This window comes from Hydra vulgaris, chromosome 02 (genome assembly GCF_038396675.1).
Source record: "Hydra vulgaris chromosome 02, alternate assembly HydraT2T_AEP".
Lineage (NCBI taxonomy): Eukaryota > Metazoa > Cnidaria > Hydrozoa > Anthoathecata > Hydridae > Hydra > Hydra vulgaris.
In genome coordinates this window covers 2,803,365-2,947,543 of record NC_088921.1, presented here as the reverse complement: position 1 = coordinate 2,947,543, position 144,179 = coordinate 2,803,365, and the positions used below count along the sequence as shown (strand labels likewise).

Here is a 144,179-nt window from a genome sequence, read left to right as displayed (position 1 = left end):
TACAATCATTAAGGTAAATGGTGGACAAATTGACTAATAATAGTATGGTTATTCCAAGATTCTTTTTTAATAACATGGTTGTTCCAAGATTCCTTTTTAATAGCTTAGTTATTTCAAGAATCTTTTTTGATAGTGTGGTTTTTCCACTTTTTAATAGCATGGTTATTCCTAGATTCTTTTTAATAGTGTGGTTATTCCACTTTTAAATATTGTGGTTATTCCATTTTTTATTAACGTGGTTGTTCCACTTTTTATGATTCATCTGGTAACTTTTTTCTAAATTTATGAGTTTATGAATTTTTTTAAGGAAAAAAAAATGTTATTCCATTATTAAAAAAAAAGTTGAGTAAAAAATTTCAATTTAATCATAAAAATTTTTTTTTGAAACAAAATAAGAGGTTGATTTTTTGACTGCAATTCTTTTCTGTATTCGTTTTTTATAATCTTAAATTCTTTTTTTTATATTTATTTTTATAGGATCTTCAATTAATTCTTTCAGGAGGGCCTGATGACGTCAGCTATAATAGGTTGCGTTCACTTATTACTTTTAGTAACAATAGAGCTTTTTCAAAAGAGCTTTTAGAAAGATATAAGAGGTGGTTTTGGAGTATAGTAATTAAAATGACACCGTTAGAACGTCAAAAACTACTTTATTTTGCGACAGGATCTGCAATGCTTCCTGCTTTAAATAATCGAGTTGGAAGTAATGGTCAGTAAAATTTTAATTCGTTTCCATTTTGTATTATTAACTTTTAAAGTCGTACTTATTACTTACTGTCGTAAGCAGGAGAAGACAACGAACGGCCTCCATTAAGGTGATTTTTTTCATGGGAACGGGAAAAGGAAGAAAAAATAATCACGTGGGCATGCGTAGTATAAATTTTAATTTGTCCGAGAGAAAACTTCGCATGCTCACGTGATTTTTTTTTTTTCTTATCCTGTTTCCATAAAAAAACGGATGAGTAAAAACTCACCTTTAGAGCCAAAATTTTTGGAAATTTTGCAACGCAGGTGCATAATTTTAACTTTTTTTATATTTAGAAGAATTAGCGATATCTATTGACATTATTGACACTTTAAACAGTTCTGCATTACCGATGTCAAGTACGTGCGGTCAGCGTATTAGTACTCCTTTATATCCTTCAAAATCTATATTAAAACAAAAACTACTTCAGGCTATTGAATGTGAAAGTTACGGCTTGGGCTAAAGTTCGATTACCGTCAATATAAAAGTTGCGATTGTGACAAATTCCGAAATAAATTAACGTTTGCACTGGACGTCATAATAAAGATAACGTTTGCAATAAGTATCCAAAAAAGTGTTTTTATTGGATGAGTTTAATATTGCTTTCTTTACTTTTTTAAAAAACACTAACAAAGAAGTTTGCATATATCTTTAACAGCTGTTTGTTTAAAAAGTACAGAAAATCGTACAAGACTAAACATTATTACAACATTTAAACAAAACTTGCACATCTATGCAATACTATTGCAATACTATTGCAATACTATTGCATACTAATATGCATAAAATTAATATGTATGGAATATTATTTGTTTAAAAATTGTTTTACAATACAGTTAAATTTTTTAAGTAAATTTGATTTTGATGGATGGATCAACATTTCAATTTATCTTCAATCATTTCTTTTTCTTGATAGTTATAAAAAAATACATAATGAATAATTAAAAAAGATTACGCACATCAATGAAATCTTTCACTATACGTTGTGAGTTATTAGCGACTATGCTTTTACTATACGTTGTAAGTTATTAGCGACAATAAGTACAAATGAAGTTTCATGGTGTTGCATGATGCTTAAACAATACTCAATACACAATATAAATAATAACAATGTGTGTATACACTCAAATGTTAAAAAGCAGTTGTGCCTTTATATGCGGTTATGCCCTTTATATATATATATATATATATATATATATATATATATATATATATATATATATATATATATATATATATATATATATATATATATATATATATATATATATATATTTATAGATACATACATACCCCCGACAATTTTTGTGAGGGTGCCGTTGTTCAATAGGGGCACAACCGTTCTTTTTTACTGCAATTTAAAAACGATAAAAAAATTTGGCTAGATTGTTTTTAACAAATGAGCTTATGTTATATATGCAACGAAACCTCATTTAAGTATTTTAGTAGTAATGTAATAAAATTCCAACTCTTAAAGTGTGTATAATAAACTTGTTGTCTAAAAGGCAGTCTTTAAGTCGCAGAAAACCATATAAATAAGTAATGCATAATAAGACAATTAATTTTTACAGCAATTGAATCAAGTAAAATAAAAATCAACAACGACTGGAAATAATTAAAATTTATCTCAAGAGTTTGAATTAAAAGTATTTTTAAATTTCTATTACTTTTATATTTGCTTATTTTATATAGAGCTATTGATGTTTCATTTTATATGGTCTTGATCTATGATGCGCTTCTTGGTATTTCGTCTATTCCTAAAAGTTTAATTAACTTTACATTTTGTATTGGTTCTAACATTTTACACAGTTCCTGATTTTTCAGATCAGGGGAGGATCGCAATTACTCTTTTAGTAGTAGGGAGACCGGGGCTAGTTGCAACAAAATTAAAAAAACTGCATTTATCTCCTTAAACTTTAACATTTTGTAAAGGGTTTTAAAATAGATCTCGTGACATACTAATCCAACATTGATAAATATAATATAAAACTCAGTTATTCCGCAATAGTGAAACAAAATTGAAAAAAAAAATGTTGCAACCTACCCCGCATCGGGGTAAGTTGCAACAGTGAACGGGGCAAGTTCCAACACTTTAAAAGTAGAAAGATATGAGGTGGTTTTGGAGTATAGTAATTAAAATGACACCGTTAGAACGTCAAAAACTACTTTATTTTGCGACAGGATCTGCAATGCTTTCTGCTTTAAACAATCGAGTTGGAAGTAATGGAAAAAAAAAATTACTAGTTAATCTGTAATTTCTATTTGGCAACAAAAATTTTATAATTACAATAAAAGAAAGTTGTATTTTCCTTGAGTTGCAATGCATTTATTAAGATAGACTTCACATACACCCGACTTTTTTTTAGTAAACTAAAAACTGTTTTTGAAAAAAAAAAATTCTCTTAGTCAAATAAACAACAATTAAGTTTAAAAAATGGCCAAAGGAGTATTTAGGATATTTAAGTTCTGTTTTTTTCTGTTTTTAGAATATAAAAACACAATAACATTTTGTTTAAAAAACAATTTTTTTAATGCAAAAAATTACATTAATTCCATTTTAATTCAAATTTAATGTTTTTTTGTTTGTTTGTTGATGTAGAAGTATTAGACTTTCTCTTTCTAGAAATAACTTCTTTTTCAGCCATAAGTCGCTGTTTTACTGGAGTATCTGTAGGAAGTTCTGCATACTTTCTCTTTGATCTAGTGAGTATTTCTTTCCTTGGTTGTGCTTTTGGTAGACGTCTTATATTCTCTGGGGAAAATTCTAATGATGAAGTTAATATACTGATTGAAGTTGATATAATAATACCAATACCTAGTTTAGATTTAGTTGCTGGACGATCAGTAACAAATAATCGAGGAAATCTGCTCGATTATTTGTTACTGATTGTAACAAATAATGATAAAGATATATTTTCAGAAGCAGATTTTGCTCGATTATTTGTTACTGATCGTCCAGCAACTCAATCTAAAGTAGGTATTGATATTATTATATCAACTTCAATCAGTATATGGGAATAATCCTGCCACTCTAAAACCAGATGTTATGTTTTGTTGTGTAAGAGAATGCTGCAAGGCTATTTTTGCAATTGCTGGCAAATCATATATACTCATTGTTTTTCCTGGTCATTTTTTCATCCATGAGTCTTGTGCATTAGCTACGCATTTTTTGAATGGTCCAAATACAGATCTATCTAGAGGTTGCAACTTATGTGAGCAATAAGGAGGGAGGGAAAAAAAACCATGCCATTATCTTTACACAATGTTATTAACTACACAGATAAATAAGACTGATGGTTGTCTAAAAGTAATAGCACAGGGCTTTCTTTAGTGGGCTTGACATGCCGAATAAAGTGGTTTAAGTAAGTAACAAGCACTCCTCATTCATCCAGCCTGACCCATTCGAAGCACCAATGCATTCATTTGGTCCATCACGAATAAAGTGATCAAAAAATTTCTTTCTCGGAAATAGAAACATTAGAGACACACTATTGCCACATGCATTTACAACTAACACCATTGTCACTAGTGTCCCCCGTTTTTGAGATGTTAATGCTCCAACTTGCTTAATACCTTTACGAGCAACTATCTTGTTTGGTTTTTGCACAGTGGTGATACCACTTTATTTATGTAACGAAAAAGAGTTGAGTAGAGGATTCCAACCTTTTTTGCTGATGCTCTAATGGATATTTCTTTTCCATCAATAACATGGTTTGCCGCCTCTATTAACACTGCTGTTAGATAAAGTCCTTTTTCAGTTTTTCTCTTGTATGTTCTCATTTACAATTTTTACTTAAGCACAAAATAACAGTTTAATCAAATAACAATAAAATAAAAAAACATTAAAATCATTTTATACAACTTAACCTACATCATCATTTATTTATATGTGAATGATTAATGTATCTATGCATATATGTATGCATATATATATATATATATATATATATATATATATATATATATATATATATATATATATATATGTTTATATATATATATATATATATATATATATATATATATATATATATATATATATATATAAATTTAAAACAAAATTTTATGATGAAGATAAGTTTATATAAGTTGTATATGTATATAATATATATGAAGCATATTTATTTATATTTATGTATTATATTTTATGTATATATACATGTATGCTATATATATATATTATGTATAAATTTATATATATGTATATATATATATATATATATATATATATATATATATATATATATATATATATATATATATATATATATATATATATATATATATATATATATAAACATATACAGTATTGGACAAAACATTTGCAACCAACATCGAACAATGCTAAAAAGTGTTCCTAATTTTACATGTCTTAAAAACGAAACGAACTATACTACCACAGCAAACAGTTCAGGAGTCTGGAGTCATATCATGCCATAAAATGAGCAATCAGCTGACAGGTGACAGCACACAGGCAGAATTTCGTTGACAAGTGCCATTTTGCAGCGGACAAAACAAGTGCAACTTTTTTGGTTTGTTTCATTTTCTTAAGTATGGTCCGTGTCAACGTCACGGAAGTTTTTTAATAATTAAAGGAAGTATCCAGAAGTTTCCAGAAGTTTCCAGAAGAATGCAGAAGCTTCCAGAAGTTTCCAGAAGAAGCATCTGGAAGCATCCAGTAGCATCCAGAAATGTCCAGAAACATTCAGAAGCATCCAGACGCATCCAGAAGCTTCCAGAAGCATCGAAAAGAAACATTTAGAATCTTCCAAAACAGGTTCACACAGGTTCATTTTACTATATAAGAGACATGTAAATCGACATGTAATTCAGTCAGTATATGGAAGTCAATCAGTCAGTATTATCAAGATAGTTTATCGAAGTGAGTTTTATCAAAGTGTTTTATCGAAGAACATCAATACAAGAAGTGAAATACAACAAGTGTTTCATTACATCAATACAGTCCACACCCAACCAAGACGTTGTGTTCCATAGAGCATTATTGTATCATCACAAGGTAAATGTAACACGGTAAGCCTTGAGAAGCGTGATTATTTATTTTTAATATTTTTATGACTTCAAGTGCAAAAATGGCTCCCGAAAGTCTTGGATTGGAACTAAGAAAGAAAATTATTAGTGATTACGTAAGTGGAACGTCACAAAAAGGTATTTGTGATAAATATCGCGTGAAAAAATGGACCGTATCAAGACAATGTTCCAAATATCGTTCAACGGGGAAGTTGGCAGCAGATAACAAAGGTGAAAGACCACGTTCCACCACTTCTAGAGAGGATTCTATGATCGTCAGATCCGTCAAGAAGGATCCCTGGATATCATCAGTCGAGATACAAAAGCAATTAGAGCTGCTTGTATCGGACCGAACAATCTGACGACGTGCTGTTGAAGCCGGATTGTTTTCTCGACGCCCTGCAAAGAAACCGCTGATTTCACTAAAAAATTAGAAGAAAAGACTCCTGTTTGCTACATCTCATATTGACTGGAATGTGCAGAAATGGCGAACTGTCCTGTTCAGTGATGAATCGAAGTTCAACATCATTGTGAGAGTGATGGCATTTGCTGTGTACGTCAACCGGCCGGAAAACGCCTCGATTTACGTTACTGCCATAAGACCGTAAAGCATGGTGGAGGCAATGTAATGGTCTGGGGGTGTTTTTCTGCTAACGGTCTAGGTCCAATACATCGAAACGATGGAATAATGGACCGTTTCATGTATAAAAATATTCTGAAAGATGTTATGTTACCTCATGCTGAATGGAATATGCCAATAAAATGGATTTTTCAGCAAGACAACGATCCGAAACACACTGCAAAAGTAGTCAAGCAGTGGTTTCAAGACAACCACCTATCGGTGATGGATTGGCCGCCTCAATCTCCGGATCTCAACCCTATCGAGAACCTGTGGGAGATCGTCAACCGCACAATTAATCGTGAAGGTGTTCGTAATAAGGATCAACTGTTTGAACAAATCGAAAAGGCCTGGGCAGCGATTCCACAAAGTTTCATTGATCACCTGATCGAATCTATGCCTCGAAGATGCAAGGCTGTGATTGACAACAAAGGATTCGCCACGAAATATTGATAGCGAAATACAGCTTGGTCAACATTTTGTCGAGTTGCACTTGTTTTGTCCAGAAGGAAATTAACTTTTTTTAATACTTTTGATTAATTTATTAATTTTCGTGTACAAATAATGAACTTTGTGATGAATAAAACTTGAAGAACTTTGTCTCTAAACAGTTACATAGTTATTTCTCTAAATTGAAAAAATGTAGCACTTTTACATAAAGAAACAAAATTAGCATTTTTTGGTTGCTCTCGTTTTGTCCGATACTGTATATATATATATATATATATATATATATATATATATATATATATATATATATATATATATATATATATATATATATATATATATATATATATATATATATATATATATATATATATATATATATATATATATATATATATATAAACATATATATACATATGCTTTATATATATATTATATACAAATACAACTTATATAAACTTATCTTCATCATAAAATTTTTTTGTTACATAAAAAAAAGCGCTCATTATTTTATTAAAGTTCGAAAATCAACAAATCCCGCAGCTAATTTATGATTCAACTAAGCCCAAGCAATTTAATGCAACTTACCCTAAAGGAGTCATAATCACTCAAATCATTGTATATAACTATTTATATTGAAAAAAAATTTTTTTTTTAGTTTATCGTGTTTAAAAAAGATTTTTATTAACTTACCATTACTTTATTATGGTCATATACCTCTAAGTTTAAAGTAAAACCCAAAAAAATCTTCGAAAACGAAACTTAGAATTTTATATCGAAAAAAAAAATATCAATAACTTTTGAAATTTTTATTTAATAGCTGTAAGTTTTTTTACAGCTGACATGTTAAAGTTATAGTTATATTATTTAAGAAAAATTTAGAAAAAATATATAAAAACCATTCTTTAAACCGCATTGTTGCAACTTACCCCTGTTGCAACTAGCCCCGGTCTCTCCTAACATATAATCTAGTACAATCTACCACCTTGTTTGACTTTCTTTTCGTTTGGCTGCCTTGCAAGACTCGTTTTTTTAGGCAAAAGTTTGGAGAAGTTTGGACTCTAGATTATAACACTTCCTAGCCTTGGGGTTCATGGCTGAGTAGAGGTTAGAGATGTTATCTTAATAAATCTTGGAATGTAAGCTGCATCAGGCTACTGTTAAAATAAATTGTCTTAGTATAAATGAGCCTTCTCGGTAGACTCAATAGTAATATTTGACCTTTGTTAATAAATGCTTAAATTTAATTTGTACAAACAAACTTCTTGTAAACATGTATACATAACTTCAGAACCAAGAAGTGTTTTTTTTAAATATTATGGAAAAAGTTAGACATTACTCTTCAAAAGTGGTCAAAAACTGATCACTAAAATGAATCTAAAACCTATCGTGACAAACAAAATGAAATGTCCAGTTTTTGAACAATTTCGTTAAATTAATTGGAGTTATTTTTTGAGAAATTCAATATATATATTGCGTATAACTTTTTAACAACCTCGTGATCCTGTTTGTCAGACAAACAAATAGTTATTACAATTTATTTTTTGAAAAAAGTTTACCCCCAAATCAAAATACCAAATTGTGTGTGTTAACAATCTACATTGTTTAATAATTACGACATATCTAGCCATTAACTATTACGGTTTCTTGAGCATAACATATGCTTCATATTATCTGTATTTATGATTAATATATATACGTTAGTACATCACAATCTATTGCTTAAAACAAATCTAAACTACAATTTGTCTTTTTTTCAGTAGACTGAACGCTGGTTGCTTTTGGTATCTTCAGTACTGATCTCTAGTCAAAAAATCTTATAGGATCCTATAGCAATCCTATAGATCCTATAAGACTCCGGTAGGATCTATAGGATTTCTAAAGGACTCCTATAGGCATCATATAGGTTCTATAGGAAACCTCTAGGATCTATAGGATTGCAATAGGAATCCTATTACAATCTTAAAGGTCCTATAGGGTTGCTATATGGCTAATAAAATTCCTATAGGTATCCTATTGGTTCTTTTGAAATCCTAATGCAATCCTATTGGTCGTATAGCCCAGTGGGAAATGAGCCAGCGACTAGCTAGCTTTATAGCAATTTTCAGCCGGTTTTTGTGCATATCGCAGCCGGTTTTTGTGGATCTTTAGCTTATTAAACTAACTGACCTCGTACAATATAGTTTAATTTTTTAAATAAATTTGATTTTGATGGATGGATCAACGTTTCAATTTATCTTCAATCATTTCTTTTTCTTGAGAGAAATGTTCATGTCTACATTTTGTGTTTTTTTCTGTTTATTATTGATTCTATAATCAGTGGAGCCTATTCTTCAACCAGTGGAACAAATTCCATTAAATCTGGTTCTTTAAAAAAAAGAAAGTACTTTAGAGAATATTAAAATGATCAGTAAAGCTGCTCAAATCTAAAACTTAATTTTCTCGGACATACGGTCTCCTGGTTTTCAGCTGACGTAATTACAACAATGTAGATGTGTTATAGAAAATTGAAAAGCTAAAATACTTTTATATATTATGAACAGTATATATAAAAAATAATATATAAAAAAAGTTATTAGTCTTTTTAAAAATACTTTTGAACAAATATTAAGGTAAACCACTGTCTTTATCTTTACAAATATCGATAGCTTACGGTTATAGATAGCTATTCGCTAGCCGATTTCCCACCGGGAGGATTCATATATGTATCCTATAGGTTCTATAGGATACTTTTTTGATTCCTACTGCACTCTTATAGATTCATATATGTAACCTATAAATTCTATAAGATTCTTGTAGGACCAATATGATACCAATAGGAATGCAAATGCAATCCTATAGGTCCTATAGGATTCAAACATGAAAATTAAAACTGCTATAGGGTTAATAGTATAATCCTATATAAATAATATAATTCCTACAAGATTTATAGAACTCCTATAAGAATAAACCAATATCCTAACAAAAGTAATCGTCTGTATAAACTCTTATTAGGATCTATAGGCTTTTTAAATGAAAAATACAACTTTCTCATTGTAAATTTATAGTCAACTAACATTACTACGTGTATTTGTCCTGCCAATTTCAAAGCAAATTAAAACCTTATGGAGTATAATATATTCCATTTGGTGTTAATTTGCTTGAAATTATTTTTCGTTTGATAACAAAACTTTTAATTAATTACATTTTTTTTGTTAATAGCTGGCATATTTTTCTTTATGATGAGATGGCGTTGTAGTTTAGTTCGGTCATAAATTTAAATGTTTTAAAAATGCCAATAGCGCTTCGATAAGTTTGGCATATTTATGGCTTTAAAAACTAATAATGTTTAAATCAATTTTGAGTCATTTAAAATAATGTTGTTTTCGCAAAGTAAACATAAGACTTTATTATTCAGTTGAAATATAAATTGAATCTTATTTAATAACAGTTTCAATGTCTGAAATAGCAAAATATTATTGTCTTTATTCATTAAATGGCTCTGAATCTGAAAATATAACATTAGCTTGCTTTGGAAAAAGAATTTGGAAAATAAATTATAACCGGTTAAGCATATACTTAATGAAATCCACTTTAAAGCAAATGTGGTATGGAATTTGATATATTAATTGTAATAAAAGTTTTACTTAAAAGTTTAGCATTTGAAAGACTTTAAAGTCTTTCAAAATTTTCATAGGCTAATTAATTAGCTTAGACCTAATCCCGTTTTCAAAGTTTACTGCTTTACAAAAATAGCAAGTAAAATGGTTGATAAATAAATAACAACCGAATTTCGGGTGCGTTGTTTTAAAGTCCGCCACAGACACACAAACACACACACACATGTATATGAAGACCTCAGTGGAAAAACCGGCGTTGTCACATTTAAAAAGTATTGAGAAACTATTTATTGATCATTAATAAAAGTCTTTATTTAAAGCAAATGAAACTAAGCAATTTAAAAAAATTTATATTATAATTATTTTATTTAAAATTTATTCAAAACAAAACATTTTGTAATTTTTTATACAAAAATTTTTTTTTCTTTGCTTTAAATAAAGACATTTATTAATGATCAACAAATACTTTCTCAATACTTTTTAAATGTGACAACGCCGGTTTTTCCACTGAGGTCTTCATATATATATATATATATATATATATATATATATATATATATATATATATATATATATATATATATATATATATATATATATATATATATATATATATATATATATATATATATATATATATATATATATATATATATATATATATATATATATATATATATATATATATACATATATATATATACATATATATATATATATATATATACATATATATATATATATATATATATATATATATATATATATATATATATATATATATGTATATATATATATACATATATATATATACATATATATATACATATATATATATGTATATATATATATATATATATATATATATATATATATATATATATATATATGTATGTATATATATATATATATATATATATGTATATATATATATATATATATATATATATATATATATATATATATATATATATATATATGTATATATATACATATAATATACCTTTGCCATGTTGTAGATGTACAAAAAATTGTTAAAAATATTAGCCAACTGAAGGAAAAAAATGGTCATCACTATCTCTTTTAAATCCATGCTTGGATACTCAATCTATTCTTTTAAAAAATGAAGCACTCAACTTTTTAAATTCTGATAAATCTAGTAGCTCACCTACAACATTACTTGTTCAGCGCCAATCTTCTACAATGTCAAAAAACACTCTTTTCTTCCATAGCTAACACACCTGAGACCAAAATAGTAGTACATATTTTGTGTAATGTTATTTTTAAGTAAACGTTATGATTCCACAAATTCATAACTATAGAAAAATAATTTATTTAATCATATAGTAACAATCTATTTTTATCGTTAATTATTAATTTAAAAAGTTGAAATGTTTTAATATTAAAGTAATATAAAATAAGACATTTTATTTTATCTTAAAATACACTCATTTTAATACTGCTTTTTTTTAGGTGGACAGAGGAAAAATTACCAAATTGACTGCTAATCAGTATGCTGCAATTAGTTAAGGAAGCGGTTGGCAAGCTGTCAAAGATTTGGCAATTGCGGTTTTTGTGGGTAAAGTTTTATTAAGTCATTCATTGACAGAAGGTCGATGTAATTCATTCAAAGGTAGCATATCTAAACCAGCTTTGGACTCAAAGAAGGTTCAAGGCAAATAAGGTCTTGACATTACTATATAATATATAACTATAAGTTTGTTCATATTTTAGTTTTTAGACTCTTAGCTAAGCAATTTCCAAGATAAAGCTTTGCTATGTTTAGAAAAGCAAATACTGCAAAATTGCAATGATGAAAGCAAACTTGCAAAACGAAGCACTAATGTTTGAAGAAAACTATTGTTTATAGAGAACATTATGTTAATAATAATTCATATAACTAATAACAATAGTTGACTTGCTGACTTAATCAGCAATTCAACTATTATCAATGTGACTGGATAGTTGGTTAGAGCGTCAAACGTAAAGTTAAAACCCGGACTGTTGAACGATACGAGTTCAAATGCTGCCACCGTCAACTCAGCGCTTGAGTTGTACTTCAGTACGAAAAAATGTTGGGCAATAACGGATGCTACTTTGGATTAGTGTTGATGACTATTTGTGGCTGTTCCTACGCTAAGCTAACAATATCTTCGGATATAAGAACATTGTATATAAAAATATAGCATAAAAATTCAAATAAAATTAAGAAAATAAAAAATCAACATTCTGATGTTCTTATTTATTTATTTTTTTTTTTTTTTGTGAATTTAATTCCTTGGTTTTTATTAAATCAATAACTAAAACATTATCTCCAAGTATTACGAATATTATATATACACCTGTTTTAAATCATAATGTTCTTATAGAGGATATTCCTATTAAATATCCTTTAACAACTGCAAAGGGCAATCTGATAAAATTTTAAACGATTAAATTTTAATTTAAAAAACGATAAAATTTTAAACATTCGATGTCTTTTAAGAGTTAATATGTACATGAATCCTATTTAATCTTGTTACAAAATCTTATAGGAGTTTTTATCCTATAAGACACCGAATGAACAATATCATATAGTTTTATATGATATTGTTCATTCAAATGCGTAGGATTTCTGTGCTTATAAAACTATAGGATATTATTCATTCGGTGTTTAATAAGATAAAACTTTTATAAGGTTAATAAGATTCCTGTACGCCCATACCTATAAAACTTTTATAAACGGTGTCTTATAGGATAGGACTCTTATAAGATTTTCAAATAGGATTTTGTAGGATTTCTGTACGCCCATACCTATAGAACTTTTATATTGGTGTCTTATAGGATAAGACTCCTATAAGATTTTTGAATAGGATTGTAGAGGAATCCTATTCTAAAGAAATTCCTATAGGTTGTATTTTTTATTTAGGCGCCCCAAGAAGTCCTTACGGTCTTATCACATAGCACCGCGGATAAGCATTTTTTAATTATTTAATTGCGTTTTAATAATTTAATTGCGTTATCCTATAGAAAATTTTGTTCCAATTTCTTATAGGAATGACCTATATCCTTTTTATAGGATATACTATAAGACTTTTTAAGAGATGGTTCCTTTTTCCAGTTTTTCTCCAATACCTGTAACCCAGAATTTGACTGGCTAAATCAGTTATTGCATGATTTGTTGAATGTCCTTTTCGGAAAACTGTTTGCTGTATAAGATATTATGTTTTTCAAGATAACTATACAGTCTGTTATACATAATACGCTCAAGCAACTTTGAAAAACAAGAAAGGATAGATATAGATCTGTAGTTAGATGGTATAGAATCGTTGCCATTTATGTATACAGGGACTACTCTTGCTATTTTGATTGACAAAGAAAAATGCCAGTTGTTATTGAAAGATTGAAGATAAACAAAAGAGGTAATTTGATAACATCAAAAACAGCTTTTAGAACATTAACATTAATATCATCAAACCCAACACTTTTATTTATTTTAAGCGCATTAAAGGATGCCTGAAGTTACTAGAGACAGTTCCAACTCATGCACTACATAGTGTGTTTTTTTTAAAAATAGGATTGGAATGTTTTATTTCCAGGAGTTATATCAGCTGCTAATTTTTTTCCTATGTTTATAAAAATTTGTTGAAGTTTTCAGCTATTTCTTTGTTATCTAATATTTGTTTGTTCAAGTTTAGCTTTAACCTATTTGGAATAGTGGTGCTTTTTTGCAATTGTTTTTTCCCTGTAACTTCTTTAATTACTTCACATGTCTTTTTACTATTTCCTATTGAATGCTCTAAGAGGTTAGAACAATAATTTTTTTTATTTGCTTTTTTATTCATTCAAAACAATTTTTATTCTTATTGTATTTAATTTCATTGTTAAAATTTTTATTTTTTAAAAAGTTTTTATACAACCTTTTTTTTTCTGGATAATTTTCAAACACTATTTGTCATCCACAGATTATTAAAGTTCTTGGAATTAGTTGTTTTTTTAATTTTTGGAATGGATCTTTCGTATAGTTTAGAAAACAACCGTAAAAATAAGTTGTAGCATCATTGCACTCAGTTAAAAGATTCCAATCAATTTCTGTTAATAATTCTCGAAATTATATAATAGATTGGTTGTTTATTTGTCTTAGATATGTTGCAAATAAATTTTTAGAATCAGGAATTAAAGAGTAATTATAAGAAAATTTGGAAAAGGATCGCTGATATCAGTTTTTAATATTCCACTTTTGATTTGGCAAGTCATTGAAATGTTAGTGATAATGTTATCAATAACATTATCACTGACATTTACACAACAGTTACACAATTTAAGCAGTTCCTTCACATTCACCCTTAGGTGCTTCTGATCACGGTTTGATCTCTCTAAAACTGTTATATAATTCTTCATCATCATCAGAACCCGCCTATCATCGTACCTCTTATAACTATTTTAAAGCTGACTGGAATTGTTTCCGTGATTTTCTTTGTGATGGTCTTTAGGTAGAAATCTTTTGTCTTCTTGCTGACAAATATGCTACTTATGAAACTTCTTCGATTCAGACTGGCATGGAATCTTTTTTTCCTCTCAACAATTTCAAGTCAGGCTTCACTCTACTCCATGGTACATCCATGGTCACATCCTCTCATTATTCTACTTCAATTTCCAATTGTAACTTTCATTAAAAAACAATTTTTTAATGTGTAAATCATTAAAAAAATAAATTTGGTTTCAATGAACTCAAAAAGTTATTGTAAAACATAATTTATATAATATTTAAAACATAGTTTATATAATATTTAAAACATAGTTTATATTTATAAAACATAGTTTATATAATATTTAAAACATAGTTTATATTTATAAACATAGTTTATATAATATTTAAAAACAAATGAGTTATAAAATAGTAAATTTAATATTTTATTTATTTTGTAAATTAACAAATAATTACTAAACATACACTACGTAAAAGTTAAATATATAAAATACTAAGCAAAAAAATTCTATTCAGCGTGGCTACGTTTCATCATCGTTATCACAATGAAGGTCAAGATCTAATCTTTAAAAGCGATTAATCCACGGAAGAAAATGTTCTTTAAAATCTTTAATAATTTATAAAAAATCTTTCTTCGTTATTAAATAATGAATTCACATTATTTAATAACGAAGAAAGATTTTTATAATTTATATCGTCAATCATTTAATCTTATTTTTTGGTTTTCATCCTTTGAATATGATTGGAGGATCAAAATCTAAAACGAGAACTTTAGACGAAGATTGAGTAAAAGGATTTTTTTCTTAACGAAACGGTTTCTGTGACCTCAATACCAGCTTTGCATAACCTTTAAATATAACAAAATTCAAATAAAAAAATTATTCAATGAAAATCAATTTTAAAAAAATACGTTAATAGTTACAAATTTAAAACAAAACAAAAAAAAATTAAATGAAAATCAATAAAAATTGATTTTCATTTAATTGAATAAAATCATTTTATTCAATAGGGGTGGGGAAAAGTCAAGAATAGTTGACGTCAACAATATAACTTTTTAATAAATCTAATTACTTAAAAAAGGAAGTTTTTTCTATTTTAACTTTATTATCATTTTTTTTTTCAATGGAAGAAGAAGGAGGGGCTAATAAAATGGGTCTCTGAAAGTTTGACAAATTGTTGAAAAAGAGTTAGAGGGGCGGTTAAAACTGAAAAAACATCTTATTTTAATCAGAAGATTCTCAGATAGTTTGTGTTTTATAAAGTCAACAATCAAGAAAAATCTGTTATGTTTCAGTAAGATTGATTTAATTTTATGAAATATATTTTTTGAGGCAAAATACTTCTGATGTTTTCTCATTTTACAACTACTTTCTTCTGGTGTTTAATCTAACTTAAGGAAAAAGCAAATGACCGCGACTCTCTTTTATTAAACACTACATATGTGGTGAAAACACTACATATGTGGTGTTAGGGTTAGGGTTTGAGTTAGGGTAAAAAAGAGCTTTCATTTGCTTTGCTCTATTTGCTATATAAAAAAAATATATTTTTAAGTAATTTTTCTTGGTTAAATGTCATAAAATAATATTTTATGACATTTAACCAAGAAAATATGACATTTAACCAAGAAAAATGCGTATTTTTAAAAACTTTTTCTTTGTGATCTGATTTTTTTTTGAAAAAAGTTTTTAATTTTGATTTTTTAGAATTTTAATTTCGATTACATAAATAGTAAAAATATTAAAATATTAAAAAATAAATAATAACAAAAATAAAAAAAAAGCCACCTGCTTGAATCTGTGAGATTTCGAAAAGGGGGAAACTTTTTATAAAACTGATTATCAAAAATAAATATATATATATATTTATATGCAGAATAATATATAATAAATGTACAACATAAAATTTAGGGTTACAAACAATATAATGAATAAATAAAATTTGATTAGTTATAAATATTATTGTTGTAACATTGAAAAAGGTCGTTTTGATAGCTTAGATTGTAACCTCCCTGGTAAACTTAGATTAAAACCTCCCTTCAAATTATTTATACATCCTAAATTATCAAAACGAATTTTTTTATTGTTACAATAACATTATCAATAATTAATCAAATTTTAGATAATTAATACATTGTTTGTAAATAATCAAAGTATAGAAAACTTACACCTATCCAAAACTGACTCTTTTTAAGTATTAAAAATGCAAGCACCTTGTTAAACTCAACTTTCATTCGATGGCCAATAAAAAAAATGAAATCTTAAAGAAGGTTGAGAGTTTATAAAACTTTATTTTAAATCACAACATTTTAAAACAATAACACACACCCATTTTATTGACAAATTTATTTTGTAGTCTTCTCATATTACAACTTTAGCTGCGATTTGCGTCGAAAATTATCTACGTTAGTTCCGGCTAAACACCCGAAATTTACATAAAGGTTGCTACTTTGTATTGCAATGTAAAAGAAAGTTTTTTTTATATTATTGTGATAACTTAATTTTAAAATTAATATAAATCAAAAGAATGATAAGTTAAGTAACTTGTGATTTAAATATCTGTTGAGTTAAATCTCTTGTGGAGTGGAAAAATGTCTGAAAACCAACAACAACAAAAAAATATCCGCCATTTTCAACAAAGCAGCTTTATTTTCTCAATCAAAAATCAGCGTTTTTACAATTTAAGATAGCATTACAGTAAACATGAAAAAGCTAGAAAATTAAAGATGGTTGATTAAAAAACGTAATTAATTTAAGAGTTTTATATCTTAAAGAGGATCCAAATGCAACTACAAAAAATGTTATTGCAGTACTATAGACTTGTTTCTATGATTTATTTTATTCTAAAACAAATCATGATTTGTTTTATTCAAAAACAAATCATGATTTGTTTCCATAATTTATTTTACTCTAAAACAAACCATGGAAATTTCACATTGCTGTTAACCATATTGCACCTTTTTTTAAAAATGATAATACTGACAATGGGCTTTTAAACCATTGTCAGTAATATTACCAATTTGATAAAGCTCATATAATATATTAATACAGTAATACTATTATTGAACATAAATCAGAACAACCGAGTAAATTTGTTCATTGTGAATTTAAAAAGATATGATCAGATATAAAAGAAAACTACTTAGGCTATCATAATCTATTGAAATCAAGTGTTGCGGAATTTTAGCTTTTAAGTAAATAGTTAATATACTTTAACTAAATATGTTTTTAAGCGATATGTTTATATATAGTAAATATGATATTATTTAAGTTGTATTTTGTTGATCTTACCTATACGTACAATTGTGTCAAAGTTTATAAATTTGGTTATAACGTATTTTAATAGCATGAAAGATTCTGTTGATTAGTTATTGATAAAAAGTAACATTATTTGTGTCTTATAAATCTTAGTCATGATATTATTACTTAAAATGCGTAAAATTATTTTTAACATCAAATGCCATTAAATGTAGATAAAAAAACAACAATTAATGTAAAAAAATGCTACATTAAATGTTGTTATTTATTGTAACATTTTTTTACTATGTGATCTGTTAGACAATGTGTTAACACAATTTAGTTTTACTCTACACAAGTGTAGAGTAAAGTTAAAACATGATTAATTGTATTTTCTTTATAAAGTTATGTGAAATGTATGTATTTTAATTAAAAGTTAACTTGTACCGCCGCTCCAATATCATACTAAGTCAAAATGTGTTAATTTTTGTTTTATCTATTTCTGTAAACGTTCTTAATACTCTTTATTTAACAACTTCATTATTTCTTCATTATTAAATTTGTATTACGTGGCGGTAATTCGACTTGTCAGAGGTGACCAAAAAGCTAGAGCGGTAGCTAACCATAATGATCAAAAAGTAGGAGTCCTCTTCATTATTTCTAAAAAACAAAATAAAATGAAACTCAGTTTCATTTTAATTTGTTTTTAAGAAATAATGAAGTAGTACAAAGGGAACTAGGAACGTCCATAGAAATGGATAAACTAAAAAATTACACATTTTGTATTATCGTATTATATGCATTGTCTAATAGATTACATAGTAAAATAGTTACATAGTAATAGTTACATAGTAATAGTTAATAGATTACATAGTAAAATAGTTACATAGTAGTTGGTAAAAAAACAATAACTAATGTTATATTTACTACATTGTTGTTATTTTATCTACATTTAAATGCATTTGATGTTAAAAATAGCTTTATGCACTTTATATAATAATATCCTGATTAAGATTTATAAGACACAAATAATGTTACTTTTTATCAATAACTAATCAACAGAATCTTTCATGCTATTAAAATACGTTATAAACAACTTTATAAATTTTAACACAATTGTACGTAAGGACAATAATATATTAATTTGAAAAATATCATATTTACTATATATAAACATTTTATTGAAAAACATAATAAGTGAAAACATATTAACTATTTATTTAAAAGCAAAAATTCTTCAACATTTGACTTTGATAACTTAGGATTGTCTTAATAGATTTTTTTTATACCTAATCCATATCTTCTTACACTCACGATGAACAGATTTACATTCTATTAATATTATTACTGTATTAACATAATAGATGTGCTTTATTAAATTGGTAATATTACTGAAAATGGGTACAGTAAAAATACCTTTTAGAAGAAATGCTAAATGGTTAACAGAAATGTTAAGTTTCCATTTTTTATTTTAGAATATATTTTCAAAGTAGTCAATCAAGATATTTAAATAAAGTAGCATAAGTCGAGTTTCATAACAGCAGATTCATCTTTTTTTGCTTTCTAAATGTACACTGCATCTTTTGCTTAAAATTTTCTTAAATTTTCATTTATTAGAAAAAAATCAAGTTTTCCTTGGTCAGCAATATCACGAGCAAGAACATCTAGGTTATCTAAAAAATTTGTTCGCATTGTTTTGCAACCCCCTTAAATTGAAGGGGGTTTACTTTATATGGTCATAATTTTTATGGTCATAACTTTATATTTTTTTTTATTTTACTATGAAATTTTAAATTTCTTGATGAATATAAGTCTAGTTGAAAATAGTACAAAAAATATTTCATCAACTTGTTGCTCTCGCATTTGGGGAAAGGGGGCTAAGATTTTAGAGTTTCTTGTTCTTATTCTCTTATCACAGTAATTTTTTTTTGTGAAGAATCTTTTTGTCATACATATGAAAGTAAATAAATTTGGAATATTCTTTTTGTTTAAAACAGGCTTTCCATTAATTACGTCAACAATTTTTTTGGCAATTTTTACCTCCCCCTCCCCCTTGTCAACAACTTGTCAAACTTTCAGAGACCCCCTATAAAATTACGTAAACAATTAATTTACCCCCTCCCCCTTTCTTATGTAAAATGAAAAAAAATAATGAAACATTTTTAAATAGTAGTAGTAGTAGTAATAGTAGTAGTAGTAGTAGTAGTAGTAGTAGTAGTAGTAGTAGTAGTAGTAGTAGTAGTAGTAGTAGTAGTAGTAGTAGTAGTAGTAGTAGTAGTAGTAGTAGTAGTAGTAGTAGTAGTAGTAGTAGTAGTAGTAGTAGTAGTAGTAGTAGTAGTAGTAGTAGTTTACAACTTCAGGAAAAAGTGTTTAAAAGTAAAATGTTTAGAAATAATAACTTAATTCAACTTTTAACTTATAAACATTTTTTAAATAATAAAACCATTTAAAATTACAAAGACTTGCACTGAACAAAAAGTGAATAAGAGTAAAAGTGATTACTACATGCAACACTACATGCAACACTATTGGTTTAAACTGTGCATGATAGAAGGTAAAAAAAAATTAAATTTACTCAACTTATCGAAGAACTGCAAGTCGATAATAAAAATATCGTTCTAGTTATGGAATTTAAAAGAACAAAAAAAAAAATTAAAACTTTGATGGAGGAGAATATATATATATATATATATATATATATATATATATATATATATATATATATATATATATATATATATATATATAATATTTTGATAATTTGTATAAACAAGGGGTTAGCAATCTTTAGACGGAAGACCCAAAGTTTATAATTTATAAAAATTTTCCAATTTTTAAAGTGCTATTAAACATCTTGTTTTCAATATTATAATAGTATTTGTGCATGGAGCTGAAGAGTCGCATTATAACATTGAAATTTTAACATCAAATGTTTATACCAGGGTCAGCAACTTGCTTGCGTGAAGCAGGTTGCCGATACATAAACATTTAAATAATATAATAGGTATAAATATTAAAATAATATAGATTATGTACTTACATAAATTTTTTTTTGTTTTTGCATGAGGCCAACAAATACAAACTTTGAAAAAATATTATTTTTAAGAGTAAACATCTTGCGTGTGCTCATTTTATGATGATATAATTGAATATTGACGATGATACCCAAACAGGTATACTAAAATCTTTTCCCCATATTTTTATTGCTTAAATCAAACTCTGAAAATATAACTAAATCAAATAAAATTAAAATACGGTCTTTTAACAGAACCAATATATAACAATTTAAAAACCTTTTATCACTCCTGCAAGCTATTATCACCACACTGGAAGCTACATCTGTTTCAAGTAACTTAAGTACTTAAGTAATTGTTTAAACAAATCAAGTACTTAAGTAAATTTTTATTACTTAAGTAAAATAAAGTAATTTTTTTCCAAATTAAATCAACAAAAAATTGATATTTTATAAAAATTTGTATAAAGTTGTCCGATTTTAATTTTGAACCCTAAAAATAAAGTATTATAACTTCTTTAGTTTAAATTATTTCTTTGTTTTTACCATATTTTCCAAAAAAAGATTATAGTTTAGACTATCCAAAAAAAAAAGTTATAAATTATAAGAAATTATAGCAGGAGATATGCATTTACGCCTTTCTAATGATCTTAAAGATCCCAAAGCATCAACAGTTAAATGGAAAGCCTCCAATGTTGAAACTAAAGAATCTTTACGAAAAAAGAATAAGACGGAAGAACTTCACCTGTTCTTGCTGAAAACTCCAATTTAGAAATTGGAGTTTTTAGCAAGAACTGGTGAAGTTCTTCCGTCTTTTTCTGATGAAATCAAAATCTTTTAAGTAAGCTTTGTTCAGCAAAGAACACAGCTTACTTAAATGATTTTGATTGCATCAAAAAAGAAATGGCTGAATTTGAAGGATCAAATGACCGTCCAAAAATGCTTAAAAATTTGCGCTATACTTTAAAGTTTTAATCAGCATCATCGATCAGCATCACCAATTGTTACAGAAAAAAAAAGCTTTAATCCTACACACTTTTTTAATTACAAATTTGAGAACATCTTTGAGTAATAAATTGATAGAAATTTTAAGTTTTCAGCTTTTTTTCTTGAGTTATGATTTGTTATACCTATATAGTACTATATCACACAAAAATGTAACATTAGATGTAATTTTTCATTTTTTAGAAAATAACTAAAATTACTTATAATTACTTAAGTTACATAAGTTATTTGAAAAATATTACTTAAAATTACTTAAGTAATTTTTTTCCATTATTTGAACACCCCTACTAAAGCATATTAACTTTAATAATAATGCAGACAAAATTTACGATAATTGTTTTTGAAGCATTTTATTCCGTGTAATACGCTAACTTTCCTATCATTGTAAAAACAATAAATCTAAAAAATATAAACAACCCTTGGGTGACCTAAGGAGGGGATTTAAAAAATCATCAAAGCTAAAACAGAAGCTTTATATAAAATTATCTTAAAACAAAATCGTCTGCAAGTGAAAAAATATATAAAGAACACAAATATTTGAAAAAGTTCGTAAAAACTTAAAAAAAAATACTCAAGGCTCATTTAAAAATAACTCAATTAATTATCAATTTAAAAATAACTCGAAACGCACTTGGCAAATAATGAATGAAATTAGTGGTGGACAAAAAAGATGCTCATGCTTCATCCCCCAAAGATTATAGTTGATTATAGAGTTGAGCAAATGTTAAATAAAAATGTTATTCTATGAAGGTTATTTTTTAAATTTCCTTAAAAAGGAAGCCAGAAAATTTTTCATGTCGTTTACTTCATAGTTACGTTTATTTACACATTTTGACAAATAAATGTGCTGATTTACATTGCTTTTTTGGCATTCTAGCACCTCAAAAAGAATATTAAGGGTATTTAATTATAATAATTGGTTAATTAATTATAATTTAATTAATTATAATTTAATTAATAATAATAATTAATTATCTGATACTAGTTTTTATAACCATCTGGACTTTTTAATTTAAAAAAGTCATTTTTTAAATTAAAAATTTCAAAACTTCAAAACTTTCCATCATTTTTTTGATTTTTCCTAGGCGCCATTATGGTATTCCGATTAACCTATATAAGTTAATTATCTACATAGATGTTTAAAAAGCGCTTATTATTGTGTCTTTGATACATCATTAGTTATGCATCATTAAACATCATTAGATCTAGCAGTTTGAAATGCAGAATAGAGATCTGTATTTCTGGTACCAAAATTTAGAAGACAAAAGCTTAGCCAATGTTAGAAGCCAATTTAGAAGACATAAGCTTAGACAATGCACAGTTTTTAGACAACACTTTTTTTCCAATTTCTAACTTGCTAAAAATGACCTTACTTTGTTTTCGAAAATAAAAAGAGAGATTCAAAAAGTTAGGTTGCTCACTAAAAAAAAGAAAGAAAAACTTTTGTTTTTAAATTTTATATCACCATTTTCTGAAACAAATGTTCAACCATTTTTACAATCAACGTCATCTGAAAAAGAAAAAAATCTTATGAATCTCAAAATCAAAAATAAAAACTCTAAAGTGCAAAGTTAAAGAAATCAACAATTTTAAAAAAGTTTCTGAAAACTGCTGTAACCAGTTGAATGGTCTTGAAAGTGAAAATAAAAAACTTAAGTTAGCTGTAAAAACCAGCAATGTAGAGAAATTGGAATTTTTAAAACAAGCCATGCAGTGTAAAGCACTATATACAGTAACAAACAAAAAGCCTGTTGAGTCTAGAAAAAAGTTTACCGCATTGAAACTAAAGAATAAAACAAACAAAATTTGAAATTTAAACAAGAAGATTGTTTATCGAGATTTAAAGATGAAAAAACAAGAAAAATAAATTGATGCATTAAAAGCACAATTTGAAAAACAATCTCAAACTTTAAATATGGAATTCAATAACCTTAATCAAACTTTTGCAATACAAATTTCTAGCTAAATGCTAGAAATTAGTAATGCAAAAGTTGAAATGTTGTGTCAAGAAAAAAGAAATCTCAAAAAGAAATTAAGCCGTGTTAAAAATAATTTAAGTAAAACAAAGGAAACAATTTCCTTATCTTCAATTGAAAATCTCTCTTTTTTAAAGTCAGAAGTTAAAAAAACTTAGTGCAAAAGTTAAAACCATTAAACGAAGAAAGCATTTATTTAAATGGTCTTTTAAAACTGTTGGAAGATAAGGAAATTGAAACATTTGAAAGAGGACGTTATTCAAGTGATATTCGAGAAGTTGGAAGAATCATGGAGCTGTTATCATTAAGTGTCAGTATGAACAAGTTCAATGATGTTATTAAAATTTTTTTAAAGAAACTTACAACAAAAGGAATTAAAAAACTTCCCTCAGTAGGTACAATATCTAGATGTCAGAAGCTTTTTTATGTCAGATTCTTGCACGGCTTCAAGTACCAGAAGAAATGTTCGACAATATTGAAAAAGACACAGGAAACAGTTTACATGGAGATGTAACAACCAAATATTACAGACATTATCAAAACTTTCAGTTGACTACCAAAAGTGTTAGAATACTATAATTTGGACTATCAGAAATGGCCTCTGGGGATGCTGCATCAACTTTGAGTTCTTTAACAAAAATGTTAAATGATATTTGCGATATTTTACACACAAAGAAAAGAGAAAAAAACTTTGCAAAGTTAATTTGTTCATTTAAAACAACTATGTCAGATTTAGGTTCTGTCAATCCACTATTTAACAGTAAGTTCAAAGAAATGAGGGAGCTATTGTTACCAAAAGTTATAGAACATTGGAATTTTATTTAACAATTGAACAGAAAAATGAATTTAAGGATATGTCAAATTTTTTTTTTTTTGCTAGTTACATCTTTCAACAAACTTCGCAACTGAAACAGATAAAGTACTGGATTCATTTGAAAAACTTTGTAAATGCACTGTATTATCATTCTTAATCTATTAAAGAATTTTTGTGTCAATGGCCGAATTCTAATAATTTACTGAAGGCAGTTAAGGAAGATATATTGAATATATTATTTTTAGCTGAATCACGTGCACTAGGTATTTTGATAACCTTATTACTGGTCCTCTTTGGAGACTTATTAAAGAAAAGAAAAACATTCTTAGCATGAATAAGTATTTATTTCGATTAAAAATGAAATTATCAGATCTTTGCAAAGATGCTTCTCCAATGCTCAATGAATCACCTGTATTTGACCCAAGAGATGTAAAATACATAAAGAATACATAAAAACTTTCTAAAAAACTATTTGAGGATACTGGCAATATAGAATTTGATGTCTTGGTGCAACAGTTATTAGAAATAATTTCCCATGCATTTCTAATAATACTTGAAAGACAAGCAATTGATCAGCTCCCAGCCGATAATTATTGGAACTCAAATGATCAAATTCAAAAGGCTGCTGAAAATGTACCAACAACTAACAAAGCTTCAGAAAGTGATTTTGTGATTCCGGATCTACTTATTCGAACTACACCAAATGCCAAAATTCAAACAATTCAAGCATATACTATGTGGTACCGAAACAAAACCTTAACATGGCTGGGTGCATAATTAGAAGAAGAGCGTTATAATCGAAATTGTGTTGTAATATAATTGAAACAGCTTCTCATAGTATTGAAAAAATAAAATTAAAGTACAAAGAGTGACAAGTAGAGTTAATTTCAAAGAAAACTTCAATATTGAGAATAAAACAGCAACTCAAAGCAGATACAGAAAAGAAAGCATCATTAAAAAAAGCAAATATAGTAAATGTGCTTATTCAATTGAAATCACAAGTTTGGCTAACAGTAGAAGATGCAGAAAATAAATCTTCAAAAATTGATAAAAATACTTTAAGTAAGCTAGTTATTAGAAGTCAATTAGATTTTTATCGTTATGTAAAATATCCATTGAATGCAAAATATCCATTAAAGCTTGTTAAGAAATATCGTTATGCAAAATATTCATTGAAGCTGTTTTTTAAAACTAAAGTTTCTGGAAATAAACGTATTGATTTAAATTCAAGTGAGATAATGGAGAGCTTGGTAACTATTATTCACACATGCAACTTGCCTCCACCAGAATAAAGGAACAATACACCAAAAGAAAAAAGCCAACGCAATGACTTGATTAAGAAACAAAAAGAAGAGTTGTTTAGAAAGTTAAAAGGTATAATCACTGAAACTTTTTTCAGTATTTATTAACTTAAAATCTTGTGATTGTTATTTTAGATCCTACTATTTAAATGTTAACAAAGATTTATTATATTTTTTTAATAATAATCAAATTTATTATTAACATTTTACTTTCAGGAACGTATGAACACTACAAAATGCTTTAAAGATTTAAAAAGCTTTTTCAACTAAAGTTGTTTTTTATGGTTTCCACAGAGATTTTATTGCTTATGACCCACTTAAATATTTTCTTCATTTTCATAAGTGTATATGAGTGTGTTCACTCCAAAAATTTGAAAAAACTGTTGTTTTTTACGGCTTTCGCGAAAATTGTTTTGCGTGACCCAATTGTCCCAAATGGGGAAACGAGCCCTAAGATTCTTACACAATTTTTGAATTTTCATAAGTTTATATAAATTTGTTCTCTCTTATAGTATGAAAAAACTGCTTTTTTAACAAAAGTTAATTTTTATGCTTTTTATAAAGAAATTGTTACTTTTGACACAATTAACCCAAATGGGGGCAACAAGCCCATGGATTACATGTTTATAGGATTTTCATAAGTTAATATTTGTACATTTTACAGAGATTTTGTTGCTCTTGGCCCAATTACGCCAAGTGGGGGAAACGAGCCCTGCGATTCTAATTTAGTTTCTAAATTTTTTTTTTTTTTTTTAAACCACTTCGCTTCCAACAAGGCTGCAAACAACGACTAATTAAAGTTAGAAGTTACTAGAAGAGAAAAGATGAAGATTGTAGAGCAAGATATTGATTGACGGACGACTTAAAGGATTGCAAATTATATGAATCAGGAAAGCATAAAGGAAGATAAGGAAGCATGAAGAAAGATAAAGGAAGCAAATTCCAAAGAACTGATGATTAGACAAATAAGAGTTTTTTGGAGCACTTAGGAACAGTCACAGAAAAAGGATGATACTTAATTGAATGACAAGTAACACGAGAATGAATTTTAGTAGATGGCACAAGAGATGCTAGCTCTTTAGAGCAGTGCCCGTTATTAAACTTGTAGAAATGAGAAAGAGAAGCAACATTACAAAACTGTGATAATGGTTGGAGGTTGGCTGCAAGATCACGCCCAACTATGTTTAAAATGCGCTTTTGCACCTTGTCTAAAAGAGAACAGGCACCATCAGAAGATCCGCCCCGGATATGGCAACAGTATTCCATTCAAGGCCGGATTTGAGATTTATAGAGATAGAGAATAGAATCTGAAGTAAGAAAGTGTCAAGCTCGATAAAGAGATGCAACCTTAGCAGATGTTTATTTTGCAACTGATTTGATATAAGATCCATATGGATATATATATACAGCATGGTTTTCAAGAAAGATCGAAAGTAAGAGTTAATCCAAGAAGATGAAGAGTAGATGACTCATCAAGTACATCACCGCTCAAAAATATAGGAAGATCTAAATTATTGCGATAACAAATCGCTGAAAAAAATTGAGTTTTATCTGTATTGAAGTTCACCAGCCACTGTGAGCCCCATGCTGTAGCAGAAATGAGATCCTTTTCAAGCTCAAGTACCCCCTCCAAGCAATCAGAGAGTGTTGGTTTCTTATCACGACAAGAATAAATGGTAGTATCATTAGCAAACAATGCCACCTTAGATGTGAGAATATCTGGAAGATCGTTAATGTAAATTAATAAAAGTATAGGGCCAAGGAGGAACCCCTGAAGTTACAGAATAAGAAGAAGAGTGCTGTCCATCGAGGACAACTTTTATACTACGATTGGAAAGGAAGGGTTCAATAATCTTTAAGATGTTACCAGATACACCGTAAGAAGAAACCTTATGGAGAAGACCAGCATGCCAAACTTTATCAAAAGCTTTTAAAATGTCAAGAGCGATGGCCTTAACCTCTCCACCTTTATCTAATGTACGATAAAACCTATTGGGTATTACTGTTAGCGAATCAGCTGTAGAACAAAAACAACGAAATCCATACTGATGATCATAAAGTAAGTTATTAGATTCAAAATGAGAGATTAAGTATTTGTTAATTAAAGATTCAAAAACCTTGCTTATGATAGGAAGAAGACTAATGGGACGGTTGTTAGACAAATCAGATCGCTCTCCAGAATTTTTGAAAATAGGGATAACAGATGCCGCTGTCCAGCAGGCTGGAAAACAAGACTCTGATAAGCGCTTGTTAAATAGTTTTGAGAGTATAGACGACAGCTCCGGAGAACACTTCTGCAAGACAATAACAGGTATGTTGTCCGGGCCACAAGCTGTAGAAGAGTCTAGGCAGGAAATCACTTTAGATACAGAAGCTGAAATGATACGAATGTCAAGCAATGGATCAACCTGTTTGTAGACAATATCAGGTAGAACGCAACTAGTGGAATCAAGAGATGATATTGATGAAATATTTTTAGCAAACAATTCAGCTTTGTATTTAGGTTAGGTGACAAAGTCTGAACCATACAAGAGAGGTGGAATAGCAGATTTGCCCTTATTATTGATACTATTAAAGATTCTCCAGAAGTGACAAGAGCTTAATTTTTGTGATGAGATACAAGATTTCATGACCTGAGAATAGCGGGTTTTGGCGTTAGACAAAACCTTTTTACAATGGTTTCTATCCGTAATAAACAGACATCTGCTTTCTGGAGAACTGTTTTGCTGATAGATATGGAAGTAACGGTTTCGATTAGCTATTGCTGTAGCACAGTGTGAGAAAAACCATGGAGGAGAGTGTGGCTTGACCTGGAACCGTCGAGAGGGAACAAAATATTCCATGCCAGCCTAAATCCACGAAGTTATGTAAAAACACAGTTGGAAACAATGCATTAAAAATACATCTGCGCCAGCCTAATAGATTTTCATGCGCCAGCCTAATTGATTTCATAAGTTTGTATGAATTAGTTCACTCTGACAATTAATAACATAATAAAATTTTTTTCTTTGACTAAAGTTAACTTTTATTACTTTTACCGTGATTTTATAGCTCTTGACCCAAATGCCCTAAAAGGGAAAAATAACGCCTGGGCAAACTATATCACAAAAACAATTTTTTATAGTTGATTGCATTCATTCCTTTGTTTAGAAAAAAATACAATGAGTATACTTTATTATTTGTGCTCAACTGTAACTCTTTTGTCTTAAAACTCTTTTGTCTTAAAACTCTTATGTCTTAAAACTCTTTTGTCTTAAAACTCTTTTCGTCGATGTCAATTAAAAGTAAGTAAAGTTTTTAATTTCGGTGCCAAAAAAATCTTTAAGAAAAACTCCACAAATTTCGACCCCAAATAGGCAAATATTGGGAAGCACATAAGTCGTCATAACTCGGGAACCAATTATCCAAATTTAAAAAAATGAACTCATTTTGAAATCTTCTATATTTTTCACATATTTTGGTAATAATTATGGTTTAAGATGGTAAAGAAATCAAAATCATGTGAAGTGCCTATTGATAACAAACATATATGCGAATCAAGAGCTCATGATATTTAATAAATTTTTTGTAGACATCGGTCCCAAACTAGCAAACAAAATTCCTTATACAAATGCTACATTGAGAGATTTTAAGGACAGGTAGATAATTGCATTGGTACCACCAAATTATTTTCTAAACTATCTTTTCAAGAGTTTGAAAAAGCTTTCAAATCTTATTAAAAAAATAAACTTGAGCAGATGACATAAACGATAATATAGTCATAGAATGTTTTGAGTTCTTGAAAGATCCTACTTAAAGTCTATGGAGCATCTATCGGCCAAGGAGTTTTTCAGAACATGCAGTTATCCAATTTGTACGTGAAATCACTAATTCTTATGAAAAGTCTAAATATATATTAGATGTTTTCAGCGACCTTTAAAAAGCATTCGATACTGTCGATTTTGAAATTTTACTACACAAGCTAAAATATTATATAATAAATTGCAAAGTTATAAAATGGTTCAAAAGTTATCTATACAAACGTAAACAATTTGTTTTCAATAATAATGATTATCCAAATAAATTTCTAAGCCATTCATCTGGCGTTCCACAAGGTTCCATTTTGGGACCACTATTGTTCTTGATTTACATAAACGACTTAAATAAAGGCTCAAATTTAATGAGTATCATGTTTGCTAATGAAACTAGCTTATTCTTTTCTGATAATGACATTTACAAATTTTTATATACTATGAATGATGAACTTAAGAGTACATTAAAATAGTTTAAATGCAACCAAACTTATTAAAAAAATTACATTAAAAAAAACATTAAAAAAACAAATTGGTTTCTTTTTCACCCAGTTTCAAAAAAAGCTTATTTACCTCGAAGTTTGCCTAAAATTTTTATTGATGCTGAAATAATGTAACAAAGTTCTTAGGCGTTTTTCTTGATGAAAACACTTTATGGAAAGCCCATGCTGGTGCCGTGGCACGAAACGCACATGTGGCCGTGGCGCAGTGGTTAGAGCGCTAGCTTTATAAGCAAGAGATCTAGGTTCGAAACGAGCTTTGGACATATTTTTGCGTCGCGGTAAGGGAGGAGTCGTGAACTTCCTGGTTAAATGCCTTTCCACGGTGCTCATTGACAAGACCATTAGGGCTTCTTGGGGCACCTAAATAGCAGTATTAAAATATATATATATATATATATATATATATATATATATATATATATATATATATATATATATATATATATATTGACTCTATTGGCAATTTCTATTGGCAATATCTATTATAAATATTGGAAATTTATATAAAGCCAGAATATAATTATGTAAAAAAAGTCTAACTCAATTTTATTATTCATTTATTCATAGTTATACCTTTATTGTCGTCAGAAACATGTCGGATGCGATCCGTCAGCGATCCGCAGAAATCCGTATAATAACTTTTGCTTACCGATACACTCATTCGAAACCATTTTTTATTGAAATGAAAGTTCTCAATATTTATGAGCTTAGTGTTTTTAATGTTTTATGCTTTATGTAGATGTGGAAAAATGACTTATCTTTACCCATTTTCAAAGATCTCTTTTGTTTAAAACCAATAAATAAACATACATTTAGAAATAATAATTTTATTTATAAATACTTTTGTCGAACCAATGTTAATCAATTTTGTATTACATATCGTGCACCCTATAAAATTGTTTTGTCCGATTTCGATATGCCTTTTACTTTCCCATTTTCAAATATAAACTGTAAAATTTAATTATCGTAATGGATGATGTAGTCAGGCATATTTATTTGTATTTTTATATTTTGTATAGAACTTTTATTGTAAATTAAGTTTTATTTTGTTGATTATGTTTTTATATAATTTGTATACAAACGCTTGTAAAAGGTTCTGATAATAAGATCATTACGATCTTTTTTCAGAAACCTTGTAAGTGTTTGTGAAAGAGATTTATTTACTATCACATCATGTAAAAACTTAAAAAAAAAAAAAATTTGAATTTAATAAAATTTTTTTTATAAAAAATAATCTTTAAATTAAGTTGGATTTCAAAATATTAACAAAACTTTATTTATAAAACTATTATTTACTTAATTTTGAATATCTCGGGTATTTTGTATATTTCCGGAACTTTCTTTGAGAATTTTGAGCGTAAATCGCAGCTAAAGATGTAATATGAGAGAAATTCAAAATAAATTTGTCAATAAAATGGGTGTGTGCTATTGTTTTAAAGTCAATTATTTGTTATGATCTAAAATAAAGTTCTATAAACTTTCAACCTTCCTTTAGATTTCCTCTTTTGCATTTATCATCGAAAGAAAGTTGAATTAAACAAGTGCGCTTGGTTTTAAAAATATTAAAAAAGAGTAAACTTTGGATAGCTGTAAGTTTTATTTACTTTAAAAAATCACAAACAATATATTAAATACTTAAAATTTGATTACTAATCGATAATATTATAGTAACAATAAAAAATTTGTTTTTTTATCAATTTAGGTTTTATGAATAATTTAGGTTACCTATAGGTTATCGAAACGAAATTTTTTGTTCATACAATAGTAACATCTATAACTAATCAAATTTTATATATTTAATATATTGTATTTTTATTATTATTATTTTTTTATTGCTATATAAATATATAAATGTCGTAAACCATAATATAAATACAAATAGCAGGGGCAAGACATAATTGGCCTATCACCAAGCTTAGTCTATACTGTAAACATAAATCAACAAAAATTAAAAAACGTTACACTATATAATATAAAACTTATTTAAATATTTTTGTTTCTAAATAATGCGTTTGGTGGATCAAATTGCATGAAGGCAATTTGATACACAGGCTTTTTGATTTGGTCTTTTTGATCATATAATAAAACTTCATCAAGTAATACTTATAAAAGCTAACGGTACCAAATTTAAGGATGAAACTTTTATTGCATTGAATTTAGATTTGAGTTCCTAAAAAAAGGTTTGTCTTTCATGTGTTTTAACTATTTTTCTGCTGGTTAAATTAACGTGCAGTTTGTGATATAAAGTTTGATATATTGGAAAAACTTTTTGTTACAAGATTAACTTAATGAAGTAAAAGGAGTTGTACAATTTCCAATAACAGGTAACTTAATAAAATAACAGGTAACTTAATAAAATATTGAAAAGATTCTTATCAATGATATAAAGATTATTTGGTCAAGCAAGATTATAAAAAACTGAATCAGATAGGTGAATTAGTGAACAGATAGGTAAGTTAGTGAATAGATAGGTGAAAACGGATTTTAGAAGAACTAGTGACAGGTGAATTAGGTGAATTATTTTTCTCAATGTTGAAACTGTTGTAACTTGATTAAAATAAATTTTTTATAATAAAATTACAAAAGTTTCTATATTTTATTTCTTGTATTTGCTTGCTGTATAAAATTATAAATAAGTTTATAAAAAAAGATTTTTTATAAAACTTTTTTTTTTAATAACTATAAATATATAATAATTTTGTATACATTTTCAAATTTACTATCGTAGGATAATTAATTTAATTGAGTTTGATTATATTCAAAGGTTATGCAAAGCTAGCAATGACGTCACAGAAACTGCTAATGATGAATTTTATGCTTTGTCAAGACAAAACCTTTAATTCAATGTTCGACTAAAGTTCTAATGGTGTACTTTAATCTTTCATTTAAATTCGAAAGATGGAAATCGAAAAATAAAATCCAACATTTGACGATATATAATATAAAAATCTTTCTTCGTTATTAAATAATGTGAATTCTTTATTTAATAACGAAGAAAGATTTTTATAGATTTATAAAGATTTGAAAAAACATTTCCTTCCATGGATTAATCGCTTTTGTTAAAGATCTTCACCTTCACCGCTATTACAATAAATAAAATGTAACTGTGATGATTACAACAAATGAAATGTAACTGTGATGGTTACTACAAATGAAATGTAACTGTGATGATTACTACAAATGAAATGTAACTGTGATGATTACTACAAATGAAATGTAACTGTGATGATTGGTAAACTTTTTGTTTAACTATTTAACTTTTGTTTTGTGTATGTTTAATAATTATTTGTTACTATAATACAAAAAAAAAAAAAAAAAAGTTTACTTTATAAATAATAAAAATACCATTTTATATAATTTATTTCTTTTTAAATATTATTACTATGTTTTAAGATATTAAGCCATATTTTTTATAAGTTTATTGAAACTTGAAGAAATTTGTTTTATCAACACAATAATAATTTATTGTTTTTCAAAAAGATTTTTCTGGTCAACAAAAAAAAAAAAGTCCAAAAATTTGTTATTTTTCTTAATTACTTTTGTTCAAAATTTTCATTTAAATAACGTTGTTTACTTTCAGGGTTATTCATTTTTATATGCGCATCTATTCATTTTTTGAAGCGTGTTTATTCATTCTTTTATGCGCATTCATTCATTCTTATATGCGCATTTATTCATTCTTATATGCGTGTTTATTCATTCTTATATGCACGTTTATATGCGAGTCAACTACCCATAAAATCTCTATATGATTTTATATAAACAATAAATAGGCTTTTATGTGTTTATATAGATTTATTTAAAATATAAATTAGGTTGTTGCCACTGCTATTTATTTAAAAATTGGTTGCCGAACCAGCGCTGGGTTTATGTAACTACGCATATGGTTGTAAAATGGAATTAAGTTAAACTCTGTAGTATCCATAATTTTTTTAAGTTTCCTGAATACCCCAACTGTATTTCGATGCCTTTCTCTCTGTTTGAAAGTATGCATTAAAGAAGAAGAAAAAATTCTTCTGTTGGATTAAGCTGTGGCGTGTATGCTGACATATACTTAACAGCTATCACACCTCTTTTATTACTACAATGAAAATACAAAATAAATGCAGATTCATTTTGTACTTTCAGTGTAGTAATGAAAGCATAAAACGAATCTGCATTCCAGACTCCAGTTTTTATTTCATAAGGCAGCACTCCAATTGTTAAAACAGCACAAATCAAAGTAACCTTCTTGTCACAATTTGAGGACGACTGTAAAATTGCTGGCGCGCCTCTTAGCGAAAAACCATATGTGCTGCTAGTGTACACATTAAATCCATTTTCATCCAAATAAATGTTTTTTATTTGAAATTCCGTTAACTTTGCTTGGAAATGCAAAGGATGCATAAATAACTCGTATTAAGTTTTGTTCTTCTGGCACATGCTAAACACGCTTTTTTAATAAATCCAAGCGTTTGAGTTTTTTTTAAATAGTAGGCTGAGACATATTGAAGCGAGCTGCAGAAAGATTTTCTTTTATTGCTTCTTGCGTACAAAGATTGTTTTCTTGCACGCATAATTCAATAATATTTTTTATTTGAGCGTTAATAGGTCTTTTACCTCGTTTTTTATTAGAAAACGACTTGAATGCAGTCATGTCGTTGAATTCTCCTCTGTCAAACTTAACGACAAAATTTTGAGTTGTGTGCATTAGTGATTCTTCCCGGTAATTTGTTCCTGGGAAATTCTTTGGAAAAATTTTAATCCAATTTCCCGGAAAACCGGGAAATTTTTTCCGGGATCCCGGTATTTTTGTACACACATATTTTTAACTTTCCCGCCAAAGTCAGAATTTTTTGTTTTCCGGACCATATTGCTTGTTTTTATTGTTTACTTATTGAATTTTATCGCAACGCATTAGATATTTTTAAAAAATGTCCTTAAATCTTAAAACTTCGAAGGTTTGGAGTTATTTTGATCTTAAAAAAGCAGACGAGGCACTATGCAAACATTGTCCAAAAATATTACTATGCAAAGGTGGTTTCACTGTTGGATTGAAAAGGCATTTAGAAAAAAATCCATAATATAATTTTAAATAAAGAAGAAGAACCATCAAATAAAAAACGTTGTGTTCAATTAACAATCGATTCAATGACAAAAAAAATTTCATTGGGAGAACGATTGGCTTGTTTTGCTGCTATTGATGGGTTTTCTATAAATGAAATAACTGAATCGGATCAAGTTTGTGAGTTGCTTCGTGATAAAGGCTTTACTTTACCTATATCGAAAACAGATGTCATGAATCTGAAATATAAATATTATATGGTAATAGTCAAAGAAAATAAAAGAAAGAAAATTAAAATAAAATCTCGAAATAAAAGAAGAAAAGTGCATGCTCAGTATAGATTTGGATGAATATTCAAAACATGGCAGAAGATTTATGAATATAAATCTTCACTTTAATAAAGGCTTTATTAATCTTGGATTAGAGCGAATGTTAGGATCGCACAATTCCAATGATTGCCTAGAACTACTCATAAAAAGTTAAACATGTTTAATGTAAGTCTTACAAATGATGTAGTTTGCAACAACTGATGGTGCTTCTGTTATGGAAAAATCAGGAAATACTTCGCTTTCTGAATATCAACTTTGTTTTGCACATGCAATAGATTTAGCTGTAGTTGATGTAATTTATAAAAGAAATTTAAAAATAATAATTTAAGTACAAATGACAAAGATATTGAAGATGATGTTTTTGGTGATGACGATGATGATGATATCAACAAATTGAAATTAGTGACCAAGCTCCTGATCATGTTCCTGAGCTTCATAAAGTTCTGAGTAAAGTTCGAAAAATAGTTGTAACTTTTAAAAGATCTCCTTTAAAAATGGGTTCTTTAAAGTTTTTTATTCTAAAAATGAATTTGAACAAGAGCTAGTGATAATTTTGGATTCAAAAACTCGTTGGAATCGATTCAAAGATTTATTAAAGTTAAAAAAGCAGTTTTTAAGTTGCTACCTTGCAAAAGATCTTAAAAATGCTTTAATTGAAAAAATCTGTCAAAGAAGAAAAAAAGATCTTGTTGGTTTACTAAGATTTTTACATAACCCACAATCTTTAAAAGTGATATGGAAGATGACTTGTTTAGCATACCATCTAAAATGGTTATGATAAATTTAGCGTTTGAAATAGCTCGTCGACTTTTTCCCATAATTTAAAAAACTGTATAATTAAGTTTAAATTCACCGTAGTGTCATTAGTGATTATCTTTGTAGTCTATTAATTATGGAGTTAATTCTAATTTATAGAGAGCGGCCCTAGGTACAATAGCTGGTGGTCCTAAGTACAATTAGAAATAAGCTTATTGTACCTAGGGCCACTAATTTTTAAACCCTTCTACATGACGGACCTTTAAATTTTAAGTCATTATACCTGTATTAATACAAACTAATTAGTATAAAGATATGATCATATCAGTTTCACCATTTTTAAACAAGCCTGGAGCCTTGATTTGGGTAATTGAAAAAATCCGGCCCTAGCTACACGAGCTTCCCCTAAAGATTCATGAAAGATACATTTACAAACTTATTAACAAAAACCAAGCACATCGTCGTTTTTTTATTACTATTTAGTTGTGTTTTTTTATAAAACCTTTACAGTATGACCACGTGTAACATTTACGCTTTTATTTAAAGCTGATTTTACACTTTTTGATATTGATGACTTAGCGCCAAACCAGCCTATACAACGAATATTTTTAAGTGAGATAATTTAACGCAAAGTTTAAAAGTCTTTAACAAAAGCCACTAAACTGAAAAAATTTAAAGTAATTGCAGCTCAGTGCACTTAAAAATTTTAATTGTAGTATTTTGGTATTTGCAAAGAAACACTACATAAATCATTTTTAACATAAACTAATTTTTTTCAACTTTGTTGTTTAGGCTGGTTTGGCGCTTTGTTGTATAGGCTGGTTTGGCGCTTAACCATCCATATAGTCCTTTAAGTCCATTTATCTAAAAATTAAAGTAACTCAAAATCAAAGACATTTATGAATGGGGTCTTTTTCCCTATCAATTTGTTTTTGAAAGCAATTTCGCCAAGTTTTATGTATCACAATTTGAACAACTTTTACTCTTATTCCCTCCACTATTGTTAGAAAGCTGTTGCGCATGTCGATTGCTCATGTCGATTCTTTTAAAAACTTGTTTGTCAAAACTAGATATATACTAAAAGTTAAACAGTATTTACTTTTACCTTCTTTATAATGTCATTAATATTACATTACTATAATCGCGGTAGTGGTGTTGTGGTAGAGCACTCGCTTTATAAGCGAGAGGTTCCGAGTTCGATCCCCACCACGCCCCTGGTAGTACCGCGCTCAACTTGTTTCTCCGCGCAGCGGCCTGGTTCGTCAAGGTTCGTGTTTCGGAATTATAGAGTTGAGAGAGGGTATTAGCCACAATTAAGTAGCCTCTTCGTCTGTAGTGGCCTTCTCGGCCTTGGGGAGGTGAATTAACAAAAAATAAAAAAATAAAAATCTAAATTGAAATATTGTAGACCGTGGGTCATAATATAAAAAGATGCTTTAAAGTTAACTTTCATGAGATCTAAAAAAAGTTCAACGTTAATGAGCGTTTTTGGTTGTGGTGATACTTACAGTCGTATGACAATTTATTATGGCCACCCAATAAATTTTAACATACCTTGCTTATCTTTTGTTTTCTTGGCATTATAGTTCAAAATTATATAATTTAATTTATTTGGATGCATACAATATAGTTATACGTTGACAAAATTATTTAAAATTTTATGCTGGTGTAAACACTGTCATTTTTGACAGCCATTTTGTGTGACGCCATCTTGAGACCGCTATTCTTACAGTGCACGTGGTGAATACTCTCTGTTAGTTTTGGTATATTTTTCAAAGTTATCATTAAAGTAAGTACTCAAATCGACTAATATTACTTTAAGAATATTACATTACATAAATTAACATAAAAATATTTTTATTTGACTCAGTATTTTGTGATTAAAATTATTTTAAGTAATAATAGAAATTTTCGTACTAAAATTGGTTATTTTTTTAGAAATGGGCAAAAAAAAGGACTTATCTCTAGAAAAAAAAAGTGAAATCCAAGCACTTCTTACAAATACTGGTTTTTCCCAAAGAGGAATCGCCAGAAGATGTAATGTTTCTAGAGTGTCAGTGCAGAATATCCAAAAAAAAATTGTCAACATGGAAAACCTGACTCCAAAAAGGACTGGGAACTGTGGTAAAAAAAGAATTCTTACTCCACGAGGTGAAAGAATTCTTACCAAAATAGTATTGGAAGATAGGCTAGCATCAAATGATGATATCACTGAGAAGTTGGAGAGCTCTGGTATTAAGATGTCCAAGAGAACGGTTCAGCGTCGTCTACACGATCTTGGCTACAGCTCAAGACGTCCGGCTAAAAAGCCAAAATTAACGCCAAAAATGATGGAGAAGTGATTAGAATGGACAAAAAAATATAGAAATTGGACTGAAGACGATTTGAAAACGGTATAACAGATTATTTTATTAAATAATACTTTAAATTTTTTAGATAATCCATGCATTGTGGTCAATGAACCATCGTATAATATTTTTAGGTTTGCTTTAGTGATGAGAGCACGTTCCAAGTCTTATCAAAAAAAGCACAATACGTGAAAAGGAAGGTTGGAGAGAAATATTTAAGTAGCTGTATTATTCAAACCGTCAAACATCCAACCTCGGTGATGATTTGGTCGTTCATTTGTGGGAAAGGAATGGGAAGGCTGTACATTGTTCAAGGGATAATGAACCAAGTGCAGTATAAAAATGTCCTGGAACAAAGATTGTTACCCCAATTGACGGAATGGTTTGGTCCAGAGGAAAACAAAACATTCATGCAAGATGGAGCACCATGCCATACGGCTAAGTCTATCAAAATCTTTTTGAAAGATAAAAATATTCCTTTGTTGGACTGGCCGGGAAATTCGCAGGATCTCAATCCTAAAGTAAATGTTTGGGAGCTATTAAAATAGGAGGTGGCCAAGGAAAATATTACAAACAAGGTGGTTCTAATAGAAAGTATTATAAAACATTGGAACCACAATGCAAGATTGCAGGAAATGGCAGAAAACTGCATAAAAAGCATGCCTAAAGGGGTACAGGCAGTAATCGATGCAAAAGGGGGGGGGGGTTACAAAATATTGATTGTAACTAAGATATTATATGAATATTTTTTATTAAAGTGTATTTATTCTTATAAAATGGTAATTTTTTATTAACACACAACCTGATTTTTTATTAGAATACGTCTTTGGTAGATAAAATTGTAAAAACTGATGGAAAATCACAATTTTTTTAGAGTTTCTAGAAAAATGTAGGTGGCCATAATAAATTGTCATACGACTGTATATAAAAATTTCTCAATTCAAAGACCCGCTACTCGATAAGTCAAAAACCCAAAGTTTTTGACTTATCGACCCGCTACTCGATAAGTCAAAAACCCAAAGTTTTTGACTTATCGAGCTTCGAAAAACCTTCAAAACGATCTATTGATTTTTTCTTGTTGTGCTATGTAAAAAAAAAATAACTTTTTCCCATAACGCCATTGAAATTTTAATTTAAAATGGGTTGAAGACAAAAAAAAAAATTCTTTTTAAGTATTAAACGAAGGTATCGTATTAACTTGTTGCTATCGCTTAAAAAATATTGATTTTATTGATTTACTGTCTATTTAGGTAGTAAAATAATATTTTACAATCTGATTTTCTACAAAAAAGCGTTTAAAATTAATTGTAAGCATAAGTGTTAAAATTATTTGCAAATAGACTTCGATTTTATTGTAATATAAGTCTTTTAATATGTCTGCTTCGTATTTGTCATTATCATCATTATAAACATAGTCGTAGTCCCTCATTGTAAACATTGTAGTACACCATTTTTGTAAACATCTGTTGTCAGCAGCAGAATCAGTGTTCTCCCCCTTTTTTTAGTCACATTAATCTGAACACTTTAAACTTGGTTTATATACAAACAGCGTTTAGTTTCACAAGCAGCAGTAAAGTTAGCCAACAGTAAACTTTACGAAGTTCAGTACATTTCTTTGCCCTGGTCAGAGTTAGCGCTAGATTCCTAAATCATTTAATGGTGACTCCTGCTTCAATCTAAATCATTGAACAATTGCATGATACACTCATCAAATCACTCAAACAGTTGCATTTCGTTGACAACTTCTTTGCGTGGCAACATAACAAGATAATTCTGCATCTTTTGCTTCCGCAAGACTTAGATGTTGCGCAAACCATTTTTATAGCATTTTATAGAAATTTTTGTATTATTTAGTTCAAAACAATATGTTATTAACGAATAATAACAAAAAAATTACGTAGCTGTTATGTACTCTCCATATTCCATGTTCCTACTTTTTATTTTAACCACCAAATAATTCTCATCTCACCACATTACACGGGAATACAAAATATTTAAAACTGAATTGATATTTTTATCATATTTTCTCATTATTACAGAACACTATACTTATATCAACAAGTTTTCTAAAAAAAAAAAAAAAAGCTTAGCAACCATTTTATGACTTAAGGTATTACTAAAAAACTACTCAGCCAACATAGATACAGTTACTCTTTGGGTCGTTAGCTAGGACCCATTTGGGATGCTCTCTTGGATCCTGCCTAATTTCGACAGCAGTTTTCATCTGGGACTCATATGGGTTAGCCTGCCGTGTATTTTGTATGGGTCCCAACGACTGTGCTATAAAATGTAAGTATCCCATATAGATTTACAAGAATCTATATGAGAAACTCTCCGGAAACCCGCCGGATTTGGCTTTGGTTTACATGCAGAACCATGAGGTTTAACCCGTACGAGAACCAATAATACAAATATTGCAAAACTGCTTTTAAACTTTTCAACAAATGAAACAACCATTAAAATTACACTTTTATTTTTATTTATATTTTTACAAAACATATCAAAGAATTTTTTAATCATGTATCGTGAGCTTTCACGGTTGTATCGCAAAATCAAACATTTTAAATCTTTGTTAAAACAACTTCTTTAAGCACCTCAATAAGTGATCTAGTATTTTGTTTGAATAGGAGCTGTAAAAAATGTTAAATTAAACTGTTATTGTCGAGTTTTACACATCATATTATGTTTATATTTTAATATATTACAAAATTTTAATTAGTTTTGGTTAACATTTTTTAGATAAAAAAATGTATTTTCTCACAGTATTCTAAATGTGTTTTATAATCTTTACCAACCATTATATTAGTAACCGTTTAAAAGGATTACATTTATACTCACACAAGTCACTGACTTTTTATCATTATTATTATAGTTAAATATACTAATTTATTATTACTCATATCATATAATTATCATTACTAATACTTATTAAAACAGCAGACATCTTTGATTGTTGATGTTCTGAAGTCATTTTTATTCATCGGTATCCAAATGACAGTCAGTGTGCAACTATTGCAAATCATCAGACATATTCTTAAAAAAAATGCTACAAAATAATATAAGAAACAAAAAATATCATAATTATGATACATATCATATAAGTATAGTGTTTTCCCCCACTAACTTGGAGCTTAACTTTCGAAAATCATTAAACCTTTTGGGGTAAAGGATTTGTTATTTAGTAATTTTCTTATTTGAATAAAATATATTAAATTTATCGATTACTTTAAGTAAAATGTTACAACTGGATGACTGCAAGGAAGATTTTTAACAAAGAATTTAGTGTTGAAAAGATAAAATTAAAGTAAAACAGTAGAGGATAGAGGGCAGCAAATGCTGAAGCAAAATTTATTATTTGTACAGCTTGAAAACAAAGGGTTCATAAGAGATGTAATCGAATAAGTTTCTTTTTTGATTGTTGGCGTACAAAATATACTTTTGGTAACTAAATATAAATGAATAAAAGATTTGGGGAAAAAAACAGTGGAGAAAAGATAGAGTGAGTAAGAGTGATAATTTTACTTTGTTCACTTCAATTATTGTTAAATTTCGTTCAAGTAATTTTTTGTCTTTTAACAAATTTTAAAAATTGGTACTGTGTGGATTCTTTTTATAATAATTCCTGTTACAATTGGGACTATAACTGTTACTTTTGTTACTGGACATTCTAGCTCTGATGTTAAGTATTTTTGATAGACCAGATCATCTTTTTCAATCGGCGTCAGATTACTTGTTTCTGCTAGTAACTGTAGTAACTGCTAGTAACTGTTTCTACTGGCAACTGTAACTGTAGTAACTGGCCTTTTATAAAAAATAATCCTTTTATACATAAACTTGCATTCGCACTTTTTTTTGTAAACTTTCAATACGCAAAGGATTACCACTTAAATTAACAAGCCGATACAAAGTTTGGCACTCTGCTAACATTTGGTTTATTGAATTCAAAAACATAACTGAAGCGTAAATTATGGAACACAATTTTTAATAGTTTTCACACATTATTTCTATGTTTATGGACTTCTGTAAAATAAACAAACATTAAATTGACTAGAAAAAAAAATTGACGTAAAGTAATGGAAACTCACAATAAGATTAAAATATAAAAAGGGTATATATCAAAAACTGAGCATTTACCAGTTGAGAAATTTTAACCATCAAATCACTTTACCTTAAAACGCTCAATAATTTGTAAAACGTTTACAACTCATGTCTGCACTATGAAACTGATCGATACAGTTAAATGGCCTGTGGTCTATTACACAATATTATACTAAAAACAAATAGTCTGAACGAAAGCAAAAAACTCAAAAGTATATATGCAAATTTATATACTTCCATAACAAGTTTTAAGAATAATTACATGTTTATTTTTAGTTTTAATTATTTCTTAAACATTCAAATAAACCAAGGTTATATACAAATTTAACTGTATTCTAGCGTATTTAATTTCATATAATTTGAAATCACGGTTTATAATTAGCACTTGTAAATAGGGATATAATATGGTAAAATTTACAATAATAAACAGCCGTATTTTCAAGTAAAACAGTGATTATCAATTAAAATTAAAATGATTTCAATTAAAAAAGTGAGAAAATGGTTTTTTATGTCTAAAATTCTAATTGGACGCACCAATGGAGCGCATTACTACATATAATATTCAATCTTATATTAAAGTAGGCAACGCTACTCAATTGAAATTTCAATATTATAACAGAATAACTTTACAGAAAAATTCTATAAAAACATTCGAACTATTTTATTTTGTTGACAACAAAAATATAATTAATCGAAAAGTAATTTAATTTTTATGTTTCAATAAACTTAAAAACTTATGAGTTAAAACAAAATGTAAAAAAAAAAATGCTTAATAATAAAAAATAATTAAAAAAAATATATATATATATTTTTAAACATATATTTAAAAAAGCATTTGAAAAACTATAAACATAAAATTAGTATTAATAGTTTTATTTTTATTGAAAAAAATAATACATAGTATAAAAATACATATATATATATATATATATATATATATATATATATATATATATATATATATATATATATATATATATATATATATATATATACACTTAATTTATTATTATTGTTGTTATTCATATATTTAATAACAAATAAGTTATATGATATCTAAACAATTTTTAAATATTAAAAATCAAATACATTATGAAAAATAATTTGTACTTTGTAATAATGTATTTAAAACATATTTAATTATATAGTAATTCATGAAAAATATTATTCGTTATTTAAAACTATTGTTAATACTATTTTTATAATAAATAAAATATTATTATTTAAGATATTAAACACGCTCTCCGTGATATAAAATTTTTTAATTCATCGTTACGAAAATCTTTTCCACGATACTTGATCCACAACTTCTTGATATTTGAATAATAAACCCATTCATAGATATCTTCAATAAAATCAATTTCGTCGTGAACTTCAAGATATAAATCTTCACAAAGATTAATCCACGGAAGAAAATTTTCTTCAAAATCTGTTTTCGTTATTAAATAATTTGAGATTTGTATCCACAACACTTCAATCTTATCTTTTGGTTTCCAACTTTCAAATTTAGTCATACGATAAAAGGTGACACAGCGAACATTTGCTGAACATTGAATTAAAAGATTTTTTTCTTGATCACTTAAAACATTTTTATCAACAAATAACTTTGATAACTTTCTTCCAGAATTTATGAGATGATTTACAAAATAACTTTCGCAAGAAGTTTTGTAGAATGTTTTCCAACCGTCAATCCAAATTTCCATATTTCGTATATCGACAATTGACTTGATTTCATCAGTAAATGATGATTGATTTTCAAAAAAGCATTCAAAAAATAAACTATTGTAATAAGATTTTTTGTTTAAAGATTTGTTTTCATCATTACTTTTACGTAAATAATCTAAAGAAAAAATTTAAATACAACGAATCAATAATAATGGAAATAATCGAAATAATAATATTATATACATTTTAATATTCTATATATTTTAACATCTATTAATATAAAATTGTAATTCAATAATAAACTTATATTATTATATAGTATAATCGTAAATCAAGTATATAAAACTATGACTTTTAATAAAATAATAATAATAATAATAAATATCTATATATATATCTATATCTATCTATTTATTTATCTATCTATCTATCTATCTATATATATATCTATATATATATTAGTAAAAAACACTTATCTAACTTTTATCTTCGACTTGAAGTTTCACCATTGCTGGATCATCAGGAAGAGTTACTAAATCTCAAAAAAAATTCAATTTATAGAAAAAAATATTTTACAGGAAGTTATAAATTATTATAAAAAATTTTTAATTACTATATTTTTTTGTTAACGGGAAGTTACAGAAAGTAATTATGAAATAATTTTCTTTGGAATGGGGATAGTTTAATTTGGTCATTTGTTTATATAATTTTTTAAGAGGTATTTATTTTCGTGCCTACATTTAGAAATTAATTCAGATTTTTTATTTAATAAATTTTCTTGATTTAAATGAGTAATTATTTCAAATTTTTCTTGCAAACATAGCATACATTTTTTGGAAATGTTATTATAGGCAGGGGCAGATTTTAGAATAGACCATTGTAAATTAAAATTTTTATTTTTTTCTTTTAAATCCCAAATATGTTTTGACAGCATAGTCTCTTTTGAATATTTTTTGTGTTTAAACGATTGTTTGTGGTTGGCATAACGTTTTTTCCATTCCCCCTCGGTTAAGCCAATATATTGTTTATCAGGGTTGTTTTGTGAGGAAACAATGCATTTGTAAATTACATTTTTCGAAAGGCATTTTCCATTTAGAGGGCAATCTATTTTTTGTTTACAATTACAATAATTAGTGTTTTTTTCTTTTAAATGTTCATTTTTATTAATTAACGCGTAGTTGTGGCCTTTTATAATTCTTTCTAAATTTTTTGTACAACTATAACTTACTTTAATGGTATTTCTGTTAAAAATCTTATGTAATTTATTAGAGGGAGGAAAATGTTTGTCTACTAATTTTAGAAAAATTTTACCTATATTTGTTGAAACATTTTTGCTGTACGGGGGGTTGAACCAAATTATGTTTCTATTTCTATTACGCTTTTTTGCAATTTTCTTTTCAAATTTTAGCTCGAAATTTTGAAAGCCACTTTTTTTAAGGGCATCTTCATAAACGCGTTTAGAGGAGTTGAAAATATTTTCATTAGAAGAGTTTTGGTTTAGCCTATTGTTAATTGAAATTGGAATTTGTTTTAGAATTTGAGGGGGATGGTTCGAATTTACATTAATATACAATAATTCGTCATTAGGTTTTTTGTAGGGCTTATAGGAACTTTCTGAGAGGTTAAATGTGACATCATTTGAAATTTGAAATAATTACTCATTTAAATCAAGAAAATTTATTAAATAAAAAATCTGAATTAATTTCTAAATGTAGGCACGAAAATAAATACCTCTTAAAAAATTATATAAACAAATGACCAAATTAAACTATCCCCATTCCAAAGAAAATTATTTCATAATTACTTTCTGTAACTTCCCGTTAACAAAAAAATATAGTAATTAAAAATTTTTTATAATAATTTATAACTTCCTGTAAAATATTTTTTTCTATAAATTGAATTTTTTTTGAGATTTAGTAACTCTTCCTGATGATCCAGCAATGGTGAAACTTCAAGTCGAAGATAAAAGTTAGATAAGTGTTTTTTACTAATTAATTATTGCTCTGTTTTTTAAGAACATTGAGCACTCTATTTGTAAAATACACTAACATAATTTACATATATATATATATATATATATATATATATATATATATATATATATATATATATATATATATATATATATATATATATATATATATAAATTAGTAAAAAACACATATCTACCTTTTTTCAAAAAAAGTTAGATAAGTGTTTTTTTACTAATTTATTATTGCTCTGTTCTTTAAGAACATTGAGCACTCTATTTGTAAATTACACTAACATAATTTACAGGATCTCACTTCTGCTACAGCATGAGGCTCACAGTGGCTGGTGAACTTTAATTCAGATAAAACTCAATTTTTTTCAGCCAATCGTTATCGCAATAATTTAGATCTTCCTATATTTATGAATGGTAATGTACTCGATGAGTCATCTACTCTTCATCTTCTAGGATTAACTCTTACTTCCAATCTTTCTTGGAAACCATATATCAAATCAGTTGCAAAATTAGTATCTGCTAAGGTTGCATATCTTTATTGAGCTTGTCACTTTCTTACTTCGGATTCTATTGTCTATCTTTATAAATCTCAAATCCAGCCTTGTATGGAATACTTTAATATATATATGGGGTGGTTCTACTAATGATGCCCTTTCTCTTTTGGATAGGGTGCCAAAACGCATTGTAAACATGGTTGGACCTGCTCTTGCAGCCAACCTCCAACAATTATCACATCGTCGTAATGTTGCTTCTCTTTCTCTTTTCTACAAACACTATAATGGGCACTGCTCTAAAGAGCTAGTGTTTCTTGTGCCATCTACTAAAATTCATTCTTGTGTTACTCGTCATTTAATTAAGTGTCATCCTTTTTCTGTGACTGTTCCTAAGTGCTCCAAAAACGCTTATTCGTCTAATTTTTTTCCTCGAACATCAGCTCTTTGGTATTTGCTTCCTTCATCTTGCTTTCCTGATTCATATAATTTGCCATCCTTTAAGTCGTCCCTCAATCGTTATTTTGCTCTACAATCTTCATTTTTTCTCTTTCAGTAACTTCCAACTTTAATTAGTGGCTGCTTGCAGCCTTGTTGCAAGCGAAGATATTGAAAAAAAAAAAAAAAATCTAATCACACTTATATCAATTTCATCTAATCATACTTATAGGATTTATATCTAATCATACTTATAGCATTTATATCTAATCATACTTATATCATATATATCTATTCATACTTATATCATATATATATGCGGTAGTGGTGTAGTGGTAAGAGCGTTCGCTTTGTAAGCGAGAGGTTCGGAGTTCGACTCCCACCACGTCCCTGGAAGTACCGCGCTCAACTTAGTTTCTCCGCGCAGCGGCCTTGCTCAGCAAGGTTCGTGTTTCAGAGTTAAAGAGTTGAGAGAGGGTTGCACCACGAATAATAAAAAATAAATAAAAAACACAAAAAAATGAGTAGCCTCCTCGACTGTAGTGGCCCCCTTTGGGCCTTGGGGAGGTGAATAATCTTAAAAAAAAAAAAAAAAAAAAAAAAAATCTAATCATACTTATATTTTATATATCTAATCATAGTTACATCATATATATCTAATCATACTTATATCATATATATCTAATCATACTTATATTATATATATCTAATCAAACTTATATCATATATATCTAATCATACTTATATCATATATATCTAATCATAGTTATATCATATATATCTAATTATACTTATATCATATATATCTGATCATACTTATATCATTATTATTATTACATCTATTAAACAACTAGTATGATTTGGATCTGTAACAAGTTACTTTCAAGTGCTTAATACACTGTAGGGATGTATATACTCTTTTGGAAAATATTTCTAACCATACTGATCTTATTAGAACTTCGCCAAATACTAATAATCACAAACTATTAATTATCTCCTAATGTCAATAAAAAAAACTCAAAATTTCATCTCTATATAAAAAACAAACATTTTAAGTTTAACCAGGCCTTAAAAATTCAAAATTCAATGATTAAAGAAAAACATTTAGTGAGGCTTTTTAAATCTTTGAATTTAAAAAAAGTTCTATAATGAACTATAATAAAAACCAAGTAAACCTAATAAATTTATAATATAAACACCCTTGTCACTGATTACCATAATATTCATTTATAAACACACTTGTTACTGGTTCCCTCATTCTGTAATGCTGTAAAAAAACTAAAAGTTACCAAAGATAATAAAAGTACTACTGACAAAAATGACACAATTCGAGGATTTGTCACACTTGATTTCAATTTATAAATAAAATTTCATTAATAAAAAAAAAAAGTTAGGATAATAAAGACGTTTCATTATACAAACTTCCAATTTACATGCTTAGCATATAGATATATATTAGCGTTTTATTTTACAATGTAGTAGCATGCTTCTTGCAAAGAAATATCATAACCCATCTCATGGTAGAACTATAAATTACTTAGTTTAGCCAATTCCCAGCAGAATTACCCACCTATGTGCTTATCATAAATGACTCATATTAATAAAAGAAACTTACCTAAAACAAAAAGCAAAAAATCATCATAAATTTGTTTTGAAGGATTCAGGTTAACAAGGAACTTTATTAAACTATTTTGGCTTTTATTAGTCAATCCACAAATCATTGATAAACAACTCTCCAGCTTTTCAGTGGCCATAATCTCTTTGCTACTTAAACAGTTATATGCATATACAGATGCACAAAACTCCATTATTGCTGAATGCACAAATTGATAATGAAAACCTAGATCTGTTTCAATCCTTTCAATAAAACCAAATAGTTGATGTTCAATTTTATCAAAGTCACTGATTAAAGCTTGAATTTCTTTTCTGGAAAAAATTACTTTACTTCTGACAAATGATTCATAAGCAATTTTACAAATACTCAAAATATATTTCTTATTATCATCATTTTCCATTATCTCATCAACTGGAGTCTCAGTTTTCATAATATGTTTTTGATAAAAGTAAAAAAATATTTCTGTACATAAATATGCCATTGTTAATAATGAAACATTACATTGTTTTGATTCAACAATTTTACCTATTGAGGATAAATAAAATGGAATAGATGTCATTGCATTTGCAGCTGGAGAAAGCTCTTTTAAAAATGTTTTTAGAATTTCATTTTTAACAACTGTATTTTTTTCTATATAACTATTTATACCATTTTGATTAAAACCCATTATTTGTATTGTTAACTTATTGTTTAGCATTTTGAACATCTGACAAACATTACGGTATTGATCTATAGCATAAACTCTTCCAGCTATCACACATTTATAATTGTGAATTTTTGATAGAACTTTGACAATTGGGTATTGTGAAAGAGAACTGTAATTTATTAAGTCATCAAAATATTTAAACTCATCTAAACCATCAATTATAAATATTATGCTATGAATATTGATGTCTACAAATTTTACAAAATCTTTGTAAAAAATAACAAGTAATTCATTTATATTAGAAATTAATTGATAATTATTAAGCAGCCTGCATTCAAAATAAAAAACAAAATCAACTTTTTTCCAAATTAGATTAGTAGACCAATCAATCAAGCATTTTCTAAGTAAACAAGATTTTCCAATACCAGCTATACCTGAAACTAATAAAAGAGATTTTTCTTTCATAAATACTTCATTATATGAAATTTGTTTATAATTTATACGTTTCTCAAAATTAATTCCTTCAGCAATAGACAAGTCAATAAATTTATTTGTTGAATCAACATTTTCATTTGCATATAGTGGTGGTTGAAATTCATCAGTTTCATTATATGTTTGGATATAGAATTCTTTTAGTAGAACAGTTGCATCTAAATAGTATTAAAAAAATCTTATTTAAATCATCATCATCATCATCATCATCATCATCATCATCATCATCATCATCATCATCATCATCATCATCATCATCATCATCGTCATCGTCATCACCATCACCATCATCACATCATCATCACCATCATCACCATCACCATCATCATCATCATCATTGTCATCATCATCATCACCATCATCATCATCATCATCATCATCATCATCATCATCATCATCATCATCATCATCATCATCATCATCATCATCATCATCATCATCATCATCATCATCATCATCATCATATGAATTGCGTTTTGATAAGAGAATAGACCATTGTTAAATTTATTTGTAAAAAGCTTTATTTTGATGACAAAAATTTTTTTCAACAATTTAGAAGAAACCAATGTTTGAGTAATTTTGTTACTAAACTTTTTCATATATCTACCTTTTGTATTTATTGCTTAAAAAATAGTTGTTTTTTGGTAATATTAGATGGTTAGCTAACCATCTCATAAAACAAAAAAAAAAGACTTTTACTAAAAATGGATTGCGTTAACACGCTTGCAGCAAATTTTAACATCACTGTTACAATAAATTTATATTCTCCTGTTAAATTTTTATAAGATCTTTTCTAATTTTATTAAGCTGTGAACCAGATTTTTTATGCATAAATATTAAACCATCATCACGATAAAGACCCAAATCATTAATATTGATTATTTTACTTAATAAATCTAAATTATATAGCCCAAAAAAATCACAAATTTCATTAATGTAATAAAGTAAGGTTTTTCTGCAATGTTTTCTTATACGAATTGTCTCTTCTTAACTTTGCTTAACCTACAAGGATGTTGTTTTGAAAATTTATTTTATGATCTTTAAACATTACAAAAGCTTGGGTTTTAAGTAAATTAACTTCATTTTCCAGATTTTCAGGGGCTTTCGCATAAAAACTCGTAATATAGTTGCATACAATTTTTTCATAATTTTTAGTGAGTTGGTAAATCTTATTTGTTTTATCAGTGAAAACCTTAGTATTAGGGCCTGATTTAAATGTTTTAACAACTAACTTTAAATCAATTCGAAATTTTTTATTCATAGGCTGAAACTTTACTATATTTAACTTGTTTCTCCGTGCAGCGGCCTTGTTTGTCAAGGTTCGTGTTTCGGAGTTAGAGCGGGTTATAACCATAAGTAGCCTCCTCATCTGCAGTGGCCTTGGGGAGGTGAATTATATAAAAAAAAAAAAAAAATTAAGTAGGTGCAATAGATCATTATCAAAATTTTCCAAATCAGGTGTAAAAGTTGGAGTATTTTATTGTTAAATTCATATTTACAATTATCTTTGATAGTATTAAATACATTATTTCTGTTTGTTTTCGGTTTTAAGAAAAAATGGCTTCGGTTTAAAAAAAAATAATTATTTTTAATCAAAGAAATAGTATAATTTTTTTAATCTAGTATAGGTATGCTTTTTAACAAGCCAGTGAAATTATTAGTTTCCATTTTTTACATGGAATTTTAAAATACAATTAAGAGTGCTTAACATGTATTAATTAAGATATATTAACATATATTAACATATATTAATTAAATATATTAATAACATATATTAATCAGTTAAGAATGCTTAACATAATATGTAGGAGTAACTTATAATGTATTCTACAAAATTGAGTGCTCAATGTTCTCAAAAATACGGAGCAATAATAAATTAGAAGAAAATTACAAAATTTTTCATTTTCAAAAATTAAAACTCCTCAGAAATGTTCAAATCAATAAAACTTCAATTTATACTAAAAATTGAATTACAAGAATTCATAAATGTCTTAACTTTTCACACATTGGTGGAATATACTGACATTATTCGAAAAAGAATTCTTTAGAATTGTTTACTTCTACTTATTCTTTAAAAATGTAAAAATATTTTGAACTTATTTTAATGTTTTTTAGGAGAATTTTAATTTTATGTATGCATTTTAAAATCAATTCCTATTTTTTGTTTAATAAGCATTCTTGGTTTGCATGTGTAATTATTTCAAATATTTCTTGCAGGCGTAATATGCATTTTTGGAAAATATTTTTATATGCTGTTTTAAGAATGAATCAATTCAATATAAAATCATCAATATTTTTGTTTTTCAATTCCCATAAGTGTTAAATGAAAGTTTTGATAAGTGGTTTTCTACTAGTTTATATACAGTATCGGACAAAACGAGTGCAACCAAATAATGCTAATTTAGTTTCTTTATATAAAAGTGCTGCATTTTTTCAATTTAGAGAAATAACTATGTAACTGTTTAGAGACAAAGTTCTTCAAGCTTTATTCATCACAAAGCTCATTATTTGTACACAAAAATTAATAAATTAATCAAAAGTATTAAAAAAAGTTGATTTCCTTCTGGACAAAACAAGTGCAACTCATGTCGTGGCATATGACTCCAGACACAACCCTATCTAGACCCACAGGTTCTAGATAGGGTTGAGATCCGGAGATTGAGGTGGCCAATCCATCACCGATAGGTGGTTGTCTTGAAACCACTGCTTGACTACTTTTGCAGTGTGTTTCGGATTGTTGTCTTGCTGAAAAAACCATTTTATTGGCATATTCCATTCAGCATGAGGTAACATAACATCTTTCAGGATATTTTTATACATGAAACGGTCCCTTATTCCATCGTTTCGATGTATTGGACCTAGACCATTAGCAGAAAAACACCCCCAGACCCATTACATTGCCTCCACCATGCTTCACGGTCTTATGGCAGTAACATAAATCAAGGCTTTTTCTGGTCGGTCGACATACACGGCAAATGCCATCGCTCCCAATGATGTTGAACTTCGATTCATCACTGAACAGGACAGTTCGCCATTTCTGCACATTCCAGTTAATATGAGATGTAGCAAACAGGAGTCTTTTCTTCTGGTTTTTTAGTGAAATCAGCGGTTTCATTGCAGGGCGTTGAGAAAACAATCCAGCTTCAACAGTACGTCGTCTGATTATTCGGTCCGATACAGGCAGCTCTAATGGCTTTTGTATTTCAACTGATGATATCCAGGGATCCTTCTTGACGGATCTGACGATCATAAAATCCTCTCTAGAAGTGGTGGAACGCGGTCTTCCACCTTTTTTATCTGCTGCCAACTTCCTCGTAGAACGATATTTGGAACATAGTCTTGATACGGTCCATTTTTTCACGCGATATTTATCACAAATACTTTTTTGTGGCATTCCACTTACGTAATCGCCAATAATTTTCTTTCTTAGTTCCACTCCAAAACTGTCGGGTGCAATTTTTGCACTTGAAGTCATAAAAATAAAAAAAAATAAATAATCACGCTTCCAAGGCTTACCATGTTACATTTACCTTGTGATGATACAATAATGCTCTGTGGAACACAACCTCTTGGTTGGATGTGGACTGTATCGATGTAACGAAACACTTGTTGTATTTCACTACTTGTATTGATGTTCTTCAATAAAACACTTTGATAAAACTCACTTCGATAAACTGTAATGATAATACTGACTGATTGACTTCCATATACTGACTGAATTACATGTCGATTTACATGTCTCTTATATAGTAAAATGAACCTGTGTGAACCTGTTTTGGAAGATTCTAGATGCTTCTTTTCGATGCTTCTGAAAGCTTCTGGATGCGTCTCGATACTTCTGAATGTTTCTGGATATTTCTGGATGCTTCCAGATGCTTCTTCTGGAAACTTCTGGAAGCTTCAGCATGCTTCTGGAAACTTCTGGAGACTTCCTTTAATTATTAAAAAACTTCCGTGAGGTTGACACGGACCAGATATAAGAAAATGAAACAAACCAAAAAAGTTGCACTTGTTTTGTCCGCTGCAAAATGGCACTTGTCAACAAAATTCTGCCTGTGTGCTGTCACCTGTCAGCTGAATGCTCATGTCGTGGCATATGACTCCAGACACAACCCTATCTAGACCCACAGGTTCTAGATAGGGTTGAGATCCGGAGATTGAGGTGGCCAATCCATCACCGATAGGTGGTTGTCTTGAAACCACTGCTTGACTACTTTTGCAGTGTGTTTCGGATTGTTGTCTTGCTGAAAAAACCATTTTATTGGCATATTCCATTCAGCATGAGGTAACATAACATCTTTCAGGATATTTTTATACATGAAACGGTCCCTTATTCCATCGTTTCGATGTATTGGACCTAGACCATTAGCAGAAAAACACCCCCAGACCCATTACATTGCCTCCACCATGCTTCACGGTCTTATGGCAGTAACATAAATCAAGGCTTTTTCTGGTCGGTCGACATACACGGCAAATGCCATCGCTCCCAATGATGTTGAACTTCGATTCATCACTGAACAGGACAGTTCGCCATTTCTGCACATTCCAGTTAATATGAGATGTAGCAAACAGGAGTCTTTTCTTCTGGTTTTTTAGTGAAATCAGCGGTTTCATTGCAGGGCGTTGAGAAAACAATCCAGCTTCAACAGTACGTCGTCTGATTATTCGGTCCGATACAGGCAGCTCTAATGGCTTTTGTATTTCAACTGATGATATCCAGGGATCCTTCTTGACGGATCTGACGATCATAAAATCCTCTCTAGAAGTGGTGGAACGCGGTCTTCCACCTTTTTTATCTGCTGCCAACTTCCTCGTAGAACGATATTTGGAACATAGTCTTGATACGGTCCATTTTTTCACGCGATATTTATCACAAATACTTTTTTGTGGCATTCCACTTACGTAATCGCCAATAATTTTCTTTCTTAGTTCCACTCCAAAACTGTCGGGTGCAATTTTTGCACTTGAAGTCATAAAAATAAAAAAAAATAAATAATCACGCTTCCAAGGCTTACCATGTTACATTTACCTTGTGATGATACAATAATGCTCTGTGGAACACAACCTCTTGGTTGGATGTGGACTGTATCGATGTAACGAAACACTTGTTGTATTTCACTACTTGTATTGATGTTCTTCAATAAAACACTTTGATAAAACTCACTTCGATAAACTGTAATGATAATACTGACTGATTGACTTCCATATACTGACTGAATTACATGTCGATTTACATGTCTCTTATATAGTAAAATGAACCTGTGTGAACCTGTTTTGGAAGATTCTAGATGCTTCTTTTCGATGCTTCTGAAAGCTTCTGGATGCGTCTCGATACTTCTGAATGTTTCTGGATATTTCTGGATGCTTCCAGATGCTTCTTCTGGAAACTTCTGGAAGCTTCAGCATGCTTCTGGAAACTTCTGGAGACTTCCTTTAATTATTAAAAAACTTCCGTGAGGTTGACACGGACCAGATATAAGAAAATGAAACAAACCAAAAAAGTTGCACTTGTTTTGTCCGCTGCAAAATGGCACTTGTCAACAAAATTCTGCCTGTGTGCTGTCACCTGTCAGCTGAATGCTCATGTCGTGGCATATGACTCCAGACTCCTGAACTGTTTGATGTGGTAGTATAGTTCGTTTTTCAATCACTTTTTAAAAAACGCAAAAATGCAAATATAATTGACTAGAATGTTTTTCAAAACACTCTGAATGTTTTTCAAAACACTCTGAATGTTTTTCAAAACACTCTGAATGTTTTTAATAATATAAACAATGATTTTATTTTTATTTTTTTTATTGTAAATCATGCGCTGAGTATTGCTACCTAGCCTGCTGCTACAAGGAAGTGCTGCTACATCGACTATCTTATAGCCTGCTGCTACAAGCGAGTGTTGCTACATTGACTATGTTATGGCCTGACTTGCATTGGAGTGCTGCTACATCGACTATCTTATAGCCTGACTCGAAAGGGAGTGCTGCTACATTGACTGAGGCTTTTGTTGGGGCAGGCAGTCTATCAAGTAATTGAAAAAAAAATTCCGGTCTTGCATTTTAATTTTTTTTTTGTGTCAACAAAATACAGAAAAACTTTCTGACAACTAGTTAGGAGTTTAAAAGTTACCCTTTTTGACAAGCCAGTCGGCAAATGTAGACTCTTTAGACAAGTTATTCGGTAAATTCGTTCAGACAAGTTATTTGGCAAATGTTGATAAGGCAGTCAGCAAATTTTAAAAAACAAGGACTTTTTTTTTAAAAGTCTGCAAAAGTTGTAATGGCACCCTCCTACGTGACACCTACGCGCGCCCTGTATATATATATATATGTATATATATATATATATATATATATATATATATATATATATATATATATATATATATGTATATATATATATATATGTATATATATATATATGAATATATATATATATGAATATATATATATATATATATATATATGTATATATATATATGAATATATATATATATATATATATATATATATATATATATATATATATATATATATATGTATATATATATATGAATATATATATGAATATATATATATATATATATATATATATATATATATATATATATGTATATATATGAATATATATATATATATATATATATATATATATATATATATACATATATATATATATATATATATATATAGTTCTATAGTTTGTTGGCTTTAGGAAGAGCGGAAGGAAAAAAGTGATTCTTACGCCAACACATACGTCACTTTTAATTACTTTTGACTTTCGTCCAACATTTCCGTGTTGGACGAAAGTAAAAACCATTAATTTAATTACAAATTAATCGTTTTTTAAAAAAACCACAAAAACGCAAATTTAATTGACCAGAATGTTTTTAAAAACATTCTGAATGTTTTTATAACATTTTGAATGTTTTTAACAATATAAACAATGTTTTTATTTTTATTTTTTTTTAATAAAATGTTTTTATTTTTATTTTTTTTACTGTAAATCATGCGCGGAGTGTTGCTACATCGACTATCTTATAGCCTGACTCGCAAGGGAGTGCTGCTACATCGACTGACAAATAGCCTGACTCGCAAGGGAGTGCTGCTACATCGACTGACAAATAGCCTGACTCGCAAGGGAGTGCTGCTACATCGACTGACAAATAGCCTGACCCGCAAGGGAGTGCTGCTACATCGACTGAGGGTTTGGTTGGGGCAGGCAGTCTATCATTATTAAAAAAAAAAAAATTCCGGTCTTGCATTTTAATTTTTACTTTTTGTCAACAAAATATCGAAAAAACTTTCGGACAACATCTAAGGGTTCTATATATATATATATATATATATATATATATATATATATATATATATATATATATATATATATATATATATATATATATATATATATATATATATATATATATATATATATATATATATATATATATATATATATATATATATATATATATATATATATATATATATATATATATATATATATATATATATATATATATATATATATATATATACATATATATATATATATTTAAACAACTTTAAAATGTATTCTACAAAATAGAGTGCTCAATGTTCTTAAAAGAACAGAGCAATTATAAATTAGTAGAAAATCACTTAACAAATTTTTTTTTCAATAACACTGTTAAATGAATTGCAAAAACAAGTAAGTCTGATAAACTTTGCAAAAGGTAAGGTTCAACAGATTTAATGTTATTTCAAAGACCACAAGTATACATAAAATAATAAAGCTATTTATATATATATATATATATATTACTTTTAGTAGAGTTTATTTTTCCCAGCCTTTGCCTAGAAATGTAAAAAAACACAGAGGTTCCTATTTGTCTTGCAAAGTGAAAAAAGATTCTTTTCTTTGATTTTTATCAAACAATATTTGATTAACTTCATTTTATTGAGAATTTCTTGGCATAATAAAATATTTAAATTTGCTTTTAGCTCTTATGTATATTTTTATAACAATATTTATAAGATTAGTTTATGTATTGAAATTTAATAATGTTAGTATAAGAACTATTAAGATTGTAAAGTCAAATTATTGTATATCATTTAATGTTTTACTTTAAAGTTTAAACTTTAAAGTTTATTTTAGAAACTTTTAAATGAATCTAAAAATTAAAAACTTCATCTTACTCTTAAGTAAAAATGCAACTATGAATACTCATTTACTATAAATATTCGTTTATTTGAAATGTTCATAACAATATGCAAAAAATCAAGTTTTACAAAATAGGTTTACAAGAAAGTTTTAATATTTTAAAGTGTACTTTATCTAACTTTTTAAAAAAAACTTTAAAATAAAGTATTTTTTCTTTTACAGGACTATTTTTTCTAACTTTACCGATCCCTTTTAAAAAGAAAAGTATTCCAGCCTGTAGCTTTGATATATTGTAACTTTTCATATCAACAGTTAACAGGTGGAGAGCTTTGATATATTGTAACTTTTCATATCAACAGTTAGCAGCTAGAGTAAATATGTTCCAGACAAAGACTTATTTTTATTTTAAATGATAATTTTGCACACTGAAAGGTTTTTGGTTTGTCCTGAGTTATTATCATTGTCCCCATTTTCTGATGCAGTTACAGTATCTAGCATTGTACAATATGCAGCAACTGTTTATGATGGTCTATAATGATATTTGTGAAAGATCGCCAGAAAATAATTATTTGTAACACTTCAACACTTATCATTATTTTCCACCATATTATATAGTGGCATAATTAAAATAAAACAGGAGAAACATTTAGAATAGAAAATATTCAATGACAATGTCCTGACTCATTCATATGCATTTTTTTACATAAGTAAGCCTTCAAGAAATTGCTATCCTGTGAAATGAAATCAGACTATGTCTATCATATCAAAACAAAATCAAATTCCGCCTATCTATGAAGTGTAATGTGCACTTCAATTTTATGCAATAGGATCTTTTCAAATTGTGATTAGTGATTCTACAGCAGCTTTAAATCAACTATTTTCAGAATAATTTGCCAAGCTTTTTTGAGTCTTGCAAAAAACTGGAATAATAGACTGAACACACATTGGCATATAAAAATTACACAAGCAGGAATATGTTTACATCAGTAGGTCCTCAAGTCATTCAATGTCCAGGCGGTGTGTGATAATAACAGAAGGTTCATTGATTTTGTTGAAAAATGACTTCGTTATACACATGAAGCAAAGATTTTATAAAAATCAAAATTTGGTGAAATATTTATAGATATTACCCTTAAAAGTTTACTACTTAGTGATTCCGGCTATTCATGTTTTTGTTGGTTTCTTATGCCATATCCATGTCCAACTACAGCATGATCCCAGAAAGAACCTGCACCCTAGTTGTGGCATGCATTTTATTGCATAATTTAGCAATAAAGTTGAATGATGTGGACATGGACGACAATCCAATTGAAAATTATGAAAATAATAATGAAGATATTGTCAAAAATTACTTCCGACTTTCTAGTAACTTTGAATTGCAACATTCGAACATTAATTCATTTTTATTTAAGTTTTTTGAAAAAATTGACTGCAAAATAAAAAGTATACATACAACAATGTAAGGTCTGAGAAAATAAAAAACAACAACATTTATGCTAATGTGAAAACGTAATTTGTGAAGTGAATACGTAACAAATATCTCCTCAGAGTCGTGTCTATCATTACTGGTATATCAATAAGGACCAGCATAATAACTAATTTATCCTGTCAGATAAACATAATTGCCACTTTTGCTTTACCCTGAAACTTATGCCTGTTCCATACTGCAGTAAAATAGACTCAATGCAAATAGCCAAAACCCAATCATACCAAAATTTGTGAGGCACCAATATATTTTTGATGAAATGATATTGCAAAAACAAGTAAGTCTGATAAACTTTGCAAAAGGTAAGGTTCAACAGATTTAATGTTATTTCAAAGACCACAAGTATACATAAAATAATAAAGCTATTTATATATATATATATATATATTACTTTTAGTAGAGTTTATTTTTCCCAGCCTTTGCCTAGAAATGTAAACGATACAAAGCAGCAAGATGTAGGGCAGATTTTTTTTAATTTTTTAAATTCAAAACCCAAAATGAATAAATAAATGAAACATTAGCTAAATTAACAATGAAAAATTATATGAGAATATTGAGATTATATGGAATTATAAATGAACCACAAATTTGCTACTTTATTTTGAAAAGAAACTTTTAAAGAAACTGAAAAATTAGTTTACAAAAAAATACACATTTTTATATCTAAAACAAACAATAACAACGGTCCAAGCATCAACAATATAATATCAACAAAGCCTTGAAAAAAATTACTTCAAATTAAAGTACATTGAACAAATAAAATCCGAAATAAATTATTTCATCTCTCTATGATCTCTATGAACTTTTTAAAATAATTTGAAAGTGTTTAGATATATTTATTTCTAAAGAACAACAAAACATTACCCTTTTTTTCATGTTAAACAACTCAAAAATAAAAATCTCACCATTTATAAATTCTTTCCTTGTTTGTTTAGACAGATCATAAGCCATAGTTTCGTATCTAAACAAAATTATTTCAGTCTTATACAACATGAGACTGTACTGAAAAATTAAAGTAAATCTTAATTTTATATTTTAATAAAAAAAAAAAAAAAAAACGAGAAAAATATATTAATAATAAGAATGTTTAATTTTGATTTTATATTGGCATTTCAAAAATAAGAATTATAAAACAACATAAAAAAATTGGTGAGGCCATTATTAACATTTATTAACACCCCATTTGTAAAGAAAAACAACCTTACTCCTGAATTATTATTTTTTTGATTCTGTAAACTTTTACTATGACCTTTTGTCAAAAGTATTAAGTTGTTAATTAAAAGGGTTTCTCCAATTTACTATATAAATAATTTTACTTTGAACTATATTTAAATAATGTAAATTAGAGATATAGAAGCCGTTTTGTAATGGTGAACCCCAGCTTCAAAATCTAGAGGTCCAAGGTTTGATGTATACTAACTATATTTGGAAATAAATTAGGATTGATTATTTTTTTGCATACATTACAGAAACATAAAGATAAAAAAATTGATTTTTCAAAACAATGGGCATCAGCTGATGGTTACCAAGACTGATACCATTGCATCCGCTAAATAATCAATGCATCGGCTAATGCTGTTGCATCATTGGACCTTTAGATTTTGTCTCAGTATTTGAAATGATGCTTTACGTGATGGATGTGCCATAAATTTCTGTTGTCATATGTACATAGTTTTTCAGTTTAAAATTATCAAATATAAAAAATCATCAGCACATCTAAAAATTTTTCAAACTATGATTTTAGAATAATGTAATTATTATTTAAGGTTGCCTATTAACTTAAATAACAATTATAAAAAGAATCTTATTTCTAAATATATAGTACTGGAGGCCTTTCAGTATTTATACTCCTCATCTATACTCTCAAAACTATTCAACAAGTGCTTATCAGAGTCTTGCTTTCCAGCTTGCTGGAAAGCGGCATCTGTTATCCCTATCTTCAAAAATTTTGGAGAGCGATCTGATTCGTCTAACTACCGTCCCATAAGTCTTCTTCCTATCATAAGCAAGGTTTTTGAATCTTTAATTAACAGACACTTAATTTCTCATCTTGAATCTAATAACTTACTCTCTGACCATCAATATGGATTTCGATCTTCTCGTTCAACAGCTGATTTGCTGACAGTAATAACTGATAGGTTTTATCGTGCATTAGATAAAGGTGGAGAGGTTAAAGCTATCGCTCTTGACATTTCAAAAGCATTTGATAAAGTTTGGCATGCTGGTCTTCTCCATAAGCTTTCTTCCTATGGTGTATCCGGCAACATCTTTAAGATCATTGAATCCTTCCTTTCCAATCGTAATATAAAAGTTGTCCTCGATGAACAACACTCTTCTTCTTATTCTGTAACTTTAGGGGGTCCTCAAGGTTCTATCCTCGGCCCTGTACTCGTTTTAATTTACATTAATGACCTTCCAGATATTCTCACATCTAAGGTGGCATTGTTGCTGTGTTGCTGGCAATGTGGCATTGTTTGCTGATGATACTACCATTTAGTCTTGTCGTGATAAGAAACCATCACCCTCTGATTGCTTGGAGGGGGCATTTGAGCTTGAAAAGGATCTCATTTCTGCTACAGCATGGGGCTCACAGTGGCTGGTGAACTTCAATTCAGATAAAACTCAATTTTTTTCAGCCAATCGTTATCGCAATAATTTAGACCTTCCTATATTTATGAACGGTGATGTACTCGATGAGTCACCTACTCTTCATTTTCTAGGATTAACTCTTACTTCCAATCTTTCTTGGAAACCATATTACAAATCAGTTGCAAAATTAGCATCTGCTAAGGTTGCATCTCTTTATCGAGCTCGTCACTTTCTTACTTCGCATTCTATTCTCCATCTCTATAAATCTCAAATCCGGCCTTGTATGGAGTACTGTTGCCATATCTGGGGCGGATCTTCTAATGATGCCCTTTCTCTTTTAGACAAGGTGCAAAAACGCATTGTAAACATAGTTGGACCTGCTCTTGCAGCCAACCAACAACCATTATCACATCGTGGTAATATTGTTTCTCTTTCTCTTTTCTACAAATACTATAATGGGCACTGCTCTAAAGAGCTAGCGTCTCTTGTGCCATCTACTATAATTCATTCTCGTGTTACTCGTCATTCGATTAAGTGTCATCCTTTTTCTGTGACTGTTCCTAAGTGCTCCAAAAACGCTTATTCGTCTAGTTTTTTTCCTCGAACATCAGCTCTTTGGAATTCGCTTCCTTCATCTTGCTTTCCTGATTCATATAATTTGCAATCTTTTAAGTCGTCCGTCAATTGTTATCTTGCTCTGCAATCTTCATCTTTTCTCTTTCAGTAACTTCCAACTTTAATTAGTGGCTGCTTGCAGCCTTGTTGGAAGCGAAGATGTTAAAAAAAAATAAAAAAAATTATCATCTATATCTAACAAAACTTCAGAAATTAGTGATAAATGAAGAGCGACCAAAATGCAATTACGATAAATTAGATCCTGCAACATGACCTGTTAAAATTGACAACAAACAACGTATGTTTTTAGCAGTCATCAAAAGAATAATAATTATAAATTCATTATAAATGAAGTTCTCAAGGAAAATGTTTGTACAACACTTTTTTTACCGACAAATAAAAAAAGTTAATAAAGAATTAAGAAATTGGCTTTTATATTCAAGAAAAAGTTTCTGTTTTATGTTAATATTAGTAGTCTTTAAAAAAATTTTGATTCTTTAAAACAATTTTTATATAAAATTAATTTTAATTTCAAAATTATTTGTCTCAGCAAGACATCGTGTGATGACAAAATTATGGTGAACAATTATTATTACCATTTACCAAACTATAAAGTGATTTACTTAATTAGATCATCAGGCAAGGTACGTGGGGGATTGTGTATTTTAATTAAAAACTCATTATTGTATAAAGTGAAGTCAAATTTAAGTTCAATCACTAATGATTACGAGTCATTGTATATTAAACTAGTTAATATAACCTCAAAAAACATTATCGCCCATGCTTTATACAGACCACCAAATGGATCAATTAAGGTGTTTGAAGATCACATTAAAAGTGTAATTAAAAATAATTTGATTTAAAAAAAATCTGTTTATCTGGTTGGTGACTTGAATCTCAATATTTTAGATTATGACACAAAAACATTAAACAATTTTTCAATGTAGTCAATGAAAATAGTTACATTCCTGTCATCAATCAACCTACGCGCATAACTAGAAAAAGTGAAACTTCGATCAAATTATCACCAATAACTTCCTTAATATAAAAATAAAAACAGGAATATTTAAAACAGATATCTCTGATCATTTTCCCATATTCATTATTTCACAAAAATGTAACTAAAATGATATTCAAAAAAATAAAAAAATAACAACAAGAATAATAAACAACTCTTCAGTTAATTATTTTTATAACTTTTTATCATTTGTTAACTGGGATGGCCTATTACTGAATTAAAACTCTGATAAAGCCTTTGATATATTCATATCAGAGTATCATAAATATTATAACAAAGCATTTCTAGAAGTATATATACAAAAATAATATTATTATTCAAATCAAATAAAAAAGCACTCAAATGATCCTAAAAGAACTTGGCGTGTTATTAAGGAAGTCATTGGTAAAAGTAATTCTGACAGAAATACTATTCCAAAATTTCTCAAATTTAATAATAACTACGTTATAAAGAAACAACTAGTGGCTGAAAATCTTAATGAGCTTTTTGTAAATGTTGGTCCTTCATTTGCATCAAAAATTGAATCCTCACAAACCAACTTTGATGCATATTTGCTTTCTAATAACACTAATATTGTGTCTAATGATAAACTTACTGAAGTAAAATTGTAAGCCACCGTTTCTTTAATCAAGCCCAAAAAAAGTATAGGAGTTGACAATATAAGCAGTAGCATCATTATCAGTTCAATAAAACTCATTACAATCCTGCTCTTGTATATATTTAATTTATCTTTAAAAGAGGGAGTTTTTCCAGAAAAGTTAAAAATCGCTAGAGTTGTCCCAATTCTAAAATAAGGTGATCCTTATGATGTTACTAATAATAGACCAATCTCAATTCTTACATGTTTTCAAAAATTTTAGAACAAATTATGTATAATAGACTCTTTTCTTTCTTAAACAAAAATAATATTTTGTACAATATACAATTTGGTTTTAAATCTGGTCATTCATCTGATCAAGCATCTTACAGCTTGTATATGATATATTTAAAGGGTTCAATGAAAAAAAGTATACTTTAGGTATTTTTATAGATCTAAGCAAAGCCTTTGATACAGTTGGTCATATAATTCTTTTATCCAAACTCGAAATCTACAGTATAAGACATTCAAACTTGGCTCGGTTTAAAAGTTACTTGTTTAACAGGAAGCAATATATTTCATATGAAGAGGAAAAAATGGATAATATAACTATTACATGCGGTGTTCCCCAGGGTTCAATACTAGGACCCCTCTTTGTTTCTAGTTTATATTAATGATTTAAATAATTTTTCTAATATCTTAAACTCAATTTTATTTGCCGATGATACTAACTTATTTTATTCCAATGAAGATATTAATACTTTATTTTTAACAGTAAACAAAAAACTTGATAAACTAAGCCAATGGTTTAAATAAACTATCCCTAAACATTATTAAAACTAAATATACATTATTCCATCATGTTTCTAAAAAAAAAAATTCCATTGAAACTACCGAATCTTTTTATTGGTAATAATTTAATAAAAAGGGAAATAATAAAATTCTTGGGCATAATTCTAGATGAAAATATTAATTGGAGAGAACATATAAATGTTTATAAAAAAATTTTATAAACCATTCTCGTTTGTAATACATATACTTTTCATTTATACATTTTTTACCTAAACTATGCAAATATTGCTTGGTGCAGCACCAACATTTCAAAAATAAATAAACTTCTCTGCAAACAAAAACATGCTGTTAGGATTATTACAAATGAAGGTCGACTCTCCCATTTAAAAATACTTTTTTGTAAACTCAATATATTAAATGTTTTCAAAACAAATCTTTATCAAGTTCTTGTATTTGTTTTTAGGCTTGATAAAAAAATGGCACCGTCTTTATTTTGCTCAATATTTAAAAAAATAAATCATATATACAGCACAAGATTCTTAAAAAATAACTTTAGTCAATCCAAAACCTATTATTCAGTTACTAAATACTCAATCACATATTGAGAACCAAAATTATAGAATATACTTTTAAATGATGATCTTAAAACACTCTCTTTGCTTAACCAATTTGAAAAAATTTAAAAAAGGCAAATTCTTCTACTAAACAACAACAAATTAAATTTCTTCTAAGGTGTTAAATAAGAGTACTTATTTAACACCTTAGAAGAAATTTAATTTGATTATCAAGTATAATATTTATGATTTGATTTATTAAGTATAATATATACACATATAAAAAAAAAATCTATTGTAAACTTTTACACAATTTAATTTTATCATTTGAAATTTAATTTTATATATTTTTACATATGAAAAAATACCAATTGGCATGTATTTATATGTGAGTGTGTGCATTCACTTTTTATCTTTTTGCTTTTGTTTTCTATATGTTTTTTGTTTTTGTTTTTTTTTGTTTGTTTTTGTTTTTTTTATTTATATAAAAAAATTTTTTTTTCTAATTATTCACAAAAGAAATTAAAAAAAAAAAAAGAAATAGGAGGATAAAATAAAAAAATTTGAAATTTGAAAATTTTTTTATATATTAATTTTATTTTTTTCTTTCTTTCTTTAAAATATAAACTTTAAGAAAATTTAATAATTATTTAAAATATTTTGTATAATCTTACATGGTTTTTAAAAGCTATGCTATGTATGGTGAATATTTGGAGCCATTCTTTTGGCTTATTGTTTTTCTCAAACTAAAAAATGAAAAAAATTTGTTGTCCTAGGAAAATTATTTTCATAAAAAAAACATGACACCTTTAATTAAATAATTTATAAAATAATTTCAAAATTAATGTTAGAATCAAGTTTTTTTTATATAAATTGTATATAACCTTGTTGAGCTTTTTTTTTTGTATTGAAGTATCTCCTATCTTCAACAAATCCTTTGTTGCTTTGACCAAGTTTTTTCTACTATTTAAAAATGTGAAAACAAATGTTTCTTGTTTTCCGGGAAAAGCCACAACATCAAAGTCCACAACATCAAAAGCCACAACATTTAACAGTCAACAGCCTAAACAACTAAAAAGATTTTTTACCAACACAAGCTTGTACTGAAGTTATTTTTCAAAGATCAATTTTTTAACCACTGAAATGCTATATAAAAGAAAAACTCATCAAAATTGTCGACAATCTGTATGCTTTTTTTTGTTTTTCAAAATGTGACAAGCATATTTCTGATTTCATCAAGGAAAGAATTCTAGGTATTTTTTTCTGGAAGTTCCAATGATTTTAAGGATGATAAAGTTCCATTGGGCATTTGCAATTCCTGCAGAGCAATGGTACAAAAACATGGCAAAGGAGATAGAAACTTGTATCTTCCTAAGCTACATAACTTTAACAAAGTGATTATTAGACCACAGACCAGAGGATTTGATTCTTGTAAATGTTTAGTTTGCCAGGTTGACCGACTAATAGGAGATTCTACAAAGCTCACTTTTTCAACCTATTAAGGTTTGATAGAACTATCAAGTAGTTTTGATAAACTATGCTCAAACTGTCTCAGTGTAGTCAAAAGAGAAATAACACATGATTGTTCACAAGCCACCAAGTTTGAAAACTTAAAGGAGATGATAGCAACTGAATCCAAAATTGCTGAAAAAATTGCGTCATCTGTAGTAACTCAAAAGGTATCCGCTCCATAGAGCACAATTAGGTTGAGCAGAGAAAGTGGTAAAGCTTTAACCATTACTCCAGGTTCCTCTAGAGCTCAGTGCTAATCGAGAACTTCTCTAACTACTTTGGACATAGTTCAAGTTCAAATCAATACTGGTCTTTCAATAAAAAGATGCAAGAAGTGACTGTAACATTAAACAAGACTACAAATTTAAAAATTGTTGGAACAATATTTAGAGAAAATTTTGCAATGGCTGGTCGAAAGGTTGAAAGTTTATTCAAAGTTTCCAAAATCTCACTTACAAGGCCATCAACAAAAACTGATTATTTGGCGAAGATTGTTCACTGCAAGAGTTTAGGGGATTTTTATAACTCAATTCTCAGAGTTAGTCCAATCACTTCACCGTCTCTCATCAAACTAGGTATTAATGGTGGAGGATCATTCCTCAAGTTCAGCTTGAGTGTTATCTCCAATGGCGGATGTCAAAATGTTAAAACAAGTTCAGCCTCAAATGACAAAAGCTTACTGACTGTAGAACATGGGAAAGAAACAAGTGCCAAACCTCAATTACTTGTTGCTGCTGCTGAAAATGTTTCAGAAACTTATGAAAAGGTCAAAAAAATTTTAAGTTTATTTGGGAAAATTGATGTGCACTTCTTTATTGCATGTGACATGAAGTTAGCCAATATCATCTGTGCATTCAGTTTCAGTCAAGCAAACACCCTTGCTGTTGGTATGATGTTAAATCAAGTCATCTCAAAGAACAGGGATTTCCAAGAAACTTCAGATCCATTAGGATGCAATACAAAGCATTCATTGAGAAAGAGAATGGAAAAATGTGCGCAAAGGATTTTCATAATGTTGTTTATAACATATTGTTTGACCAAGAAGATATCAAACAAGTTATTGAGTTTATTCCCCCAATGGAACTTTATTGTCTCCTTGGAATTGTAAATAATCTTTACAAATCAATGCTAAAGATATGACCTAATGGCAAAAATTGGCCATTAATTCTCAAAATGAAACTACAACCTTATCATGGTGGAGAGTTTGTTGGGAATGATTGTCATAAGGTTTTGAAGAATATGGATGTTTTGCAAAGAATTGTTGAAAGAGAAAAGGCAGACTATATGCTTGGTTTTGTGAAAACATTTCAACATTTTAAGAGTGTTGTTGGCTCCTGTTTTGGAAGGACATTAAATACTGCATATGTTCAACATATTAAAAACTTTAAGAACTCATATCTTCAACTCCCAGTTTAAATCACCCCAAACACCCATTTAGTGTTCTACGATGTTCCTGAATTTATTGCTCTAAAGGGTACAGCATTGGGCATTTTTAGTGGGCAATCAACAGAAGCCTTGCATTCAATCTTTAGTGCTTAATAGGCTAGGTACAAAAGAAACCCTGATCATTCTGGTTATGGAGGCCAGTTACTGAAATGTGTTATACACTATAACTGCAAGCATCTTTAAATTCGTTTTTTTAAATAATTCATTTTTCTTTCTAGAAATACTTGATATAACATTTGTTGGGAAGAAATATTCTTGTCTGAAATTTTTGTTTATATCATAAACTATATTAATTTATTTATAGTTTCCTAAAATATCATAAGTTTACATAAAATTAATCAGAAGTATATATCTTATTTTGCAATGACTAAATAAAAAAATCTCAACAACAATCTGAAGAAAAAGTAATAAACATCATAACACCACCATAAAGTAATTTTTTTTTTAAAGGAAATCATTTCATGTCTGTATGTATATGTTTTTTCAATGGGAGATTAAGGTTAAATGGGATTTTCTTTTGTTTGATATCTTGTTAAAACCCATTTCAGTAAAGATATATTTCATATTTAAATTAACATAAGTTGTTACTATTGTGTGTATTTCCAATACTTGGTCTATTATTTTAAACAAAAACAACAAAGCAAACCTGTGGGTTTAACAACTAAAATATAAAGAGGTTTTTATGTGTTTAAGTTCAGAACAATTAGAAAAAATGTCTCTAACTATGTGTTTTCTGCCCCATATTTTATACAAACTTGGACAAAAAAAGCACTCTTTTTGCAGACAAAGTACACACAAATGTGAAGTCTAACAACCATAGAATCCCATATCAACTAGTCACATGATATTGTTACTAAATTAGTTATTTGATATAACTTTGAATCTTTAAAAAGCATAAAAACCACAAAAAGCTGCTATATTTTGGCCGTTTTTTCAAAGGCGAGATTCCTACTTTAAGAGCTATATATTTGCACAGATAAAAGATATCTTGCTTCTATTTTTTTTGCCTGAAAGATACATGCCAAGGCTTCATTCCATTAAATTTTGAAACTTCCATAGTCGAAAGTAAGGTTAGTATAAAAACATAAAGCATCGGTTGTCTCCTTTTAAAGAGGCTTTTAGTGCGACCATTACATTGCCCCCAGACCATTACATTGCAGCCACCATGCTTCATGGTCTTATGGCAGTAACGTAAATCAAGACATTTTTCCGGCCGGTCGACGTACATGGCAAATGCCATCGCTCCAAATGATGTTGAACATCGATTCATCACTGAACAGGACAGTTTGCCATTTCTGCACATTCCAGTCAATATGAGATGTAGCAAACAGGAGTCTTTTCTGATTTTTTAGAGAAATCAGCGGTTTCTTTGCAGGGCGTTGAGAAAACAATCCGGCTTCAACAGCACGTCGTCTGATTGTTCGGTCGGATACAGACAGCTCTAATGGCTTTTGTATCTCGACTGATGATATCCAGGGATCTGACAATCATAGAATCCTCTCTAGAAGTGGTGGAACGTGGTCTTCCACCTTTGTTATCTGCTGCCAACTTCCCCGTAGAACGATATTTGGAGCATAGTCTTGATACAGTCCATTTTTTAACGCGATATTTATCACAAATACTTTTTTGTGACATTCCACTTATGTAATCGCCAATAATTTTCTTTCTTAGTTCCAATCCAAGACTGTCGGGAGCCATTTTTGCACTTGAAGTCATAAAAATAATAAAAATAAATAATCACGCTTCTCAAGGCTTACTGTGTTACATTTACCTTGTGATGATACAACAATGCTCTGTGGAACACAACGTCTTGGTTGGATGTGGACTGTATTGATGTAATGAAACACCTGTTGTATTTCACTTCTTGTATTGATGTTCTTCGATAAAGCACTTTGATAAAACTCACTTCGATAAACTGTCTTGATAATACTGACTGATTGACTTCCATATACTGACTGAATTACATGTCGATTTACATGTCTCTTATATAGTAAAATGAACCTGTGTGAACCTGTTCTGGAAGATTCTAGATGCTTCTTTTTGATGCTTCTGAATGTTTCTGGATATTTCTGGATGCTACTGGATGCCTCCAGATGCCTCTTCTGGAAACTTCTGGAAGCTTCAGCATGCTTCTGGAAACTTCTGGATACTTCCTTTAATTATTAAAAAACTTCCGTGACGTCGACACGGACCAGACTTAAGAAAATGAAACAAACCAAAAAAGTTGCACTTGTTTTGTTCGCTGCAAAATGGCACTTGTCAACGAAATTCTGCCTGTGTGCTGTCACCTGTCAGCTGATTGCTCATGTCATGGCATACTATGACTCCAGACTTCTGAACTGTTTGCTGTGGTAGTATAGTTCATTTCGTTTTTAAGACATGTAAAATTAGGAACACTTTTTAGCATTGTTCGATGTTGGTTGCAAATGTTTTGTCCAATACTGTATATATATTATGTTTTGTATTTATTATGTTTGTGTATTTTCTCAACCTCTAAGATAGTGTTAATTCACCCATAACATACGCTATGTATGTTTATGTTTTTTTTTTGATACATCTTCACTTCCACAAATGTTGCAAGCAACAACTGTTAGAGTTGGAAGTTACTGGAAGAGAAAAGATGAAGTTAAAGAAGAAAGCAATGATTAACAGATGACCTTAAAAACTAAAAATTATACAAATCAGGAAAACAAGATAAAGAGATTTTTTGATCTAATTTTTTCCCCATGAACATCAATTCTTCAGAATTGATGTTCAGGGGAAAAAACTAGACTAAAAAAAGTAAAAGGATGAAACTTAGTTAATTGATGAGTCACACAAAAATAAATTTTAATAGATGGCACAAGAGATGCTAGCTCTATAGAGCAACGTCTATTTTAGTATTTAGAGAAAAGAGAAAGAGAAGCAACACTACAACAATGTGACAATAGTTGCAAGTTGGGTGCAAGAGCAGGCTCAACTATGCTTATAATGCATTTTTACACCTTGTCTAAAAGAGCAAGGGATCCTCATTTAAAGGCCTGCTCCAGATATTACAACAGTATTCCATACAAGGATGGATTAGAGATTTATAGAGATAAAGAATAGAATCCAGAGTAAAAAAGTGACAAGCATAATAAATAATGCAACCTAAGCAGATGCTAATTTTACAAAGAATTTGATATATGGTTTCAAAGAAAGATTAGAAGCAAGTGTTAATCCTAGAAAACCACGGGTAAATGAATCTTTGAGCACATTACCATTAATAAATATAGAAAATTCTAGATTGTTGCAATTAGAATTAGTTGAAAAAAGTTTTATCTGAGTTAATGTTCACCAGCCACTAAAAGGCTCATACTGTAGCAAAAGTGAGATCCTTTTCAAACTCAAGTGCTCCTCCAAACAGTCAGAGAGTGCTGGCTTCTTTTCAGACATGAATAAAAGGTAGTATTGTCAGCAAACAATGCAACTTTAAACGTAAGATCAACTGTTAATGAAAATTAAAAAAGGTTTAGGGCCAAAAACAGAACCTTGAGGAACCCCTAAAGTTACAGGAAATAAAGAAGAGAGTTGTCCATCTAGGACAACTTTTATACTACGATTGGTAAGGAAGGATTCAATAATTTTAAAGATGTTACATGATACACTGAATGAAAAGAGCATATGGAGAAGACTAGCATGCCCAAACTTTATCAAAGGCTTTAGAAATGTTGAAAGCAATCTATCATTTGTTGTAAAAACTTATAGACATTTTAAGTCCATTGTGTGTTCATTTATCCCAATAACTAATTCAAAATGCTCACAACTTTTTAACAAAAAGTTTTAATTTTTGAGTTTTAGTAGGATTGACTAGGATTACTTGAATACAAAAATAAAGATTTTGACCTTTTTGTTAATGGTTTTAATAACATTTTACATAACAAATTTATAATAAATGTTTGATACTTAACCTGAAAAAAATGTTTGATATTAAATAAATTTGATATTTTATAAGCAAACTTTTTACAATATATAAATACAATAAACAAATTAATTGAAAATATAAATTCACTCAGCAAAACTTAAAAAATGACTAGAGTTGCATGTAACATTAATTTTTGAATAATTTATATGACAGCGGGATACTTTGTAATTGTTTTCCCAGACTAAAATAATGATAAACAGATTCAGTAGCTTGTTCGTTACAATAGCCGAGACCTTTGTTAGGATACAATAGCTTAGACCTTTGTTCGGATAATTAATTGATGTCATTTTTAAAAATGTTTTACTCAAGCATGTTCATAAAAACTTTGCTAATTTACTTTTATAAACTTCCTTTCTAAGTATGTTACATGAATTTAAATAACCCTCAAATTCATACTTTGTTGCTACAATCATTGAAATTAATTATTTTAAAATCACATTTACTTTTAATATCTTTTTTTATTTGTTTAGCTGCATTATCATTAGTTAAGTTTTGTTGTTTGTTGCATTTGTAATACAATTAGTTGTGCTTAAAAAAGTTAAATATTATTAAGTTTTTCACATTTGAAATGTGAAGGAAATAATTCATTTGTATTCAAAGCCAAAGTCAAAGTAGAAGTTTGTTTAATTTGTTTTGAAAAAGGAAAAAAATTAAGTAAAATTCAAGATAATAAATTGTAGTTTTAATCAGAATCAAAAAATATTTCATTGATAATAAATTAAATGATTTTCCCATTTTTGCATCATTTAGCCATTTTTTTAAACAATTTGATTTTTCAAACATCAAAGAAGCTGATCTTACCAGAAACCAAAAGTTTTGCCAATCTGCTATATGCTTTATAGCTAGAAGTCTCAATCACATATAGAAAAAAAAGAGGACCAAAATTTAACTCAGATGTTATTCCCTTTCCTGGACCAAATAAAGTATGTAAAAGACATTTTCATTTTACTGGACCACAATTAGCACACATCTGTTGTATTACAGAGAGAGGAGATAATATAATGAAGCTACTAGATAAAGGTTAAAAACCACAGTTGAGGAGGCTACTTTAGTTGTGGTTACAACCCTCTCTCAACTCTATAACTTCGAAACACGATCCTTGATGGACAAGACTGCTGCGGGGAGAAACAGGTTGAGTCTGGTACTATCAGGGACGTGGTGGGGATCGAACTGGTAAATTCTCACTTATGAGGCTAGCACTCTACCACTACACCACTACCACATGTAAATATGTTGTAAGATGTCTAAGAAAAAAGCAAAAAAAGTTTAGTTATGATGAAGGTATGTGTAAAAATAATTACAAAGATTGTAATTATCTTTGTAATTAGGGTCAACAAACTTATTATAATTACACTTATAGAAATTTTGCTAAAATATAATATCTTATGTAAACCTAAAATTTTTATATTTCTATAAAATTTCGTAAAGTTAAATAGTATTAAATATTTTTGTGCTTTTGATATAAAATTGGCCAAAAATTGTTTGGATTAAAAACTGGCACTTATCCTGGGTGTATAATTGGCAATGATGAATTTCAAAATTTTGAATTTTAAGGTGAACATAGAATGCTTGGAATGATTATTAGCTAGTAATTATTAAAATGCTTGCGGAAAAAAAATAAAAAGATTTAAATTATATGTTGCAACCTGTAACAACTGTGTGAACTAACCACTACACACACAGATTATAAGATTCCATAGAAACAAAAACTTTTATAAAGATTATAAAAAATCTTGTTTCCGTGGAGACATCTTCTTAGTGAAAACACTAACAAGCTTTATAAGTCTTGATAAATATAAAAATCTTGATAAATATAAAAATCTTTATAAAAATAAAAAACAAAAAGAAAATTCTTTTAAAGCAGAGAAGTTAAATATAAAACTAAGCTTCAAAAGGCCTAAACGGAGGGGAACTCAGTGTTCAAAACAAGTTGATAGCACAGATATTTTGAAAGATTTGTCTTTTCAACTAGATATTAATGGATATCTTTTTTTCATTTAACATTTATTTTTTTGCATTTAAATAAATAAAGTAAAAATTAGTTGTATAAGAATGACTTTAAAACTTTAATAAACTAAAACTCAAAAAGTTTCAAGATACGTACCGTAAACTTGGATTAAGAGTATAACCTAAAGTATATGCTTTAGTAAAACATGCAGAGAAATTAAAAAAAAATGAAATCAACTAATTGTCCACACAAAGAGCGAACGAGCCTCTGAACTTGTTCACTATATTTTATAATAATAAACCTTCTTAAAACTATTGTTACGTACAAATGTGTCTTTTTAAAAAAAAAAACTTGCCAAATGAATTTATATACTCATTTATTTTATTTATTGTACTTATATATTGAATTTATATATTGCAAAATATATATATATAGTGAGCTAATCCTACTCAAACTCAAAAACGCTCATAAAAATTCCAATCATTCTTGAACCAAATTTTCAAATTCTATCAGAAAAAAAATTTTGTTCAAAATATGTAAGCATTTTAAGTTATTTGTTGGAGTAAATGGGCAAATAATAAACTTAAAATGTCGACATTTTTTTAACATCAATGATTTATTGATTAAATGATTTATTGATGAAATTTTAAATCCTACAAATTATTTTTATCTAGTTTTTGATATTATAAAGTAAAGAATTTTTTTTTGTTACACTTATACATCAGACAAGGGACCCAAACTTTTGGGTTGAACTTGATTCCAGGTTCCAATTATCATAACTTTATGTAAAACATTATTATATGACTACAGTAAAAAAATTTTATGTTTGCACGATCTCTAATTATTGCTGCTACACCAAATAAGGCAGTAAGTAGTTTTTAATTGTCTTTCTAAAAAAATGTATGGTTTAGGATGGTAACAAAAATTAGCAAATGCAATATCCTTTATCCTCTATTCTTTACTTTACATCCTCTATAGTGTGTGTGTGTGTGTATATATATATATATATATATATATATATATATATATATATATATATATATATATATATATATATATATATATATATATATTAGTAGAAAATCACTTGACTAAATTTTTTTCCATTTGACACTGTGTTTCATCAACAAAGATTCATCAGAAATCTTTTTTTTTCTGTGATTTTCTACTAATATATAATTGCTCTGTTCTGTTAAGAACATTGAGCACTCTATTGTGTAGAATACTTTTTAAAGTTGTTTAAATATATATATATATATATATATATATATATATATATATATATATATATATATATATATATATATATACTGTATATATATGTATATACTGTATAAATATATATATATATATATATATATATACATACATATATATATATACTGTATATATATGTATATACTGTGTAAATATATATATATATATATATATATATATATATATATATATATATATATATATATATATAGCGCATGTGGTGAATAAACTACCCAGCGCCAACGATTTTTTTTTTGAACTTTTTTTATATAAAGTCCAGGAAAGCCAGACAAAAAAGGTTTGGTTTTTTAGTTGATGCATTTGTTTATCTACTGGAAAATGTGTCACTGCAGCTTTGATATTAAATAAAAACAATAAAATATTGCCATTTCCAAAAATTGACTATATAACTTTGTTTCCTATTAGAGTTGAATTAACATGGTTGATAGGGGACATTCTAAACAACAGAAACTTTTTTAATTCAATTCAAAATAAATAATAGTTAAAAATAATTAAAAAAAAAGATTAAGAATATTTCTTTTTTTTTACAAAAGATGAGTAAAAAATTAAAAACAATAAACCAAAAGAATCTTACGTTTTTAAAAAATCTTGAAGATTAAAACTTTTTATATTTCAAAATTCAATAAGATTTTAATTTTTAAATTTAAACTTTCTAATCTCATTGGGACAAAATGTTTTGAATATAGTAAACATTCAATTCTACCTGTCAGCAATAATGACTTCATAACTTTTCATTCATTGTTTGTACAAAACAAAAAACTGCATTCTAATTTATACTAAATGCGCCATATACTTGATTATATACTTAATAAATGTATATAATCAAGTATATTATATATCTATTAAGTCCATTATATATAAATATAATGGACTTAATAGATATATAATAGACATACTTATATAATATATATTAGTAATTATTTATAATTTTTACTTATAAATAAATTATTACTGACATTAATTTTAAAAATTGCGTTTGTGAAACCAGCGAAGTTACATTTTTTCTTTTGTTGTTAGTAAGCAAGCTTCAAAAAATTTTTAATTTAAAGTTATATAACATATATATTTGTTTACATATTATTTATTGAAACCTTTTTTTATATTATTTTTAGTTACATTTAGCTTTAACTTTTTTATTAAATAGACTTGAATATAAGCTTAACCGATTGGAAGATCCCAGGGAAAATATTTAGTTTATTTACTTGAAATTAAAAAAAAAAATTTGATATTTTAATGTCTTAATGTTTTTGAACTTTAAATAAAATAATCATTAATTAATAGAATGTTATTGAACCCGTACGAAATTAAAGGTTTAAGTGTTGTTTTAGTTTGATAAACTTTTTACGGTAGACATTTATTTATAAGATATTTATAAATGTTGTGCTTGATATATAGAAATATCACGCTAGAAATTTTACTTTTTAACATTTAAGTTTGGAATTTTCATTGAAGTATTGCATTTCATTTGATATTTTATTACATGGATTTTTATGCAATTCAAAGTAAAAGTTCTAGTTAAACAAAGTTTTTTGTCAAAAGACCCTAAAAAACTATACGAGCAAGCGAATGGTTCGTCTTAACCAGGGTACGATTAAGCGGATAATATGATAAAGTTCAACTGGAATAAAAAATAGCATTATGCTTTAAAATAGAATAAGTAAATCATTTTTAATTAGAACTTATACCGAATAAATTAAAATTGAAGTACATCACGCATAAACTATGCATAACATTAATAACAACTATAACTTTTTTATTTAACAATATGCAATACGAATATAACTTCTTTATTTAACAATATGCAAAATCTACTGTTTAAACATATTTTGACTTCAAAAAAGAAATTTAATGAAATATTTTTATAAATTCAACATATCATTTTCTTCCTTGCATGTTCTTCCGACAAACACGATTTACTCTTGTAACGAAACTAGTGAGCGCTGTTTGTCGGGCCCTGAAGGTTGTTTATGGGTGTGTTTCATGTGCGCAGTGCAATCGCAACCAGTTCATCACAAGGCCTGTCTATATATATATATATATATATATATATATATATATATATATATATATATATATATATATATATATATATATATATATATATATATATATATATGTGTGTGTGTGTGTGTGTGTGTGTGTGTGTGTATGTGTGTTTAGATAACTAGTACTGCTTACTAGTTTTGATGATTGTTCTAGCTTTTTCAAAAAAAGAAGAAAAAAACAAAGAAAAATGAAAGAAAAATAACTTGCCCATGCCAAATCAATGCTGCAACTTTTTATGCATATAAAAAGTTGCATGTTCGATATAAGCACATAAAAATATATAATATATATAAAAAAAACTTACATTAAGTTATTCTCATGAAAAATTTTAAACTGTAAATTCTCTTTATAATTATCAAAGTCATTATCAGCTCCACGATTGATAAACTCCTTGCAATCTTCATTTATTATGAAAAAACCATCTGATGATTTTTGATTTTCATTATTTGATGTTGCAACCTTAATTTTTTCAACAACATTTTCTGACAAATTATTTAAAACATTTCCAATAGTTTTACCTATATTTAAAGGTCTTTTATCTTCACTGTAACTCTTAACAAAAACCATTAAATGTGAATTTGATCTTGATATGGCATCTACAAGAACATGCCGATAATAAATCTCTTCTGGACTGACAAACACAATTACAAATTCCGATTCTGCTCCTGAAAATCCTTTGGAGTCGGTTACAAGAATATCCATGTCACTTCTTAATTTTTTTTTAATTTCAATTTTTGTTTCTAATGTTGGAGAGTATTTTTGCAAATGTGGTGAATAAGTTATTGCTTTAAAGTTTCCAATTATATCTATTGCATATGCAACAGATTGCACTTCTTCCATATTGCTGCATATAACCACTGTTTTTCTTAATACATTAAAACAAAGGTTTTCTAACACAAAAGACAATAACTTTACAGATTGTTTATTTGTTATATCATGAAAAGGTAAATATACAACTTTAGGTTTTTCTCCTTTAACAGAGTGTCCTATGAACCCAGACTTGAAAACATATTCAGTCTCCATATAGCTATTTGGATCAATATTATCAGTATTTTTTGCTATTAATTTTGCCATATAATCTAAATCGTTATCATGAAAATCATTAACAACCTTAAATTTGTTTCCTATTCTCTGATCTAAATCTGAGTCTGTTAATTTATCAACACTTTTATCATAAGCAATATTTGATGCATAAATATTTTCTTTCTTTATGTCGAGAGATGCATAATTATCATCTTTTACCTTTAAATTATTACCTAATGTGTAATTAGTTTGATTTTTTAAAAACTTTTTCTTAGGATTCATCATATCAACTATTGACAAGCAAACAGTTTTTACTTTATCTACATCAACTAAATTATTAGGTAATGTATCATTAGTTTTTTCATTTTCTTTTCCAAAGTTTTCCTTGAAACTACTTGTCTTATTTTTAGTTTCATTTTTAGAATCAATATTAGAATTTAATGTCAACGATAAACTTTGGCAATCTTTCACTTTTTCAATCTGCAAATCTTCATTGCCAAACAACTTGTTTTTTTCAATTTTTTGTAAAAATCTAAAATTGGTGCTAGGAATGTTTAAAACACTTTTTGTTTCACAAATAGCTTTTTGAGCAACATCAATTAATAATTTATTGCATCCGGTAACTCTCATTGATTTATTGAGAGATATGACCTTCATTCCTATTAATTCTTCTTGAAAGAAATTTCTTTGTAGTGTACGCTTTTGTTCACTTGTTATTAGTTCTCTATTCTTTGTAATACTTTCAGGAATAAAAACAACTAAAGATTCTTTTAAAACAGAAGTAAATAAATGTTTTATTTGAATTGCATCATCTTCTCTAACAAACTCCTCAGAAAGTTCTTCAAGTACAAAACATACTTTACAGTTGGTGCTAGTCAAATATTCTAGTAATTTCGGAAGAGAAATATCCTTTTTGAAAATGTTATAATCCCGGCACATACTTTTCCATAACTCATACAAATTATCACAAACAACTGTAACATTAGAGGCTTTTTCTATATTGTCAACAAATTCTTTCATATGGCATTCATACAAGGAGAAATGGTTACAACAAATATAATACAAGGTAAGAGGATTGTCTGATTTATGTTTTACATAATTTTTAACAATCTCTCTTCCTACTATAGATTTTCCTGAACCATACCCTCCAGTGATAATTTTTTTTAATGCTTTATCATTAATTGCATTCCTTTGTTCAACATTAAGAATCAATGATTGTATTTGTTTTTGGGGATCTGATTCTAATGTGGGAAAACAATGATCAACTTTAGCCATTGACATCATAGTTAAGCTAATGAGTTTCTTAAATAGTATTTCATTACTATTTTTTTTACTATTTACTTTTTTAATGCAGTATGACACAACTGATCTCCACCAACTTTCAAAACTGTCATCTGCAATTTCATCTTTACATAGAAACAAAATTTTATCTAAATCAAAGTTCTCAGAGAAGTGAAAAAATAATTCTTCTTTCAAATCTTTACGATCGTGTAAAGGTAAAACTACAATTCCTAAAATAACAAGTTTATTAGTGTCAATAAGAGGATTGTTAATGTTAACAAATAATATGACATCATTTAAACAGCACTCAGATTCTACCTTGATGCAATCCATTGATGTTGTAACACGAGCAATAATAACAAGGTTGAGTTTAGAGCAAAATATTATTATTCTATTTTCGTCTTTATAATTAGTGAATTTTTCAACATTACACTTTAAAAGAGTTGCATGATAACGTAAACGGTAGCCAGGTAATACAGCACGTATCCCTTTTTTATTCACAGTAAATAATTCATTAAACTTGGAAACAACAAAAAATAAATTGTCATTATCAGCAATCGAAGGTGATACATAAATAACATCATTACAATCAAAAAAATTTCTATCAAAATAATCTAATGCAAACAACTCTATTGATTCATGAGGTGCTTTATCAAAATGAATGTTGTTAGTCTCTCTCCAATCTAAAGAATTTATTGTTCCAATACTTTTACTAAATTCATTGTTGAAAATTGGTTCAGGTGTTGCAATGAACAAGCCATTATAGATTAACTCATAGTTGCAATTACCTCAATATAAAGGTATAATACAAATAATTTACACAGTAAAACAAAGTTAGAAATATATATACAAAATATATACATAATTTATAAAAAAATAGTATACATAAATATATACACAGTATATGAAAAAATATATTTGTTAACCTTATTTATATAATTAGGTATTAAATTTTTTTTTTTTAAATTTTTAAGGAAAAAAAAATAAATAAAATAAATAGAAATAGTAGAAGTTTAGATTAGTTTACAAAGTAAAAGTTAGTCTAGTAAACATGTAATTATTCCATTATACATATTGTAGGTCTGATTATTTAATTAGAGACAACTATCAAAAGTAGAAAAAAATATACTAGCTATAATGTCTTATTTTTAAGAAAATATACTAGCTAAATACACTATGTGCTATAATGCGGTAGTGGTGTAGTGGTAAGAGCGCTCGCTTTGTAAGCGAGAGGTTCGGAGTTCGACTCCCACCACGTCCCTGGAAGTACCGCGCTCAACTTAGTTTCTCCGCGCAGCGGCCTTGCTCGGCAAGGTTCATATTTTGGAGTTAAAGAGTTGAGAGAGGGTTGCACTACGAATAACGACTAAAAAATAAAAAATAAAAAACACAAAAAAAAAATGAGTATCCTCCTCGACTGTAGTGGCCCCCCTCGGGCCTTGGGGAGGTGAATAATCTATACTAGCAAAAAATATACTAGCTAAATACACTAAGTACTAAATAAATGCATTAATAAATTCTATACACCTATGATGTCTTATTTTTAAATTAATAAAACTTTACATTTATGATGTCTTATTGAAAATAAGACATCATAGATGTAAAGTTTTAGTACTTAGTGTATTTAGCTAGTATATTTTTTTGAAAATAAGACATCATAGATGTAAAGTTTTAGTCTTATTTTCAAATTAATGATTATTAATATAATACAGTGTTGAAACAACTATAGATGTCTAGTTATAGCACGAACGTACATACCTCAATATGTCAAGCTAGTTTAAACTTGTCTATGGATTTATTGCCTAGGATTTATTATTTATTACACATGTCTAGGATTTATTACTGCATATAAACTTATTCATGGGTTGAAAAACATAAATAATTTTATTTTATTAAGTGAAAGTGCATATAAACCAAATGAAGTTAAAGAAAACTATAAAATAATGCAAATTGATTAGTTTTTTTTATACTTTTTGACATCAAATATTTTAAAAAGGTATAATCAAGTATTGAATTAAAAAATCCATTACTTTTGTGCTAAATAATATTTAATCATCATTTTATAATAATCTTATGGAAAGTTTCTTTTTTTTTTTTTTTGGAACTTTTCAATTTGGAATTTCATCAAGGAATTTCATGATGGAACATTTGAAGTAAAGTTAAAAGAATAATAGAAATGATTGATTCAAAGAAAATTGTGAATAAAAGTGGTATGTAATAATAATAACCTATAAACTTTGGTAAATCAAAATTTTAATCGAAACATGTTTTTAATGGAAACATGTTTTTAATCGAAAACACATGGTTTGGCCATAGTACCATAATATTCCTTTCGCCTCATTTCCTGTTTACAGATGCCAACATTTTTGTTTCTAATTATTTGAATAAAGAATGAAAATCAAAATTTTCCAAGATCGGAAATGGATTTCAATTAATGAGTATGCATCAAAACGGGAGTGCAATTAAAAATTAGCAGTTCCAAGTACATCCTCTAAAGTTTGGTAAAAATGTGTGGATATTTAAATTTTAGCATTAAATATTGTGTGATATTAGTTTGCTCCACATAACAGAACTAATTAAATAATGTAATTTTGTTTTAAATAAATATGGATCAAGACAACTCAATAATGAATTATCTTTCTAGACAAAGTTTTCTCTACAAGAAAAAGCCACTCAATTTCTAATGAAAATGAGTCAAATAGAATTTTTAGAAAAATTACAAGTATCAATTACACACTCCCATGGTTAGTATAAAAAAATATATAATAAATGTAGATATTTATATTAAAAAACTGCATTGTATAATGAGTTTGCACTCATTGTATATAGAACTATTTAGAGTTTATGTAAATATATTATTTACAATCGCTGATCAAGAAATTCAATGTTTTATTTTATAAGAACAAGTTTCTTATTTGACAAAATAATATTTCGAATGAAATTGAATCAAATGATATTATCATTGAAGCATTAGAAGTCTTCTATATTTCTTTCGTTAGAAAACTTTCTCCAAAGGTTGGTAAAACAACTTTATTTCCATATTAATTAAATACATACATTACATAAAAGTAATTAATATGATTTGAATGTTGAATATATAAATTGAACCCCTGAATCAAATAGCATTATAAAAAAACTTGAAAGTATAGAAAAGCTTCCTAAAGTTGTTGAAAAACCAAGGAAAAGAAAAAGATTGCCAGAAAAATGGTTGAAAAATGCAAAAAAGGCAAAAAACCCTCATAGATAGTAGGATATTGGCTCAAAAAGCAATGTCAGATTAAGATAAGTCCTACATGTGATTCTGAATGTAGGCAAAAATGCGATGTTGTTGAAGGAATCTAACCCTAAATATTCAGAGACTAAGAAAGTAGTTGTTGATATGGCTTACAAAAAAGGACACATCTTAACAGCTCTACAATTGATAAAAGAGAACAACATATTAGAAAGTCAATGGAGGCTTATTGAAAATAAACTTATCGACAAGGTTAAACAACACATGCAGTCTTTTCAAGTTGTGGTTTCACACTATTCAAGATCAGATTTAAAGCATAAATATTTGTTCCCAGACTTAAACATTAGGGTGTTATATCAAGCTTACTACAAAATTGCCAAACAAAACAAGTTCTATATGTCAAAGAATCTCCTTACAGAAATACATTCAGCAATAATTTTAATAAGGGCTTCCATTAACCCTAAAAAAGATCAATGCAAAATTTTTGTGGCAGTCCAAGATGCTGCAGATGTTGAAAATTACATTTGGACACAATAAACACAGTGAGAAGCAAAAAAATACAAGATAAAACAACTGCTCAAAAATCAGGAGGCATGATAAAGTCAATAAATTTGGACTTGCAGAAAGTAAAAATGCTCTCTTTTAAAAAAGATATTTAGTAAAGTACAATTTTACTGTGTAGAACGCAAAAATCAAAGAGAGCATTTGTTTCATGCGGCAAGAGGGACAATCAGGAAGAGAAAGCTGCAAGATCACTATTTTCCTCTTTAGATTTTTTAAATCACAGACTGGAGTCACAGAAATATGCTTCTTCAGTGATTGATGCAGATGCCAAAATCTGAACCAGTTTGTGGCAACAGTGGTATGTATGCTAACTTTAGGGAGAAATTGGCTACAGTTGACTGCAGCAAATCGACAAGAATGTCAACCGCTAAAAGGGTTTTGGAGAGTATGCCAACTCATTAGGCTAAATCAAAAAAACTTTACCAAGACTTAATGTCCTTGTTTTCAACATTTCTCCAAGCTCTTGAAATGGAATATAAAATTTTTTACAGCAACCTTAAATATGACAACACAACAGGAAATTAAATTTTCCCAATTAAATTCATTATTCAGATTAAATTTTTTAGTTTTATTCTAGTTTTGTAAGGTTTCAATTTTTATGTAACAAAAAAATTATTTTTTCATTTTGTTTAACTGTTTTATTAACAACTACCTTTGTCACCATAAATGCAGTAATTATTTGTCACCAAAGAAATAAATTTTCTAATTTTTGAAACAAATTTTTAGCTAGTATGCATTTTGATGGACCAGAAGGTCCTAGAACATAAATGAATGGAGAAGGATTTAAAAGAGCTGTGTCCAAAAATGGATGTGGAATGGACTTATAAGTAAGTCAAGGTAGTTATTATAAAACAGTGGTTTAGAATTGTAGTTTCTATGTGTTTGAAAATTGGTATAACACTAATAATTTTTTATTATTCTTTTTTAGAAATTTAAAATGAATAAAGAAGATGACAAGTACTAAATTATTTCAATCATAGCCTGTTAAGGTCTGTCTTTTTTGTAGATAATGTGTGATGCCATGTTTAAGTGTTAAGCCATGGTGGAAATAGTCACTATGTACAAATATTATGAGTCATGTTCTTTCAAGTAAGAGTGTTGAATTCCATATTTTAACGAATTAAGTTTTAATATTTTAGATAATCAATTTTTTTTTTAATTGATTTAATTATTTAGATAATAATTATCAAGAAACCATTGCAAGTTTTTGCAAACCTCTAATTCTGAAGCTAGAACTCTAATCACTACACCACGAATGCACACAATAAGAAATAAAAATTACTTCTTAAACTCTTATATTATTTTCCTAATTAATAAAAATTATTTTTATAAAAATAAGTAAATAATACCTGTAATGATGGCAGAACAATAATGTTGAAAAGTTTTATTTTTTGAATCTTGAAATGAAAACTTAAAATTAAGTTTTTCATTTTCAAACATTAAATTTTCGACTTTTACAAACAATGTATCATTCTTTTTTTTTGTTAAGTAATATTGAAACGAATGCTTTTTATTATTAATAGCTGTCCAATTCTTAGTATCATTGTACAATTGAAATTCAACTCCTCTACAAAATTCTTCTTTACGTAAGACAAACTTGAATACACAACCTTGATGTATTCGACTTTCAATATTGCTGTAAAAAAAAAATACAAATAAATTATATAAAATATTCAATAAACAAAGATGATTGCATAAAGCTTGAAACTCCAAGTCATGTTTCAAATTTAGTCGTATTTATTTTAATACTCTTATATATATATATATATATATATATATATATATATATATATATATATATATATATATATATATATATATATATATATATATACATATATATACATATACATACATATATATATATATATATATATATATATATATATATATATATATATATATATATATATGTAAATTATGTTAGTGTATTTTACAAATAGAGTGCTTAATAGAAGCTTAATAGATTGTTCTTAAAGAACAGAGAAATAATAACTTATTAAAAAACACTTATCTAACTTTTATCTTCTACTTGAAGTTTCACCATTGCTGGAACATCAGGAAGTGTTCTTCCTGATGATCCAGCAATGGTGAAACTTCAAGTAGAAGATAAAAGTTAGATAAGTGTTTTTTACTAATTTATATATATATATATATATATATATATATATATATATATATATATATATATATATATATATATATATATATATATATATATATATATATATATATATATGTATATATATATATATATATATATATATGCAAACACACACACATTATACACACACACATATATACATATACATCTCATATACACATACATATATAATTAAACTCATTTTGGTCAGCGTCAGATCGCCAATATATTTAACAAAGGTTTTAACAAAATAACAAAGAACTAAGGTTGGCAAAAATTCACAGAAAACAGACAACATTTAATTGGGCAGGACTTTAAGTTATTTTTTATCATATACCAAGGAGGTATAAAATAAATAATAACTTTACAATTTTTGAACAAACACACCACACTTTGACAAGCTTTTGTATTTTAAAAATAATTTCACTGAATATCTGTATCACTGTATAAAATAAATTCTGACACAAAATGAATTATAATTAATAAGTTTGAAAATCATGCCAGCAACATTGGGTTGGTTGAGAAATGGTTCTACTGAATACCATGTTTAAAATTATACACATGTTAATAAATGACTGTGACTGTAAATAATTTCAAAAATGTTTGTTTTAAAATGATTATAATATATATATTTTATATAAATATGAAATGTTTCTTCTAAATATTATAATAAATAGGAGAATAATAAACTGTATGGATTTTGATTTATATTAATTATATTTATAACAATTATATCAGTGTATATTTATAGTCTCTTTATTATCTATTATTTATTGGGAAATATTATTGGGATTTTTGTTAGTAAATCTTTGATGATCGAAAATTCACATTAAGGACTTATTTTACAATTAATATAAACAATATATATTTTAAGTCAAATTTTATTTTAGATACTATTTATTATATTCTTTGGAATTTGTAGATCAAATACAATAAGAGTAATAGCAAGAAGACTGATTGGACGATAGATGAAGGGGAATGTTCTTCAGAGTTTTTAAAAATTGAAACCACAAATATCATTTTCCAGCAGACAGAAAAACAAGATTTCATTTATTAATTTCGTTTTCTTCAAGGACTTATTAAATAGTTTAGGGTTTCAGAATTGAAGAGGGTTCTGGAGAATATAGTTCTAAGGCTATGGCAGGAATGTTGTCTGGGCCATAAGCCATAGAATAGTTTAATTAAGATTTACCTTTAGCAACCATGTTGGAGCGATTTTAATGTCAAACAATGGGTTAACCATGTAATTTAATGGGTTAACCATTAATTCGAACAGCAGGAAGAGTTTGGCCATACGATTTATTCAAGTCATTTACTAATGTATAACAAACTGTAGAAAAATTTAGAAAAGTGTTTTTAATAATTTATACACACACATACATGCGACAAGACATTAACTGGATAAATTCCACACAGAGATGACGGATACAATCACTTTGATGCCATGTATTAATTAGTTTTTCAGTTAATTCTCTTTTGTAAGTAGATGCAGTTTTCAGAACTTTCCTCTTGAGCTCGTTCCACAGCCCCTCTATCGGGTTGAGGTCGGGACTGTTGCCCGGCCATTCCAGAACAGGAATCTACTGGTCCTTCAGGAATTTCATCACGGATTTGGCTGTGTGGCATGGAGCTCCATCCTGCATGAATATTGCATCTCCACATGGATACCATTCTTTTACCTGTGGTATGAGGCGTGTTTCCATTACTCTCTTGTACTGGTCCTGTTGCATGATCTCTTCCACAAAATACAGACGCCCTGTTTCGTTGACAGAAATAACATTCCAAAGCATGATCTTTTGTGAATGTTTTACAGTTTCCAGGATACAGTCGGGGAGGTTTGCTTCTTCCTTCTTCCTTCGAACAAATCGTACCCTCTCAGTCATGACTCTCAGCGTAGACTCATCAGAGAAGCACACCCGAATAATAAATATTAACCTGTAAAATAATGGTACTCAGTACGGTATTACATACTGCATTTTATGATATGGAAAATACACATAATAACATGACAAAACTAATGAGAAAATAAATATTATCACCATAAAGTGGATCTCAGTTTAAAAAATGGTTGTTGTTCATTTTTATATTAATTTTATTTTTGTTGCTCCAGATTTGTGCAAGTTCTAAAAAAAGAAAATCCTTTTTATTTGTTGGCTTCGAAATTTCGAATTCTTGGAACAAAATCTTTTTGATTTTGTTATGGAATTCTACTAAGAGCGTCACTCTCGTAAACATGGACTTTTCGTGGAATAACCTCATTCTGTTACAGTATAATTTATATAAAAGCTCATTAAATATTATTTTACCAATATAAAAACTATTTACAAAAGTTGATAGAGCAAAAAGAAAAGATTTAAATGTAATTTTAAGAGGTGGATGATTTTTAAGAGGTGGAAAAATTTTTCGGATGAGAGCAAATGTATATTTTATTAGTGGCTGTACTTTCTCGCATTCATACATTATGTGGGGTAGATCTTCTTTTTTATTCTTACATTGGGGGCAGAGATCATTTTTTATGTATCCTCTCTTTTTAAATACTGAGTTGGTAGGTAAAACAAAGTGTATGAGTTTATACCTTAGTTCATCTGCTTTATTGTTGGTGTTGTTTTTGTGGATTGAGCAGAATAGTTGCGACTATTCTTTTGCTGTTTTTCATGCTATTTTTGAAATGATCTTTGTGTTTTTGTAGTTCTTTGAGATAATGTATAAAGTTTTTGGATTGAGGTCAATAATACGAAGGAGAGGTCAATAATACGAAGGAGAGGTCTACTTTTTAGGTGAATAGATGTCAGTGACTTGTTGTGATCATAGATTTTTGTATGATCACAACAAGTCACTATCATCTATTTTTGGCCTTTCTGTAATTGTTGAATATGTAAAAAGCTGAATCTTTCCACGCTCCTTTTTGATTTTCATTAAAATATTTTGAAATCCACTTAGTTGTATAGTTCGTATATATATATATGTATATATATATATATATATATATATATATATATATATATATATATATATATATATATATATATATGTATACTTAGTTGTATACTTAATCTTATAATGACACACTTCCTATTATATAACAGAAAAATAGTTTAATCCCTGTAATCCACTGCCTTAAATATTTATTTCCTCTTTAAAGCTTGTGGGTTGGACTAAATTCTTATCACATTATTACCATAGTGTTTTCCAGAACTCTCTTCATTACGCCCTAAACTATTTAAAAAGTGGTTGACTAAACCCTAATTTCCTGTGTGTAGAAAAAATTGAATCTGTTTCAATTAAAACACAGGAGAATGAACCTTTTTATCAATGAACGACCAATCTTCTTATTATATTAGCACTATTTTTGAAATTTGAATTAAAAAATTTTAATAACTCATCTTGAGTCTAACAACTCACTCTCTGACAATCAATCTGTATTTTGATTCTCTTGTTCTACTGCTAACTTGGTAACAGTTGAAAAACTCTGATGACGATTAGATGAAAAGAAAGAGTGTCTGAACAGGCAGTTAAAAGCCTGTCTAAAGCAAAGTTTATCTGGGCAAATTACTCCTCATGGCTTTTTGCAAAGGCTATTAACGTTTCCTTAGATGTTTTCTATCCTAGATGTTCATCTATTATTAAATATGTATGATAATCTTTATTTAATAATAACTTATAATACTTTTTAGTATTTTTAAATTTACTTGTATTTATGTTTATTGTATTTTTGTATTTATATATCTGTATTTGTATTTGTATTTGTATATCTTGTATTTGTATTTATATATCTTGTATTTATATTTATTCTTATTATTCAATAGTCAATTAAGTTAAGTATCACACTATTCAAACTGATTTTTTTTTTATCTAAAAGACATTTGGTAAAACCTTTGGTTATGTTTAATTTAATGTTAATATTATATACTTATAGATATAGCAACAGTTATATATAGATAGTAACGGTTATATATAGATAGCAACGGTAATATATAGATATTAATATGGTAATATATAAAATTAATAGCACAATAAATAAAATAAACTAATTAAAACACAAAGATACTTAATTACCTTATGCTTTCTGGAATAGATAAGTCTAAAATTAAAAAATTTATTATTTGCAGTTTTGTTAATATTAAATTTCAAAGTTAAAAAATTATAAAAAACATTGAACAAAATAAAAACATAATACTTTGTTTGCTATGTATTAAAGTTATATTTTATGTTTTATATTTTTTACTCCTATGCTTTGATATGTTTTGCATAATCTTATTAGAACATAAAAGTGATCAAAATAAACAAAAAATGTTTAGTTTTAGCATTTCAAAACTTACTTGATTCACTGAATGCTTAAAGTATTTTAACTTATTTTTTTAACTAGTCTTATGAAATTAAAATAAACCTTACACTACAAAGATATAAAAAAATGTTTGTAAAACACTGGATAATCTTCTAATAATAAAATATATTAAAAAAATTTTAAATACGGTTTTATCTTTTTATTTACTCTTACTCATTTTCATTTTTTAGTATAGAAAATAGCAGTTTTTTAAATATAAGATGAAAAAAAAAAACAACTTTTTTACGGTACTTTAAGTTTCATGACGTTTGCAGCACTCATCAGCCATATATTAAAATCAAGAAAAATCCGTTCAAAAATACAGTTAAAAAACCATTACAAAATTAAAAAAAAACAATGGAATGAGTTCTGACATTAAATAATAATAATAATAATAATAATAATAATAATAATAATAATAATAATAATAACAACAATAATAATAATATGGAAAAATATCTTTTTTAATCGCCAGTGTCATATTTGGATTTAACGAATCTGTTTCTATGTCTACACTTAAAAACAATCTCACACCTTTTATTCAATAAATTTGTTTTAATAAATTCAATAAATTTTATAATTTATTTATTTATATATATACATATATATATATATATATATATATATATATATATATATATATATATATATATATATATATATATATATATTTATGTACATATATATAATAAACATAACAATTTTTTTTTGTAATTTTAAATGATCCTCAACTCTTTTACTTTAATGTCGAATGGTTTGACCTACTCGAAATTTGTTGTGGAAACTGAAAAAATTGTTATATTTATTTTATAATTATAGTTATTATATAGACTTATAACAAATTTAAAATATATATAAATTTGTGCTATTACAACTATATGTATACTTGTAATAGCACAAATTTTGAAGTCACAGTTTGAGGTCAGCCATAAATTGCCAACCTCATTTTTCCCGATTCCAATGAATGAATGAATGTATATATATATATATATATATATATATATATATATATATATATATATATATATATATATATATATATATATATATATATATATATATATATATACAATTATCGGATTTAGGAAAAATGAGGCAATTTATAGCTGACCTCAAACTGTTAGAGGTCCAAAGGAGGGGGGTGGGGGGAAACTAAAACTCTAATATAAATTTATTTTTAATTTATGTTTTGCAATTAGGTTGGATAACTTGTCGCATTGTCGGATTTTTTTTTAATAATGTTAAAAAAGAGTATATAAACAAATAAAAAAATAATAAAAAATAATTTTAATTAAAAGTTAAGACTTTTTTTAAATTCTCCTAATACAAATAATATCCGTTAATAACCTTTTCAAACCAATGCATTGGTTTGGCGTGTTGCAATGCAACGAATTATAAAACTTTGATTTTTTCTAGTATTTATTTTCTTTTTGTCCGATATAAATATTTTAGCTAGTTAAATATTTTAGACTGTTTTTAATTTCAAACAAATATTTTAGCTTTTAAAAACCCTTTTAAATTTACTTTATACAAATTTTAACGCAATAGTTTTTTTAATGCTCATAGAAACCAGTACTTTTTATTTCACTATTAAATTTGAGTTTTGTTATGTAAAATTTATTTTGCGCTTAAGTTTTTCACTATAAAAAGTGTTTATAAAAGTAATAATAGAAAATTTTTGAAAAAATACATTAAAAAATACATATTTATATAAATGTAATTATGTATATAATACACATTTATACAAATGTAGTTACATATAATATTCTTTGATAATTGAAATAAAATCTTTTTCTATAAGATGTTTTTAGATAAGTTATCTTTTAAATTTTATTTTTATTTTTAACGCATTTTTTAATTAAGTTGTTAAAACAAACTGCTATGATCAAATTGTAAAAACAAAATATTTTAAGTGTGGCCAGAAATGGCATTCGATCGCATTTCTTTAGGTTTTATTGAATATGTCCACCAAACTTGAAAATTTATTGGACAAATTGTTCGGAACAAAAAGTTCGTAATGTATGTTTATATGTATATATATACACACACAATACAAAATAATGTAAAATTTTTGTCAAAGTTTTTTCTAATCATCTGCTAATTCATTACATAAAATATAAGCTTTATCTATCAAAGATTATAATAGAATAGTTTTTAAATTACTCGTAAATTGTTTTTTTTATTTGTCAATACTTTGTTGTTGTAAAAAAGAGTGTAAATTGTTTTTTTTATTTGTCAATACTTTGTTGTTGTAAAAAAGAGAGCATATTTTTATGATAAAATAAGCTCTCTATTTAATGAAAAACCTAATGACGTATATATTGGCACATGCTTTATCTGAAAGTAGAAAAGTGAATATTATCAATAGTTTACAATAATATTTCTAGTCTATACTTAGCCCTATTATGAAAAACGACAAGAATATGCAAGAAATCTGCTGAATGCAAAAATTATTTTAAAAAACAGCGACAGGCAACTCAAAAAGTCAGTGGGCGACCAAAATTAACAAACTGGTTAAGTTGCCCTTCTGGCAAACGACTAAAAATTCAATTGTACACCCCTGTGTAGAGTTGTAAAAAAATTTTTGATGACGATGACGTTTTTGTTTTTTTGTATTTTTTTGGTCATTTTTTGCTTTTTTAAAAGCAATTTTTTAGTATTTTTTTTTTGAAGTTTTAGACTAGTTTTCCTTTATTCTAGTATAATTTTAGTATATAATCATTAGAAGCACAATTACACAATTACAAACACCAATTGAACTTATATTTTTAATAAAAATATTAAACTAGGTACAAGTTCAGGTCTTGTTAAGAAGCGTTACGCAGCTCGCATTTTGCCTGCGAAAATACGATTTGCCTACGCGTTCAGCAGTTTTGCGCTACGCAAAAACTTATATCTTTTAGAATATTTAAATTATCTTTTGATTTTCATTAACGTGACGTTTATTCAGAAGAAATAAAGTCGTAAGTAAAAGCATTTAACCGCAATTAAAAACTAATAGATTTTTTGTTTAAGAAAAAGTTTGTTTAAAAATTTTATTTGTTGTTGTTAAAAATTAGTTAAAAAAAAAAGTGTTTTAAGTTTTATCTTAAGGAATTAAGTATATAAATTCCTTTTAAATATAAAAATTATTTTTAGTCATAATAGTTTAAAAAGTGCAAAATTTATTTTGATGTAAAAATTTTATTAATAATATATTTTAAATATTTTAATAATAATATATTAAATATTTTATTAATAAGATATTTTGTTTATTGCTAATTCCATAACGTAAAGTTTTAATGACGTTCGTTTAATTTATGAAAATAAATTATGATCACGAATATGTTATCGGTAACTGATAAAATAAAAAAAAAAACTCTTTATTTTTTAAAAACATTATTAAAAAGAGTTTACAAATTAAATAAGAAAAAATTTATTAACAGTTATTAAAATAACCAAAAACCAACTGTAAAATCATAAGAAAATAAACAAACATTATTTTACGTTTCATGAAAAAAATATTTTTTTCAAAATAAAATTTATTTCATATTTGAAAAAAATAATAAAAATGATTTATTAAATAAGAACTTAGATTATTTGTAACTTTTGTTGTGAGAAAAAAACAAACTGTTTGTATAATTTTTAACGCGTTAATAAAACAACTTTAATTACAATGCGGTACTTGAAAAGACGCTAGTGACGCAATATAACTTCTAACGATGCAAAATATATTTGCTGAGTTTAAGTTACTTAGAAATGCGTTACGCGTTTTCGCTAAGCAGCGAAATCTCGTAACAAGGGCCTGAAGTTAGTTATATATTTAGGCGTACTGTATGGGAATGTTTATTTGCCATGTAGTACTTCTCAACAACTGTGATACTCTCATTATATATAGAAACTATTCTTATTCTATAAGAAAGTTACCATTTTAATTTTGATAATGTAAATATATTAGTATATAATAGGGAAGAGTGGTGCACCTGGGAGGTGTTTTCAAACTGCTACAAATATTAAAAAAAATACTTACAATATTTTCTGTAATAATATATTTTCATTAACTTTATATATTAGTTACTCTAGGATTTTTTCTTAAACATCTAGACATATTTTTCATCCCTTTTTTTATGTTTAAAAGCAGCTTACATTCCAGTCAAGGTACACCACCAACGGTGTACCTTGGAGGTATGTATTTTGTACCTTGATGGTATTATTGTTTTAACAGATTAAGTACTCAACATAGTAGAAATTTGATATGTTTACTTATAGGGTAATTGGACTTCACATCAGAGAGAATATTAATCTATCTAGTTTTATATCTAGATTTCTAGGTTCTAGAAATCTAGAATCTATTTAGATTTATATAAACTATATATTAATTGATACTTAAGTTGAAATTGTATATTATTATAAACTTAAACTAATTTATAATAATAATAATTTTTTAATACTTAGAAGTATTAAAAACTTACAAAAGAAATAATGTTGATTAAGAAAAGAGTAATAACAAATATCTACATTAAAGTTTAATAATAATAAGTATTTCACTTTGATTTAACATTTGCCTACACTACATTCCGGTAATCAAAGTTAATGCCAAATGAGTTTTTTTAGAGTTTTGTCGTGCAGAACCTCCTGTAATAGAGAGATGTTGCAACTAAAAGACTATGTCTAATTTGTCCAACTCATACACAGTTTTATAATCCTTTGATAGTTCAAGAAAATCATCAAAGAGCAAATAACAATTTGAAAAAAATAATTTTAATTTAACAAAGAAATACACACATTATATTATAGTAAAGAAATATTTAATAAACAAAAAAATATCATAATAAACTATAACAATATTTTACATTAAAAAAATACTTTCATAACAAATATTACTTATTATATTTGCATGATTTTGTAAACACTATTATTAACTTATAATAGTGTTTACAAAATCATGCAAAGTTGTTCCTTGATGGTACTGCCAAGGTACACAACATTAGCTACCTCCAAGGTTCACCGCTACCGCTGTTTTTAAAAAACCGCTACTATATGTTTATAGATTAGGAGTTAAGCAATTTCAAGCATGCATAAATGCAGCTGAAAATATGTTTTACAATTTTTGATATCAGTTTTAAAACAAAGTTTATACCTACAGTTGTAGAAAAAAAAGAACTCGCTCTAAAAAAATTACTTTTTGGTACTGGAAACATACTTTTATTTTTATTGCAACAACAAATGTGTTAAGCCATGGTAAAATAACTTATTATGAGCCTTTAGAGGCCAATACATGCAATTAAAATTTAAGTTTAAATTCATCACTTAAGATGGCAGCACAATTAACGTGCCTCCAAGGTACACTCACCTCCAAGGTACACCACTCTCTCCTACCATGCCAATTTAATATCAGACTTCAGGTGCTCAAAGAAATAAGCAATCTATTGAGATTATTTCTTTCTTTGAGAAATCGTATAATGTGTAGTAATATAGTCTTACATTGTTTGTTTGTTATATTTGTCAAAAAATATATATATCGCTAGTAGGCCATTATAAAAAAAAGCTCTACACTGAACTTAATTTCAAAGAAATTTTAAAAACTTGGAATTATTAATATTTACTGAGTTTCCCAAACCATTTTATATGAAAATTTATTTATTCATAATTTATTTTTTTCTCTGCATTTTTTTTCCAATTATATTTACTATTTATCTAGACTTTTTCTAAAATTTATAAAATCTTTTAGCAAGCTTTGTTGTTCGGGTTCAATTTTAGACATAATCTTAATGGGCAATTCTCGCATTATGTGTGTGACTTTGGTACAAATATTTTCAAATAAAAGGAACCATAAAAAATTGTTTACTACAGATATGCAAGATATATATTGCAAACATTATAGTAGGAGATGTGTCTAATATAAAATAATATTTCTCTTAATAATATGTTAATTGCACATACTAGTATAAGAACAGATTAGTTGCGCTGCGTGTGTCACACATACAAAACTATAAATTTGAATTTTAAACTTTGATTAAACTAAATTCTGCTTAATGGCTATTATTAGTTTATTGATTTTTTTTATGTTACAGACAACATATTGATGTTGATGTTACAGACAACATGTTGATGTTTATGTTACAGACAAAATGTTGATGTTGATGTTACAGACAACATGTTGATGTTTATGTTACATGATAACATGTTGATGTTGATGTTACAGACAACATGTTGATGTTTATGTTACATGATAACATGTTGATGTTACAGACAACATGTTTGTTATGACAAGATGTTGATGTTTCTAAAAAATACTTTTACTTTTCAAAATTTCAATAACGTTATAAAAATAAATGATAAACTTTAGTGCTATGTGTGTGACAAATTTTGTTACGTGTGTGACACTGTATGAACTTTTAATAATTTAATAAATTTAAAACAATTTTTATTTTTTAAAATAACTGAAGTAAAGAATAAACTGAGTAGCACTTTTGTTATACAGTTTTTTTAAAGTTTCAACTTTTTTAGCTTCATTTTATCAAGGTACATAGTTTCATTGTTCTTCACAAGGCACCAGTCATTAAAAGTCATTTCTGGTGATTGGGAAAATAACTCGAGAGCTTGCATGTCATTAATATAGTTTATTTGAAAATCAAATGACTTTGAGTCACTTGTTTTGAAAAATGACTTGCATTCATTGAAAGCATTGACATGATGAACTTTTAGTATACCAGGTGTTTTAACACTTCTAACCAAGGTTTTTTGTATTCTATTTTTACAATGATTTCTTAATTGCTAATATAGGGAATAATAGTAGCTGCCATTAATGGTTTGAAAATATTAAAAAAATTCATAGACACACACTTTCTCATTCTTGCTCATATATTTCATTTGAACAAAAGGCTTAACTCTTCCTCCAACACCATCTACAGCCTCATTTTTATGTAAAGTTGCAAAAAATTTTAACTCAAATGTTTGATTTTATTGCAAAGGTTGGTTGAGTAATTTCATCATAAATTTATTTTTAAACTCTGATGATGGGCCATAAGTCGAGAAGAGTTTCAGTAACATTATTACAGTTTTCAGGCATAAGTATCTCATATAACTACCTAATAAAGCAGTAAACACTATCTTTCCCTTTGCCTCTAGCGTCTGAACAGATAAAATATGTTTTGCAATTATTGTTGTTGAAAACATTACCAGTAAACAATTGAACAGTGTTTCTATTCATAAGTGCGCTTTGTACTTCATTTGGATATTTGCAAATATATTCCATTGCAAAATCCCCCTGAAGAACTCTTTCTCCTGCAATCCCCCCTTATCTTTTTTAAATTTAGCTGCTTAAACTATTTTTATATGAATGTGTTCCTAAAATTTACATTTAATAAACAGTAATTCCTCTATTACTTCTCCTATGCACCCATTTTGAATTGTAATTAAAGACACCCAATATGAACTATTATAGCTGATGCCTATTGCTTTAAGTAATTAGCGAAAGCTCTCATGCATTTATCACATACACTGGTCTGTGGGTGTTTCTTCTTAAAAAAAGTATATATTTTGGCCTAAGCTTACAAAATGTAAAAAAGGCATTATCTCTCCTTACGTTGATTGAAAAATAGAGTAAACCTCTCTCAAAACAAATATCAAAAAAATATTTTCTCAGCTTTTTTTTCTTTCCATTTTATTGAACCATTTAGTTGGTCTTTAAATTTTTGTCTAATACTTTTTTTTTTTTTTTTTTATATGAATCTTTTTCTGTGCTCTTCATTTTTGCAACTTTCATTTTTCACAGATTCTTAATCCTTTTAATTTTTATTAAATAGTTTCTTTGTCAGCTTTTCGTTTTCCTTTAAAGTTTTACCATCTCTCAGCTCAAGACATTTTTATTTTTATTATATATTAACCTAAAATTAAAACAGGAATCTATTAAAATTTACAAAGACCTTGCAATCAATATATTACATAATTCATCTTTCCAAGCTGAACTAGCTTTCTAATATTACTATGGTTTTTTTCTTAAAACCATAGTAGAATTTATTAAAGAAATTAAGAATAATTAAAAAAAATTTATATCAATATTATATTTATGTTAAAACCAATAATATTCAAAAAAAATTTATTATATATAGTATTTATGATTTTGTTCCAATCCTTATCGTTTATTTATTTTCTGATTTTCTAAATTTAATGAACTTATCTGTTTAATGTCACACATGTATCATTAATTTTAAAACTACATTACGTGTGTGACCGAACCTTTTATAAATTTTTTTAGTTATTTTACCACAATATTATAACAAATATTTCTTCATTTTGTTTCTTCAATATTTTTTCCTTGTAACTAAAAAAAAATTCAGAAAAAATATTCTTGTTTGCTCACAAATAAAACTTTTTATTATTTTTTGTTGCATGTGTAATATCACAAAAAAGGGAATTTACTGAAATGTAATATATGAATCGGTGAAAAGAAGAACAGTCCTAGTCCAATATTTTCATTATGAGATAACCAATGTTTAAGTTTTAAACATTTATAGTTTACTATAAATATTTAATTAAAGTTTAATATAACTATTTACATTGGATGCCAGTTATCTTAGCAGGTGTTTACTTCCATTCCCTAAGGACCTGTTTATATAGTGGTTCTTCATAAAAAAAAGTTGTTCCTGCTACAAAAACTAAATAAAATCTTTGGACAAGTACAATTCTTCCTCACAATCAAATTTTTGCAAATTAGGAAATAAAAGAACTGCAAACTTTACGTGAAAAGCTATACTTTATTAAACAAATAAGTATTTGAATTAACAAACAATAGTCATTGCAATAAAAAAAAGTTAATTATCTTCAACCACGCTGCTGGTTGTTTTCCAAGAATTTATATTTTTATTAAACTCAGTTGCGTTTGTGGGTATGTAATATTCCAGTTTTTTAATACCATTCATCTTTTTTTCATTTATTGCAACTAGTTCCTGATAAACTTTTTTGGTGGGCAGTTGTTGCTCAACTTGATTTTTTACAAGTTTTGGAACATTGTCCATCAATTAAGTCATATGTTGTCACATACCCAGACATTGCACTGTCATAAACAAACATTTTATAATCCAATAGAGAAAAGGCACGATCACGTTTGTTGTCTCTGATGGGTTTTGGGGCTTTTTTATAAACAGTAGGCCACCAATCTTTGAAATTTAAAATGTCCTCATGCATGATCTTCATAACCATAAATGGTTTGGAATTTTTTTTGCTACTGACTATCAAATCAATATACTCATCCACAAAGTAGATGCGATCATGCTTTCGTACATTTCTTTTGATATTACCAAAGTCTCTATCACAGGGAAAGAATGAGTGTCCCCGCGTAGGAATATAATGATAAACTTTCTTAAAACACTTTCCAGCTTGAAGAGCTACTAGAAATCGAACAAGGGTCTGGTTTTTATTTTGCCCAGGGCAGCCATCAGAGAAAAGATGAAGTTCTTGAACAGAATCCGGAATTTTTGTAAACATATAGTTCTGTAAAGGTACATACTTCATTTGGGCCTTTTCGGGCCTGTCTTTTGTGATAAACATAATATAGGCCCATATTATTTCCCAGATTGTGAATTTCAAAGGTATTTAATCAAAGCTGACAAAAGTAAAATACCTCTTGAACAGGTATGTGCGGAAGAGAGAGGTTTTTTACGTCTCTAATCTTATAAAATTTATTAGCACGTCTTTTGTGGACCATGAGCTGTGCTGCCGCCACTTTATTAGAATTGTTGTTTAAGTTTTTGTCGCGTATTCTTGATCCAAAGTTCTCACATTCTGAGTACACATCAACTTAAGGAGATCCATATCTGAGATTGTAGTTTTCTTGAAAATACTTTAGGTAGTATTCATACTTAATTTTATTTGTCAGATTGGGGTGTTGCTTTATAAATAAGCTATGCACTGCTTTAATATTTAATCTGCTAGGCAAATATTTCAAAATTTTGGAAGAAAAATGAGATGTTTTTACTGGGAATGACTCAATATGTGCTCTAAGTTTAACAATGAATTTGTTATTGATTTTAGATGGTCTATTGTGGTGCATTTCGTGCCCATCTTTAGCTGACACTCCAGATAAAAGAATATTTGTTAGTCACTGTACTTAAATGTACAATATGGCATGCAAACTCACCAAGGCATGTTTACATACAGAAATGCAATAACTGTTTTTAACAGCAAAATATAAAAAATTAATTGCTCTAGGTTTTGCATTTGCTGTACCAACATCAGTTCTTGGACGGCTTCTGATGACAGGGTTGTGTTCAATTAATCCAAGTAAAAAGGTATCAGAGTCATTTTTACATTTATTGTCATAGAAATTGCAAATAATTGTCTTCCTATCTTCATCAATAAACTTCTTCATACACTGACGTTTACAAACGCAATCTGTTCCAGTAGTTTTAGCTTCTACTAGCTTATCTGACGTGCTAGTATAAGATCTTTTCTGGCGGGCTTGCTTTATTTTTTGTTGTTTCCAGGTTTGAGGATTTGCTAAGTTTTTTCCTTTTATTAGCGATATATTTTCTTCATTGAATGTTGTTTCTAAATCACTCATGATTATTAAACAGAATTTTCCAACAACAGTTCAAAAAATCATTAAATAATTATTTAACTCAAATTAAACAAAACAATAATGTTAATTATTTATCAATTATCTATGTTTGTACTAAACTGACATTTTATAGACTTAGGCGCATTCTGGTGAAAGAATTTATCAAACTTGACTTGGTGCATTATAAAAATTAAGTAGAAAATCAGTACTAGTCCTGGACGAATATTGTTCTTTAACTAGCTTAGATCTAATTTATGGCAAAAAATATTGAAAGAAGATGGACTAGTATTATTTTTGTAGTACATAGAGAGATCAATATAAGTTAAATGAAATTATGAAAAAAGTGCAAATAACAAAAAATGGACTAGTACTATTCTTCATATATGTATATGAAGAATAGTACTAGTCCATTTTTTGTTATTTGTTAATTTAAACAAAAAAAAAATTAGCTTTGAAAATACTTTTTCAAAGCTAATTTTTTTTTTGTTTAAATTATATTAAAATAGTTATGAAAATGATTTTATGTAATTATAACAATATTAAATATTTATTTATATATTAATTTATTTATATATTATTTATTATGATAAATGGAAAGTAATATACAGACATTAAAAATTAAAAAAATTCAAATTTTAGTAACTGAAGATTTTAATATCAATATTTTTCCATACATTATACAAAAACTTCTATATGTATTTTAAAGTGTAAATTTAGTTTATTGTAAAAATATGCAAAAAATAATTGTAGAAAAAGTGTGTTTGAAAAATTAGCTCTCTGGTTTTACTAATTTGAGAACTGCCCCATGACAAAAAAAAACATTTAACTTCTTTCATTTTGCTAATTTGGTTCAGAGGTTTAAATAAATGGGCAACTAAGGTTTTATTTCTGCCCCTTGTATGGAGCTTAACCATAAATGATTACCAACAAAAAGAACAAAAAGAAATCACTAAATAATTTAAAGATATCTAAAGGAGAGTTAAAGGCACTATAATACATACATACATACATAAATAGATACATACATACGTACATATAAATGTACATACATACATACATACATACATACATATATATATATATATATATATATATATATATATATATATATATATATATACATATACATTTTTTGACAATGATTGGCTGGTTATCTCCATAAGCTTACTTCATATGTTGTATCTGGGAGGGTTTTTGAGATTATAAAATCGATTCTTTTTAACAGCTTTATTAAGGTCATCCTTGAAGGCCAACACTATTCTTCATTTCCAGTGACTTCTGGGGTACCTAAAGGTTCTATTGTTGGTCTGTTCGTATTACAGAAATGATAGTATCTAAAAGTTCTATCATTTCTGTAATAGGGGCTCACAGTATCTTGTAAACTTTAACTCCAACAAAATTCAGTTATTTACTGCAAACAACTATTGCAATATTGTTGACATTTCTATATTAATAAATGGCAACCCTCTTACTGAGTTCTCTTCTTTACATCTTCTTGGATTATTGTTAACTATTGACCTTTCATGTAAACTATATACAATCGATTGTTAAATTAGCATCTGCCAAGGTTGCTTCTTTTTATCTTGCTCTCCATTTTCTTACTCCTGATTTTATTCTCAAAGCTTCCTTAATTTCATCTTAATTGATTTAAAATCAATTAAGATGAAATAAAGGAAGCCGAAATTATCTAAAAAGTTTTTATACAGAACTATTTTAACTGTGTTAACCTTTAAGCATACTTAATTAAAAAGAATTTCAGTAAATTCTTTTTAATTAAGTATGCTTAAAGGGGAAGGGGGGGGGGGGAAGAGTAGGAGTAAAAAGTCTTTCACTGATTATATTATTAATCTTTAAAAAATTTAGATCTAGAAACACATTACAGCTTATGACTTAAGTATTTGTGAATAGCCATTGTATATAACGCACTAAAAATCATTTAAAGAATTATTTAAAATTTAAATTTTTTTTTAGTTTCTAATTCAACAAATTATTTTGTACAAAATGTTTAAAATTTTAATAACAATATTTTTGTTTGTTATTTTAATTTTAGTGCCACAGCTTATAAGATATTGTAGGTTTTAGTTTCTAATTTATCATTATCTTTAAAAATGGTTTAGAAAAACTTTTACTAATATGATTGCGTTTTTTTTTTTCATGAGATATTTTACTAATGGTGTGATTAAATTGTATTTAATTTTTAATTTGATTACCTGTATTTTTTTGATATTTATTATTTTAATTAAGTTACAACAATCTCAGCAAAACTAAGTTTTGGTATTAAATATGAAACTAAAAAAAAATATAAAATATGATTCAGCTATTTTAATTGTTACTTTTTTTATTTTTTAGGTTAATCTTTACGAAGCATATGTATGCTATTGAAATGTTAATTAGATTAGAATGAGAGGGCCCAAAAATGGGGGGAATTTAAGTAAGCAGGGGAAAATACATAACTAAACAAAGACTACGAACACATTGAACTAATACAAAAAAACGAAGGTTTAGCTAAATGTTTTTAGTTTAATATGTATATTTTTGTTAAACTTTGTTTGTAAACAAATACCAATTTTGTTAAATTTTTTTTCAATATTAAGTTGTTTATAAAAAAAGATGTACCTTCTGTTTCTACACTGAACACCGTCAAAATTTTATTCAGCAGAACATGCAAAATATTAAAATAATTTGCTTCTGTGACAGTGATTATGATTCTCCATGTCAGAATAATATTTTATTTTCAGTTGAGACTTTGTAAACATTTTAAATTGCAGTGAATAATTTTTATAATAATCAACAATAATCGCTGAATTAGGGGGTATCTAATAAGTACTTACAACAAATTTGTAAAAATTTAAAAACTTGAAAATCACTTTTTTACTGTGTATGTTCTTAATTGATATGTCCTTATCTGTTAATTTTTTTTTATTTGAAAGATCTTATTTTAACAAAAGGAAACATTCTTTTATTGTTGTTGTTGTTTGTTGTTATAATTTTAATTTTATAATCTCATGATGGTAGAGTTACTTTTCATATTTAACTGGAAATATTTTAAATTTAGTTGTTATTTTATTTAGTTTACTTTGGTGCTCTACCAACGATCATAAGTTTAGTTTATCTACTGTTAAAATATGGTTTTAACTTCGTAAACTTTAATTATTTAAACTATACTATGTTGATCATTAGCTAATAGTTTAAAAAGAAATTAGTTTGTCGCAATAAAGGTAAGAATAATTTTATTTTTTGGTAAAATTTCAATAAATTTGTTTGCACTGATAGCTTTTATGTTTTTGTTATATTGTGTAATCGACTTTACAACAATTGTCTTCCTTTGAGATTTTGACTGTTTTTAACACCTCTGGAAAAAACATCAGCAACAGGTAAATTGGTTTGTAGTGTTAATATGTTTTGAATTCTTTTATCATGTGATAATTTTTTATCTTTTTTATTTTCGATATATCTTACAATGCTTTTTTAGCATATTGCAGAAAAAATCAAGGGCACACTTCTCATAAGATGTGGGCTTAATTTAAGGGCAAAAGGTTCCCCTTCCCCCCCTTCTTTTGTTTTCTAATATAGAGTGTGGATCCTGTAGAAAGTAAAGTATAAGGAGAGAAAGCGATGAGAAAAAAAGATGCTGCATCTATAATTAGTATATTTGTAGTTGGTTAATCTACCAATTAATAATACAAATATAGTTTCAATTTTTTTTTTGTAAATATATACTTTTCTTTATCTATTTTGTTTTGTTATTATGTATAAATATATTGATTTCCAGTTAATACATGTGGTGTATTTTTTCCTTTTGTTTATTCAATTACTTTTTTAGATTATTCAGATAAGGTGCTTGTTTGATATAGACATACAAATGAAAACTATTGAAAACTGTTATGTTTTCTTAGTCAAGTCAGGTTATCCTGCTACTGGTAACAAGTTACCCAGTACCATCTGCTTCATGTCCTGCTGCCTTGTAGGATACGCCTTTTTAGGCAAAGGCTCTGAGATGCCAACTCTGACTTAAAACACCCCCTGCTTGGGGCTCTTGATTGAGTAAAGGATAGAGATGGTGTCTTGATAAAAATACTCATCTTGGGCAGATGTTAAATGCAACTGTCTTGTAGAAGGCCTCCTAGGCAAAGACTTAAGGGGTAAACAGATTCTACCTGTTGAACAGCTTCGCACCCCTTCTTCATCTATTAGGCTGGCGCAAATGTATTTTTAATACATTGTTTCCAGTTTAGGGTGTTGAATGCTGGATCTTCTTGAATTAATGCGTGGGTTTTGCTAGTCTCTCTGTTTTTATGACTAGCAACTCATTCTATTATCTCCTAATGAGGGTACAGCTTTAAAACTCAGTTTTATGGTTCTGAGGCCGGCTGGTAGTCAGGTTTCCTGAACTCTGTGGAAGCTCTTAGAGAGGCTGATTCAATCAACAGCTGAAAAACATCAAAGTATTAACAGTGCCATGGTGTGCAACACGGCGGCCACATTTGGAGCCCTATGTTATGGCTTAGGGTTTATTAATAGTAATGAGGCAATTGCTTGGGATATTAAACAGTGTTCTGAGTCACAAAAACTATAAAACACAAACAACATCATCATCACCAAGTTTTTAAACCTATCAATCACTAATATTTGTGGTCTTTGAAGTAACTTTTCTTCTGTTGAGTCTTATCTCTTGCAAAGTTCACCAGACCTACTTGCTCTTTGTGAGATTAATTTGAGTTCAGTTGTTTCATCTTGTGATCTTAGTGTTGATAGTTATCTTCCTTTAAATCCTAAAGATACCAATAGTCACATGCTTGGCCTAGGCATTTACATTTGTAAGAATTCACCCAAACTATTTTTTCACGCGCTTTCGTTTAACACCATTTCACTCTATTGCCTTTCTCTTTGTTCTATATTGCTCTCCTTCATTCCAAGACTGCACTCTTTTTGATGTTATTTCTGATCATATTGAAAAAGCCCTCTCTCTTTATCTATCAGCTAATATAGTTGTTGTCGGTGACTTTAATGCTCACCACTCTGAATTGTTTGGCTCTAGTGTCAGTGACTCTGCAGGCTTTAAAGCCCACAACTTTTGCCTTTTGACTTATGTCTTGTTTCTGATCAATGTTAGTGCTCAGTTTCTCCACATTCACCCTTAGTTGCTTCTGATCACAGTTTGATCTCACTAAAACTAATAACTCATTCTTCAACATCACCTGAATCCCCCTATTATCGTATCTCTTACAACTACAGTAAAGCTGACTGGGATTCTTTCCGTGATTTTCTCCGTGATGGCCCTTGGGTAGAAATCTTTTGTCTTCCTGTCGACAAATGTGCTTCTTACATAACTTCGTGGATTCAGGCTGGCATGGAATCTTTTGTTCCCTCTTGACGATTCCAGGTCAAGCCTCACTCTCCCCCATGGTTTTCTCACACTGTGCTACTGCGATTGCCAATCGAAACCATTACTTCCATATTTATCAGCAAAACAATTCTCCAGAAAACAGACATCTGTTTATTACAGCAAGAAACCATTGTAAAAAGGTTTTGTCAAACGCCAAAGCCCGCTATTCTCAGGTCATAAAATCTCGCGTCTCATCTCAAAAATTAGGCTCTCGTGACTTCTGGGGAATCTTTAATAGTATCAACAATAAGGACAAATCTCTAATTCCACCTCTCTTGTATGGTTCAGACTTTGTCACCTCACCTAAAGACAAAGTTTGCTAAAATCTTTTCCTCGACGGACAGCACTCTTCTTCTTATTCTGTAACTTTACGGGTTCCTCAAGGTTCTATCCTAAGCCCTCTACTCTTTTTAATTTACATCAACGATCTTCCAGATATTCTCACATCAAAGGTGTCATTGTTTGCTGATGACACTACCATTTATTCTTGACATGATAAGATAATTTAAATATAATTTAGATTTTCCTATATTTATGAACGGTGTTGTACTCGATGAGTCATCTACTCTTCATCTTCTAGGATTAACTCTTACTTCTAATCTTTCTTGGAAACCATATATCAAATCAGTTGCAAAATTAGCATCTGCTAAGGTTGCATCTCTTAATTTCCCGGCCTTGTATAGAATACTGTTGCCATATCTGGGGCGGATCTTCTAATGATGCCCTTTCTCTTTTAGACAAGGTGCAAAAACGCATTGTAAACATAGTTGGACCTGCTCTTGCAGCCAACCTACAACCATTATCACATCGTTGTAATGTTGCTTCTTTTTCTCTTTTCTACAAATACTATAATGGGCACTGCTCTAAAGAGCTAGCGTCTCTTGTGCCATCTACTAAAATTCATTCTTGTGTTACTCGTCATTCAATTAAGTCTCATCCTTTTTCTGTAACTGTTCCTAAGTGCTCCAAAAACGCTTATTCATCTAGTTTTTTTCCTCGAACATCAGCTCTTTGGAATTCGCTTCCTTCATCTTGTTTTCCTGATTTAAATAATTTGCAATCCTTTGAGTCGTCCGTCAATCATTATCTTGCTCTACAATCTTCATCTTTTCTCTTTCAGTAACTTCCAACTTTAATTAGTGGCTGCTTGCAGTCTTGTTGGAAGGGAAGATGTTTAAAAAAAAAATAATAAAAAATAAATGTGTAAATAAAAATATCTTTAATTTTACAAAGCTATTAGGCACTATTTTTAAACAACAATCCATAATGATTCGTATTTTATCTATGTGAATGAAAGTTAATGTAAATATCGAACATGGAAACTTGGAGTTATGTAAATTTTTAAAAACTATATCATATTTTACAAATTTGCTTTTGCTTGAAAATTTCATTGCGGCAATATCTCCTTAATTTTGATTTATAGCAATTGTATGCCGTTTTATAAAAAAATAATAAGTCTTTAAACATGTTTTTTTAAACAGTGTTAAAAGATGATATTTTAGCATGATAAAGTGGTTGAAGAGCTTTGCGTGGGTTCAAATCCTTTCGTTTACACACTTAACAAACAAAAGGGAGAAAGTTTTTTAAAAAGGTTTTTAAAACTTCTAAAAAGGATATGTCATGATAGAGATACTTAAGTTATTAATATGCTTAGTAATTAGTTAAGACTGTGCATTAAAAAAATTTTACATGCAAACTTTATTTTTCTTTAAAATTAACTAGGCTAGGGTCCTAATAAGATGCAGATGGTCTGATAAAAAATTAGTAGAAACTTATTGAAAAAAAAAATTGGCTCAATCCCAATTTTTTTTTTTTCTTTTTTTAGACGTTATAAAGAATTGAACATTATTTGTTAACTCAAACAAAGATTTGTAAATCTTGCTCTTTTATAAAAATTTTTAAAATAAAGTGAAATTATTAAAATGGCCAGTGTGGAATAGACAATAACCAGTATTATAGGGTCATGTACGTCCATTATTTCCCATATTTAAATTGTCTAATTTTTTTTTAAACTTTTTATACCAATGGTAATTAAGACATTTCAAGTGGGTATTCTAATTATTATTTAGACTGGTACTATTATCCAATGCGTTGATATATAGCGATTCATGCAATGCTTACCAAAACATTAAAATTACATATAAAAGAATTTTTTTTTTTTCAAACCTTAAAAAAGTAATTAAAACAGTTTAGTTTGTCAATATGTCAGGCCTTCCCAGGAGAGGCGTGCGGTCGGTCGCTTTGAGTGACCACGCATATATATATATATTTTTTGAGAGTTTGGCCACGGTTTTTTAGCATATATTAATGACGCATTTTTAAAAAGGCGCTGAAAAAACCTAACTAAATTGTCGTATTATTTTATTATTTTTATTCATAATTTATTCCTATTATTAATATAAAAATATGAACATAAAAATGAAATATATATATTTATACTTATTTAAAAAATTTTTTTTTTTCTTATTACAATTTTTTTTTTTTTATGTCTAGTAAACATTAAAAAAAAAATTTATTTATTTATATTTATTTTTTATTTATTTATATTATAATTATTTATAATATATTTTTAGGTGTTGATTTTTTCAGCAACGATATTTGAGACAAGTCGAAAAAATAAACAGAAAATGTGACCGAAAACTTTTTTAATCAATTTCGAAAAATATGCTCTGCCGACGCGGGATGCGAACCCGGGTCTCCGCGGCGCTATGTAATGTCTTAACCGAATGAGCTACACGCTCATATCCTTATCAAGAACCTTGTAGATAATAATTCTTCTAGAACTTAGAAGTTATTTTTTGTAGAAAGACATACTTGTGCGAAAAAATTTAAAATAGAAAAAAAAAATATGTAAAATAAAAAAAAAAAAAAAATTTGTTATAAGAAAAAAAAATTCAAAAAAAAAATATATATATATTATTTTTATGTTATTATTTCTTTATTAATGAAAAGAATAAATTATTAAAAAAATTACAAAATAATACAACGAATTTAATTTGATTTTTTCAGCGCCTTTTTAAAAATGCGTTATTTTTAATATATGCTAAAAAAGCGTGGCCGAGGTATCCAAAAAAAAAAAAATATCCGTGTTCACTCAAGGCGTGCGACCGCACGCCTCTCCTGGGAAGGCCTGATATGTATATAGTTATTTTTTTACAGCTTACTAAAAAGTATTGAAGTACGCAATAAGTATAGAAAAGGTCGGTATGAAATAGATGTACCAAGACACATATATACGTATATAGACATTTATATGTATATATATATATATAAATATCTATATATATATATATATAAATATATATATATATATATATATATATATATATATATATATATATACGTATACATACATACATACATACATACATACATACATATATATATATATATATATATATATATATGTATATATATATATATATATATATATATATATATATATATATATATATATATATATATCAATATTCCCTCGAAATATCGTAAAAATAAATATATTTTAAACACATAGAAATTAATCTGTAATAAGAACTTTTATTTTAAAATATTTATACAAATAAAATCTATTGAAGATGTCAATATTTAATATATATATATATATATATATATATATATATATATATATATATATATATATATATATATATATATATATATATATATATATATATATATATATATATATATATATATATATATAAATTAGTAAAAACACTTATCTAACTTTTGTTTTCTTCTTAGAAAACAAAAATTAGATAAGTGTTTTTACTAATTTATTGCTCTGTTCTTTAAGAACATTGAGCACTCTGTTTGTAGAATACAATATGTATATATATAATTGAGATATGTTAAATGGATATATATTTTAAAATAATAATAAAATTTATTATTATTAATACTAATATTACTATTTTTATTATTATTATTACAATTATTTGTATTATTATTATTATAACAACAAAATAAAAATGCTTTTATCAAGAATCAAAGGCTTGCATTTAAAAACATGCAAGACAAAGTAACGAAGTATTATTTATTTAGGAGAGGAAGATCCTTCTTCTTCAAAAGTCCTTTTCTCTTAGAGAGTTTATTAATAAAGTTCGTAATAGCACAAATGGAGTAATCTCTGTAATTGATATACTTTTTTAAATGCTTTAACTAATATTCTGCAGCATTATGTTTTACCCTAAAGTTTTTACTTTTAAAAATGTAATTGTCTGTAAAAAAAAAATAGTAATAATAATTTGAAATCAAAAAAATAATTACTTGCAAACTCCTCTAATTTTATTATTAAATCCATTCTCTCCATGCTCCTTAAAGCAGTTTTTAATTTATCCAGCGATGGGGTCTCATTCATTTGAATCCATGTAGCTAACATTTCATATGCTTTTGCACAAATTTTAACATTGTCTTGATCAATCATGTCTAAATAGTTGTCTTTAATATTTAACCTTCGCCCAAGAGTTTTCCAATCCACTCCAACACTATCGCTAAATTTTAACTTAAACTCTTGGCTATGAAGAATAGTTTCGCCATTCGTTAGAAATAAATTATCGTGACCCATTAAATTCATTCTAAAAAAAAATTATAAATAATATATGAATTATATAAATTATATAAATACATATATGTATTTATGTAACGAATTGCTATCCTACTTTTGTTACATTGATTTAAAAAACATTATCAGAAAAAAAAAAATTAAAAAAGCAAAAAATAATGAATGCAAATAACTTATATACTAACTAAACAATAACTTAAGGAAGAAAATAATAAGTTGATTTTATAGAAAACGTTTTTAGTAAATTTTTTTGCTGAAGTCAAAATATGTTAAAACTGTTGAGTTTTGCATATTGTTAAATAAAGAAGTTATATTTGTTACAAAGTATGTCCACATAGTTTATGCGTAGAGTTGCAAAAAAACGCGTTTTTTTCCTCTTGCGTTTTTTTAGGTCAAAAAAATGTGTTTTTTTGGTTTTTTTGGTGTTTTTTTGGTTTTTTTGATGTTTTTTTGGTTTTTTTGACTTTTTAAACAAGTTTTTTATTTTTCTTGGTAAATAATTTGGAAGAGTTTTTGTTTTATTCTGTCTATTTATAGTATATGATCATTATAATCACAAATGTAATGTATAAACACCAATTTAAATTTAATGTTTTAATAAAAAAATTTAAAGAGCTATTTATTAAGTATATTTATTAGGCGGTTTAGTATTAAGTTAGTTATTAATCTAGGTATATTGTATGAGAGTGTTTATTTGTCATGTTTTACTTCTTAAATATTGCTGTACATCCTAAATATTACACTCATTATATACAGAAACTATACTTGTCCATGACAAAATAACCATTTTTCATAATTTAAATATACTAATATACAATATGATGCTTATTTTATATCAGACTTCAAATCTTTAAAGAAATAGACAACCCTAATATTTATTATGTATTAATTTAGTTTTACATTGTTTGTTACATATTTTGAATTATATTGCCAGTAACCCCTTATAAAAAAAACCTTTATTTAATTTACATATTCTAATATTTTTGAATAATAATGTTTTATTAGTTTTAATTCATTATTAATTTAGTGCTAAGTAGTGTAGCACTGTGTAGTGTAGTAAATACTCAATTAAAAAAAAGGATAAATATTTAAGCAAAAAAATTCAATAATTTAGTAATTTTAACATGTATTTAAACTATAAGATATTCTAATTAGGTGTGCTTTCTGAGTTTGAGTCTTCCTGCCCTAGACTACCTTTATCTAATGATTCATAAACAAAGTCACTGTCAATTTCTATATTAACTGCTTCAGACTCTGACCAAGGCATTGAAGTGCTAAGAACTTTATTCACACTTGCATTATTAATTTGAGGAGTAGTTATGCTTGTACCATTTTCATAACTGGTGTTTTCAACATTTTAAAGTTTTAAATTTTGTGAAATGAAAACTAGTTTTCCAGCCCTTACAGTCGTTAAGTGATTTCTTTTTGCACTATGAATGTTAGAATAAGTGCTAAAACTTCTCTCACATACTGCACTTGAAGCTGGTAGCTGAAGAATTCTAGACAAACTTTTAATAGTTCAGTAAAGGAACACAACTCTTTCCACCAATTTATGGGTTGAGTTATTCTACCTGCAGTCCAAATTTAATTTCAGATTTATATAGGAAAACAAAAGTTGTTTTCCTATATAAATCTGAAATTAAAATGTGTTTAATAATATTGCCATTAAAGTTAAATTTAGTAGCTTAAATGATGAATTTTTAAATATTTCCCAAAAAAACCAAAAAAACAGACCCCTGCGTTTTTTTTCCAAAAAAACGATAAAAAAAACCAAAAAAACAAGAACCAAAAAAACGCGTCACATCTCTATTTATGCGTGATGTACTTCAATTTTAATTTATGCTGTATAAGCTCTAACTAAAAATGATTTATTTCTTCTTTTTGAAAAGAAGTTTTTTTTTTTGCTAACTTGTACAGTTTTTTAGAGTCCATTTGACAAAAAACTTCACTTTTACTTTGAATTGAATAAAAAGTCCATGTAATAAAATATCAAAACTTCTATGAAATGCAATACTTCAATAAAAGCTCCAAACTTGAATGTTAAAAAATTAAATATCTAGCGTGATATTTCAAAATATCTGGCATAACATTTAAAAATATCTTATAAATAAATGTCTACCATAAAATGTTTATCAACTAGAACAACACTTAAACCTTCAATTTCGTACAGGTTCAATCACATTCTATTAATTAATGATTATTATATTTAAAATTCAAAAACATATAGGTGTTGGAATATCAAATATTTTTTGTAAAATATAAGTTAATAAACTAAATATTTTCACTGGTATCTTCCAATCGGTTATGCTTATATTCAAGTCTATATATTAAAAAAGTTAAAGCTAAACGTAGCTAAAAATAATAAAAAAAAAGGTTTCAATAAACAATATGTAAACAAATATATTTGTTATATAACTTTGAATTTAAACTTTTTGAAGGGTGCTCACTAACAACTAAAGAAAAAATGTAACGTCACTGGTTTCACAAACGCATTTCTCAAAATTTACGCCAGTATATAAGTTATTTATATATTTTATTTATATAAGTATATATGTAATTACTAATATATATTATATTAGTAAGTCTATTATATATTTATTAAGTCCATTATATATTTATTAAGTATATAATCAAGTGTATAGAATATTATTCACTTAATAATAATTAAATGGCGCATTCAGTATAAATTAGAATGCTGGTTTTCTGTTTAGTACAAACAATGAATGAAAAGTTATGAAGTCATTACTGCTAAAAGATAGAATGGAATGTTTACAATTTTCAAAATGTTTCATCCCAATAGGAATAGAAAATTTTAATTAAAAAAAATAAAACTTGATTGAAGTTTGAAAAATCAAAAGTTTTAATCTACAAGATTTTATAAAAGCGTAAGATTCTTTTGCTTTATTGTTTTTAATTTTTCACTCATCTTTTGTAAATAGAGAAAAAGTAATAAAAAAATTTTTTATATTACTTTTAACTATTATTTATTTTAAATTAAATTAAAAACGTTTCTGTTGTTTAGAATGTCCCCAATCAAGCATGTTAATTCAACTCCAATAGGAAACGATGTTATGTAGTAAACCTTTAGTAAATGGACAAATTGTGTAATTGGACAAAATTAATAATATTCTTAGAAATAAATTAAATTTGCAACAATGGAAAAATACCACTGATGTTATAAATTGGTTCTCCATCATTGAAAATAAAAATGACCGTACATTTATTCAATTTGACATTAATGATTTTTACCCCTCAATAACCGCAGATATTTTAGATAAGACAATTGAATTTGAAAAAAGCCACACAGTTATTCCTGATGACACAATCTGTATAATAAAACATTGTAGAAAAACTTTATTTTATTTTACTAAGGAAACTTGAAAAAAACAAAACATACATAATTACTTAGATGTAACAATGGGCAGTTATGACGGAGCAGAAATTTGTGAATTTGTTGGACTATATATTTTAGATTTATTAAGTAAAATAATCAATATAAAAGATTTAGACCTTTATCGTGACCATGATTTAATAGTTATGCGTAAAAAATTTGATCCACAGCTTGATAAAATTAGAAAAAAAATAAAAAAATTTTAAAATATTGGCTTTCAAATCGAAATAAACATAAATTTAAAAAATGTGAACTTTCTTGATGTCACATTTAATCTCTCTAAAAATTCATATAAGCCTTTCAAAAAGCCAAACAATGCATTATTGTATATTAATATTAACTCAAATCATCCACCCCAAAGTCTAAAACAAATCCCGATTTCCATTAATAACAGGTTAAACCAAAGCTCCTCTAATGAAAATGTATTCAATTCCTCTAAACGAATATATAAAGATGCCCTTAAAAAAAGTGGTTTTGAAAATTTTGAACTAAAATTTGACTCTGAAAAAAAGAATACAAAAAGCGAAATAGAACTAGAAATGTAATTTGGTTCAAACCCCCATATAGCAAAAATGTTTCCACTAACATAGGAAAAGTGTTTTTAAAATTGGTCAATAAGCATTTCCCACCTTCTAATAAATTACATAAAATTTTTAATTGAAACACAATTAAAGTTAGCTACAGTTGCACAAAATATATCGAAAAAATTATAAAAGGTCACAATAATGCTTTGTTAAACAAAAAAGACATCCTAAATAAAAAAAACAGCAGAAAACTGTAATTGTAAACAAAAAAAACATTTTGTCAATGAGTGGAATTTGTTTATCAAAAAATGTGGTATATAAATGTGTTGTTTCCTCTAAGAATGTACCTGATAAACAATATATTGGCATAACAGAGGGTGAATGGAGAAAATATTTTGCCAATCATAAGCAATTAATTTCTAAATGTAGGCACAAAAATAAGTTTCTCCTAAAAAACTATAAAAATAAATGAGTTCAAATAATATTTACATTAAACCCCCCATTTTAAAATAAAACCATTTTTTATATAAAGCATAAGTAATCATTTCTAAAGAGTTTTATTTATAATAGTGTCAGCAAATTCCACAAATGTGTGAAAATTTACAGTGGTTAAAACATTTGCGACTTCCTGTAATTTAATTTTTGGTATAAATTAAAGTTTTGTTAATTTGATCATTCATTTTTGATGTGTCTTTATTAATTAAGCATAGTGTAAAATAAAATAAAAAAATTTTTAAGTGGATTTTCTACTAATAAATATAAATGTGAATATATATATGGGCCTGTAATTTGAGCCGAACGAGCCAAGCTTGCCAGGGCTCGGCTTGGCTCGTTTACATATTTAGAGTGATCAGGCTCGGCTCGAGCTCGTTTCGAACATGAGATTCTTTGTTCAAGCTCGGCTCGTTAAGGATTAGTATTGTTTGGGCTCGGCTCGTTTTACATGTTGCTCGAGCTCGACTGGTTTAAAACTCGAAACAATTATTGTAACCTGTAAGTTTAAAGCTCGTTTAGTAAAAAAAAATTGTTCGTTAAAGGCTCGTCTGTAAATAATGCAAGTCCAAATCAACAAGCAACATAAATAATCCTACAGTCTATTAAACATGCAAATAAACAACATCATGAAATAAGATCCCACAAATCTAATAGCTCAAAATAAAAGTTAAAACTAATAGTTCAAAGTTCATACATAATGTAAACTCTCACAAACATAATAATTCCTATTAAACACTGCACTCTAATAGTTCAAATTACATTTTCACAAAAATAAGTCTTGCTCTCATTGCATTGGGTTAGCGATTTTTAGCATGCACCAAAAGTAGGTTGTGAAAATTGTTTAAACTGCGGACCTGGAAAGTTATTTATGCTTACGCGCAAACGGAAAACAATTCAAAAACAACAAAAACCTACTTTTGGTGCATGCTAAAAAATTTTTACCAACTGTTTATGTTATTATTATGTAATTGTAAAAAGTTAATGGTTAAATCAGCGTTATTATTTTATTAAATTAGTTTAAAAAAAAAAAATTTTTAGTATTGATTATTAAAAAGATGATTTTATTGTTACTTTTATATATATAATATATATATAAAAGTAACAATAAAATATATATAATATATATATATATATATATATATATATATATATATATATATATATATATATATATATATATATATATATATATATATATATATATATATATATATAATATATATATATATATAACTATATATATAATATATAATATATATATATATATATGTATATATATATGTATATATATATATATATACATATATATATATATATATATATATACATATATATTATGTCAGTGTATTCTACAAATAGAGTGCTCATAGAATGTTCTTAGAGAACAGAGCAATAATAATTTAGTGAAAAAACTTATCTAACTTTTATCTTCTAGAAGATAAAAGTTAGATAATTGATTTTACTAATTTATATATATATATATATATATATATATATATATATATATATATATATATATATATATATATATATATATATATATAAATAAATAAATAAATTAGTAGAAAATCACTAAACAAAATTTTTTTTGTTTAGTGATTTTCTCAAAATTGAAAAACTCATCAATAAAAACTTTAAAAAAATTACAGGAAGTCGCAATTGTCTAACTACTGTAAATTTTCACACATTTGTGGAATTTGGTAATAGTGATATTCCAAGAAGATGTAAATAATTGGACTCAGCGAGAGGGTTGCTTTTTATCAATTTTTGATGACATCGATATTAGAATGTTGATAGTATTGCAATAGTTGTTTGCAGCAAATAACTGAGTTTTTTTAGAGTTAAATTTGACAAGCTCATCTCTGTTACAGAATATGCTATAGTGAGATCAGATTCAAGATTGGCTCCCTGTTCTAAGATCGAAAAAATAATACTTTTTGTCAAAACAGGAGTATAAAGTTGAGTCTTCACCAAATAGAGCCACCTTAGATATAATGTTGTCAAGAAGATCATTAATGTAGATAAGAAACAAAACAGGATAGAACCTTAAGATTTCTTAGATTAATTAGATTATAGTTGGTCATGTTCTCCAGAATTTTTAAAAACTGGAACCACTGATGCGATTTTTAAATTTTTAAAGACAATTGAAGAAAGTTCTAAAGAATGCCCTTGTAAAGATGTTGAAGCAGATATTGATGTTGAATCAAGATAAAGGTTTTACTTGAATAGGCTTCTGTATTTTTTTAAATAGTGATTTTTGTGATTAAAAGAACTTAAAGTAATTTTAAACAATTTTACAAAAAGCGAAAATACTGTAAATTATTTTTCTAGATTGCACAAAATGTTTTATCTTTCTTGCCTTAGTTTCATATTTTATTCTTTATTTTATACCTTAAACTTGAAGGAATTTTAATAATAACAAAAAAGTGTTTTTATGATTTATATTATTAGAAAAGTGTTAATTTAGGTGTAATTTTATGAAATCTTTATTTAGACTAAATAAATTTTTCATAAGCCTAAATAAATCTAAATAAGTCTAAATTTTTCACAAAATTACATTCTTACCATTTCACATGAGTTTTTAATAAAGAACTATAAAAAAAATTTTCTAACAGTTTTGAAAATAGCTACAAATTAGGTAAATTTAACTCTCAGTAGCTTTTGAGCTTTTTTGAACATTACTTATATTATTAGTATATTATATCATTACTTATAAGTTGTATATGTTCTTCCATATTTTCATTGTATTGTGGTCTATACATATATTTTTTATGTGTTATATATGTTCTTAAGTATTTTTTAAATTACAACATACAAATATTAACTTGATAAATTTTTTTGTATATTTAAATTTCTCTTAAATAAATTAGCATATATTAGAATTAGTATGTATTTTTTGATTTTAGAGTCTATGGACCTCTTGTCGCTTGTTCTTAGAAATGATATTGATAGTTAAACTCTGAAACCTAGTGTTTAACTTTTGAATCATAAACTAAGAGACACAGCAAATTTGGAACTACAAAGAATTTTTTTAATTGGAAGGAAAAACATTTAATAACAAACAAAAAGCTTGTACTTAGAGGTAAGTTGCAATTTTTTTTATTATACTAATTCACTTCCAAGAAAGCTTAAGGCAGAAATTAATTTAATAAAAATTTACTTAGAAAGTGAGGAAAAGGGTTAACAGGCAACTTATAAAACTTATTTCCAGAGCTGCAAAACATGCCTTATAGAAATAACAAAATCAAAATTTCATGACTTAATAGGACTATTTTTCTATTTTTCAAGGATATTTGATTTTAAAAATCCAGGATATTACCCTCCAGAAAAAAAAAATTCATGACTTTCCCAAATTTTACCTATAAATTTTTTAGGATTTTTTTTAATAGTCAGAGCATTTTTTTAAATGAAAAAAACTATTTGAAAAGGTTTGAAATAATAATTTAACTTAAAACTCTATAACAAAAATCTAATAACTATGCATTTTTTAAATGAAAAAAACTATTTGAAAAGGTTTGAAAGAATAATTTAACTTAAAACTCTATAACAAAAATCTAATAACTATGTTTGAGGATTTTACCTTTCTACAAAGCCTAAGTCGTAAAATATTTCTTAAAAATTAACTTTATTAATAATTGCTTTTTTAAGTACTGAAAATCTAAAATTTGGCTTTATTAACATGACAATAAAATATCATCAAAGGAAAATGTCACATTTAAAATAATGTCTACTCCTTGTTTAGCTTTTTTTCAATTAATTCAAACTCAATATCTTCCTATTTTGCTTTAACTTTTTTTAACATCACTATTTTTTTTATCAGACTCTTTTAAAAGTGTAGTTTTTAGTTACTCTTTGAAAAGTCACTTTACTTTTCTGCATTAGTGGCAACCTTGTCAGACTTATTTGATAAGAAATCAATTTAACTTTGAACAACTCTGCAAACAATTTTTTGCTTTAAAGCTACATTTTCTTTTTTAATTTTTTTTTTTTGTAAGTTTTAACAGTAGCAACTGATTGCTTCTCTTGCATGATGCTGCATCTCTTTGCCAATTTTAATGCTTTTATGTCAATTGAAGTCTTTTATATCAAGTTTGAAAATAAAGTGCATCATTTTTTGTCTTTGACTATATTACCAAGAATTTGACTATATCACAGATAAACTTTTGGTACCATAAATGGTACCAAAAGTTTATCTGTTTGAAACCCTTTTAGAAAGGTGTTTAATTCCTGATACCATTTCAAAGAATTTTAATTTTGATGGTAAATTAGGATCATGTATCGTTGCTTTTCATCACTGACAACTTTGATTAATGACTCCAGGTAGTTTAATTTTTTCAAGACTACCATCAAATGTTGTTACTTTGAAGAGTAGGGTAACTTTGGACAAAAAACTCTACTAAAATAAGTTTTACTCAAAGTTTTTTTCCAAAGTTACCCCACTGTTCAAAGAAACAATATTTCACAGTACTAAGATGTTACACGTTTTTTGTAATCATCAAGAAAGCTTTTTATAAACAGTTTTTACTTTTGCACCACCTGTGTCCACAAAATTATAGTTGATATTCATCAACCATATATTTCTAATTATGTCTTACAATCAAAGATAGTTACTTGTAATATTAACAATTTCCTGAACAAACTTACTAATTCAAAAAATTTCTTAGAAAAAGGGTTTAATTTATTCATTTTTACAATATTGTGAACAATAAGATAAAATTTTTAATCATTTATAGCAGTATTTACTTACTTTGTTTGAAACTAAAAAGATATAAGACATGCAGCCATATTAGATTTTAAACGAATTCAAATGACTTTTTTTATAAGATTAACACTGCCTGTGCTGGCGAGTGATATTTGTTAAATACCAGATGAGTCATTTTTACAATGAACAACATACATTTGATCATTTAATATAATTAATTAATAATATTTCACATATTAACATAGCACAGAAAATAGAAATTAATTCCAGATTAAAAATATGACTTTTCTCTTACCATTATCATGTTTCCTAAATTGGTTACCATAGTTTAGTGTTACCCTTGCTGTGACACTTCATGGACATTATGATGTATATTGAAGACTTTATGGGTTGCTTTTTCACAAGTTAGTGTTGAGAGTCAACTGATCAACAGATAGTAGGCCAAATCTTGTATTATGAAATGAGGCTGCTTCTTAATTCTGTTTGAAAACTTTCTGGCAAATTAATAGCTTTTAATTAAATTAAGACATTTTTTGGCAAATAAGAGGCCTGGAATCTTTTTTTAAACACAAACTACTATGCAATTCACATGAGGTTGAAATTATTAGGTTTTAAAACCCTGAAAGTCTTATTATTTTTCTTTTGAAATTTACAAACATTTTAGAGCTTCAAATCTTCAGAATCTAGTTCGATGTATATTTAACATGAAAACCATGAGGTGAAATTATTTTAGCACATTTTTGATACTTATACTTAAATATTGACCCAATTAGAACACAAAAAAGTTTTTCATTACAAATAACAAATTATAGATAAAATGATTAAAAATAGAGCAATAGTAAAAGAAACATCTTAAAAATAATAAACAAAAACTTAAATAGAAAACTTACCCTTTAGTTACTTTTCTTTGTTATAGATTTAGAAATACCTTTAGGTTTTTAATATATATCAGCTTTTAGTTTATGAATGAAAGTTAAACATCAGTTCCTGAAGTTTAACTATCAAAATCATTGCTAATAGCATGAAGTTGATGTAGCAAGGATTTTCTGAAGAATCTGATTTTATAGGAAAAGATTTTAATGCTCTGATGCTTTAATGTTTTTAAAAATTTATGTGGCTATGAAAATAATCGTTTTAGAAGTGATGCTTTTACCATTTGTGCTAAGCAGGTTCAGATGAAGCTTTATTGGTTTCCTTTCTATAAATAAAATAGAAAATTGTTTAATGTAACAACTTATTATTTGCAAATCTTCAATAAAGTAATGACCCACAAAATAAAGACTATTTGTTATATCATACTGCATTATAACCAATCATCCTTGCAAACCTATTTTATAGTTTTAAATTAATGATTACAATCTTGGTACTACATAATTATGAAACAGGAAAAACAAATATTTACAAAATCTAACACATATTTTCTTTTTTATCTTTATTTATTCTTTATATTTCCTAATATTAATTTCTTTCTTTGCTATAAAACAATTATTAAATAAAATATACTTGGATATGTATTAGATATAGCTTGACTAGCAGGGATAGGAAGTACCAAAAATGACGCTTTCAAAAATTAATAATCACTATCTATTGCTGGACTTTGGTGCCAACAAACTCTAAAAGTCTATATATATAGAAAATTTCAACATTTAAGCCACAGAAAAGACCAATTTTTAACCTGGAGTAAAAAATGCTCAGTTTTAAAACATTCGGTATTATTTTTCCCAAAAAGTATTCAAGTACTGCATTTAAAATGTTTTTGCATTGGTATAAATTTTTAAAAATATTACTTGATTGTACATTCTTTGAAGCAATCATGACAACTCCAAAGCTCATCTTTTTTTTCAAATGCACTTTGAGGAATTCTTTCGCATTCACGATGAAACCAATTTTTGCAATTAAAACATTGAGCCATTTGCCTTAAAAAATTTGTACTTATTAATTGTTTCAATAAATTTAAATCAATGAACAAGCAATATAGTCATTGCTTTAATGTAAAATAAAGAATGCTAACAAAAAATCTTTGCAGATACACCTTAAATACTAAAGATAATGTTTATGTTACAATAATCTTTACAACTTATGATTTATTAAAATTAAATTTCAAATTTTAGAGTAATGTTAATTTGATAATATACCTGTTAAAGATTTGTTCATCTTCATTTGTCCAAAACATACGACACGAGCAATGCAGAGGGATGCGGAAGTTCTTTGCTAAACATTTTTTTAAAAGTGAGGGATTTTCAGTGACTGGAAATACATCTAACTGGTTCTTTTGCATACAGCTTAGGAGATGATTTCTCATTTGCCCTTGTTCAAACATAATGGAAGTTGATGGTATACTTTTATTTTCTAGTATTTGTCGAGCCCAGGCAATGGCATACAATCCACAATCCAAAAAATTAGTTTGTTGTTGAACAGGTAATACTTTAACTAATATATACTTTTTCTTGCAATGTAAAATAGAACATATTTGCTTTTTCGTCTCGACAGATATAGAACCATGAAAAAGGCTGTCAAACATATAAATCTCACCTGGCTTACAATTGTATGTGCTCACACAAAGCCAGTGAAGATTCCCATCATGAAGAACTTGAACAAAAGGAGTAGATTCATGTGTGTTAAAAGCATTGATTTGACCCTTAATGGGATCCTGTAAACCAACATTAATTTTTAATTGAATCGCCATCATTTGCTGGCTAAAATGAATAATTTTGTCATTAAGCATTTGACATTTTTCAATTTCAAATAGTTCAGCTTCACCAATCAAGGACGATTTGAGACTTTGAATACATTGAAACATGGTTTGAAATTGAACATCATTATTAACTTGGCTTAAGGTGGTTTGAAGGTGTTTGTTATTTTCAATAGATGTAGTTTCTTTAATTGACTCATGACTAACTGTAAAGACTTTGCAATTTTCTTCAATCGAGTAATCAGTAACAATCTCAGAATAACAAGATTCTGACTTTTCCACTTTTACACAAATTTCTTTGGCAGCTTTACATAAGTCATATCTAGCACCAACTCGTTTCATCATTTTTCTTTTTCGTGTAACTGGGATGTTAATAAGTTTTGGCAACTTTGTTTCAGACTTGCTCCAAGTTTCTGGTTTAACTACAGGACGAAGAAGAATCCCTGTTTCGGTTAGAAGACTTTCAGACAAGCATTTTTTAACTTTTAACAGTTCTTCAAATAAAGTATCTATTTTTTGTGAGTCACATAAATATGACAACTGACTAATTTCATTCAATAATTCTCTACATTCTGCCGCAGTGTGGTAAGTAGTTTTAAATGGTTGATTATTATTAATTGGTAATGTTTGCCTAATTTGCTTTGAATCAACTATTATCTGTGGTGCTGCATTGTCATTGATGACATTTGTGGAATTGTCTACAGAATAAACGGAATCTGGACAATATACAGTATTTGTTACACTACTTTTTTCGGACAATAAATCCAAAACAAAATAAGGAGAATTCTGATAAGCCATACCAAAAGCAGACCAAGATAAATTTTCTTTTAAAAATATAGCAAAAAAATGCTTGCATGGATAAGCAGAATTAAACCATGATAGACAAGAACAAGTTGGTAAACGTTCATCATCACCTAGATAACACTGATATATTACCCGACTGTTAGACTTCAATGACGCAACATTGTATAACTTATCTGTCACAGCATTAATTCCTGTAAGATCTACACCATGCAATTTGTCAATCATTCGCATGCAATGATTAACCAAAGGGCGTGGACGATTAGTTAAATATGTTGGTATTTTCTCATGGTATTTTCTGTATGATGAATTTGCCCTTGTGTTTTCATTGGCATAACTAAAATATGATTGCTTTTTACAGTACAGTATATAGAATTCTTGAACCTCCAAAAGGCATAAAAAGACAGTTAGACTTAAAAATAATTTTTGAAATCTCACAATATCTATTATATTTACGAGAATATTATTTATTGTTACCATTGTTTACTGTTAGTATTATTATTATTGAAATTATTTGTAGTATCTATAGAATTGACAATAACTGACTAACCTGTCATACTTGTGCGGAAGGAATTCTTCAATGCATATGCTAAGCATAGCGGTAAGGGAAGAATTTTTTCTTTTTTCTAAGAAACGGTATTTAAAACTTTGGTTTTGACGCTCAATTCCGTTGTTGGTATTCACATTCAGCAAGAGTCTATCTTGTCTGTACGCGGATACCCATCTCTAAAATTAAGCAAGTTAAGGATAACAGAAAAATAATTTTGACAGATCATGACATAAATATTAAAGTTGCAAAATATGTTTTGTAGTTTTTACAATTTTTATGCTAATAAAGTTGCTTACCACCTTAGTATAAACTTAATTTATTTTGATAAATATATACTGTAATAATAACATAACATCCATCCACCTTATATTTTACCTCAACTTAATATATTTCTTGTTCCTCCATTAAAAACTCAAAAAGAGAATGAAGTCGTTAAAAAAATATTTGTAAAAATAAATTAATCAACTGGAATTCACAACATGGTTAGTTGCATGTTTTAGGAAAACTAAACTATTTTATATTCTCAAAAACATTAATACGAACCTTTTTGATACACAACCAAGTATTTTTTAAATACTCTTTTAGTTTTGGATGATTATTATATTCAGATGAATCTTTTAATGCTTTTACAGCTTCTTTACAAATCTCAATTGTTTTTGAATGAGCTATTCGACGTAACTTAACCTTGACATCTTCCTTGACAATTAAACACCCATTACTAGATTTTGATAGCCAACGCTCCCAAGCTTGCTCACGATGAAAATCGCATATAAATACACTACATTCTACATAAAAAAGACAACAATACTCCATAAAAAACTTGTTTAAAGAAAATATTCATTCATTATTGATGAACAATAAGAAGTAATTAATATGATAAAATGAATAATTTCTTTCTTTAGTCAACACATTTTACTACTTTTTTGGTTTTTGAATAACTTATTACTACATTTACAACAGAAACTGTTTTTGTTTGAAGCAAACAAAAAACAGTTTCTGTTGTAAATATAGTAATTAGTCATTAACCAATTTTCTATCTATTTTAGGTACTACAACTTTTTTTTAAATGAGAATAAAAAAACATGCAGAGCGATTTCTTTTTCTTCTACTTGACTTTAAATTTTATAAAAGCTCTTATACTTTTATTATATACAAATATATTATTATCAATGAGATGATAGTGGTGCAAATATCACGAGGTAAACATTTTAATTACAAAGTCTTATAAACAAAACAGCTAAATAAGTAAAAGGCAAGTTTATTTGTTGGAATAAATACTTTTTATTAATAATTTCTTTAACCAAGAACAATTTTTCATAACACAATGGTTGACTTTTCCGAATAAAATAAATATTGAGACTTAAATAAAATATCTTTTATAACAGAAATTTTTACCGGGAAACACTGATTCGAGTGAATTTATCTCTTCGTTTGAATAGTCTGTCATGAAGTATTTAGGTTGGAATGAAGGATTCCATTTTTTAATAAACGTTAGTGCTTCTTTAATGGCTTCCGTTGTTTCATTTTCGCATACAAAAATGGCAACTATTTGATGATCAACATTTGTTTTTACAACTAGGAAGAAGAGAGGAAGTGCATATCGAGTAGTTCGGTATGTTGCATCAAGAAATGATAGCTCATTGCCATAACGCACAAGTAACCTTCTTTGCCATTTATCTTGAAAAATGAACAACAAGGACTTTTGAAGGTCTTGATTGTTGTCCTCTGAATTGTTTTCACCTTTCGGACGAAACTTTATAAAAGCTTCTTTATAATTTTTTGCCCATTCTGCTACCTTTATATTTAAACACTCTTGGTCTATCAGGGAGTGACAAAATTTTTTTCTAGCTTTTAGCATATGGTTGCGGATAGTTTCATCCAGTGGGAAAAAGCGTTTGTTTGATTTATTGGGCATACTTCTTGAACTAAAATTGATGCGAACAAAGTTCTCCAGATGCCGTCTCATCTCTGTTACAGTATTAACTCCAACTTTAACTAGTTCTCCAATTTTGATAATAAGCTCATCTGAAATAGGTTGAATGAGACCTGCTGCCTTTAAAAAGTATAGTTAATTGTTAAAAAGAAGTAAACGACACAAAATATTGTTAAAAAAATATGTAATAAAACTTACATCACCAATTAAATGGTTTCTGTGCACAGAAATATCTGGTATAATCAAGACATACTTTCTTGACACAATCATATTTTTGTTTCCAGTCAAAGCTAAACGGAGTTTTTTTGATGTGTCTTTCCTGAGCCATTCAGAATCTCTATCAAGCTTTAAGAAAATGTGTAAATAAATGTTTAATAACACATATAAGATTATGTGATAATAAATTATAGAAAAATTATTAATTTTATGTTGATTGGACATTTTATAAAAGGGTTCTAGTAAAGTTTAATATATTGATCAGATTTACATGGACAGATGGCAAACTACTTTAGACAGATTGCCCAATCTATTAACAAAAAGAGAGTCAACTCTCTTTTTGTAACTAAAACTTGTTACTTTAATCAGGAATTTTATTAAATGTTATCATATTATAAATTATGAGTTACTCTAGTTATAGATTTAAAAATATATATAATGCTATCATCTTGGCTTGTTAAAAAAAAAAGTACTAAACCTTAAACTCCGGAAATTCTAGTATTTCTTTAATATGAACCTTTGCAGGGCAATCAAATTTCTTTGTAATCTGCACAATATTTTTATGTTTTCTACAAGAATGGTCTTTTGCCTATATATATATATATATATATATATATATATATATATATATATATATATATATATATATATATATATATATATATATATATATATGAATATATATATATATATATATATATACATGAATATATATATATATATATATATATATTCATATATACATGAATATATATATATATATATATATATATATATATATATATATATATATATATATATATATGCCAACTCCGATTTAAAACACCCCCTGCCTTGGGGCTCTTGGTTGAGTAAAGGCTAGAGATGGTGTCTCGATAAAAATACTCATCTTGGGCAGATGTTAAATGCACCCAGCTACTGTCTTGTAGAAGGCCTCCTAGGCAAAGACTTAAGGGGTAAACAGATTCTATCTGTTGACCAGTCTCGCACCCCTTCTTCATCTATTAGGCTGGCGCAGATGTATTTTTAATACATTGTTTCCAGTTTAGGATGTTGAATGCTGGATCTTCTTGACTCAATGCATGGGTTTGCTTGTGTCACTGTTTTTATGACTAGGCAACTCATTCTATTATCTCCTTATGAGGGTACAGCTCTAAAACTCAGTTTTATGGTTCTGAGGCCGGCTGGTAGTCAGGTTTCCCGAACTCTGTGGTAGCTCTCAGAGAGGCTGATTCCATCAACAGCTGAAAAATATCAAAGTATTAACAGTGCCATGTTGCGCATGGATGGTGTCCCTGTTTGTACTTTTGGTGTGCATTGCGGAGGCCACATTTGGAGCCCTTTGTTACGGCTTAGGGTTTATTAGTAGTAATGAGGCAATTGCTTGGGCTATTAAACGGTGTTCTGAGTACTATCTATGCTTTGAGTCAAGTTCTTCAATCTAATTTAAAAATGAATAAAGTACCAAAAACTATAAAACACAAAAAACCATCATCATCACCAAGTTCTCTAAACCTATCATTCACTAATATTCGTGGTCTTCGAAGTAACTTTTCTTCTGTTGAGTCTTATCTCTTGCAAAGTTCACCAGACCTACTTGCTCTTTGTGAGACTAATTTGAGTTCGGCTGTCTCATCTTGTGATCTTAGTGTTGATGGTTATCTTCCTCTGATTCGTAAAGACTCCAATAGTCACATGCTTGGCCTGGGCATTTACATTCGTAAGAATTCACCTGTTTGTCGTGAAACTAGGTTTGAATCCACAGACTATTCTTTCATGTGCTTTCGTTTAGCACAACTTCACTCTATTGCCTTTCTCTTTGTTCTATATCGCTCTCCTTCATCTCAAGACTGCACTCTTTTTGATGTTATTTCTGATCATATTGACCAAGCCCTCTCTCTTTATCCATCAGCTAATATAGTTGTTGTCGGTGACTTTAATGCTCACCACTCTGAATGGCTTGGCTCTAGTGTCAGTGACTCTGCAGGCATTAAAGCCCACAACTTTTGCCTTTCTCAATCCCTAACTCAAATAGTTAACTTTCCAACTCGCTTTCCTGACAACCCTAATCATTTACCTTCTCTACTTGACTTATGTCTTGTTTCTGATCCTAGTCAGTGCTCAGTTTCTCCACATTCACCCTTAGGTGCTTCTGATCACAGTTTGATCTCTTTAAAACTAATATCTCATTCTTCTTCATCACCTGAATACCCCTATTATCGAACCTCTTACAACTACAGTAGAGCTGACTGGGATTCTTTCCGTGATTTTCTTCGTGATGGCCCTTGGGTAGAAATCTTTCAACTTCCTGTCGACAAATGTGCTTCTTACATAACTTCGTGGATTCAGGCTGGCATGGAATCTTATATTCCCTCTCGACGATTCCAGGTCAAGCCTCACTCTCCTCCATGGTTTTCCTCACACTGTGCTGCTGCGATTGCCAATCGAAACCGTTACTTCCATATTTATCAGCAAAACAATTCTCCAGAAAACAGACGTCTGTTTATTACTGCTAGAAACAACTGTAAAAAGGTTTTGTCTAATGCCAAAACCCGCTATTCTCAGGTCATGAAATCTCGTATCTCATCTCAAAAATTAGGCTCTCGTGACTTCTGGAGAATCTTTAATAATATCAATAATAAGGGCAAATCTATAATTCCACCTCTCTTGTATGGTTCAGACTTTGTCACCTCACCTAAAGACAAAGCCGAACTGTTTGCTAAAAACTTTTCATCAATATCATCTCTTGATTCCACTAATTGCATTCTACCTGATATTGCCAACAAACAGGTTGATCCATTGCTTGACATTCATATCACTCCAGCATCTGTATCTAAAGTGATTTCCTGCCTAGACTCTTCTACAGCTTGTGGCCTGGACAACATACCTGTTATTGTCTTGCAGAAGTGTTCTCCGGAGCTGTCGTCTATACTCTCAAAATTATTCAACAAGTGCTTATCAGAGTCTTGTTTTCCAGCCTGCTGGAAAGCGGCATCTGTTATCCCTATCTTCAAAAATTCTGGAGAGCGATCTGATTCGTCTAACTACCGTCCCATAAGTCTTCTTCCTATCATAAGCAAGGTTTTTGAATCTTTAATTAACAAACACTTAATTTCTCATCTTGAATCTAATAACTTACTTTCTGACCATCAATATGGATTTCGATCTTCTCGTTCTACAGCTGATTTGCTAACAGTAATAACTGACAGGTTTTATCGTGCATTAGATGAAGGTGGAGAGGTTAAGGCCATCGCTCTTGACATTTCAAAAGCGTTTGATAAAGTTTGGCATGCTGGTCTTCTCCATAAGCTTTCTTCTTATGGTGTATCCGGCAACATCTTTAAGATCATTGAATCCTTCCTTTCCAATCGTAGCATAAAAGTTGTCCTCGATGGACAACACTCTTCTTCTTATTCTGTAACTTCAGGGGTTCCTCAAGGTTCTATCCTTGGCCCTATACTCTTTTTAATTTACATTAACGATCTTCCAGAGATTCTCACATCTAAGGTGGCATTGTTTGCTGATGATACTACCATTTATTCTTGTCGTGATAAGAAACCTACACCCTCTGATTGCTTGGAGGGGGCATTTGAGCTTGAAAAGGATCTCACTTCTGCTACAGCATGGGGCTCACAGTGGCTGGTGAACTTTAATTCAGATAAAACTCAATTTTTTTCAGCCAATCGTTATCGCAATAATTTAGATCTTCCTATATTTATGAACGGTGATGTACTCGATGAGTCACCTACTCTTCATCTTCTAGGATTAACTCTTACTTCCAATCTTTCTTGGAAACCATATATCAAATCAGTTGCAAAATTAGCATCTGCTAAGGTTGCATCTCTTTATCGAGCTCGCCACTTTCTTACTCTGGATTCTATTTTCTATCTCTATAAATCTCAAATCCGGCCTTGTATGGAATACTGTTGCCATATCTGGGGCGGATCTTCTAATGATGCCCTTTCTCTTTTAGACAAGGTGCAAAAACGCATTGTAAACATAGTTGGACCTGCTCTTGCAGCCAACCTTCAACCATTATCACATCGTCGTAATGTTGCCACTCTTTCTCTTTTCTACAAATACTATAATGGGCACTGCTCTAAAGAGCTAGCGTCTCTTGTGCCATCTACTAAGGTTCATTCTCGTGTTACTCGTCATTCAATTAAGTGTCATCAGTTTTCTGTGACTGCTCCTAAGTGCTCCAAAAACGCTTATTCGTCTAGTTTTTTTCCTCGAACATCAGTTCTTTGGAATTCTCTTCCTTCTTCTTGCTTTCCTGATTCATATAATTTGCAATCTTTTAAATCGTCCGTCAATCGTTATCTTGCTCTACATTCTTCATCTTTTCTCTTACAGTAACTTCCAACTTTAATTAGTGGCTGCTTGCAGCCTTGTTGGAAGCGAAGATGAAAAAAAAAAAAAAAAAAAATATATATATATTCATATATACATGAATATATACATATATATATATATATACATGAATATATATATATATATATATATATATATATATATAGATATATATACATGCATATATATATATATATATATATATACATTAATATATATATATATATATATATATATATATATATATATATATATACATGCATATATATATATATATATATATATATATATATATATATATATATATATATATACATGCATATATATATATACATATATATATATATGTATGTATGGATGCATGAATGCATGTACGTACATATGTATGTATGTATTTGTATGTATGTATTTGTATGTATGTATTTGTATGTATGTAAATATATATATATATGTATATATATATATATATGTATATATATATTTATATATTGTTATTAATGTATTGTATATTGCAAAATAGTTTAAAATGAACTGCAAGCATATTAATTTTAATCCCTTAATTCTAAACATATAATAATGAAGAAAAGTAAGTATACCAAAGAATCTCTCTGTTATTTATGTTCTGATATGGTACAAAGAAAAAAATTAATAATATTTAATTGATAAAAAATAAATATCCAAACAAAATTATAAAGATTAAGGCTTAAAGATTAACGCTTCTCCATGTAATTATTTTTATGACTTTTTAATATCGAGTTGGACTGCCTTTAGCTTTTATGACTTCTACAAGTCGACATGACATCGCTTCAACTATTTACTAATCGCATCGAGTCGTTATCAGCCCAAGCTTTTTGGAGCATGATCTTTAGCTCTTGTTTTCTTTTTAGACATCGTGTGCCAAATTTTTTATCCAGAATAGCACTGAGATGTTTACTAGGATTAAGATCTGGACTTTGCGCTGGCCATTCAAGTAACTCAATTTGCTTTTGGATAAAAAAATCTTTAGCTTTCTTTGACGTATGTTTAGAGTCATTGTCTTGTTGGAAGATCAAATGTTTTCCTAATCATAGTTTTTTAGTTGAAGCAAGAAGATTTTTATTGAGAATATTAACATAAACATTAGAGTCCATAATTCCATCAATAAACCTCGCCCGTCCATAAGACTTTTTTAGCAAATGCAAGTCTTCATTTTCAATGGATTTTTGAAAGGAATGGTTTCTTGCGCGGAACTCTCGCTTTGAATCTAATTTCTTTCAATCGATTTCGAATAGTACATGAGCTTACTTGCAACCCAAAATCTTTCTCAAGGAGGCTTGACACTTTTGGTGCTGATAGATTTTTTGCACCATCTTGACAATTTGTTGATCTATTCTTGATGTTGTTTTACACTTAGCTCCGGATTATGGCTGATTTTGCACATATCCAAACATATTATACTTTTTAATCAGATCACTGATGGTTCCTAATGCCATTCCAGTCACTTTATTTATCGACTTGAATATTTTACTGCTTGCACAAGTCAATAATTGAATTGTGCTGAGCTTGGCACCATTCCTTGATTTTAACTCCCATACTTAATAATATCAGTGGTAAATCAAATGAATTAAAAAAAATATTAGTTATTAAAAATTAGTTAGTTTTATTAGTTAGTTTTATTAATTTATTAGTTATTAAAAATTAGTTTGTTAAAAAAATATTAGTTATTAAAAATAAGTTAGTCAGTTATTAAAAATTACTCTTTGTAAAACAACAACATTTCTAAAATTATTGATTTAAAAACTTTTTTTAATAGTTCAATTTCAAAACTTCGTTTATAAAACAATATGTTTATAAATTCGTTGAAGTTGTAACACTTCTTCGGGAATTATTAAATTTTAGCAACGCAATTTAATTACGATTGATTAAATTTTTGCTAGATAAAATCATGATTAAATTTGCTTTTAGAATAATTATAAAAGTATTTATCAAAAACATATGTTTTTTAGAAATAACCTGACAAAGTTTGTTTTTCACAATAAAATCTTTTGTTCAGATACTTATTTCTCTGACTGTATATTTAATTATAGATTTAATATACACTTTCTGTTTTTGATAACATTTTTGTTTAGCTTATTTTACCTGTTTATCTCTTCTATTTAGATGACTAGAATTAGTAGCTACAAAAAATGGCAATCAGGAGAATAAAATATTCCCAGATTAGTACTCGTTGGAGATGTCATAAGGGGTTTGTCCTCAACAACAGTATGAAAGCACCTCTGATGACAATTATTCAATTACTACAATTTTATGAATTTAAGGTCTGGCTTAGATGAACCAGAAAATAAAACAATTAACAAGGAGCAGTAGATGTAAAAGGCGACTTTGGCGCCACCCTGATAGTCTCAGGACACACCTTTCTCGATGATTTATGACAACAATTATGTTTTGGGATAAAGAAGGAAAACAAACTAATAAAGTAGTACCAGATGGTGATGCGATAGTTGAAGGTTTAAAATTAACTGTTATAATTTGCATATGCGATACCAGGATTCATGCTTTGTAATAAGATAACAGTTTGGATTTAGCAAAGTCCCATAGCTTGATGAAAGACTCAAAGCCATTTTTTTTTGTGTTATAATTAGAGGCAGAGGTACTATATAATATATTGTTTAGAAAGAAACAATGAGAGGCTGAATGTTTAACCAATTGATAGAGGTAATGTGGATTGGGGCGAAGAAGGTGGAGAATCGAATAGGAATAGTTTTAACTAGGGTGATTTTGAAATGAATCCCTTTACCTTTGAAGAGGTTGGTGATGTAAATATTTTTGATAGAAAACAACATAAGAGAGTGAGATGCGCAAATGCAAGAAGCATTGAAAAAATTTCAAACCACAACACTTGAGGTTGTAAAAGATATAATACCATGACAGGTAAATGTTACCTTTGAGGTTTTACCTGTTAATATTATTATTGAGGTTACACTGCAGGATTTAACCAAAGTTATCAGCGAGGAGACTGGTATTAAATTGAATAAAAAGACAGCGGAAATAACATCTTAAAAAAATTGGCTGATGCAGAAGTAAAAAATAATTTAGTGTCAGATCAAGTAAAGCTTCTTGAATATACTGAAGCAAACCTTGATCAACAAAATTTTAGAAGAATAACTGAGTTATATAATGTATTTAATAATGAAAAAGCAAAATTGGATTTAAAATTTAAACTTCATCAAGATTATTTAGAAGAAGAAATGAAGAATCGAGATTTTCAATTGTATACCATGGCCTCTCCTTATACATCAAAATACCACAAAATATAGAACTTACTAAATTGAATAATCTTATTGCCTTGAAGAAAAAACTAAAAGATCTCATTGAAAAAAACAGTTTTATCAATATGTATTAAATGTTAAAGATAATTTATATTGATAACAATTAAAATAGAATAAAACAGTAATCAAAAAATAATAAAGAATTTTTTTTTTTGCATGAACTTAACTGTTGTGTAACTTACCGCTTCATCATTTTTTTTCTCTCTGTACTCAGCCTTTACTTTAACATTGCGGTCTTTCCCTTGTTGACAGTCAAGAGTAGACTGTGAAGATATAATAAAAGGAACTCCAGAATAGGAAAGTTCTTTATCTTCAAAAAAAACTTTATGATTTTTTTTTGTCAATTCTATAAAACAAATAAATATTGCCATTATATCTACAACAACTTATTTCAGAAAATGAAATAAAAATATAGTTTAAAATATATTTATAAACGAAGATTGTAGAATTTAAGGGTATTAATCTATTATTTTATTTTTGTTTTAGTTTTTTTATTTTTAAAAAATTATTTTAAAAAAAGTAAATATTTCAAAAACTACTTTGGCTCATAAAACTACAAATAATTACGTTAAAATTGTTTAACTTAATAAAATAGACTCTAGAAGTATAAAATAAAATATAAAAGTAATAGAAAAGATCAATATTGATATTTACTTTTTACTTTTCTACCTTTTTAATTTACATTACTTTCATATCTATCAGCAAAACATTTCTCCAGAAAACAGACTTCTGTTTACTATGGCTAGAAATCATTGTAAAAAGGTTTTGTCTGACGAGAAGCCCACTATTCTCAGGCCATGAAATCTCGTATTTCATCTCAAAAATTAGACTCTTGTGACTTCTGGAGAATATTCAACAGCAGCATAGAATATATAAAATTGAAGGCGAGCAGTCAATATAAACTGCTAACACATGGAATTGATGGTCAATTGTTTTTTATTGGACGGCCAAAATTTTTATTTTTTTATTTGTTTAATTTTTATCTTAATTTTTTATACACAAAAATAATGAATAATGCTTGAAAATTAAAGAATTTGTATTCCTTAAAAAAAAATATAATTTTAAATAAAATCAATGCATTTTAAATGGAAATACAAGTAACTAACATTCAAATTACATCTATACATACATCTATTATTTTACACGTAAGTATACATATACTTCTATTTACATTGTTGGATTGTAAAAATGTTTTAAATTTGCAAACCTTTTAATTTCTTTTCCATTCCTCTTGAGAATGCTGAAACATAATGCACTGTGTGCAATATTTGATGTTCTTTTATTTTTAAACAAACGTCTTTATATGTATTGAGAATGTGTCGTTCTTTAAGAGTTTCTTCAAAGGGATTTAAAGGTACTGTTATTGATCCTGGTTCTGCACATAGTGAATAAATGAAAATGATGAAATAAAAAATTTTGAATAATAACTATTTTTCAAAATTGAAAAAAAATTTAAAATTGTTTATTATACTAAAAAATTAACTTCATAATTATTATTAATTGTTTTTATAATTATTTTTCTACTTAATATTTGCCATATGAAAAATATAAATAAAAAAATTCATTAGTTCATGTCATAAATCAAATGCAAAAAGAATGTAACTTAGAGCAAAGTTTCAAGTTTAAGTTATACTTAAAGCCTGCATTAATTTTATATAAAAGCAAAAAACAAAATATATTAACTTTTAAAGATATACATTAGATATATTATCAGAAAGTATCAATTCTTGATACTTAGTAAACATTTTAACAAAGTTAATAACATTTTAACTTTCTTTTTTAAGTAGTTTAACTTTATTTTAGTGCTAATTAGGCTTAAATACACTTAATGACATTGATTAATGTATATTATCAATGTAAATAAATTGATGCCATCAATTGATGCCATATTATATTAATATTATTAATATATTTGTTCAAATATATTTACATTAAATATAAAATCTTACCAACAAAATCTTCAAGATCTAATGAAGAAACAATATCACAAACATTACAATCTCCCAAAATATTCTCGTCCATTTCAATTAACTTTCAAACTTTTTTGATAAATACAATATAAATATCAATAAACAAATATTGGTAAATATCCAAAGAACAAGCTTCGTACGAAATTTTTGATTTCAAAAGCGGTAAGCGATCTTTAGCATGCACCAAAAACGGGTGCCATAGATTTTAAAATTTGCAGACTACGGAAAGATGATGAGTATTTTTATCGAGACACCATCTCTAGCCTTTACTCAACCAAGAGCCCCAAGGCAGGGGGTGTTTTAAATCGGAGTTGGCATATATATATATATATATATATATATATATATATATATATATATATATATATATATATATATATATATATATATATATATATATATATATATATATATTCATGTATATATGAATATATATATATATATATATATATATTCATGTATATATATATATATATATATATTCATATATATATATATATATATATATATATATATATATATATATATATATATATATATATATATATATATATATATATATATATATATATATATATATATAGGCAAAAGACCATTCTTGTAGAAAACATAAAAATATTGTGCAGATTACAAAGAAATTTGATTGCCCTGCAAAGGTTCATATTAAAGAAATACTAGAATTTCCGGAGTTTAAGGTTTAGTACTTTTTTTTTTAACAAGCCAAGATGATAGCATTATATATATTTTTAAATCTATAACTAGAGTAACTCATAATTTATAATATGATAACATTTAATAAAATTCCTGATTAAAGTAACAAGTTTTAGTTACAAAAAGAGAGTTGACTCTCTTTTTGTTAATAGATTGGGCAATCTGTCTAAAGTAGTTTGCCATCTGTCCATGTAAATCTGATCAATATATTAAACTTTACTAGAACCCTTTTATAAAATGTCCAATCAACATAAAATTAATAATTTTTCTATAATTTATTATCACATAATCTTATATGTGTTATTAAACATTTATTTACACATTTTCTTAAAGCTTGATAGAGATTCTGAATGGCTCAGGAAAGACACATCAAAAAAACTCCGTTTAGCTTTGACTGGAAACAAAAATATGATTGTGTCAAGAAAGTATGTCTTGATTATACCAGATATTTCTGTGCACAGAAACCATTTAATTGGTGATGTAAGTTTTATTACATATTTTTTTAACAATATTTTGTGTCGTTTACTTCTTTTTAACAATTAACTATACTTTTTAAAGGCAGCAGGTCTCATTCAACCTATTTCAGATGAGCTTATTATCAAAATTGGAGAACTAGTTAAAGTTGGAGTTAATACTGTAACAGAGATGAGACGGCATCTGGAGAACTTTGTTCGCATCAATTTTAGTTCAAGAAGTATGCCCAATAAATCAAACAAACGCTTTTTCCCACTGGATGAAACTATCCGCAACCATATGCTAAAAGCTAGAAAAAAATTTTGTCACTCCCTGATAGACCAAGAGTGTTTAAATATAAAGGTAGCAGAATGGGCAAAAAATTATAAAGAAGCTTTTATAAAGTTTCGTCCGAAAGGTGAAAACAATTCAGAGGACAACAATCAAGACCTTCAAAAGTCCTTGTTGTTCATTTTTCAAGATAAATGGCAAAGAAGGTTACTTGTGCGTTATGGCAATGAGCTATCATTTCTTGATGCAACATACCGAACTACTCGATATGCACTTCCTCTCTTCTTCCTAGTTGTAAAAACAAATGTTGATCATCAAATAGTTGCCATTTTTGTATGCGAAAATGAAACAACGGAAGCCATTAAAGAAGCACTAACGTTTATTAAAAAATGGAATCCTTCATTCCAACCTAAATACTTCATGACAGACTATTCAAACGAAGAGATAAATTCACTCGAATCAGTGTTTCCCGGTAAAAATTTCTGTTATAAAAGATATTTTATTTAAGTCTCAATATTTATTTTATTCGGAAAAGTCAACCATTGTGTTATGAAAAATTGTTCTTGGTTAAAGAAATTATTAATAAAAAGTATTTATTCCAACAAATAAACTTGCCTTTTACTTATTTAGCTGTTTTGTTTATAAGACTTTGTAATTAAAATGTTTACCTCGTGATATTTGCACCACTATCATCTCATTGATAATAATATATTTGTATATAATAAAAGTATAAGAGCTTTTATAAAATTTAAAGTCAAGTAGAAGAAAAAGAAATCGCTCTGCATGTTTTTTTATTCTCATTTAAAAAAAAGTTGTAGTACCTAAAATAGATAGAAAATTGGTTAATGACTAATTACTATATTTACAACAGAAACTGTTTTTTGTTTGCTTCAAACAAAAACAGTTTCTGTTGTAAATGTAGTAATAAGTTATTCAAAAACCAAAAAAGTAGTAAAATGTGTTGACTAAAGAAAGAAATTATTCATTTTATCATATTAATTACTTCTTATTGTTCATCAATAATGAATGAATATTTTCTTTAAACAAGTTTTTTATGGAGTATTGTTGTCTTTTTTATGTAGAATGTAGTGTATTTATATGCGATTTTCATCGTGAGCAAGCTTGGGAGCGTTGGCTATCAAAATCTAGTAATGGGTGTTTAATTGTCAAGGAAGATGTCAAGGTTAAGTTACGTCGAATAGCTCATTCAAAAACAATTGAGATTTGTAAAGAAGCTGTAAAAGCATTAAAAGATTCATCTGAATATAATAATCATCCAAAACTAAAAGAGTATTTAAAAAATACTTGGTTGTGTATCAAAAAGGTTCGTATTAATGTTTTTGAGAATATAAAATAGTTTAGTTTTCCTAAAACATGCAACTAACCATGTTGTGAATTCCAGTTGATTAATTTATTTTTACAAATATTTTTTTAACGACTTCATTCTCTTTTTGAGTTTTTAATGGAGGAACAAGAAATATATTAAGTTGAGGTAAAATATAAGGTGGATGGATGTTATGTTATTATTACAGTATATATTTATCAAAATAAATTAAGTTTATACTAAGGTGGTAAGCAACTTTATTAGCATAAAAATTGTAAAAACTACAAAACATATTTTGCAACTTTAATATTTATGTCATGATCTGTCAAAATTATTTTTCTGTTATCCTTAACTTGCTTAATTTTAGAGATGGGTATCCGCGTACAGACAAGATAGACTCTTGCTGAATGTGAATACCAACAACGGAATTGAGCGTCAAAACCAAAGTTTTAAATACCGTTTCTTAGAAAAAAGAAAAAATTCTTCCCTTACCGCTATGCTTAGCATATGCATTGAAGAATTCCTTCCGCACAAGTATGACAGGTTAGTCAGTTATTGTCAATTCTATAGATACTACAAATAATTTCAATAATAATAATACTAACAGTAAACAATGGTAACAATAAATAATATTCTCGTAAATATAATAGATATTGTGAGATTTCAAAAATTATTTTTAAGTCTAACTGTCTTTTTATGCCTTTTGGAGGTTCAAGAATTCTATATACTGTACTGTAAAAAGCAATCATATTTTAGTTATGCCAATGAAAACACAAGGGCAAATTCATCATACAGAAAATACCATGAGAAAATACCAACATATTTAACTAATCGTCCACGCCCTTTGGTTAATCATTGCATGCGAATGATTGACAAATTGCATGGTGTAGATCTTACAGGAATTAATGCTGTGACAGATAAGTTATACAATGTTGCGTCATTGAAGTCTAACAGTCGGGTAATATATCAGTGTTATCTAGGTGATGATGAACGTTTACCAACTTGTTCTTGTCTATCATGGTTTAATTCTGCTTATCCATGCAAGCATTTTTTTGCTATATTTTTAAAAGAAAATTTATCTTGGTCTGCTTTTGGTATGGCTTATCAGAATTCTCCTTATTTTGTTTTGGATTTATTGTCCGAAAAAAGTAGTGTAACAAATACTGTATATTGTCCAGATTCCGTTTATTCTGTAGACAATTCCACAAATGTCATCAATGACAATGCAGCACCACAGATAATAGTTGATTCAAAGCAAATTAGGCAAACATTACCAATTAATAATAATCAACCATTTAAAACTACTTACCACACTGCGGCAGAATGTAGAGAATTATTGAATGAAATTAGTCAGTTGTCATATTTATGTGACTCACAAAAAATAGATACTTTATTTGAAGAACTGTTAAAAGTTAAAAAATGCTTGTCTGAAAGTCTTCTAACCGAAACAGGGATTCTTCTTCGTCCTGTAGTTAAACCAGAAACTTGGAGCAAGTCTGAAACAAAGTTGCCAAAACTTATTAACATCCCAGTTACACGAAAAAGAAAAATGATGAAACGAGTTGGTGCTAGATATGACTTATGTAAAGCTGCCAAAGAAATTTGTGTAAAAGTGGAAAAGTCAGAATCTTGTTATTCTGAGATTGTTACTGATTACTCGATTGAAGAAAATTGCAAAGTCTTTACAGTTAGTCATGAGTCAATTAAAGAAACTACATCTATTGAAAATAACAAACACCTTCAAACCACCTTAAGCCAAGTTAATAATGATGTTCAATTTCAAACCATGTTTCAATGTATTCAAAGTCTCAAATCGTCCTTGATTGGTGAAGCTGAACTATTTGAAATTGAAAAATGTCAAATGCTTAATGACAAAATTATTCATTTTAGCCAGCAAATGATGGCGATTCAATTAAAAATTAATGTTGGTTTACAGGATCCCATTAAGGGTCAAATCAATGCTTTTAACACACATGAATCTACTCCTTTTGTTCAAGTTCTTCATGATGGGAATCTTCACTGGCTTTGTGTGAGCACATACAATTGTAAGCCAGGTGAGATTTATATGTTTGACAGCCTTTTTCATGGTTCTATATCTGTCGAGACGAAAAAGCAAATATGTTCTATTTTACATTGCAAGAAAAAGTATATATTAGTTAAAGTATTACCTGTTCAACAACAAACTAATTTTTTGGATTGTGGATTGTATGCCATTGCCTGGGCTCGACAAATACTAGAAAATAAAAGTATACCATCAACTTCCATTATGTTTGAACAAGGGCAAATGAGAAATCATCTCCTAAGCTGTATGCAAAAGAACCAGTTAGATGTATTTCCAGTCACTGAAAATCCCTCACTTTTAAAAAAATGTTTAGCAAAGAACTTCCGCATCCCTCTGCATTGCTCGTGTCGTATGTTTTGGACAAATGAAGATGAACAAATCTTTAACAGGTATATTATCAAATTAACATTACTCTAAAATTTGAAATTTAATTTTAATAAATCATAAGTTGTAAAGATTATTGTAACATAAACATTATCTTTAGTATTTAAGGTGTATCTGCAAAGATTTTTTGTTAGCATTCTTTATTTTACATTAAAGCAATGACTATATTGCTTGTTCATTGATTTAAATTTATTGAAACAATTAATAAGTACAAATTTTTTAAGGCAAATGGCTCAATGTTTTAATTGCAAAAATTGGTTTCATCGTGAATGCGAAAGAATTCCTCAAAGTGCATTTGAAAAAAAAGATGAGCTTTGGAGTTGTCATGATTGCTTCAAAGAATGTACAATCAAGTAATATTTTTAAAAATTTATACCAATGCAAAAACATTTTAAATGCAGTACTTGAATACTTTTTGGGAAAAATAATACCGAATGTTTTAAAACTGAGCATTTTTTACTCCAGGTTAAAAATTGGTCTTTTCTGTGGCTTAAATGTTGAAATTTTCTATATATATAGACTTTTAGAGTTTGTTGGCACCAAAGTCCAGCAATAGATAGTGATTATTAATTTTTGAAAGCGTCATTTTTGGTACTTCCTATCCCTGCTAGTCAAGCTATATCTAATACATATCCAAGTATATTTTATTTAATAATTGTTTTATAGCAAAGAAAGAAATTAATATTAGGAAATATAAAGAATAAATAAAGATAAAAAAGAAAATATGTGTTAGATTTTGTAAATATTTGTTTTTCCTGTTTCATAATTATGTAGTACCAAGATTGTAATCATTAATTTAAAACTATAAAATAGGTTTGCAAGGATGATTGGTTATAATGCAGTATGATATAACAAATAGTCTTTATTTTGTGGGTCATTACTTTATTGAAGATTTGCAAATAATAAGTTGTTACATTAAACAATTTTCTATTTTATTTATAGAAAGGAAACCAATAAAGCTTCATCTGAACCTGCTTAGCACAAATGGTAAAAGCATCACTTCTAAAACGATTATTTTCATAGCCACATAAATTTTTAAAAACATTAAAGCATCAGAGCATTAAAATCTTTTCCTATAAAATCAGATTCTTCAGAAAATCCTTGCTACATCAACTTCATGCTATTAGCAATGATTTTGATAGTTAAACTTCAGGAACTGATGTTTAACTTTCATTCATAAACTAAAAGCTGATATATATTAAAAACCTAAAGGTATTTCTAAATCTATAACAAAGAAAAGTAACTAAAGGGTAAGTTTTCTATTTAAGTTTTTGTTTATTATTTTTAAGATGTTTCTTTTACTATTGCTCTATTTTTAATCATTTTATCTATAATTTGTTATTTGTAATGAAAAACTTTTTTGTGTTCTAATTGGGTCAATATTTAAGTATAAGTATCAAAAATGTGCTAAAATAATTTCACCTCATGGTTTTCATGTTAAATATACATCGAACTAGATTCTGAAGATTTGAAGCTCTAAAATGTTTGTAAATTTCAAAAGAAAAATAATAAGACTTTCAGGGTTTTAAAACCTAATAATTTCAACCTCATGTGAATTGCATAGTAGTTTGTGTTTAAAAAAAGATTCCAGGCCTCTTATTTGCCAAAAAATGTCTTAATTTAATTAAAAGCTATTAATTTGCCAGAAAGTTTTCAAACAGAATTAAGAAGCAGCCTCATTTCATAATACAAGATTTGGCCTACTATCTGTTGATCAGTTGACTCTCAACACTAACTTGTGAAAAAGCAACCCATAAAGTCTTCAATATACATCATAATGTCCATGAAGTGTCACAGCAAGGGTAACACTAAACTATGGTAACCAATTTAGGAAACATGATAATGGTAAGAGAAAAGTCATATTTTTAATCTGGAATTAATTTCTATTTTCTGTGCTATGTTAATATGTGAAATATTATTAATTAATTATATTAAATGATCAAATGTATGTTGTTCATTGTAAAAATGACTCATCTGGTATTTAACAAATATCACTCGCCAGCACAGGCAGTGTTAATCTTATAAAAAAAGTCATTTGAATTCGTTTAAAATCTAATATGGCTGCATGTCTTATATCTTTTTAGTTTCAAACAAAGTAAGTAAATACTGCTATAAATGATTAAAAATTTTATCTTATTGTTCACAATATTGTAAAAATGAATAAATTAAACCCTTTTTCTAAGAAATTTTTTGAATTAGTAAGTTTGTTCAGGAAATTGTTAATATTACAAGTAACTATCTTTGATTGTAAGACATAATTAGAAATATATGGTTGATGAATATCAACTATAATTTTGTGGACACAGGTGGTGCAAAAGTAAAAACTGTTTATAAAAAGCTTTCTTGATGATTACAAAAAACGTGTAACATCTTAGTACTGTGAAATATTGTTTCTTTGAACAGTGGGGTAACTTTGGAAAAAAACTTTGAGTAAAACTTATTTTAGTAGAGTTTTTTGTCCAAAGTTACCCTACTCTTCAAAGTAACAACATTTGATGGTAGTCTTGAAAAAATTAAACTACCTGGAGTCATTAATCAAAGTTGTCAGTGATGAAAAGCAACGATACA

General features: G+C 27.6%; 2 protein-coding genes across 4 annotated transcripts in view; one reads left to right on the top strand and one right to left on the bottom strand.

The window, feature by feature from the left end:
* The window catches only part of LOC100207024 (uncharacterized), a 94,329-nt gene extending 92,753 nt beyond the window's left edge, over positions 1 to 1,576 (top strand). For both annotated transcript variants that reach the window (XR_010636456.1, XM_065789966.1), the window contains 2 exons: positions 478 to 709; positions 1,042 to 1,576. Coding sequence is in view for 1 of the 2 variants with exons in the window: in XM_065789966.1 (XP_065646038.1) it covers positions 478 to 709; positions 1,042 to 1,208 (399 nt within the window). In the remaining variant the exon portion in view is untranslated. The remainder of the gene's footprint in view (positions 1 to 477; positions 710 to 1,041) is intronic.
* Positions 1,577 to 44,220: 42,644 nt separating this feature from the next.
* LOC105848542 (uncharacterized) lies at positions 44,221 to 111,460 on the bottom strand. Of its 2 annotated transcripts, none has more exons than XM_065789964.1 (7): positions 111,157 to 111,460; positions 90,694 to 90,718; positions 85,844 to 86,130; positions 78,699 to 81,486; positions 60,982 to 61,037; positions 49,314 to 50,609; positions 44,221 to 44,960 (listed from the first exon to the last, which is right to left on the bottom strand). In XM_065789964.1, exons 1-7 carry the CDS (start codon positions 111,452 to 111,454, stop codon positions 44,344 to 44,346), a joined length of 5,367 nt encoding a protein of 1,788 aa, XP_065646036.1. In that variant the 5' UTR covers positions 111,455 to 111,460; the 3' UTR covers positions 44,221 to 44,343. The 2 variants fall into 2 exon arrangements, with proteins under 2 accessions (XP_065646036.1, XP_065646037.1); XM_065789965.1 differs by lacking the exon at positions 111,157 to 111,460 and adding an exon at positions 90,815 to 90,897.
* Between the last annotated feature and the right edge of the window lie 32,719 nt (positions 111,461 to 144,179).

What these genes read in the sequence shown, in the direction of transcription:
- LOC105848542 (XM_065789964.1), bottom strand. Translation starts at nt 111,454, where the DNA reads ATGGGTCACGATAATTTATTTCTAACGAATGGCGAAACTATTCTTCAT. An exon ending in TCTATTCCAGAAAGCATAAG is followed by an intron (nt 86,131 to 90,693) that starts GTAATTAAGTAT and finishes TTTTTTTTACAG; the next exon opens with CAATATTGAAAGTCGAATAC. An exon ending in TTTCATGAGAATAACTTAAT is followed by an intron (nt 61,038 to 78,698) that starts GTAAGTTTTTTT and finishes AATTTTGTTTAG; the next exon opens with ATACGAAACTATGGCTTATG.